The sequence below is a fragment of the Carettochelys insculpta genome, chromosome 18 (genome assembly GCF_033958435.1).
Source record: "Carettochelys insculpta isolate YL-2023 chromosome 18, ASM3395843v1, whole genome shotgun sequence".
In the NCBI taxonomy this organism is placed as follows: domain Eukaryota; kingdom Metazoa; phylum Chordata; order Testudines; family Carettochelyidae; genus Carettochelys; species Carettochelys insculpta.
The window spans coordinates 11,014,279-11,158,457 of NC_134154.1; the positions used below are offsets into that span (position 1 = coordinate 11,014,279).

Sequence of the window (144,179 nt, forward strand, 5' to 3'; positions counted from 1 at the left end):
AATTAGACACCTAAATAAAAATGGCCTGGTTTTCACAGACAGCCACAACTCCTATCCACTTCAGTGCGAGTTGTGAATGCTCTTATGTAAATCTCTGTCTTTGGTAGCTCAGTATTGATCACACTCATTGTTGCCTACAGCTGCAGGAGAAATTGGGTGGATGTAAGGTCTGGAAATGTTTCAGCCTGCTAAAGCGGGGCTCCTTCACAGTGTTAGGGTTTCAATGGGGTTTCAGGGCGTCACACTGCAGTAGAGTCAGAATGGCCTTAGGAAAGATAGTGGTAAATCTGTGAAGCAAAAGGAGAAACTGCTGGGGAATCCCCAATACAGTGTTTCAGGGTTCTCCTGCTCTGTTGCTGGCAATCCAGCCAGGGCTCCATTTCATAGGACTATCACAGAGTGGGGGGAAAGTCTTTTTATTTTCCTATCAAACACCCTCTCCAAAAAAACTTCCTGAATCTTTTCTAATCTTTTCATTGCAGTGAAATGGTCAGTTTAGGGATCTCCCTTCTGACACTGCTAGCTTCTTTCTTCACAGTTTTCTTAATCTCAGGGCTACATCTGAGACTCAATCTCCATGATTTCAAGTGCCCAACCTGGATTTCACCTTATGGTTGTGACTTTGCTCTTCTTTGGCCAATTATTCTTTAGTTATGTTGACTGAATTATTCTACCTTAATACACTATTCCACACCACTGTCCATGCTGTCACTGATCTTTGGTCCTTCCCCTCCCTTTCCTGTTCCGCTCCCTTTCTGCATGCCATATTCATTAACAATATATGAAATCCAAGTTTATATATATGCTTTGCTGCTTTGTTCTCCACACCCCAGCCACTTTCTGCTTCAGATCATCAACTTCCAGTTTGTCATAACTTCATTCAAATCAGCACCAGGGATTCTAGAGTGATATCTGAGTAGTATCTCATAAGATCCTATACTGCAACTCTGCTGTCATTACATTTTACCCACAGATGCAAAATCTGTTTGCATCAAGGGGCTCTTAAGAGGGCTTTAGTTATAATTCTAATGACCCCACCATTCTGTTATGATTGTAACTATCCAGAGCTAACAGAACTCCTTGATCCCTCTTAGGCATCTGTTGAAATGAAATCTGATATGAGGGCAGAACAACTTAGGCTCATTTAATCCTCCGCTTTACACCCTCTAGCAATATGTCCTATTAGAGTATCATACATCAAAAGTTCAATTTATTTTTATACAATGGAAATAATGTCAAAAGAACACTGTATTAAACCCTTGCAGAAGAAGTACTACAAATATACAAAAGGAAAAGCTTGAAGCTAATATTAAATATACCATAATACCATGAAAAGTAAGTTCTTGGCCAAGGAGTACAGCTCCAGAGACTACTGTGATGTATCTCAATAAAGAGGACCGTGGCAAGCAGACAATGCACTGAAATGCTCTGAATCTCCTACCAGCTAGTCTTTGGGCAGTTTCTGGACCACACCCCACTTCAGGAACACCCAGAGAACTTTGCACTATCAATTAGCCTCTGCTATTTATTGAGCCGCTTCAACAGAGTGTGGTTGAAGTTCACTGATCCAATCCAGTATAAGGCTCCTGCAAGAGCCTCTTACATTCTACGGTGCACCTCAGACTCCAGCCAGTAGATACAAATGACAAATGCATAAAGAATTAGCCGTTTCCAACCCACAAAGCCAAATGGGCACCTTGCTGCTCAGAATGTTTCAGGAAGTGAAGCATGAAACCAACTGTTCACTTTAGCTAAACTGTTCACTTAAGCTCGGATGATTAAACTTTCACCAGCAGCTGAAGCATCCTGCAGCCTTAACAGGGATATGAACACATTAGCGTTTCACTCTCTTCACCTTTAATGAGCAATTTGCCTTACAGTCTTAAACCATTGACATTCTTAGGAACCGAAAACGTTCCCGTCTCAGAGTGGCTGGCAAATTTCAAATGTTTGCCTGTCTCAAATAGCACCCCCATTGCTTGGCTCATGACAATAAACGAGATGGGAAGAATCAGGCCAGTGATGGGAGGGATGGAGGGGCAATTACTGTGGGGCCCACCATTTCAAAGGGGCCCAGAACTCCAGATGCCATCACTGCTACTTTGTCAGAGGCCATGGCAGGAGCTCTGGGTCCCTTTGAAATGCCAGGGCAGCGCTGCTCCATGCAGCAATGAGGGGGCAAGGGGACCTAGTCCTACACTCTGAGCAGTGTTAAGGGCTGACTGTTTTAGGACCCTCCCCTTCCACCTTGCCCCACACCTTCTGGGGGTGTGAAGCCGGCCCCCTTCCCACATTGCCCAAAGGCCTGTGGTGGCTGTCAGCCCCTCTGGGGAGAATAAAACTCTTCCAACTTTCGTAACATGACTGAACTTTCAATGTATGGCTCAGCTTTTGTGAATAGAGTCCTCTTTCAACTAGGAGAAAGATGGAGAGGGAGGTTGGTTGGGATGCGGGGGGGTTGGCTGTCAGCCAGGAAATCAGGAAAGCCAGGTTCAGCTCCCCCGGCACTGCAGTGGACTTCCTGTATGTGACTCCAGGTAAGACACTCAGTTTCTGTGGTCCAGATTGTCAAAGTTTTGTGATGTCTAACTTTGATTGACTTCAATACTTAAATAGCCTTGAACATCTGGCCCTTAGTCTCTCTGTGGCTCAGCTCCTTCTGTATAAAATGGAAATAAATGGACTTCCCTTCCTCACCATGAGGATGTTGTGAAGGTAAACACATAAGAGTTGTGAGGGGCTCAGCTACTATAATCAAGGGGGCCATGTATACCTACAGTACTTCATAGCCAGGGCACAGGTCTGGTCCTACCATGCTCCTCAGAGGAGCTAGCAAGTATTAGATGAAAAAGGACAGGAATGGGAACAATATCTCTCAGGTTGGCTATTACTTTTAAAAACTCTCAAGCGTGGCTTGTTAGGTCATTATTAGACCATGCTAATGTTTCCTACCACACTGCCTACTCTCAGCCATGCGGCTTATATGATTTAGGTGGTATTTCATTGGTAACGTTTTATTTTAACCAGCTGATTACATAAATGTATCCGCTGTTGTCAGGTTATGCCAACTAGTTGGTGGGCAGGACTAAGCTGGCATGGGTGGTTTTTATCGTTTAACAGACAGAGAGGGGGGGTTGAACAGAAGGGCGTAATGTTGACTCACTGCTGTGTATGAGACATGAGACAGTTGTAGCTTTCAGTGGTGTGTTCTCACCTGCAGTTTGTGGTTGCCATTTCTGTGCATTTCCTGTGGTGTGTGGTTTCTTCCTTTTTTGCTTTGATGCTAGTTATATCAGTGACTGTTGTTCGCACTCCAAAGCCTTGTGGAGTTTCGGGCCTGACATTTTTAGCAGCCACAGTCACAGTCCCAATTCTGCTGTCACTCACACAGCTGAGGAGTTCTTGCCTGGCTCCGTACACGCTGGATGTGGTCCAAACTATACAGAAGGCTTGCCTGTATGGTTAGCTCAAATGACAACCACAAAACACAAACCTCAGTCTGAGATGGCTCCAGTGACTCCTGATCTAAGAACAGAGTAACTAGGGATGTCTATCCTGTTATCAAGAGCCTGACAGAGTGGAAGAGACCTACGCTCTCATGCAAGCGCCTGTAATTTTTACAAGCAGTAACTTCACTGTAGTTGGAAGAGTTACATCAGTGTAAAACCAAGATGGGAGGTTGGTGCCTTAAAGAGGAAAGTTACTTGAGATGCACTTGCTAGCAGCTCTCAAATTTGAAAGGCTGGTGGGCTGCAGGAGGGCATTCTCTATAGGTGGCCCTCATCTCTGGAATTCGCTTCCCTGTTGGTCAAGATTGTGACCTTCAGGGTTCACTGCAGAGCCTGTCTGTTCTCTCAGGCCTTGTCCTAGGTCAGCGGAGTCCAATAGGAATTCAAAGATCACGACACTTGTGGTTGTTGTCTTTCCATCTTTGCCACGTTAGCCACACTCCCAGCCCTGCCTTTAAATAAATGTCCTCCCCCAGAGCCAGGCACCCCCAGCATGCACACAAACACACAGAGAGACACTCACATGCATTCTAATTCAATGTAGTGACTCACCAAAGCCACTGGGGCCACTGCTGCCATGGGGGCTGCCACCACACACTTCTCCCACCAAACACTGGGGCACATGCATGGAGCAGGCGGCTGGCACTCCCCATATGTGGCTCTTAGGAGGAGCCGCATTTAATGGCTCCAAGAGCCACATGCGGCTCAAGAGCCATGGGTTGACCACCCTCATATTCGCCACAACGCAGTGTCTTATTCCCCACATGTGGCGAGTGCCAAGCGTATTGGACACCGCAGTCCTAGATGGTATGTGAGCTTTTTCGGGGGGAGCCAAGGTGGATGGAGAGGAAGGGGTATATCCTGACGAATTTCTTTCAAGTGCTACATAGTCACTTCAGCTGCGCTTCAGTCGTAAACTGACCACCTTTCTTTCAAAGATTTAAAAGAATGGTATAATAAATTCAGGACACGGTTTATTTGTAAGGGAGCCTTAAACTATTTCATTTGTAGTCGTGAAATACAGGCAAAGCACATCCTCAAGGCAGGACATGGGATTAGGAACCGACATGTCTGGATATGAGGACTGGGTAGGAATGAAAGACATGGAAGTTTCCAAAATGCCTGACATGAGGTATGTGCACATTAGCCCCTTCCTTTCAGAAGCGGCATAGTAATGAGCCAGTTCAGAAGATGCTAATGAGGTGCTTCCATGAATATACAGTGCCTCATTAGCATAATGGTGGCAGCGCACAAATTGAAAGTGCCACTTTTAAAACACGCGCTGCCTGTGCAGACGGGGTGGGGGGCCTTTCGAAAGCCCCTTCTTGCTGTTTGGTTTTAGGAAGACAGGGCTTTCAAAGTCTGCAGGGGTCCTTTCGAAAGGCTCCCATCTACACGGGCCACATGCATTTCAAACACAGAACTTTTGATTCACGCACTGCTGCCATTATGCTCGTGAGGCACTGCATTTTCACGGCAGTGCCTCATTAGCATCTTCCAAACTCACTCATTACCATACCCCTTCTGAAAGGAAGGGGATAGTGTAGACGTAACTTATAGTGTTGTTCTGACCTGAGATTTGGCTTGCCTGAATTTTGGAGTGCTTGGGGGGGTCATGGATCTGTGGGGCAGAGGTAGCCTTACATTACAGAGCCGTTTACTGCTGCTGCCTGCTCAGAAATGGTTCATTTCAAAAAGTCCTTTTACTTTCCTTTCTCCTCTCCCCGCTTTCAAAAACAACATTTTACAGTGGTATATTCACACCTGCAGATGGTGGTTGACATTTCTCTGCATTTCCTATGGTGGGGTAGTTTCATCCTCTTTCCTTATATTTTGTTTCCCTTTATTTTTAGGGTTTTTCTGTTTGTTGTCAGTGTGAGGAGGAGGAAAATTTATTGAAGGAGGAAAGGGAGAGAGGCTGCTTCTCTGAAAGAGGTAAAAAACTCTGACACAGGATCAAGTTCTTTTTGTTGTCTGTTTTGATCTAAATATCTTACAGTGTAGCTAAGCGAAGGAATCTGGTAACTATCTCCTGGTATCTAAAGAATATACATTTCGAGGAGAAAGAGCAGTTCTGTAAAGTGGCCCAAAGGAATATAACTCTGAGGAATGAAATGGAATTTGGAAAAGGAAAATTAGGTTGGATGGGAAAATTAGGCTGGAGGGCTGTTCTTCAAAGTAACAGTCCTCACTATCGGAAGAGTGTGCCTACAAAAACACAGCGTAACAGTCCTCACTATTGGCACAGTGTACGTGTAAGCACACTCTTGTGATAGTGAGGACTGTGACTCTGAAGAACAGAGGAACAGAATGCTGTTACTCTGAAGAACACCCAGAGTACCCTGAGGAACAGCTCTTCCAGAAGATATAGTTGAATCCCACTGTGTGCATGTTGCAATTTACCCCTAACTGTCTTCTAAGAGCCCAGTAAGCAGTGGAAGTGTTGGTAATGCTGTTAGACAGTATTGACCTCCTGCAGTCCGGCAAATTCTCTAGTTTGGCAACAGTCAGGTCCCAAGGATACTGGACTAGAGAGGTTCAACCAATAGGATATAACTTAACCAGTCACAACATTCAGCAGGTGGAGCTGGCCGAGTCATTCATAACATGCAACTTATTAGGCTCTGTATTTGGCCTCTTTTTCTTGATATGTTATCTGCAAACTGGTCACATTTTTCTCACGTATATTCCTCAAATGTTCCCTGTTCATACAGCTTGGACCGGGGTTCTGACAAAATTTGTATTCAGTAACACGCCGATTTAGTGGACCTAGATTCAGGGGACTTCAGAAACAATGAACGTCGACCAGCTCCGCACCCCAGTTGTTCCCATACTCTCATGAAGCCACCATCCTGCCAAAGAACGTACCCACTGGAGCCATTGCCACGACAGCTGGGGCCTCCATCATCGCGGGAGCCACCAGAGTGGCAGCAGGAGCTGCCCCGCAGCGAGGTCCGCTGTGGCTGGAGAAGCCACCACATGCTTCTCCCACCAGGAGCGGGCTGCATACGTAAGTGCTATCTGCCTGGGTACCCGCCTCGCCCTGGTGGGAGGAGCGCGAAGCGGCTCCTCCGGCTGCGGCACTGGCTCCTGCGGCTGGGATGACAGTCCAGTCCACTGTGGCTACTCCTGCAGCTGTGACTCCTGCCGCCACGACAGCTGCGCCTGCCGTGTCAGCTCCTCCGGCTGCTGCGGAAGCTCCTGCTACAGTGGCTCCTGCAACCACAGCTCCTAAGGCCGCGGCAAGCCTCCTGCTGGTGGCAGAGGCTCAAACTGCAGTGGCTCCTCCGGTGGCGGTGGCTCTGGTGGCTCCAAGGGCTCTCGGGTGAGTTGCCAATTTACTTGGGGGATGGGGGCTGAGGAAGCCTGGCTGGGGAGGTGCACTAGGGTGAATGCAGTAAACCCTCACATTTCGCGGGCTTTCGGCATTAACAGACTCCCACCCCATGAGTCGGTTAAATAGAGGGTTTACTGTAATGCAGATGCAGAGAGCCCTTGAACCAAGCTGTATGCCCTGCGTACGACGGAAACCACTTCAAAGTCAGGAGACGCGGCTGCACCCTGAGCACCCTACTTCCAGTCAGTGGGGCCAACAGCTACCGTGGGCCCTGGGACAAGGTGCGAGGGGACCCAGCTCCGCACTCCTGGAGGGGTTAGGGCTGAGGGCAGAAGGGGCAAGGCCAAGGGCGGTCAGCTTTCCCTGCCCTTCCCACAGCCCTCAGAGCTGCGCAGAGCATCACTCCAGCAGTAATTCAAAGGGGCCCAGGGCTCTGCTATGGCTGCTGCTTCAGTAGTGGCGGCTGTGGACCCCTTTGACTCTTCAGGTCTTCAGAGGCAATTACCGTCTTCGCCCTCCCCCCGCTGCCCACCCCATCCCCCATTGGTGGGTTGGGTTCCAGCACCTCTGGCTTGTGCTGTAAGCTACAAAAACATTTTGTACTTAATTCAAAGGTTTTGAATTAAACAATTCAGTCACATGTGACGGTGCTGGCCCAGGAGTACACTTTTCCATTGTGACTGAGTGACTGAGGACCTTCTGTCCCATTAGGCTTCTGAGTGCTGAAGTTGCTTTGAGCGCTTTCAAAACATGTTCACAGGGTGAGTGACCTCTTGGGACCAGGGTGCTAGCGCAGAGACTCATGAATAAACTTGAAATTTTCATTCCTTGAATATTCGACCGTATCCCCATAAAATATTTTAGCACACTGTCACCACAAAAGGTGATGAACTTGGCTGTTGGAGTGAATGCTCTTGCTAGTGAATTCATTTTGTTTGGATTTTTGCAGGAGGCAAACACGAGGACAATGACCACAGGCTGACTTTCAGAATTCAAATGGGTAGTCAGTATTTTTACCCATTTCTGAGCATCAGGAGTAACACACAGCACCAGTGGTGAGCAACCTGCAGTCCGCAGCTGCACGTGTCCCCCGGGGATCCACTTGTGTCCTGTGAACCCCCTGGCTGTGCCTCTCCTTCATATGCCTCTCGCACATTGGAGCACTGGAGTCTCACACTTCCTACTCCTCCCTCACCCTCCCATCGCTTCCAGAGCTGTTCATGGCAGGTCTAGCTCTGGAAGGGAGGGAGAAGAGCAGGGGCAGAGTGCAAATCAGGCAAATTGTCCCTTCCAAAAGTGCTGTGAGGTGAAGGGGGGGGGTGCGTTTTCCGGTGCCCTGGTGCATGAGAGGCATATGGGGAAGGAGTGCTGCAGGGCTGCAGGTGAAACCGCAGTGGGCTGCAGGGTGCTGTGGCTCACTGAGGTGAAGAAGGGTCATTCATGTAGCCCACTCACAATTAGTGTTGCCCAGCACTGCACTGCATTGACTGACACTCCAAATTAGCAGTCCATCCCTATTCTGCAGAGCATATAGAGTCATAGAATCATAGAATCACAGAGCTGGAAGGGACCTCAAGAGGTCATCAAATCTAGCCCCCTGCCCCAAGCAGGATCAACCCCAACTAAGTTATCCCAGCCATGACTATGTCAAGTCAGGACTTAAAAACCTGTAGGGATGGAGATTCCACCACCTCTCTAGGCAACGCATTCCAGTGCTTCAACACCCTCCTGGTGAAGCAGTTTTTTCCTAATATACAACCTACTCCTCTCCTTCTGTAACTTCGGGCCATTGCTCCCTGTTCTGCTGTTTGTCACCACTGACAACAGTTTCTCTCCATCCTTTCTAGAGCACCCCTTCAGGAAGTTGAAGGCTGCTCTTAAATCACCCCTCAGTCTTCTGTACCGCAAACTAAATAAGCCCAAATCCCTCAGCCTCTCCTCTTAGGTCATGTGATCCAGCCCCTTCATCATCTTCGTTGCCCTCTGCTGAACCTGCTCCAGTACAGCCACATCTTTTCTATACTGGGGGGTCCAAAACTGGATGCAATACTCCAGGTGTGGCCTCACCAGTGCCAAATAGAGGGGAACAAAAACCTCTCTAGATCTACTCAAAATGCTCCTCCTAATGCACCCCAATATGCCATTGGTCTTGGCTACAAGGGCACACTGTTTACTCATATCCCTCCTTTCATCCACTGTAATCCCTAGGTCCCTTTCCGTTGTACTGCGGCTTAGTCAGTTGGTCCCCAGCCTATATCAATGCTTGGGATTCTTCCATTCCAAGTGCAGGACTCTATACACTTCTTGTTGAACTGCATCAGATTTCTTTTGGCCCAATCCTCCAATATATTCAGGTTTCTAGGGTCATTATCTCTACCTTCCAGTGAATCTACCTCTCCCGCTAGCTTGGTGTCATCCTCAGACTTGAGGAGGGTGCAATCCACTCCCTCATCCAGGTCACTAAAAAAGATGTTGAACAACACTGGCCCCAGAATCGAGCCTTGGGGCACTCCACTTGAAACCAACCGCCCTCCAGATATTGAGCCATTGACCACTACCCGTCGGACCCAACAGTGAAGCCAGCTTTCTATCCATCTTATAGTCCATGCATCCAATCCATACTTCTTTAATTTATGGGCAAGAATGATGTGAGAGGCTGTACATCGCTTAAGCACATGCTTAATTCCCACTGAGAGCAACAGGGCTTAAAAATGTATCCAAAATTCAGCATATTCTTTGTAGTGATGGGCAAGATGAGGCTCCCTCTCCACTTTCCATCTCTGTGATTTGGGGATTTATTTACCAATTTATTGATGTCATACATTTAAATCCAAGTTACACTTCTTCAAATGTCAGCATAAGAACATAAGAACATAAGAATGGCCATACTGGGTCAGACCAAAGGTCCATCCAGCCCAGCATCCCATCTGCTGACGGTGGCCAATGCCAGGTGCCCCAGAGAAGGAGAACAGAAGACAATGATCAAGTGATTTATCTCCTGCCATCCATCTCCTGCCCTTGTTATGAAGGCTAGGGCACCATACTTTATCCCTGGCTAATAGCCATTTATGGACCTAACCTGCAAAAATTTATCAAGCTCTTTTTTAAACCCTAATAGAGTCCTGGCCTTCACAGCCTCCTCGGGCAAGGAGTTCCACAGGTTGACTGTGTGCTGTGTGAAGAAAAATTTCCTTTTATTAGTTTTGAACCTACTACCCATCAATTTCATTTGGTGTCCCCTAGTTCTTGTATGATGGGAAAAGGTAAATAATTTTTCTATATTCACTTTCTCCACACCATTCATGATTTTATATACCTCTATCATATCGCCCCTCAATCGCCTCTTTTCCAAACTGAAAAGTCCCAGTCTCTCTAGCAAGTTTAGCTGAGGAGCCATTTGAGTTTGAGGAAAGTTCAGGTCGTTTGTTTCATCCAATCTAGTTTGCAGGTCTCCAGTTGTAACTGTACCCTCAATTTTGTGTTGGAAACTCTTCAGCACAAGTGAAGAGCATTCCCTGTGTTGTACACATCCAGTGTATATGTGTTCAAAGTTCTTAAGCAATGTTGGTTTCTGTGGGAAATGTATTTGGCATTTGTGTGTTTCGGGTCTTTAGAAATTGACAGTGAGCACAAAGGAGCCACATGTAACAGGCCAACAAATCTGGAATCTGCTAGATTTCATTAATGAGGCACACAATGTAGTTGAGAAAATATTGATTTTGTCCATGTTAGGTGATGAATGCCCACGAAGTAAAACCCTTTTGCTTGAATGAAGACTAGGGGCAGATTAGAGCAACTAGGTAAGAAACCAGCAAGTATTTATCAAAGGCCTCTAAGGCAGCACAAACTATAGTGAGTTCAAAAGCAAAAGACTTTTAGTCTTCATACAACTGACAGGGTCATAACGTTTCAAGAATTCCAAGAATCCATGTGGCTGTTCCATTAAACACCCCTGATTAGTGAATGTGCTGATAAACTTCAAGAGTCAGAGGTCAACATTGTGAAGCCGGAAGGTACCCCAGGTATTTGAAAGTGTCTTTAGAATTCGTACTTCTCTTGTTCAGTTAACCCTTCCTTCACTTTACAAACTGCTGCTGGAAATGCAAAAAGAGAGAGAAAAAAAACTTTCAAGTAATATTTTCATTCTGTGTAAGTAAAGAGGGCTATTTTGAAAGATATTCAAAAATGACCTATGATCAGTGATTCAGGTTGATAATTTATTTTCTTTGTTAAATTTAACATCCAGTTTCAAGAACTAATAAACAGGTTAAATATTGCATTTAATCTTCTTGCTCAAACAACCTCCTGACCCACCCTCTCCCTGTCCCTCCTCTCACATACCTGATCACATACCTCGGATGATAAAATTGTAGCAGCAGCTCATCCATTTAAATATGTTAACCTATCAAACTGCAAACTGACATGGAATTTCAAAATACCCGACCAGGAGCAGTCACACAGCTATGGCAACAAACAAATCTCTGCTTTGTTACTAATTTCACTGTAGTAGCTACTCTTGTTTAGCAGATCCTACGTCTTTCTTATTGCAAGTGTTAGATTTTAACTGTTCTCAGGCCAATATCCATAACAGAGAGTTTTATAAATAATAATTGTGCCAATATATAGCTACTGACACTGCAATTTCAGTGGCATTCATACATACTATAATAAACAACAACCCACAAATGAGTTTGAAAACATTGGTAAGACCAAAGAATCACAGCTGCATGTAAGTGATGTTTGTTCCTTTATAACATAGACATGCGGACCAAAGGCTAGCAGATCCCATGGCTTTCTTATTTCAAGTGTTAGATTTTAACTGTTCTCAGGCCAATATCCATAACAGAGAGTTTTACAGGTAATATTTGTGCCGATATATAGCTACTGACCTTGCAATTTCAGTGGCATTCAGGCATACTTGGCTGGTAGAGCATGTGCTCACAGCGAGTGGTTGTATGGACCAAAAACTCATTGCACTTGAGGTAGGCATTTCACTGTTTCCCGTGCCACCATCCAGGGCACTGCCCATAGAACTTTCTGCAATGCATTGTGGAATACTAGTGCTACTCTTGCAGGATTATGGGAGTGTGGAGTGGAGTTCTCACTATTCCCTCTGTTCCGAACCATAATCTTATCTTTCGTGCCCATTTTTTAGAAAACTCCTGCAGGTTCCTCTTGTCTTTCCCATAATTTACTATTTTTCACAATAAGTTCCAGACTCAGAACATGCAGTACTTCAGACTGCATTGTGTTTTTGGCTGTCTGAAAGGTAACAATGTTCATCTCTTGCTCAGTTTAGGGCCACAGCTTGGTTTACCAAGAACCTTCTGCCAAAAGAAATGTCAGAGAAGTTTTTTTCAAAAGAAACGTCAGAGAACACAAATGGAGCAGGGAAAAGCCATTTCAGAGACAAGCAATGTCCTGTAATGGCTGTAATCATTTTGAAAAACACAAGGTCGCAGATAATTAGGAACCTAATTCTCCTTTGAAAGAAGCTGTCAAGCTGCTTCCTTACTTCAAAATAATCGCTGATTGACATTATTGCTGAACTGACAAATTCATTGAAGATAATATCTGTGTAGGTTGTACTGCCCATGCTAACCAGATGAAGTTCAGTAATTATGGTCTTGCCATGAAGTAAGACCAGATGAAGATTTCCATTATTCTTCTAGTCAAATAGTTATGACAGGGCCTGGTTTTTGGAGGTGCTGAATGACTACAACTTCCAGGGAAGTCAAGTTGAAATGCAGGTGCTCAACAGTTCTTAAAATCAGGCCCATGGCTGTCTATATATCTACAAGGCCAGGTGCTTTGTACGGCTGTGTCAGAGAGACAGAATTATGTTCTGAGAAAGTGACAGAAATGACTGTCATGCAAATGTAAATTAAAAGAGGAGGAAAGAGGCTAAGAGTAAAATTAATTTGTTCCAGTGCTCTGGTCACGGTTGGTTACTATGACAGTATGTACTGTTTCTTTAAAATTCTGCCAAGAAACCAGGCAGGAGAGGGCTGTCGAAGGTTTTAGCACAAGATTTGCAATAAAAGAGAGAGTGAGAAAGATGGTGGATCCAATTTTTCATCCAGTGCCTGGCCACTTGGGTAGTCTTTTTACCCTATGCAACGAGGATGTGAAATACTGTCATTCTTATCTGGTAAGATTTTCTACCCAATTTGCGCTGGGGTCAATGGTTGCACATACACATTGGGGCCAGTGACTTTGAGGATAATATTTCTTTTCCTTATTCTATGTAAGTTTTTTCTTCAGTTTTGGAAGAAAGTGACCTTTTCTGTGATTCATCGCCATTGGCTCTTACGTAGTCCAATCTCCAACACCAGTTTGGTGTGGTTCACAAATGGGATCTCAAATCAGTTTACACCTTAAAAAGCATCTAAAAATGATATTTAAAGCATCTGTGTAGGAAACAGAGAGAGGGAGACAGAGAGAGGGAGCAAAAGTTGAGTTCAGATTTTTTTATTTGTCAGACAAAACCCTAGGACAAATCTATAGCTGGTGCATAAGCACGTAGCTCTGTTGAAATCACCAACTGACACCAGCTGAATATCTAGCCTACTGATTCAAAGCAGAAATTCTTCATACAATGGCTGTTCCAAAACAATTGAACAAGCAAAAAATTGTTTCCCAGACCAGCTAAGATTGTGAAGTGACAGGTCAAAGTTATGTGGCCCATCTTTTACAGAATCCAGGCACATAAAAGGAAGAAAATGTATCATTAGGACCATAATAAATCTTGCACTATCTACATAAGAAAACAAATACACCATACTGCAGCCTTAACTTTTGATGCATTGCAAATGAATTTTTTTATTTGGAATTCAATATTTTTTCTTTTAATGCATATTGTTAAAAGGACCCCTGTCTGGACGAGCTGTGCGGCAGCGAAACACAGCAATTTTGAAGAGCCGCGGCCGGCGGCATGCTAATGAGGTGCTGAAGATGCATTTCAGCGCCTCATTAGTAATCTTCAAAATGGCCATTTGCATGGCCATTTCAAAGATTTGGACTAGTGTAGACATAGCCTGAGACTAGAAATGTTTTCCTGATGTATTTGTATTGGCTACTTAATGTAAATGGGAGTTATTGAGTTATGATAAATAGGGTGACAATGTTTCTGCATGCTGAATTCGGGACACCTGGTAAAATTAGTTGTTTTCAAGCAAGTTCAGCAGCAATCCAGCAGAAATATGTAGAACAAACGTTCAAAATAATATGAAGTTGACTAAGCCCCTGTTAAAAAGAAATACTTTTAAGATACCATTTTATCTTGAAGACTTAAGAGTTCACACATAGAGATGTGACACACGCACTCCTGTGTGACACACACATTCTCTCACATGGGGGCATGACTCACTGACCCTCTCCTACATGCATTCTCTGCTCTCAGTGCCTGGCTGGACCTGCAGGATAGTCCCACTTCTCCCAATACCAGGTGTCACATCTTCTTGAGGCAACACATGGGGGGGAACATGACATGTCCCAGTTTCACACCAGATTCTGACCAGCAGCAGCCTTTCAGCATGTTGTTGGAGACAAGGGACAGGAGCCTTTTTTTAGCTATAGGGGAGGCAAAGGAAGGCAGGGGATGCTTTGCACAGCTCTTTCTGCCTCCACCTCCCCACTCCTGTGGCTGGAAGCAGCTTTTCTCTTCCTGCCGATACAGTGTTGAAAGGCAGCTAACACTTCCAGGATGGTGGTAGCCATTGACCTAATCCAACTCCCTCCTGTCCCTCACCTACAGTGTGGGCAGGAAGAGGTTAAGCTATAAGAATGCGTTATGCACCATCACCCACGTAACAGGGGCTTGACAACAGTGGCTTCAGTAACCTGAGCCAAAGAGGTAGATAGGCAAGGGAGGTTGCCTAGGGGACAGAGCAGCTTCATGTCCCTTGGGAGCAAGACCCAGGCTGGGAAGTGAAGGGTGGGTGGGTAAAGAGAGTCCTAAGACCTGCCCAGGGGAGCTGCTGTGGAGCTTCCAGGGTCAGGGTATGAACGGACTTGCAACTGCTTTCTTCTCCTCCCCCATGTCCCAGAGCAGAGCTGAGGGCAGAGAGGCTTCCCCAGCCAGTGCTGTGTAGGGCTTTGGCACATGTAGGTACCGTAAGCCAAAGGGTCCTTGGCTTTCCCAGGGCACTCTCCCAGCCAGAGCCAGTGGAGGAAGGAAGGAACCCGCCAGCCTGGCAGTTGCCCAGGGCCCCTCATTTCAAAGGGGCCTGTAGCTCCAGCTGCCACTACTGCTACATGTTACAGCATTACACTGACAACAGTCTTATACACCCACCCCAATCACTCACTACAGGACTCTCCCACTCAACACTGATGGGAGGGCAACGGGTGAGTAGGGCAGCCAGCAACAGGACCCACCAATGCTGATGGGAAGGGGACAGAAAATACAGAACAATTTGCCAATTTTGAAGAAAAAGTCAGGATGCTTTTCTTAAGTACAGGACTGTTCCTTTGAAAACGGGACATCTGGTCACCTGAAAGCTGTGTGTGAACTTGCTTTTGAGTCGTCTTACTATAAGATCACCATTCCTTATGCTTCTTGATTTCTCTTGCTACCTGCTGTTATTTACTCTGTAATTATATTAGTTACTGTAACTCCTTTGGAAATAGATTGTATGGAAGCCGCTAAACAAAATTAAGTTGCACTGTGTATTGTCCTGTGAATGTCCAAACAATCAAAATGGAGACAACACATTTTCTCAGTTTTTCTTCCTTTCTTGAGGGCCTATTTCTCCTTTGCACTGTGGCCAATTTACATTTCTCTGGCAGTGTAAAGGGAACTTGCAATGTATGTAAATGTAATTAATATAATGAGAATCAAGCCCTTATTTCTCCAAGTTCTTGTCTTCCTCATATTCTTTCCCATTTACTATGTTCTAGCATTTTTCTCTTCAAACAGTATTGCAGGCTAGCCCATGCGTGTAGAGGACTGGATGTACATAGAATTGCATCCTGGATGTCGTCTGGCACAGAAGCATGTTTACCTGTTACCTTTTTTCTCTTTCCCTGGATAAAGTGGTAAAAACTTGAGAGAAAAGTATAAGCAACATTTACTATCCTGTTTGGTTTGTTTGTTTGTTCGTTTTTTCACCTCTAGCAGCTAATAATACACTGTCCCTGTCTTTGTCTGAGTGACAATCATGATGCAAGGGTTTCTTTTTTTTAATTATCATGTAGAATGGAAGCTGACTATAATTTTTATCCTATCTGTGGCCCTCCAGCAAGATCTGTTTCAGTGGATGTTGTTTGTATCTATTGAATGGAATTCTGTCTGCTCACACTGACAGCACAAATACCACGCACACTGATTTCATGCACACAGTTCCAAACACCTTTTTGTGGCTGCACAGTTCTTACATAGTTTTATGAAGTTTTATGTTAACAATTTGACCCACCTTTTCCTCCTTGTAAATTTCAGAGGCTTCCTTCCAGATGTGTTTCTGCCTGCCTGACCCTGCTGTCAATATGTGTTAATTTCATGGCTATTTTTTCCTGTGGGTTTGGAAACAAAGAGGGAAAAGTAAATTTGAAATCAAAAATGAGTCTAGTGCTTCTGACAGAGGTAACAAAGAAAGTTATTAATCATCATCATTATCATTATGATCCTTCTGGATCTTCTCCCATGTGACAATAGCAATGGCTGCATCTACACTACAGCGATTCTTTGAAAGAAGTTCTTCTGGAAGAGATCTTCTGAAAAAAATTTCTTTTGAAAGATTGCGTCCACACACAATGAAGCAGATCAAAAGATTGATCTTTTTTGATAGTGAGGCAACGTCTACACTTATTAAAAACTTCCAGATGGTCATACTAATGGCCAAATCGAAGAATACTAATGAGGCACTGAAATGCATATTTAGTGCCTCATAAGCATGCCACCAGCCATGGCGCTTCAAAAGTGCCACGGTTTGCTTGCTCATGCCTCGTCTACACCAGGGTCCTTTTCTAAAGGATCACAGCGTAGACAACCTGCAGGCAAGCAAACCACAGCACTTTGTGCTCATGAGGTGCTGAATATGCATTTCAGCGCCTCATTAGTATTCTTTGATTTGGCCATTAGCATGGCCATTTTGAAGTTTTTCGTAAGTGTAGACATGGCCTGTGTCCCTACACAGACCCTGCTCTTTTGAAAACGGGCACACAGAGGCTACGTCTACACGTGCACCCAACTTCGAAATAGCTTATTTCGATGTTGCGACATCGAAATAGGCTATTTCGATGAATAACGTCTACACGTCCTCCAGGGCTGGCAACGTCGATGTTCAACTTCGACGTTGCTCAGCCCAACATCGAAATAGGCACAGCGAGGGAACGTCTACACGGCAAAGTAGCACACATCAAAATAAGGGAGCCAGGCACAGATGCAGACAGGGTCACGGGGCGGACTCAACAGCAAGTCGCTCCCTTAAAGGGCCCCTCCCAGACACACTTTCATTAAACAGTGCAAGATACACAGAGCCAACAACTAGTTGCAGACCCTGTATATGCAGCACGGACCCCCAGCTGCAGCAGCAGCAGCCAGAAGCCCTGGGCTAAGGGCTGCTGCCCACGGTGACCACAGAGCCCCGCAAGGGCTGGAGAGAGAGTATCTCTCAACCCCCCAGCTGATGGCCGCCATGGAGGACCCCGCTATTTCGATGTTGCGGGACGCGGATCGTCTACACGTCCCTACTTCGATGTTGAACGTCGAAGTAGGGCGCTATTCCCATCCCCTCATGGGGTTAGCGACTTCGACGTCTCGCCGCCTAACGTCGATTTCAACTTCGAAATAGCGCCCAACACGTGTAGACGTGACGGGCGCTATTTGGAAGTTACTGCCGCTACTTCGAAGTAGCGTGCACGTGTAGACGCAGCCAGAGAGTCTAAACACACTTTTATTTTTTGAAACAAAAAGCAGTCAAGTAGCACTTTAAAGACTAGCAAAATAGTTTATTAGGTGAGCTTTTGTGGGACAGACCCACTTCTTCAGACCATAGCCAGACCAGAACAGACTCAATATTTAAGGCACAGAGAACCAAAAACAGTAAGCAAGGAGGACAAATCAGAAAAAGATAATCAAGGTGAGCAAATCAGAGAGTGGAGGGGTCGGGGGGGAAGGTCAAGAATTAGGTTAAGCCAAGTATGCAGACGAGCCCCTATAGTGACTCAGAAAGTTCCCGTCCCAGTTTAAACCAGTGTTAATGTGCCAAATTTGAATATAAAAGCCAGCTCGGCTGCTTCCCTTTGAAGAACGGTGCAAAAGTTCTTTTTCAGTAACACAGGTACCTTTAGGTCATTAATAGAATGCCCCATTCCATTAAAATGTTGACTAACTGGTTTGTGGATCTGGAGTGTTTTGATGTCTGTTTTGTGCTCATTAACCCTTTGTCTAAGGGAGTTAGAAGTCTGTCCAATATACAAAGCATCTGGGCATTGTTGGCACATGATGGCATATATGATGTTAGTAGAGGAGCACGAGAAAGTGCCCGTGATTCTGTGAGTAACCTGGTTAGGTCCAGTGATGGTATTTCCAGAGAAGATATGTGGACAAAGCTGGCAGCGGGCTTTGTTGCAGGGAAAGGTTCCAGGACTGGTATTCCTGGGGTATAGACTCTGGCTGTTAGTGAGGATCCTCATAAGGTTGGGAGGTTGTCTATAGGAGAGAACAGGCATGTCACCCAGGGCCTTCTGGAGTGTGGCATCCTGATTAAGGATAGGTTGTAGGTCTTTAATAATTTGTTGCAGTGGTCTATTAGCCAGGATGGGTAGCAATGGTGCCCCTAGTCTTTGTTTGTCAGAGGCTGGAAATGGATGACAGGAGAGGGATCATTCAATGACTACCTGTTCTATTTGCTCGCTCTAGAGCATGTGGCACTGGCCACTGTCAGAAGACAGGATGCTGGGCTAGATGGACCTCTGGTCTGACTCAGTATGGCCATTCTTGTGTTCTTATTTTGTAAAGTTGAAGGTGTACTTCCCCACTGTGTGCACGAGTTCAACGGAGTGTGTCCCTGATGGGGTGGGTACCTTTGACAGTGATGCACTGTGGGTAGCTATGCCACTGTTCCTGCTGCCCCCTTGCTTTCTGGATTAGCCTCCCAATGTCTGACGGAACAAAACAGTGCAGGGAGTCTTCTGGGTACATGCCCTCAGCCCCCGAGAGTGCACTATTCGCTTCCTCCTCCTGCTTCAAAGCAATGGCAAACAATGTTTTTGTGCCCTTTTTTCACTGCTTATCTGTGCAGATGGCCTGGCAAGCCAAGCATGGACTCTCTTCAGCCTCACACTATTGTGGCAAGCATTGTGAACATCTCACACATTATGGTGCAGTATGTGCAGAGCCCAGCCAGAAGTTACCACAGTGAGGAAAAATGTGAGGGTGACACAGAGACAAGATGAGTATGAAACATTGGAGTGGAGCAGCCGGCACAGGTTGGCAGCAGTAGATCCTATTCACACAGTAGAACACCGGCTCTGGTCCTGTGGCATGAGCACAGACTAGTGGGACTGCATAGTTCTGGAGCTATGGAATGATAAGTAGTTTCTGCAAAACCTTCACACGTGTAAGGTGTGGAACTCTGCAAATTGCTTTCTTTTACCTCGAAGTGCAGCAATACCACAAGGAGGCCCACTCTGATAGCTCACAAGGGAGTAGCAATAGTTCTGTGGAAACTTGCAACACCAGACAGCTACTGGTCAGTTTGGAATCAATTCATAATTGGTAAATCTACAGTGGAGGCTTCTGTGATCCAAGCAGCCAAGAAAATGAATGCCCTTCTGCTACGAAGGACGGTGACTCTGGGACATAGTGGATGGTTTTGCTGCGATGGGGTCCCCTAAGTTTGGTGGGACAACAGATGGAACACACATTCCTGTCTTGCCACCTGACCAGCTTGCCACAGGGTACATAAACCACAAGGGATACGTCTCCATAGTGTTGCAGGTACTAGTGGGTTGTTTCACCAACATCAACATGAGATGGTCATGAAAGATGCATGATGCCTGAATCCTTAGGACCTCTGGTCTCTTCAGAAAGATTGTAGGATGGAACTTTGTTCCCAGACAAGAAAATTACCATTGGCGATACATTGTGAGCTTTATGGAAATGTGAAGGGAGGCACCTTAACAAACTGTTCCTGGGAGCCCCAATGTGTAGGAAGAGTGGCTGCCACAGATCACACCCACTTGCCTTAACCCACTTGTAGCATGATTAAAAGTAACAGCTCACCAGAAGTGCCCTCCCTACCATCAGGGTCTGGCAGCAATAAGTCCTGGGAGGAGGGGATTGGCTCCAACATTAAAAAAAAAGATCCTGGCTTTTGGTGAGATCAGCTGCTTTGCTTTGTTTGCCTGATGACCATTCTCCTCCTCCTTCTCTTCCTCATCAACCATGTCCTCCCTGCTGTTGTCCAAGGCTGCCTGAAGAGTCTCTTGGACAGCTTTGGGACAATGGTTGAGTCTCCCCCTAGAATGCCATGCAGCTGCTCATAAAAATGGCCTGTTTGCAGTGATCATCCAGACCATCCATTTGCCTCCTTTGTCTTCTGGTATGCGTACCTGAGCACCTTTATTTTCATGAGCGTCCTGGGCCTATCCTTTTTCTACCATCCCCATTGCAGTGAAGAATGTGAGAACAGTGCTGTAGAATATGCATCTCCATGTCTGTGCAGTATTATGCCCAGTTTGTTCACTTTGGCCATTAACCCACAGGAATTTTCAAGATCCCCAATCCAAGATGTAACCAACTATCCGCCTGTCCCCTGCTAGCAGACCCCAGAACTCAGACAACAAATATATTGCAGTGTTACTGCCCTCTAGTGGATGTTCTATGCTAGACATATGGCAGTACAGCAAAATAGCTGGAGCTGTTCATTTACTTCAGTCAGTAGTTTTGAACCTGTGGCTCCTGGGGGAGTCAGCAGACTGTGTCTAAATTTTCCAAAGGGAGCCATGCTTCCATTCAAATTTGGTTAGGGTTCCACAAATCAATAAAGTTTGAAAACCCCCTGGTTTTGTATATTGCGTAGATCAGAAGCTCTCAACCTTTCCAGATTACTGCATCCCTTTCAGGAATCTGATTTGTCTTGCATATCCCCCAGGTTTCATCTCACTTAAAAACTACTTACTTACAGAATCAGACACAATAATGAAAGAATGTCACCGTGTTCTATTACTGAAAAAGTGATGACTTTCTCAATTTTTCCATATGAAAATAAAACAAATAATTTGGAATAGAAATACAGGTTGGACCTCCCAGGTCCAGCACCTTCAGGACCTGACTGGTCCCAAAAGAGGGAGCAGGGAAGATCAGTTCTGTCTCCCCTATACAGCTCTGCACCCAACCCCAGCTGCCAGGTCCACAGACATCACTCCCTGCACTGGGTCCACTTCCAGCCCCAGATGGAGGGCTTGCTAGCCCGCTGCCACTAGCCCCTCTTGGGCTGCCCATGCTGGACAGGCTCCTGGTTTCCAGCCCTCCTCAGGCAGCTGTCTACATTGCAGTGGGCCCCAGCTAGGTTGCAAGCTGCTGGCCACATTCCCCATTCAGGCTGCCATAACCCTGTGTTGCAGGCCCTGGCCAGGCTCCTGGCTGCTGCCCAGCTGTATCGTACAGGCTGCGCACTCTAGCTGGGCTCCCATCTGCTGGGATAGAGCAGTAAAAAAAAATCATTGTCTATATGAAATTTGAAATTGTACTTACTTCACTAGTGCTTTTTAAGTAGCCTGTTGTAAAACTAGGCAACTACCGTATCTAGATAAGCTGATGTGCCCCCAGGAGACCTCTGCATATCCCCAGAGGAATGTGCACCCCTGGTTTGCAACCACTGGAACAGACCTGTGGCCAGTCCAAATTGCTATCTGGGTTCTGGAGCACAGCAAGGTCATTTGCACCCACGCCGTGCAAAGGCACTTTTGTACGAGTTGTTTGTCACTTGTGTTTATATTGCATCTGGTGCAATGATGCCCTGATCTTGGTTGGTGCCTCTAGGTGCTACCGTAATGCAAACTAAAATATAATAATTATACTTCCTTTTCCCTCTGCCTCCCAAGTGCAAAGTGCTGCCCGCTTTCCTGGAATGGGGCCTGAGTAAAAGCTCACCAGGCACAGCCAAGAGACAAATCTACTATTGTATTTGAAGTTGCTGGTGGTGCCACCTCTTCCATCACTCTTCATGATGTATCACAGCTTATTTATTTGTTGATTGATGTCTAAAGTGTTCCTCCCAAAACAGTGTTTCAAATAATATGTGCAAACCAGCAAAGGCAGTCAAACCAGGCCCAAATCCAGACGGATCTGCAGACAAAAAGACAAAGCTAAAAATTAAACATCCTTCAAGACAGGAAGATCAAGTGAACAAATCAAGGCTGAGATGATCAAAGGTGGGTTTTGAAAGTAGCCACTGATGGACTCCAGAAAGTATCCTTGGGGAGGGCATCCATAGATAAGGTCCCTGAACTGAGAAGCTGCTGCCCTTAGCCCCGTTTTGCTGGAAGTGGAGGACAGGGATCAAGGAATGCTCGTCAGCTCAAATTACTGGTTTCAAGGCAGCATTTCCTCTTGACACAAAAGCAACTACTGTGAATACAAGAAACTAAAAAGGATGGGGGTTTTGTTTAACTTGTCATCTGGGTCTGCTCAGTGTTGTCACAGGAGGGTTGTGACAGAGCGAGTAAGGAACTGAGGCCTTCATATCACAGTGACGAGAAGCTAGATAAGTACCTAGATAGACAGAGGAGGGACTTGCTGGAGGGCACTGTTGTTTATCACATTAGGACTGGCTGTAGAATCAAGAAACCTGTATTGTGATCTTGGGTCCAACAATTTACTATGATTTGTTAGAACATTTTACCACTATTTATCTTGCACTCATAGACTCACAGACTTCCAGGTCAGAAAGGACCATCATGATCATTTTGTAGTTTAACCTCCTGCACATGTATGCCTTAGATGCACAGTCAATGTGTGTGTCTTGTGAGCATGCTTGAAATAAGACAGAACTGTGCTTGGGCCATTACAAACTAACTTATCTGGTGCTACTCAGGACTTTAATTGACCAGTCAATGTTATTTATTTAAAATGTTGGACATTGTTCCCCACGCTCTAAGCTGCAGATGAAGAGCACTAAGCACAGTTCAGAGGGTGTATGCATGTGAGTTCTTGTAGTAAAAGTGCAACTTAGAGCAGCCCCAGGGCTGCCTAAGGATCCAACAGGGCATTCCAAAAACTAGGATAACAGGAAATAAGGATGTCCTGGCTTATCCCCTCTGCATTGCTATGGCATCTTGATATTTGTCAAGGATCCCCCTATACTGGGAGGAATTCTCTGTACACTGTGTAAGACAGTTTTAGCACACATTTGAGCTGGCAGAGAAAGAAATGCTATTCTTTAGTACAAAGAACATGTATTTATAGAGGGGCTGACCAAAGTGGGGTGTGGGCCCCAGCAGGAGGGAATGAAATTTTGTAAGGAGGCTGCAGCACAATCGGCTGCTGGGTCTTAGGCTCATTCATCTCATTTAAAATGTTGAAATATTTCACTGTTTTTCTGTATGTGTATCCACATTTGTACACCGATTAATAAGATTTTTATGTTACATACTTTTCACACAAAGCAAAAGGCTTTTTTTAATTTCATATGACCATAACTGAAATATCTGTCGGTTTAGATCACATTTGACCGATTTGGGAGCTCTGCTAAATGCAGGGATGAAAAGTGGAGCCTTACATAAAGTTTGTTCACCCCGATTTAAAGCACTACTAGGTGTTCTTTAAATCAAGGAGCCCAGTTCTCAGGTGTAGCAGAGCATAGGGCAGTATACTGCCTGAGGAAAGGGGAAAGACAGCAGCGTGCCATTTTCATGGCTTGCTGAATCTGGTATTTTGGCCCCCTCTGCAAAGTATAGCAAATTCAAAGCTAGTCTAACTTGCACCCAGTTGCCATCAATCCAAAGGGGATTGCCAGTATCCACCATACATGCTGGGGTGGAAAAGGCTGGCTTAAAGGTGTCAATGTCAGCTCTGTGATAAACTAGAATTCCTCCAGGGTTCCTGTGGCCAGATGAGCTTCTGTATAACTCCTTGCACCACCAGAGCTGCACACACAAAGGGCCGGGTGCAGGGCCAAAGACCAGGTCCAGGGGTTTTCAATCACAAATTAGAAAGATGCAACTGTACTTCCTCATCAGGATGTGTCACAATTTTTCTGTTAAATTGGTCATTAAAAGTGTTGGGGATTTTTACCACAGGAAATTGAAAATATATATTTGACATATCTGAAGACTGTTTTAACTTGCATCCTGATTATTCCAGATGTTCTCCAGATGTCTGAGGGCTACACAGTTTGAAACAGCAGAATGTGTTGACTTTAACAAGTCCCAACTTCAGAGCAGCCGAAGGACTAAGAACTTTTTGTTCACTTTGATTTTTCTTTTATAGGTAACTTCAGTGATCAGCCAACAAAACTTACTTCCACATTAGTTAAATAAAGAGATTTGTTCTTATTTATTCTATATCTAAAGAGAATATTCATGAAGAGGTAAATTCTGTCTCCACTACTTCCTATTCTGTTCCATTTAGGTTTGCTTGCTGTACTCACCACTACAGTATCTGAGCACTTCCTGGCACAGAGGACCCAATAAGCAGTGATAATTATGTGGTTCCATTGGGCAAGGGTTGGGGTTGGAGTCTACAGAGATACTAGAGAAGGGGTTTGCAAAATCTGCATATTTGGGGGCTATACTTTCCATGAGTTCCTTCCACTGCAGCATTGATTGGCACACTAGAGTGTGGAAATTGATATGCAAATACACTGATCCATTAACCAACACTCTGAAGCCCCTGATACCCTTGGGGGAGAATAAGCATCCTTCAAACTCAACAGCAGAGCTGGAATGATTCTACTGCCCCTCTGTGGTGTGGGGAAAGTATTCCATTCCTAGCTCCATCCCAGAAGAAATCTAACCAAACTAATTCTGGGATCTGGCTCAGAATTCGCACAAGGAATTCAGTTGGAAAGGCATATTTATAACTCTGTCCCCATTTGTAAATAAGCTGCAAGAGAGCAATCAAAATTGAATTAAGATATTTAAATATTTATTCAGTCCTTCGTGATCTTGCCAATAGCTCCACCTCCTGAGATAATAGCCATTTTAATCTAGTTCATTATATGAGAGGAAATAAAGTACTTCTTAACACTTCATCTTTTATTCCTTTGCATTTCACAAGTCAGAGACACTGAGGCTGTGCCTACAGTACAGCGATCTGTGGACAGAAGTTATGGTCAGATGAGATCTTCCAACAAAACATCTGTCAACAGAGTGCATGCACACACAAAAGCAGATTGGAAAAGCAATCCACTCTATCAACAGAGAGCAGCCACACAGCCCAGCTGCTCTTTCAACAGAATGGACCTCGGAACCTCATCACACAGGGTCACTTGGCTGGCAAGCCCTTCCAGGAGCCCTGGCCAGGCATGTCCTTAAAGGAAAGCCCCCCACCCATGTTCACTGCCCATGCTGCAGCTTGCCTGCCTCATTGAGGGACAGCATAGCTACTGCAGGGCTCCCAAGATTTCTGTGAGAGTTCAACCTTTCCAGATAGCCATGATGTGAGAGCAGCCCACTCCGAGTTGCTCAAGCTCCTGATCACAGCAGTCTTTCACCTCCTCTGGGTGGACACGCCTGCCACCGATATTGAGGAGTGATCAGGCGTGTCTGGAGGTACACCACCAATTCTGACTGGTGCGATTGGCTGGTCATGGGGCAGTGAGATGACCAGCAGTGGCTCCAGAACTTCTATGTGAGAAAGGACACCTTCCTGGAGCTCTTCATGTGGCTCAGCCCCACCCTCCGCAGACAGGACAATGGGATGTGGCCCATCAACCCCCTGGAGAAGTGGGTTGCCATTGCCCTATGGAAGCTCGCTGACCTGGACAGCTACTGCTCCATCAGGAACTAGGTCCATGTGGGGAAGTCCACCATTGGGGCTATCCTGATGTAGGTAAGTCAGTCTTGAGCTGCAGGGCCTGTACAGGGTGAGAAAAGGAGGGTGTGAGGGGACCCTTCACAAGCAGGGTCAGGAGTGCAAAGGTTGGGGTTGGGGAGGGGGACAGTCCCACCCTCACACAGACCTGATGCTGGAGGGGTGACTCCATGGGGGGTGCACCCAGAGAGCTTGGCAGGGAAGGGGGAATGAGAGGTTAGGTAGGAGAGCCCACCGGGGCCCACGGGTTCCCTCCCTTAATCCCTCATGTGTTTTTGGTCTCTTCCCTGTGCAGGTAGTGATGGCCAACAACACACTCCTGCTCCAGAGGGTCGTCTACCTAGCAGACCTGGATGCAGTCATGCCATCTTCATTGCCCTGGTGTTCCTCAACTGCTTCAGAGTGATCAACAGGATCCACATCCCCATCTGTGCCCCGGATCACAGTACAGCCCAGTACATCAAACACAAGGGTTACTACTCCATCATGTTGCAGGCCCTGGTCAACCACCAGGGATGGTTCCTTGATGTATACGTTGGGTGGTCAAGCTGGGCACACAACACTTTTGAGTTCTGCAACTCTAGCCTGTGCTGGAGGATGGAGGCGGGCACCTATGTCCCCTGCCATGACCTGCTGGGCAGGCTCATGGATGTGCCATTGTGCATGGTGGGGAATGCCACCTACCCTCTCATGCCCTGGATCATGAGGCCTTACACTGGGCCACCTGGACCCAAGCCAGGAACTCTTTAATGCCTGGCTCAGCCAGGCACAGAACCACGTGGAGTGTGCCTTCAGACATCTGAAGGCACGGTTTAGAAGCCTCCTCACCTGGCTGGATGTGGAAAAGCACGTCTGCCAAGTTGTGGCCATCTATTGTGCCCTCCACAACATTGTGGGGAGGAAGGCGGAGGCCTTCCTCCCAGGGTGGGTGGCAGATGGCAGCCATGCATACAAACAGCCAGGTGCAGGTCCCATCTGCCAAGCCCTCAGAGATGGCATGCAGATCTGGGAGGCCCTAAGAGACAGCTTCTCCTGTTGCCCCAAATGACCCTCCCCAGGGCAACCCCACAGCAGGGGCCTCAGGCTCATAGCTCTACCGCACCTTGACGATGAAACCTCCTTTCACCCACTCACCCCTCCGCGACCCCTTCCCAATAACAAGGGACACAGAGGATGCGAACAAATAAACCGTTAACTTTAAAACAGAGAAACCTGTACAAAATAAGATGTATACAAATAATTATTTACCGTGTGCAAGGACCGGGTGGGAGGCATCTGAACTTGGAGGGAAGCTTGGGATGGGGTGGGGGCTTTGGATGGGGGTGGGGAGACTCAGTCTAAGGAGGGGTGGGGGCTGCAACCCTGCAAGGGAGTGGGACCCTGAGTGGTGCTGGTCGCAGGAGTCTCTCCAGTCATGGGTTTGGTGTCCCCATCAGGGCTGGGATGGGGCCTGGAGCACAGGGAAGTATGGGGGTGGGGAGGTTCAGTGCGATCAGTCTCAGTGTGGGGGAGCAGGGGAGACCTAGGGGCACAGGGGGCTGGCATGGTGCGGGGAGCCAGGAGGGCAGCCCTGGCCATCAGCCACCGCACTAAGTCCAGGACAGCTGGCAGGATGCCTAGCAGGGGCAGGAATAGGGTGGGCAGAGTCAGAGGGAATGACAGCAGTGGGAGGAGTGCAGATGGTGAGGGAAGTGGGGATGGCAGGAGCAGGTGGCTGGGCCAACTGGTCCCGCTGGGTGTCGGTGACTGCCTGCAGGTGGGTCATCAGTTGGTCCCAGGCCCGCATCCGCCACTTCCGTGCCCATGCCTGTCACTCCTGGTCCTCCTGCAGCTGCCGCTCCAGGAGGTTGGTTCGCCTGAGGGCAGCTGTGTAGGCCCACAGGAGTCGTCATCTGCCCGGCAACAGCCCCTCGGGGTGCAGGCCCACCCTGGGCAGTGGAGAGGAAGGGACCATGGAGGTGCAATGTGGGACAGCATGAGAAGGAATAGGAGAGAAACCTCTTTAGACAGAGCCATTTGAGGGGGCCGACACAGAGCCTTGCACAGATACAAAACTGGTATCAGCAATTCCACATCCACGTCTGCAAAAATTATCCGCATCCATATCCACAGATGCAGATAGTCGCAGATGCAAAATGGTTACCTGCAGATCTGCAGGATTCCAGATACAAAATTTGTATCTGCAGTTGAATCCATAGGTCACAACCTTGAGCTGAGGATATCCGCACCCATGTCCTCAGGTGATACTCGTGGCAATGCTGGGCTCTTACCACCTCCCCACTAGAAGGGGCAGGACCAAGCGCGGAAGCACCTCTCTGGGGGTAAAGACCAGGACCTGGGGGGGGGGCAGGCTCTGTCTGATCACAAGGAGCAGGGCCAAAGGGTGGCAGTAACTCCCTCGGGCTGCGCGTGTGTGTGTAAGTAACCAAGGGTGGAACAATACCCCTGAGGGAAGAGGGCGGTGCCAATGGTCGGTCAGCATCTCCCGGGGGCAAGAGGTGGAGCCAATGAGAGGACAGCATGGTTGGGGCGGGGGGGGAAGAGGGCGGGACCAATGTGTGGCCAGCATCTCCTAGGAGAAGGGGGCGGGGCCAATCAGCGGACAGCACCTCCCTGGGGTGGCCAGGAGGCGAACAAGTGGGCGGGCCGTAGTTGTGTCGGAGCGCAAGGGCGGCGCGCGCTCTCTCTCCCCTGGAAGCGGGGTTGCCGGTCTCCCGCTGCAGGATGTGCGCGTCGCCGGCGGCTTCCGGCGCTGCGACCCGGCAGTGGACTTCGGGTCAATGGCGGCGCACGGAGGCTGTGGGGCTGGTGAGCGGGCCGTTACCGGGGGGAGGGGCTTTGGGCCCGGGGCCAGCGGGCCTCGGGCCTCGTTCCGGGACAAGGCCGGGCAGGGAGGGAGCGGGTCCGGTAGCCTGTGCCCCGCGTGGGGGCCCTGCCCCCAACGCAGGGAGTCCGCACCTGAGAGCGGGCAGCTGGGCCCTGACAGGGCCCGCTTCTGCGGTGAGATCGGGCACCCTGGGCGGCCTCCCGTGTGCGGGATCGGGCCCACAAGCCCCCGCGACAGCGGCTCTGAGAGTCGGTGTCACACAGGTGCGAAAGGCGCCTTCGGGGGCCGCGAGGGGCGCGCTCGGTGAACGAGTGTACACTTACGAACGGATGGGCCTTCAGGGGTTCAACTCAGCGGAGAGTTAGCCTGTAAAAAGAGGATACCCCGAGAAGGAGCGTATGGGTATCTACCCACTCACGTTGCATTAGTGTGTAACACTGTATGTAGCACGTGAACATGAGGGGAGTTGGTAGACACTGGTACAGATAAAACCCCTCTCAGGGTTGTCCTCTTGTTTGAAAGGTTCAATGTGGTAGCTCTAATTTAGCACACCTAGGCTACGTCTACACTAGCACACTACGTTGAAGTAGCCTATTTCGACGTAAGAACGTCGAATTAGGCTACTTCGACGCGTATCGTCTACACATCTTCCAGGGCTGGTGCCATCAACGTTCAACGTCAAAAGGAGCCGCCCTGGAAGGAAATGCGGAGCATCCACACATGCAGGCGCTCCCCATTGAAATAAGGGGCCAGCAAAGCCCCAAGCCACTCCCTTAAAGGGCCCCCCCCAGACACATTCGGCCTGCACAGCACGAGATCCACAGAGCTGACAACCAGTTGCAGACCCTGTGCTCACAGCGTGGACCCCCAGCTGCAGCAGCCAGAAGCCCTGGGCTAAGGGCTGCTGCACATGGCAACCATAGAGCCCCGCAGGGGCTGGACAGAGCGTCTCTCAATCCCTCAGCTGATGGCCACCATGGAGGACCCCGTTATTTCGACGTAGCGGGACGTGGATCATCTACACACACCCTACTTCGACGTTGAACATCGAAGTAGGGTGCTATTCCCATCTTCGGATAGGAATAGCGATTTTGATGTCTCGCCGCCTAGCGTCAATTTCAACATCGAAATAGCGCACGGTACATGTAGATGCGACGCGTACTATTTCGATGTCGTGCCAGCTACTTCGAAGTAGCCGGCTAGTGTAGATGCACCCCTAATGAGGATGCACTAATTTGAACTATCAGGGTGCCTCTTTCGAGTTTCTCCTATCGACCTCCTGCTATGTGGACAGTGGCAAAAATCGATTTTAGGTACATCTGCTCTAGCTGCTCAAGTCTCGCAGCTGGCTTGGCATATCTAAAATCAATTTTACCTCCTAATGCAGACCTGGCTAAGTGAATTGTTTCAGATAAGATGGAGCCAGGATGACTGGAATCGCGCTGTGGTATAGATAACATGGGTGAAGAGAATGGGGGCTGTGGATGGGAAAGCTACTTAGTTGGCTTTGGATTTGGAAAAACGGCAAGAACACTAGTTCCCATTATGGATCATCCACCCTGGAAAGTTGCGTTGGATGGGTGGGGAAAAAATAAATCACAGGATTTTAAACTAGGCTTCCAAAAGTGGAAATTTCAGTTTTTTCCATTCACTGGAAAAACTCCCCTCAGGAGTTCCTGGTTGGAAAACTGTGGCAGCTTTCATCCTAGAACAAATTTTTATAGCCAAGCTATAAACCTCTGCAGGTAATGGAAATGCTGACACCACTTGTATGCATAGGAGCACCTAAACAGGATGTCAAAGGAAAGGGATAGCTATTTGAAAGTGATTGAAAATGATTAGGGACAGGAAGACCTCTATTTTTGTCATACACATATACCATTTTGCATGCCATTTTTTCACCAATGCATTCATTTAATTTTGAGCTGTCTTCCCCCACCCCCTATTTTTAGGTGGAAAGATAACACAGTGAGAGCTAGGCTAAAATCCCACGATTAAGGCTTGAAGCCCTTCGAGTTCCTCAACTGAAAATGAAGACGGTGTTTATGGTTGCAGAGAAGCCTTCTCTGGCTCAATCCATAGCCAAGATACTCTCGAGAGGTAAGACGGAAAGATTACTAATCTATACAGTTTTTTGGGTTCATTTTCTGAGAAACAATGTGTTTGAACTATAGCGACTAAATTCATTAGAACACATAAGTGTATGCCTTGGCTTGGAAGTGAAGCAGTTTATTAATCGCTTCATGTTACAAAAGCTACTAGACTTCAAGGAGGGTGGGATCTAAAAAAATTCTGCCCAGCTAACTTGGATGCTTTGGACAGCTGTCATCTCCCAATGTTAATTTGAGCTGCAAATTGCAGACTGCTTATCATGAAGAAGCTGGATGACATTTAGCATTTAAAAGGTTGGTGTAGAGTTCTATCATTTTATTTATCCATACCCTCTGTCAACAATAAAATTAAAAAATAAAGGAGCAGCTTCTGTGACAGAAGGTGAGAGTGGATAAAAAGCAAGGAGATAAAAAGATGGGAATGTTTTATTAAAACTATTAATAAAATACTGAATTTCTCATTTAAAATAGATTACAGCTAAATCTTACCACAAACATGCTACACCTACACTTGCAGTCTCATAAAAATGAGTTTATGGCTCTAGTCTGCCCAGCCTAATAACCAGCTCTTGCTTCTTGTAAGTTCTGGGCTTTCAATTTCAATCTCTGCTGCATACGAATGTAAGCCCGACATGGGCTGGACAGGATGGGTTTTGTTCTGTGCTTAAGTGGTGATGATGGACCTGAGCTAACCACAGCAGAGTTAGTTAAGACATTGTCTTAAACATAGAGAAAGTATAGGAAAGGACAGAAGCATCATAGAAAGGAACAGTGGAGTGGACTGGAAAGAAAAAGGGAAGACATTAAGCGCACACAGCTTCCTATATTTCCCCACACTTTACCATAGAAAAACTGTCTTAGCTTCTGAGTGTAAAAAAGACCATATCTGGGACTATTTTGAATAAATTAATTACCTCAGTAAAAAAGGAAAATTTGTCAAGTGTAACCAGTACAAGGAGATGCAGGGCCTAGCTGCAAAATGAAGCATCATAAAGAAAACTGCTTATTTGGAGAAAATGGTGTGGAGGAAGATGTGGATATGTCTGAAGAACAATGTGGATCAACATTGCAATGCATCATTCTTCAAGATGCTCTCTATGCCTTTTAGTGTAAGTGTGATTTGACGAGTAAATTCCCAAGGGCTATGTCTACACTACAGCGGTCTGTCAGCACAAGTCACTGTCAGAAGAGATCTTCTGACAAAAAGTCTGTCGACAGAGTGCATCCACGCACAAAAGTTGATCGAAAAAGTGATGCACTCTGTTGACAGAGTGTGGCCGGACTGCCTGGCCCTCTCTTGACAGAATGGCCGACCGCAAGCACAGTAGACAGGGCTTCCTGGTGACCTGGAAGCTCTGTCTTTTTATGGAGGGCCCCCCGGAGTATCCACAGGGCTTTTTTTTTTTTTTGACAGATTCTGTCAAGAAGGGCATTCTGCCTCATGGGAAAGAGGCAGAAGGCTGTTGACAAAAGCACGATGTTCTGTCGATATACAGTATATCGACAGAACACATTTTTTGTGTGGATGCTCCGCGGGTTTTGTCAAGAAAACGCCTGCTTTGTTGAAAAAACCCTCTAGTGCAGACATAGCGAAGCTGTTTGCCATGTTGGATGTTGCTTTAAAAAAAATAAAAAGTTTAGCTTTGCTAATCTTTATGGCTTGTTTAACTAATTGACTAGGTTTAGTAGCTATCATCCAGTTAGATTTCTCTTACTGCAGCTTTTTGTACGGTCTAAAGTTGCCAGTTGCCACTGAGTATCATTTTCTTATTTTATATTACATAATAGATGCCTCTTGTTTTGGGACAATATGGTCACAGACCATAAGGGTAATGCCGTAAATCTAGTTTGTATTTTACATCAGTATAACTCAGCTTTCCCAAAGGAGCCCCATCCTATACCTATTTTCAGTTAGGTTTACTCCAAAATTAATTGCTGCTAAGCACTATCAGTCTTAACTTTTTGGTAACTTGGAATCAGATCTGCATCAAAATGGCAGTGGGAGTGGAGAAGAGGAGAGCTAGTTGTACAAGTTTTAAGGATGCTGTACATTTAGTGTTCTGTGGAGCTAGTAAAATTTGAATTTTTTTTAAGAAAGAGGTTCAGGACACCTGTCAGCTGGCAACTCAGGAGACTGCTGCAATTGCAAATGTGAAACATTTTAGTAATATTTAAGATTTAGCTTACTAAGATATAAGTAGTGTTGTGTTTGTGTGAATGATTTAGTTCTTACCATTCCTAATATACTGCTGCTGCATGTGCAACTTGACACAGGTAAGGAGAATTATATACTATTTCCTAAATTAGTAAAAATCAAATTATCTAAAAAATTACACAAAAAAATGTCTTAGATGTTGTAAAATGTACTGAACTGTAAGTTAGCATGTTATAGTAATCAGATTTTGCCATTATTTAAGAAAGATGTGAATAGTACCAGTGGGAAAGTTTAATTAAAAATCAATGATTTTTTTGGTGATTTAAATCACCTTGATTTAAAGCAATTCACAAAAGGAGACTGCTTTTGTTATTTAATATACATTATCTGGTATCTCTTATCATAGACATTATCTCTCATATCTGGCAGCCCTGGGACCCAATATCCAAATGTTGTGAATAATAGAGAGGTATACCTAGCAATGCATAATACCAACGAAAAACAAGATTAGATATTAAGGAACAGACAAAAATGTATGTAGAGTACTTTAGTTACCAGCAAGAGTAGTATTGTATGCTGTAAAGTTATACTGTATTTGCTGTATTTGTTTGTATTTATTTTCACTATACTGTACTTACGGAAATGTAACTAAAATTTGCTTGATCTTTAACTCAAGCAATGCTGTATACTGTGTTTATTTTAACTTTCGCTATACATGTATTGTGCTTATATGAAACATAACTAAAATTTACTTTAACTTAAACTTTATTTCACCATTTAATCCTTAATTTAAACTTAACTACAATGCCACTTATTTGAGATTTCTGGATAATAGAATGCTGGTTAAAACAGTTTACAGTAGTGTGTTTATTGTACACTGATGTAAACTGTTGTTGAGAGAGATGCTGAATAAATAATGGATTCCTATCTCTGAGGTTTTTCTGGCTTAAAGGCTTGAGCTGGCGTAGTATAGATCCTATATAGTGCAGAGAGTGTTCATTATATTTGTAGTGATCCACAGGACAAATTGAGCTTTCAGAAAGAATTTTTAAAAGATGAGAGGAGGAAAGTTTGGGCTATGTTAAATGGAAGGGTGTTCTAAATGTACAATAATAAGTTACTTTAAAAGCCCAGGCATGGGATATGGCAGGAGATTAACTTGTTGAGCGAGTGGGAAAGGGTTTCAGGGAAATCTGGAGAAACAGAGGAAAGACAATTTCATGATCCACAAAACAAGATTACTTGCAATATTTTAATGCCTGTTAATATTTATTATTTTTGTTGTAACAGGAAACATGTCCTCTCATAAAGGTCTGAATGGAGCATGCTCTGTGCATGAGTACACTGGATCTTTCGTAGGACAGAGTGCCCACTTCAAGATGACATCTGTGTGTGGTCATGTGATGACTCTGGATTTCATAGGTATTGTGTTATCTATGTGAATTTAAGCTGTTAGTGCAACTATTTTTAAAAAACAGCACTGGTGCAAAATTAACTGTGACGGTAAAATCAGAGTCAGTGCTCCAGTGAAAATTGGGTAAGAGAAAGGAGGGTCAAAGGATAGCCTTCAGGTTAAGACATGGGGCCAATGTTGAAAGCCCTAGGTTTCATTACTGTTGCTGCAACAGATTCTTAGATCTAGGGCGGTGGTTCTCAACCAGGAGTTTGTGTCCCTGAAGTTGCCCCAAGCAAGTTTCCAAGCTGAGCCAGCATTTGACTTTCTGGGGCTCAAGGCAGAAAGCCAAAGCCCCACCACATGGGGCTAAAGGCTAGGGCCTTGTATCATGCCACTCAGGGCTGAAGCCAAAGCCTAAGCAGCTTAGTTTCATGGAGCCCCAGGCAATTGCTGTGCTAGCTTAGTGCCAGCCCTGGCTTTTGTATGCAGAAAACCAGCTGTTGTGGCACAGGAGGGCTGTGGAGTTTTCATAGGACTGGGGGTGGGAGTGGCAGAACTGGCTCAGAAAGAAAAAGGTTTAGAACCCCTGATCTAAGGCAAGTCTCTTACCTTCTCTGTGCTTCCATTATTTTATCTGTAGATGGGAAATGAGAAACTAAATTTGCTAAAATACTGAGATTCTTGGAAGAGAGTCTTATACTTTATAAATGCAAAATATTATTAAATTGTATTGTCTAAAACATGAGGGAATAAGACAGTGTATGGTATACGTGATTCGAAACTAGGAACTTCTTAGATTCTAATGTTTCCTCTGTCACTGACTCTGTGACAATGAGATTGTCATTTGACAACTGTTTTTCCGTTTGTAAAATAAAGATAATACTTAACTACCTCGCAGGTGTTATGAGGATTAAATATTATGCACAGTGTTTTGAAGATGTATAGCACTACGTTAGTGCTAAAAATTACAATCAACAGTGACTTTGAAATATGGAAAACAAAAGAAACAATCTAATGGGACCCAACAGACTATAGAGGAGAAACAATGAAATTGACTATGCATAAAGGACTGTAAAATGTTCAAAGTGAGTAAATTGCGGAAACAGAGAAAAATAACTTTTTTCTCCTCCCTCTGATCTTTCAGTTATAGTAATTTGTCACAAAATATATTTCCTTTAAAAATGTGTTTTTTTTTGTTGATATCCTTTTAAAGTATGATTTGAGCTTGATATAAATCAGAGTTCGAGGCCAGTGTGGAAGAGTATGAAAACTGAACTTCCGCAGAGAATGCCATGCTATAGTCAGCATGCTATGATAAGCTTTGAAAGTCATGTTCTTGTACCGTAATTTTTTAAGGTTGTCATGTAATACTCTTTTTTTCCCTTTTCAGGAAAATATAACAACTGGGACAAAGTGGATCCAGCAGAACTTTTTAGCAAAGCCCCTACAGAAAAGAAAGAAGCTAACCCCAAATTGACTATGGTGAAATTTTTGCAGGTATTCTTTGAGAGACATTTTAAAGCTATTTTGGGATTTTTTTCATGGTGTTCTCTCGAACTGCAAGCCTGACTCAATGTAAATCTGTGCCTCTAGGAGCAAAGAACATAGGCCTTATATACACAGTGTGTGGGTTCCATCCTGGGGAACAGTGAATCTGAAAAAGATTTGTGGCTCACAGTGCATAATCAGCTCTGTGTGAGCTTCCATGTCATGCTATGGCTTCAAGGGCCAGTGCGGTCCTTGGATGCATAGCTTCTCTACTCCTGCTTGAGATTTCTTTATCATCTTACTACTTTATTTGGCACTAGTGCAGTTATTGCTGGACTATTGTAATCACTTATGGTGTCCACAGTTCAAGAAGAATGTTGATAAATGGGAGAGGGTTCAGAGGAGAGCCAGGAGCATGATTAAAGGATAAAAAACATGCCTTGTAATGGTAGATTCTGGGAGCTCAGTCTGTTTAGCTCACCAAGAGATGGCCAAGGCGTGACTTGGTTACAGTCTATAAGTACCCACATGGAGAAAAATCATTAATAATGGGCTCTCCAGTCTAGCAGATAATGGTATGGTATGATCCATTGGTTGGATGTTGAACCTAGGTAAGTTCAGACTGTAAATAAGGCGTACATTTTTTAAAAGTGAGGGTAATTAAAGAAGACTCTCTCATTACTCACCTTTTCCCACATGAAAAGAGAACCCCTCTACCAAACCTCCGCCCACCCCTCACTCACACCTAACTGGTCGCATGTGCCCTTGTCCCATGGCAGGGAGGTGCCAAGCCTCAGGGCTCTTCCCTGCAACTGAATGAGTCAGTCTTAGCACTCCAGCTTCAAGGCGAGGGTCCTAAATCTTTGGGCTTCCATCTTACTGTGTGGAGACTTGCCAAGGGCCAGATCAAATTCAGGCTGTAGGTTCCCCATTCGTGCTGAAAGAAATAGTTTTGAAATGTTGAAGTTTTGAAGTTGAAAGGTTTTATGGCTTGTGCTATACAGGGGGTCAGACTACATTATCACAGTGGTCCCTTCTTGCCCCATGAACTGTGAATCCAAGGCCACTGCTGCTAATTCCCTTACACTTTTATTTCAGAGACTATGGCCGTGTCTACACTACAAAAATAACTTACTTCAAAGTAACAGAATTCAAAGCTGAGCATCTACACACACCCTACTTTGAAGTAGGGTGCTACTCCATTCCTGGGAATGGAGTGAGGACTTTGAAGTTAACTTCAAAGTGAGGGGAAAATATGTGTAAACTCCCTGAAGGCTACTTCAAAGTAGCGCCTAACTTCAAAGTTAACTTTGTACTTAGTTCCTCGTGTAGATGCACCCTAACAGTCCCATCTTTCATGTTCTTCCTCATTCTCGTTTCTAGAAGACCATTTGCATGATCTTTGTCCTTTGGGAATGAAAAAAATGTTTTCCACACTACCTTTAAGATGCAGGGAAATTGAGGCTTGAACTATAAATGTTTTAGCTCAAGATGTGCTTTTTTTCTTTCATATTTCTGTTTTTTTTCCCCTTATTTATTAAACTGGTGGGAATGGGAACTTGCTAATCCTACACTATAGAGTTATCACTAAAGTCAGTTTGTCCTCAGTGTTAGCAAAAATTTGATAGCAGAGCACTGTGAAGGGTCTCATATAATAAATTTTTCCAAATCTTCTGCACAAGATTTACAATTGTGATGAATAAAAAAATTAAACAGCATTCTCTGATGCAGTACCCTTGTTTTTCAACTGTTCACTGCCAGTTAATTAACAAAAATTTCATCTCCTGGCTATTAGTGTAAACTGTCGAGGTTCTACAATGCTTCATTTTAATGGTAGGAACTGAAGCAGTCTATCCCCATCCATTTTCTTTCCCTTTTGGATAATTTTGGAAGGCTGTCATTCCTGTTACAACCCTGTACCATGTCCACCACCTCTGCCCCCAGAAAGGCAGTGGTTTCTCAGTCTGAAATATATGTTACTTCTTGAATTGTAGCCACCTGTAAATTTTAGGTGATCACACAGAACAATAATGGGCTCTTTCACCCCCACCAAGTTACATTTGGGTGTCTTAATGCAATACTGTTTTGTTGACACCAGTAGCCAACCTAAAAGAATAATCCTTCCCTGGCTTCCACCAGCCTAATTACTTTGTTCAGGGTGACTTCAACAATTCCTTCTGGTCCTGAGTCTCCAAAATCTGTCTTCCCTTGGGGGCAGGGAAGTGTCAGTGTCAGACTGGAACTGCTTCTCAGTTTCAAATTGTTTCAGGTTTTCCCATTAACTTTGTGTCCACTTGTTGTCTTTTCCTGACTGGACAATTCCAGGTCCTTGGCACCTGTCCTCCCTCTCTGATCTCCCAGCAGTATGGTGAGACAGAGCTATATAAAGTTATAATTACAACTTTCTCATCATGTGTATATGTAGATGTGTTGTAGTTATGAATGTACATCTATATCTCCTAGTGACCATCAAGTCTAGGATATTATAAGCTTTCATAAAAGATCTTACTTGACATAACTGTATGCACAGTAACATTGTATACTGTGTAGTAATACAGTAACAGTTGATTCAGTTGCTTATTCTTTGGGATTCAGACTTCCTGTCTTACCCTTGAGTTATTTGGATCCTGACTGTCACGCTATCTTCTCCATATGCTGTATCTGGGGAACTGGGCTTTTGGTGTGCCAGAATACCCTCTGGGAAGAGACAGTTGAGTGTGCCCCCCAAATGTGGGGCTGTGGCTACACCAGAGGGTTTGCTCCAACACTGCGGTAGCACTGGTAGTGCAGGTGTTCTAAACTGGTGAGCGAACACTCTTCTATTGATTTAATTACTCCAGCCTGTGCAAACAGTGGTAGCTTGTCAACAGGAGAAGCTCTCCCACTGACAGCACTTTCCATAGCAATGCTTATGTTGGTGTAACTTAAATTGCTAAGGGAGGTGGCTTATTCATACTCCTAAGCAACATAATTTATACAGACATACAATGTGATGTAGGCATAGCTTCAGTCTTCATTGCAGGAGGCAGCTCTTTGTCATCCTCCAGGCCCTCTCTCTTTTATTGTTTTAAACGGCTGCTTGGTTAGTATAAATCCTTATTCCATTGAATTCAATTTTGCCATTGCTTTCAGAATTTGACCCTTGATATGTCACTACTTACAACAGGAACAGCAGCACATAATTCACTTTATTTGTAGCACACACAAGCCCTGGAAAGTGAGCTGTTAAAATTAGTTATGCCCTTTCTTTCTTACTACCCACAAATGCAGTATCCAGAAAGCAGCTTTATTGCTGAGTGAGCAGCAGTTGCTCTTACAAAAAAATTCTTCTTGGAAATCATATAACAAAAGGTTTCACTTCTGTCCTTCTGAGGATAGAGTCCTTTTTTGGGTAATGAATTAAGGGTTATACATTCCATGTGAGATAAGGTAGTAGTAGCCCAGTTCTAAAGATGTGGACAATAAGCACAGGAAGATTAAAGGACTAGCCCAAGGTTATACACGCAGTCTGTGGCAGAGCCAGAAAGAGATTCCAGGTATGATAAAACTGTTGAGGTATATAGTCATTGACAGATGCCGGATAAATAGAACTTTGCTCTGAGATTCTTCTGGTTTGAACAGTAGTACAGTCATGTACTAATGTGTGCTCATTATAGTTGTATTAATTCACAGAATAAATTTGTTTTTTAAAATAGATTTTTTTATTTTTTTTATTTTTATTTTTCTTAAAAAGGAGAGGAGGGAAGGTGGAGAACATGGTTCCAGGTTTCCTGTCTCCTGTTCCTATAGCTTAGCCACTGTAGTCCTCTTTCCCTTTACTGCATCCCTTTCCCATCCTGGATAATGTCTCTTTCATCACCAGTTTGGATTTTGAGTTCATAAGTGTAGAAGATAATATACTAACATTGAAAGTGTTTGGAACAAAAGATAGTTGCTTATCAATTGTTGGAAAGCTTAAATTTCTTTTATAGGTAGAGGGAAGAGGCTGTGACTACATTGTTTTGTGGTTGGATTGTGATAAGGAGGGAGAAAACATCTGTTTTGAGGTAAGATTTCCATTGCTATTACTGTTTTATTATAAAACCATAACAAAGGTAGCTTTACTATACATTGTGTTACTGATACTTTACTAGTTTGAGAATATAGCTTAATGGCTACACAAATTAGACTACAAGTTAAACCTCCCAAAACTGGAATTCTCTCATCCAGCATCATCCAGCAGGGCCATGGATGTTAGTGGATCAGAGAGTCCGGGTTGGGAGGGAGTGAGGGGAGCCTGGTTGCCTTGGGCAGGGGAGCCCAGTGGTGCTTGCATCCCTGGCCAGAGGTGACAGCTGGAAGGAGCTGGCCTCCATGGAACCAGTGATGGACCCAGCACACATGGGGCTGGGACCATGCTGGCAGCCTGTTTGGGCTGCACCAAGCACCAGTGAGGTGGAGACTGTGCCAGCCACCTGGCCAGTCCAGAGCCAGCCTCTGGGCTGGGGCTGGGGCTGGTGCTTGCAGGGTGGGGCAGTGTCTGGCATCCTGGACTGGGCTGGAGCTGGCCTCTGTAGGGCCTGGGCTGCTCCTGTGGCTCTAGGGCCATGCTAGCAGCCCAGTCAGGACAGATCTGGGACCCACGTGGCCAGGGCTATGGCTGGGGCTATGTCCAGCATGGGCTGGAACCTACCTCCTCCGCTGGCAGCCGGAGGTGGCCGGGCTGCTGTCAGCTCAGCAGGGGCCAAGGTTCAGCAGGAGGTAAGGGGGCCCCAGGGCTGGGGCTGGTGGGGAGAAGGAAGAGGAGCGGACAGCAGACTGAGTGACTGGACCAAGGAATCACCCTTCATCTTGCAGATTCCCTTGTCTGGGAGCAGTCAGGTCCCGAGAGTGCTGGATGAGGGAAGTGTAACCTGTAGTAGATTTCTAAAGCATGGGATAATTTGTTAAATAACTGAGGGATTTTCATCCTTTAGCTGAAAATCTAGCACTAGCTAAAGATCATAAATCAGTCTCATAGCTTTTTTTAAATCTTTGGTGAAGGTCCTTGTACGTCTCACAGCAGGAATAGTTGTTTTATTGTCTTTGTAAAAACTTTCCCACCACAGCGTTCTGTTAATTGGAAAGGTAGAAATTTTAACTTGTAGGGGGCACAAGAGGACGTCACTTTATTCCAGCTTATTTCTGTACCTCTCCCACACTGGTGGACACATCAGTGGATTTTGCTGAATTCCATTTAGTGGTTTAAATAAAATAAAGTGTTGATCTGCAGCTTTATTTAGCACTGTCATAAAACTGAAGCATCTCTGAGGCCTTATGAGGTTAATTCAGACTGATAAACTATTGCAAGGTGATGGTGTGAACTCTGCAAAGCAAAATCCCATGGGTGGGTTTTTTTGGCACTCATCTAGAAATAGTGTTGTACTTTCACCAGCTGCCAGTGTCTCGTAAATAAGTGCTTATGATCTGCATATTCTTTAATATATTTCTAATATGTGTATGGGCAATGCTGCTTTTGTCAGCCTATTAATGGAAAAATATGAAATCTCGTTGGTAGGAAGAGAGTGGCAGTATATTTGCTATTATTCTGTGTAATCTTTGTTGTAGTGAGGCACATACTCTAAAACCCTTGCCCGCCTATGACAGTTAACACATGCTTCTGTTTCGCTTAGGTTCTTGATGCTGTTCTTCCTGTTATGACTAAACCTAGGGGCACTGAGAGGACAGTTTACAGAGCAAAGTTCAGTTCCATTACTGAGACAGACATCTGCAATGCCATGAACTCCTTGGGAGAGCCCAATCGCAATGAGGCTTTGTCAGTGGATGCCCGCCAGGAGTTGGATCTGAGAATTGGCTGTGCATTTACACGGTAACAGAGAAGATTGTTCTTGTGCTGGTAGCTGTTTACCTGCTTTATACATATAATAGTTTTTAATTAAAAAAAATTTAACCCAACTTTTTAAAAACTTTTTCTTTAAATTCATTAATTCTCTTTTTATGAAAGAGAGCCACTGATTGTCCATTAAGGAGTCTTCCTCAACCAGGTTCTAAAAATGTTGTCTACTGTGACTTTTATCTCAATCCCTCTTCCCAGTCTTTTGAAGAGGGAAGCAGGATCCTACGTGGAAGGATTATTATTAATTACATTGACTATTAAAAGTTTTGGTGACTCTTGGAAAATATTTTAAGTTCTGAGTGACTAATATGATCATTGATATGTATTCACGTAAGTTTAAGAAAATTTCCCTTTGAAGGGAATAAATAGTTTATTAATATGCCAACATTTTAAAACAAATTCTGTCAATATTTTCTCTTAGGTTTCAGACTAAATATTTTCAGGGGAAATATGGCAATTTGGACAGTTCACTCATCTCCTTTGGGCCATGTCAGACCCCGACACTTGGATTCTGTGTAGAAAGGCATGATAAAATCCAGTCTTTCAAACCTGAAACATATTGGGTGCTGCAAGCCAAGGTAGCTTTTTATGCCCTACATAGTTGTATGAATTGTTTGTATATGTGAAATGTAGTGCACATTTTATCAGTAAAATTAATTTTATTTTGTCTCTGTGTTTTAACTTATAAATTTGTAACAGCACTCTAGAATTCATATTGCCTATAATTTACACTTTAAAGAACTGATTGGATTTTTATTCATTTTATGTGGATGTGATCACTCTTCATGAAACAGTTTCAAAAATGCCAGCTTTGAGTGATTATATACACAATTTACCAGTCATCTTTAATCCTAGCAGTCTAAATTTAGATTCAGCCAGAATGATTACTCAGAAAGGATTGTTTAGAAAAGCAAGCCACTACACTCATTCTCTAGTAATAGTCAATCCGTGATTTAATTAGCCCACCAAACACACAGCTCTGAGCCTTATGTAACACTTAGGGTATGCGTTGACTATGTAGAAGATTAACCCAGTCAGGGTTGATCTTCCAGGGTTCAATTTCACATGACTATTAGGAACGCATGAAACTGAAGTATCTGGGGTCGGCAGTCGACTCCTGTACTCCTCACTATTGCGAGGAGTAAGGAAGGTCAATGGGAGAGTTTCTCCCATCGACTTCCCTCTGTCAGGATGGCCAAGTAAGTCAGTCATAGGTAAGTCGATTCTAGCTATGTAATTGCCATACGTGCAGTTGTGTATCTACAATCAACTCTAATGTCTAGTGTAGACCTGGCCTTAGTGTACTAATTTCCAGATGTATCCTCTGAATATGTTGGCAGCTAACACCAGTTTCACTATCCTTCCTGGTGTTGAAGCTCTGAGAACTAACCAAAGTGGCAGTTTGTGTGTACACGGGCTTCGTCGAACAAGCGGCAGGGTGATAAAAAGCTAATAGACTGATATATCTTCAATGAAAAGGTGAAAGCTAAAGGGGGTCAATTCGTGTTTCCTTTGCCAGCCCTATATGATATGATACCCCTCTCCTGAATGTCAATATTAAAAGTTGATTTCTGTTCTCCCAAAGCTTAAAGTTATTAGCATCTTTACCAGGAGGGTAGCTGTTGCTTATTCTCATGATCAGGATTTTAAACCTGAATTGTATTAGTCACCAGCGCCTGATACTTATAAATAGTCTAGTTATCTGTATTTACAAATTCTTTTGATTTATGTGCTGTCTATCCCATGTCATTTAAAACATCCACAATCAACAAGGAACTTTAAATCTATAGTTCAATATTTTCGTTATTTGACTATTCCACAAGAATAACTAATAAAACTAATAAAAGGAAATTTTTCTTCACACAGCGCACAGTCAACCTGTGGAACTCCTTGCCCGAGGAGGCTGTGAAGGCCAGGACTCTATTAGGGTTTAAAAAAGAGCTTGATAAATTTTTGCAGGTCAGGTCCATAAATGGCTATTAGCCAGGGATAAAGTATGGTGCCCTAGCCTTCATAACAAGGGCAGGAGATGGATGGCAGGAGATAAATCACTTGTCTTCTGTTCTCCTTCTCTGGGGCACCTGGCATTGGCCACCGTCGGCAGATGGGATGCTGGGCTTGATGGACCTTTGGTCTGACCCAGTATGGCCGTTCTTATGTTCTTAATAAGGAGTTTATCAACAAGACCCTGGAACTCTAGCTAGGCCATCTATGATTCTGTTCTTAAACCACATTTTTCTCGGCAGTTCACGTGACTGTGCCTGGAAGTTAATGATGCTGGAGTGTGTCAGGCTGGACTTAAATACGAGCAAACTAGGTTTTTATTATTTTTTCCCCCCTAGGTGATCAACGAAAAAGAAAGTTCTCTCACTTTGGATTGGGATAGAGTGAGGGTGTTTGATCGGGAGATTGCTCAAATGTTCCTAAACATAACACAGACGGAAAGAGAGTCAAAGGTAAGTACAAGTAAAGCCATATATCATGTGATTTAAGTACTAAGTAATATTTTTGTGCTATGTGGTACCTTTTTAAATTCTGAAATAGGGAAAAGTTAGTCAATAAAATGTCATTTTTAATAGTACCAGAGAGATATCCGTGTTAGTCTGTAATCTATTAAAACAAAAAAAGCGGTCATGTAGCACTTTAACGACTAACTAATAATTTATTAGGTGATTGAGTTTTCGTGGGACAGACCCACTTCTTCAGATCTACAGCCCTACCAGAACAGACTCAGTATATAAAGCACAGAGGTCCAAAAATTGTTGTTGAGGTTGACAAATCAGAAAAATTATCATTGTTGGTAAATCAGGTAGAAGAGCGGGGCGGGGGGGGGGAAGGGGCTGGGAAGTACATGTTATATCAAACATCAAAGTATGTAAAAGAGTCCTTGTAGTGGGTGAGGTAATTGCTGTCCCTGTTCAAACCACATCTTAACGTGTCAAATTTGAATATGAATATTAGTTCCGAACATTCCCTCTGGAGATTGTGGTTTAAGTTCCTTTTCAGTAGAACACAGACTCTCAGGTCTTTAACAGAATGGTTCACTCTGTTAAAGTGCTGGCTGACAGGGTTTTGTATTTGGACATTTTTGATGTCTGCTCTATGTCCATTCATTCTTTGGTGAAGTGTGTTTGCTGTCTGTCCTATATACAGAGTATGTGGACGTTGTTGGCACATGATACATTTCCTGGACACTATCTCTTGCATGGAGTGGTTTGAACAGGGACAGCGATTACCTGACCTATTACAAGGACTCTTTTACATGCTTTGATGTTTAAAGTGCTACATGACTGCTTTTTTGTTTTGATGTCATTTTTTAGATGGTTTTAGTTACATTTTAGTGTACATGCAGAATGAAAGGTCTGTGATTGTGGTTCACGTTACTTAGTGTTACTGGCTTGCAGTGCTCCCTTTAAGCTGAGCTCTTGTGAACACCCAGGAGAGGTTCAGGTGCTGCCCAGCTAGTGCACACCCCCCATATTTCTTGGTACACGTGACAAAATTTATTCTGCCCAGGGATATTAAAAAAATAAGAAGGAAATGGGCAGGCATGTAGTCTTCTAAGTGGAAGCCCCTTTCCAATGGTACCTAGCAGAGTGGAGTCCTTGCTCATAGGTGGGATTCCTAGGTGCTGTGATAATACAAATAATATTGACTTTGGCTGCTGATCTCACTCATGGTGCAAAACCATTTTCTTTAGATAAGACTATTACTAAACCAACAGCAAAATACTGTAGGTATTGTACTCTAAGCAGAATAGATTGCTGGATAGATTTCTTATTTCTCAGCAGACCTGTTCTAAATCAGAATTGAATTATATGGCAGCATTCCTGCAGTTAAATCCTGGGTCATGTGTACAGTTAAGGATTCTGGTTCCTGGTGGTTTTTTTTCTTTTTAAAGTAATTATTAAATTTTACATAGATGTCCAAAAATTAGGGATGGGAGGTTCAGTATAGTACTCTTTCAATGGCACCATATTAAAGTGCATGGAACCCTTTTGTGTGCACCAGCAGAGCATACACAGACCAACCAATGTGCAGCATGTTCATGCATTTAAGAAGTCACACCTAGCAGTCCTCATTACTGTGTAGACATACTCTTACATGCAAATAATAATTTATGGTGGTCTTTGCAGTGTTCACTGGATAAAGACCTGGGTTGGTTTTGTTTTGTACAGTGTGTGTTTCTGGTTAAAACCTCGAATCAGAAGCCTAGCATACATAGTATGGTATAGTTTGTATAGCCTTTTAACTGCCAGTTCCATTCTATACTGTTTGACCTTGTCCACACTAGTACAAATCTTCGAAATAGCCATGCTAATGGCCATTTCAAAGGTTACTAATGAGGCGCTGAATTGAATATTCAGCACCTCATTAGCATGCTCCCGGCCGCGATGCTTCAAAAGCGCTGCTTTTGAACACCCGCGGCGCAGCCACAGGAGAGTCCTTTTTGAAATGACCCTGCACATTTCGAAATCCCCAGCTGAAGGGAATAAGGGGCTTTTGAAATGTTCTGGGTCTTTTCGAAAAGGACCCACCCCATGTAGCTGCACTGCACCGTGGGCATTTGAAAGCGGTGCTTTTGAAGTGCTGCGTCTGGAAGCGTGCTAATACTAATGAGGCACTAGCCCACAGAATAAAACAAAATAGATAATACAAGTTTATGTACTGCAATTAGATGAATTAGGAAACTCATGCTAGTATCATGAATTTATACATAATCAGAACTTACTGGAGAAATGCTGTTCTGTTTTTGTTTTTTAAGGTAGAATCTGTGAGTAAGAAGGAGAAAGCAAAACAGAGACCACTGGCGCTGAACACAGTAGAAATGTTACGAGTTGCCAGCGCTGCATTGGGTAGGTAGATAACATGGAGATTTTAGTTTTCAAACAACTCTGAAGAGAGAATCTGTTTTGGGTTTTGACTCATCTCATGAAATAAATGAAGAACATCAGGAACACATGTTGTTAACATTGCAGCAAGTGATGACTAGGTATAATGTAATATAAAATCATAGTTTTAACAAAGCAAAAATGATACAATGTAGAGGATTTGTCAAGTGAAGCCTCTGGCAATGTAGCAGATTCTGATCATGAAACAGTTTTGTAGAAGATACACACACCTTGGGAGTGCATTTAAGACCTGCCAGTGAGAAATGTTTGCTGTGGCAGAGATTACATCTCTTTTTCTTTTCTAGGAATGGGTCCACAACATGCTATGCAAATAGCAGAGAGACTTTATACTCAAGGTTATATTAGCTACCCTCGAACAGAAACTACCCACTATCCAGAAAACTTTGATTTGAAAGCATCTTTGAGACAGCAGACTAATAACCCTTACTGGGCAGAAACAGTAAGTATATGAAGCAAAATTCTTAATGCTTCATAAGTTTTCTTTCTTGGCCAGTTTTCTAGGCAAAAGAGGATCAAGAAATGCATGCTTTCAAATAGCATGAGCTCAATGGTCTGTAGCAGTGTTTCTCAAACTGAACACCAAACAATAATATTTTTTTACCCAAAACACCTATGAAAATTTTCATCAAAAAAATCATTGTCAGACCAAAAAAAACCCAAAAAACCAAACAGCAACATATACAGCAAAACCAAAATGAAATAATTTAACCAGGTATTGTAGCAATGAAGAAGTAACCTTTGTATCTGGCTTTAATAACAGAAAATATAGACCATCAGTGTATGATATCAAAAAAGTGTCAGGCACTTGTTGCACATCTGCGAGGTGTTTGCATTACACCAGTGTTCCGCAGAACGCTGTTTAAGAAACACTGGTCTATAGATCCTTGTAGGCAATATGCAAACTTGGAACTGTACAGTAAACCTTCAGTTTAATGGACTAATGGGGGCGGGGCAGGGTTGTCCATTGTTCCCAAAGGTCCGTTAAGCGAGAGGGTTTACTGCCCCCCCAAGCCTCCCCCATCTCCAGTCCCCCCCCCCCCCCAAAAAAAAAACCAAACCAAAACAAAACAAACCAACCCTAACTTACCAGAGCTTACTGCTGGAGGAGCCACTGGATTTCTATGTGCCTGGCACCCCGCCACACGCAGCTGGAAGCTCCTCTGTGTTTGTGGCTAGAGGTGCCCTGCCAGAGCAGCTGAAAGTGCTTTGCAGCGTGTGGCTAGAGGCACACCCCCTCCCCCCCTGCATGTGGCTCAAGCATCCCTGCCCCATGCAGCTGGCAGAGCCACTGTGCAGCTTGGAGGAGCTGCTGCTGGAGCCACCACATGCTCCTCTCACCAGGGGTTGGACACAAGTGCCGTCTGCCCACATATGCCCCCCCACCTCGGTGTAAGGACTGCATGGTGGCTCCAGCAGAGGTGGCGTTAGTTCCTCCAGGCCACAGCAGAGGTAAGTCCTTTTACTTTTTCTTTGGAGGGGGCAGGGGAGGGATTTAGGATTTTACAGACTCCCAGCAGACTTCAGGGACGCTAGGAGGATGTCTCTTGTTCCTGAAGTCTGCTAAATCGGGGTCCATAAAATCAAGGGTTTACTGTGTTTATTTTCTGTGATTTGTGTTCTTATGAATTTGATCTGAAAAGCAGATGAGTCGTAGAGAGATTTGACGCACTACTAACTTGCTTCTGCTTTTTCTTTATTTTGTTTAGGTAAAGGCATTACTGTCAGAAGGAATTAATCGTCCAAGGAAAGGCCATGATGCAGGAGACCATCCTCCAATTACTCCAATGAGAGCTGCAACAGAAGCAGAGCTAGGTATGTACAACTCTTACCCAAAAAAGAGCAGTTTGCGAGAAGCTTGGGTAACTGAGGTGTGTTGGAACCAGTTTGGAAACTAAGTGGTATTTTCATGGAACCACGCACGCACGCTCTCTGTATGTGTGACCACACCAGAACCTTAGAAACGATAAAGTCAAAGTATGAGGAGCAATAGATTAATGTATGGAAAACTATATTACATTAATGTTGAAAATTGTGTTATGCTCAGAGGCTACATCTACACTTGGCGTTCTTCTTTCAAAAGAGGAATGCAAATGAGGGAAATTGAAAATTCAAATGAGGCACGCATTTACATATCTTGCGCTTCATCAGCCTCATCTCTTTTCGGAAGAGATTCTTTTGAAAGCAAGCAAGCAGTGTAGATGGGGCTATGTCGAAAATAAACCCCATCTTCAAAAGAACCCTTCTTCCTACTTTGTTTCAGGAAGAAGAGTTCTTCTGAAGATGGGGTTTATTTTTGAAGGGCCCCATTTACACTGGTTTTTTTTCTTTTAGAAGGATCTCTTCCAAAAAGAGATTATGCAAATGAAGCAAAAGATGTGTAAATCAGTGCCTCGTTTGTATTTTTGATTCCCTCATTTGCATTTCTCTTTCAAAAGAGGAATGCAAGTGTAGACATAGCCAGAATGGCAAGGAAATTCGGAGCTGAAGATGAAATACCATACTTGTTGTGTATGTTGATAGTATCTCGAGGGTCAGTAGGTGTTCAATATACTCTGTAATATCAAAGATCAATAGAGTAGAATTATAAGTGAATTATTTAGTAAAGTGACTGATTTTTTTTTACACATTTTCTGTAACTTTTTTTATTTAAATCAATTTTTGCCTTGTACTTTCTGATCTCTGAAAGGGTGTTTGTGCACTTTTTCAAAAAAGATCTATACACTGTACTGTATTGTTTAAGGACTGTAATTAAAATCTATATGGAAAACAGATGCTAGGATTAATCTGTAGTTTAAACTAATGCCTGCAATTTTTCATGAATAGATCAGTAAATATTCAGATCTTCAATCGAAAAAGTTAGTGTGTTGGAGTACTGAGTGATTCCATGACCTTTTAACTGATGCCTACAGCAAGGTGTAGAATGTATTGGGCATTGGAAAGGAAATCATGAGCTGTGGTTTCTGTTCCTGGCTGTGCTAGTGGCCTATTTTATGAGACTTGGGCAAGACTTTTCTGCAACTCAGCTGACCTTATGTTGAATTGGGGATAATGTTTACCCACCTTTGTAAAATGCTCTGAAATCCACAGATGAAACGATAAATGCTTTTACTAATAATAATTATTATTTATTACTCTTAATGAAGCATTGGAAACCCAGTGAAATGTAAGCAGTGACTTTGTACTAAATTAAAACCAGCAAGAGTTGATCTATTGCAACACTTTTGCAAGTGACCACTGGAATTTAATAATGGGACTAAATTTGGGGATAGGTTTTGCGGTCATTTACGGTAATAGCCTTCTAGCACTAGAGATGCAAGTTCAGGACCTGTTTTTAGTTCACAAATAAAAATAAATCTGAGAATCTTGGCCTATCACTCACAGTTGCATACCTAACAAAAACAACTCAAGAGAAAGCATAACTGGCATTCTTTGCTCCAGAGAGTTGTGGCAGCAGTTTTGCAGCAGAGCTGTATAAGGAAGCTTGTTGAGCACTTGCGTGACCATATGCCAACTTTATTCCAGTGCTGCCAATCCTCACTGTCATAAGAACTAAGATGATTTACATTTTAAATAAACAGAATGTGCTCTTGCACAAAATTCTAATGTGTTTAGAGGATTTAGGCAGTTCAAGAAAGAAATGTTAAAAACAGTTTTCTGTAAACCTTGCAGAAAAAATAGACATTGAAAGTAAAACCAATCTAAACACCTATTTTGTCTTTTAACAAGTATTATATCTAGCAACTTATGTTGATTTTTATGTGAGTAACAAGGTATTGTTTGTCTGCAGGTGGTGATGGATGGAGATTATATGAATATATCACTAGACATTTCATTGCCACTGTCTGTGCTGATTGCAAATACCTCCAAACAACCATTTCTTTTAGTATTGGTCCTGAACATTTTACCTGTATAGGGAAGATGGTTATTTCACCAGGTAAGGAAAACATATGAACAACTGTTTGGTTAATTCTAACCTGCTTTTCCCGTCACCTCCAAATAAAAGATTGAGGAATTGTGTTAAAAACTGGGATTTTGATTGAGAGAGGAATTTAAGGTTTATTTTTTGTTTTTGTTTTGTTTTCTTTTGTTTTAAATATTCTGGGAGAATTATGCAACTGTTGCATTTGGAGCCGTAGTAAAACTGCAGAATTACCCCAGGATGGATGATGATATATCTCAGCTGTTGCTTTCATCCTCACATTTGGATTTCTCAGTGTGACCCCTTTTAGAATTTTTGTTCCATTTGTGCCCACATTATACTCAGAAGCACTGCTTCTGCATGCTGGAAGAGATACAATCTGTTGTAGATTGTCTGTCTGCTCTTCAGTCTGTCATTTGTATTTGCTAAGCCAAACCCAGGGTTTGTACTAAAACAAAATAACTTAAGAATAAAGTTAAGGTTTTGTGCTAATCTTGCCTAATCATATGTGGTGTTTTTAAAATCTCCTCCTGCCCCTTTGAAGTTCCATCTCATGCCAGTCTGTTCCTGGCCAAGGAGGGCTGACTTTTGGGTCCTGCCAACAGCATTCCAGAATTAGCACAGAGGGATTGGTGTTGGGTTGTGGTAGGAACTGCTTCTAGAGGTTCAGTTTGTTATTGCTATAATGCTCCCAGCCTTGTCTTAAGAAGCAAGAGTCTGGCTTCCATGCCTTCTGTGTGGCAGTCTATACTGCCATTAAGGCTGGGTCTTCACTTACTGTGAATATCAATAGCTGATACACAATTTTAGGGCATTCCTCCCATTGGCATTCCTTAATCCTTATGGCTTGCATGGAGTTCTGGGGTCGTCATTGACCCCAGAGCATTCCGTTTCATGCATGCGCGAACAGCACCCCAGAAGATCAAACCTAAGCGTTCGATCTTCCACGGTGAGTGTAGACCCAGTCTAAGTCAGCCTCTCAGCCTACACTGGTGTAATACTGCCTCAGTTAGAATTCGGAAGTGCATTGCCTAATTAAAGTTGTGGAATGGTTCATTTTCTCTTTGTTTTTATTTACAGGGTTCACTGAGATTATGCCCTGGCAAAGTATCCCATTAGAGGAGAGCCTCCCCAGCTGTGAGAAGGGAGATGTTTTCCCAGTCAGTGAAGTAAAACTGCTGGAGAAACAAACCAATCCTCCTGATTACCTGACTGAAGCAGAACTCATCACTTTGATGGAAAAACATGGCATTGGTAGGAGCTTGTGTCCCTCACATGATGATGTGATACTCCTCCCAGAGGGCAAGGAATTGCTCTTTTGAAGATTCTTTGTCAGGAATGGCTTTTTAGTGTTCTTCTAAATATGTGTGGTGATGACTTATGGTTCCTGTCAAATCACACAGCCCTTGGCATCTTTTCGGTGACCTTCAAGAATCTGCCTGTACATTTCTCCCTGTTTTTTTCCTGTCCTCAGCCCATCTCATGTTCTCTGTTCTTATGGCCAGCCAGCACCAGACAGTATTCGTTGCATAACTCAGTAGTGTTACTTCTCAGCTAGAGATTATATGTGCTGCCTCCATCCAGAGACTGACTTCCTGCCTTTACAGCATGTTTTGTGCATATTGGCTCTGGTATCTTAATGTAGCCTATACATTTCAGCATTACAATATTTATTTATTTTACCCAGATTGCTTCCTAAGTATAGCAAACTGAATACCTCTGGTGCTTCTTAAGAAGCCTATTTATTCCCCTTAGTAGAGTTTCATTCTATATCTGCTGATAATATACAGTTTGTGGAATCTGCTGCCATAATAACAGTATCCCAGGAAGCAGCAAAATGATTACAATAGGTGTTATGGAGTTCTTGTAACTGAAAAGCCATTCCTGCAAGTTTGAAAAGAACATATGAGTTATTAAACAAAGAGGGAAGAAATAGCTGAAAAAGGGAGAATGATGTGGAAAAGTTGGGAGAAATGGATGTTAGCTTATGCCTGAACCATGAGGAAAGAGCTAATGCCTGACTTACAGACTAGGGAAGGGAAAGAAAGACTAGAATAATTGAATATAAAGTTGTAATTTGTGTTCAGGAAAAATGTTGTGTTTGTGGGTAACAGGAACTGATGCAAGTATCCCAGTTCACATTAACAACATCTGCCAGCGGAACTACGTCACAGTGGAGAGTGGTCGCAGACTAAAACCTACAAACCTTGGCATTGTTCTGGTTCATGGTTATTACAAAATAGGTAAGTTAATGATGTTTTATCTTCTGTCATCTTCTTTTCATTTAACTATGTTCCTCTCCAGCTCTGGACACCAAGAGATTTTAAGTATCATTCACTATCCCTGACTACAGAGCTCATTCTTGTTGTGGAAGTAGAGGATTTAGGCTGTACGCAGTGCCACCATGCCCCCCGCACCACACATTGAACTGCTGTGATATCTGGAGAAAGCTGCCACTTCTCCCTCTGGGAGAGAGGAAAAGCATGACTGCATCTCTAGGGACAAGATGTAGAGGTTTCTACCAATTTCAAATCACATTTGTCTGAAAATAATGTACTTATTATGTCTAACATTATTTATAACTGTGTTTTTTTTTCGGTTTGCTTTCTTTGTTCATTTACCAGCTTTTTGTGGATGGTCAGTTTCACTGTCCCCCTCCCCGCCTTCTCACTCATGTTGTTGTCCAATCTTTCTTGTTGCATTGCTGCTTCCCCGTTGTCTCTCTGATTTTCTGTTAGATGCAGAGCTGGTGCTTCCGACAATCCGCAGTGCAGTAGAGAAGCAACTCAACTTGATAGCTCAAGGCAAAGCCAACTATCACCAGGTTCTGGAGCACACCCTTGATATCTTCAAAAGAAAGTTTCACTACTTCGTTGATTCTATTGCAGGTAAGGCTTCTTCACTCCTGAAGTTCTCCAACTCTGGCTACTTGTTGATTAGGAGACCTCCTAGGTCTGCAACCTGCAGCTCTTTAAAACTTCTTTGTGGCTCCCTGCGCTACAATTGCAAAGTTTAAAACAAACAAACAAATAACCCTCTTGATTATTTTCAATAAATGGTGAACATCTAAAAGCTCAATAATGAACATTTCGTATCTAAATAGCAAACAATATATGATCTCAAAATGTTGGATAACTCCCCCTTTAATATGTGCAGTGCATTGAGGGAATATGATACTGCAGCTGTGTTTTGATAGTGTTGCTAATAGTCTTGATTTTGAAAAGGAAGGTTACAACATTCCTGCTACGAAGGGCAACATGCATTCTAAGAAAGAAAACTGAAATTAAACATGAAATGAAATTGGCATAATTAAAGTGGGTTTGGGAGTGAAAGTCAAGAAGATAGTAGTAAAAACACAACTCCTGTAAGATGGGAGGAAATAGAATATGCAAAAAGTTTGTGAACATCCGGCAGTAAACATGTATCACATTCCAAATCATTGTGTGTGCACTGTTTTTATATATCATAGAACTGGAAGGGACCTTGAAGGGTCATCATGTCCATTCTCCTGCACTCACAGCAGGAACTCCCACCATCTCTTGCAGATTTTTTTTTTTTTTTAATCTAATCTGTCCCAGACCCTTGAAAGGCCCCCTCAAGAACTGAGCTCACAACCCTGGGTTTATAAGGTCAGTGCTTTACCCATTGAGCTATCCCTCCCCCAAAATACGGGTTACAAAATGTATTGTTTGACATTATTTATTAAGGACCGTCTCATATTCACATGTATTTCAGCTCTTGAATTATTGAGTTTTTACCAAATTTGAAAAAAAAAAAAAAGCTCTTCTTGCTATTTTGGTTGCTGACCCTTGTTCTAGGGGTTAGGACTGTCTTTTAGGAAGACGCACAGAGCACTTGAATTAATAGCTGTAATAGGTACTCCCTAGGTGAGTGCCCTATGAGCATCAGGTGCAGTATCACTGTCCTTTTCCTGCCCCAGTGCCCCTGCAGGCCAACATGGCTCGGTCTTCTGTGGCTTGGCCTTTTGGCCAAATCACCAAGTCCAAATAACCCCTTTCCAGGGTATTAGAGTCCCATAAATAAACTGTCTGCCATCACCTAGGGTCTTCAGCCCCAGTTCTGGGCTCTTTGCACTCATCCCTTTATTCAGGCTCCCAAGTACACTCCATACCCTTGTTGGGGTTAAGGTCACATTACCTGCAGCCACTGGGGAACCCAGAGCCACCCACTGCTCTGGATTCCAGCCCAGGGACCCAATAATAGCAGCCACATACTTCACAATTCTATTTGTTGCTGCTTGTTTCCTGGGCCCTGTAGCTCCACCTTTCTCCCAGGGTTGATGTTCTTAGATCCTTTTTCTCCCTGCAAACCCAGCTAAGCAAAAGACAGCCAAAAAATGAATTGTGGCCATACCTCACATTCCTAATGCCAGGGAGCAGCAACTTGCTTTGCCCCTCTGGTCCTACTCCCAGCCAGGAACTGGACAGCTCCTTCTACTAGCCTTTCAATGCTCTTTTCCTCTCAGCACACTTCCTTCTTGGGGTGGGGTGTGCTAGGACTGTGGTACTCCAGCTGGAAGCTGGCTGACTACATTCCATCACAATAAGTGCGCACACAGTGTCACTTGCTGTCTATCATCTGGATACATGGTAGTAACTATTCAGAAGCAAACACTATAACTGGCTGAAGTATGCAGCTTTTGTGTCTTATGCATGCTCATGGCAGCTCTTGTTGAAGATATTTTAGGGCACACACTTATGAAAACAGAGTGTACAGATACATTTTTGTCACTGAACAAGTTGTCTGCTTCTGAGCCAACAGACTGCTTTCTCAGACTTTGTGCACAGAGATGAGCAACTTTCACACTGAAAAAAGTTGCAGTAGGGTTGCAACATCTGTGCAATTTGTTTTCCACAGGGATGGACGAATTGATGGAAGTGTCTTTTTCACCATTAGCTGCCACAGGCAAACCTCTTTCTCGCTGTGGCAAATGCCATCGTTTTATGAAGTACATCCAGGTAAGGTAATCTGGAGTCGGTGTGTGTACTTCATAAGTTACTTGCTGAAGATCAGTGGTTAAAACTATCTTTTGTCTTAATAATTTTTTAGTTCGTCTGTACATTGTCTCAAATGCATCTCCTCTGTAAAATAAAATTAAGCTTCTCAAAAAGCCCAAAGGGAATTCTCCCACAGAGCAGCCAAGATATCACTACTGGATTTGCTGGAGGTTTTGAACCTGATTCATTGTTTGTTTGGAAATTCTTATCCTGTTTCCAGGCTAAGCCAAGCCGTCTACACTGTTCTCACTGTGACGAAACGTACAGCCTTCCCCAGAATGGCACTATCAAACTTTATAAAGAGCTACGTTGCCCCCTGGATGACTTCGAATTGGTGCTGTGGTCTTCTGGGTCGAGAGGAAAGAGCTATCCTCTGTGTCCGTACTGTTACAACCATCCACCTTTCAGGGACATGAAAAAAGGTAGAACTTCCATTGAGAGCTAGACTGATAAATCATATTGCAACAATTTTAAAATCAATTATTCATTTGGTCTTTTGTGGTGCACTTTTAGAAGATTTCTAGTCAGTGGTGCAAGTTAAAGTGCTGCTCTATTCAGCAAAACAATTTCAGAACCAAATCTTAAGTGTCTATAACTGTTGCCTCCCAGAGGCTCCATATGAAATACAAAGAGTTCAGAACTGAAAAAGGGTTTTTTTCTAACCAAGTTTCTGAAAACAAGCTGTGGTTCTCTCTGCCCCTTCATCACTAACAAGTCTGGATTTGTCCATTTGGATCTTAGTTCAGTTACTGATTCAGGAGGAACAGTATAAACCAATTTGTTATTCAACAGCTTTATTGGCTCTCTGTATTAAAAGAATTCTTAATTGTTCATCAGTGAAATAATTGGCTATGACTTAAAGTTGCACAGAAATAGATCTGTTGTGTAGAAACATGCTATTTTTTTTTCATCACATGTCTGGCTTTTCCTATACTTAAGAAATTAACAGGGTTTACATGATTAAATCTTTGCCTTCAAGGGTTTAATTCAGATGTTAAAATTTTCTTGAAACTTGCTGTGAATTTCCTTCTCTGAGAGACGGTACTTGCTAGAGCTGGTGAAGCAGTATGCTATATTCAGGGGAAAATAGGCAATTAACTAATTTTAAAATTCCTTTTATTAATTAACGTTTAAATTTGGGTGATTATTAGCGTGCCTCTAATTTTTAAATTTTATTTTTTACCGTTTTTGAAAATTTTCATAAGCTCGTGTTTGGCAAAATATTTGCAGGAGCTCTCCAAAGTGAATAATTTATTTGAAAAATATTATATTTATCAGTCAAATATTTGACAAGTTATATTAAAAACAGAGCCTTTTTCTAAACACTCCTAATCTAGAGTGGGATGTCTACTAATATGAAAACTTCTGTAGTGTCATTTGCCGTATCGTATTACTTTTTCAGCTTATGAGGTGGATGCGCTGAGCATTGGATGGACAACTATATTGGCTTTTATAAATCAATTGTCTGCCTCTCTACACATCCAGGTTATCCATCTATACAATGCATCTTACTGAACATTTTGATGAGGATAGCTTTCAAACTGATGAAACTCAGCATATTAATCTGATTGTGGCAAAAGTGGAGCCTCTGTGTAATAATTTTATGGTTTTTTGTGTATGACTTGAACAGTGAGATAAATAATATAGTTACATAATGATTATCAGGCCATCCTATAGGAATGTATTAGCTTATTATGAGGTTATTGTGAAAGCAGGCAAAAAGGAAGCAAAATGGGTCTAGATGAAAAAGATCCTCTGGAGAGGGAGGGAAAAGCTGTTAATGAGCTGTCCCTGGAGAGCACAGGCTGATACAGGTAAATCTTGCTGGATTATTTGAAACAACTGGGGCCTTTTGTGGGCTTAGGTCCATGGTAAATTTAAGGGAAAGATAGGTACGTCTGTAGATTTGGCTGGTAGCCTAAGATCTTTTTCTCTGAAATATTTGGTTCTAAATAAACAATACTTTTTTTCTGCAAAGGCTCTCTGGTCCCTAGGCACAACTAGTTGTAGCTTCTGGAGGGAAGGGAAATGCAGGTATTGAACTTAGTCTTTCAGAGGTAATTGTGATTTTGGTACACAAGGGACTACAGCCCAGGGATCAGGTCTGAGAGGAGAGGAATCGTGTGATACATATATATATTTTTTTAAATGTAGGGAAAGCCTCATACCTGAAAGAGGAGTACATTCAGTGAGAAACAGGAAGGGTTCAGAGGTGCATTTAGTCTGGGAACTGAGAGAGAGACTTGTAACTAAAATACCATTTTATTATTATTATTACTATTATGTTTCTTGTTCATGATGATAAAAAGCCTTAGAGGCCTCAGCTGTGGAGCAGGGCTCCATCCTGCTATGATAATAGATACACACCCAAAAAAGGTGGTTCCCTGCTCCAAACAGCTTACAATCTCTGTATGAGGCAACAGGTGGACATTGTTAAATCTGTTTTCAGTGTGACATAGTGCATTTTCATTATAATTTTTTTTACATTACTCTTCATTATATGGTGGCAGTAAAAACTCTTCAGAGTGATCACAGTGCCATGTGAAGCAAGCATTTTTGCATGTCCCACTTCAGTTCTGCCTTAGCTATGATTCGCTGGCACTGTACACTCCACCGTTGACTTTCATGGAGCTGTTCTCCAGCAAACACTAGAATAGTAGTGGGTTGATTGGAAAAGGGTCTTACCTACATAAGTCTTGAACCCAATTTTATATCATTGGATGATTTTTTTTTGGTGAAGACGGTGGAGTGGTGCTGTTACTCCAAAACCACTGAATTTTCCTCATTTCCACTTACAGACTTCTGAGCTAAGAAGATTGAGTTCAGACTGACACTCAATCCTTAACCCACGGTATTGTGATTAGGTTTGTCAGAGTAAATAGAGTACATTTAGCTCTGTTTAAACCTCCACAGCATTTCCTGTAAAAACAGAATATGGGAAGTTTCTGTCAATGTGGTTTTCTTTCTTTCTGTAGGGATGGGCTGTAACGAATGCACTCACCCAACATGCCAGCACTCGCTTAGCATGCTTGGAATCGGGCAGTGTGTGGAATGTGAGAACGGAGTGCTGGTGCTAGACCCAACATCTGGTCCCAAGTGGAAGATGGCCTGCAACAAATGCAATGTGATTGTGCACTTCTTTGAGAATGCCCACAAAGTGCGAGTGTCGCCAGAGACCTGCGAGTCATGTGATGCGGCCCTCGTGGACGTGGATTTTAATAAAGCTAAGTCTCCCCTCCCTGGTGACGAGACACAGCACTCAGGCTGTGTGTTCTGTGACCCTGTGTTCCAGGACCTCGTGGAGCTTAAGCATGCAGCCATGAGGCACCCAATGCACCGTGGAGGACAAGGAAAAAGGCAGGGTCGAGGAAGAGGAAAAGGCAGGAGACCTGGAGGGAGACCCAACCCAAAAAAGCCTAAGGACAAAATGGCAGCTCTAGCTGCATACTTTGTATAATGTTCACATAACACCTATTAAAATTACACATTGTATAAAATTTTGTTTTCTTCTCAGTACATTTTAAAAATACCACTGATTATTCAAAGTTTGCCTTAGAAAAGTGAAACCTCTTGGATCTTTGTAGAAACTTAATTGTTAGTCACACAAATACGCATACTAAAAATATCCCCCTAGGAGACCAGTTCTGACAAACTGTATGCTTCTGACTCCTTTAATATTTTAACTGGAGTTCATTCATCCAGTACATGGAGGGGAAGAAGGATAAGTCAGGAAATGTACATACAAGAATTATCTTGATGTTGCAGAAACAGAGCCTTAACTCTCCCTTTGTATCATTCTCTAGTAGCTTTTGTTAGAGATACAAGAAACGATTAAGATAACAACAAGAAGTCTTGAGGCACCTTATAGACTAACGTGTTTTGGAGTATAAGCTTTTGTGGGCAAAGGCCTGCTTCATCAGATGCATGAGTGGGGGGGGGGCAGTTTCAGAGGGGTCTTTAAAGAGTGGGGTCCCAGTAAGAGGGGGGGCCAGAGCTGACAAAGTCTATTCAGCAAGGTGGAAATGGCCCAGTATCAATACTACTTATCAAAAGAGGAAAAAGCAAGTCAGATCAGACAGGGACGTGAGCCTTTGTCAGAGTCTAATGGGGAGATATTAACGCCCAGGGATGTGACAAAGGCTCACATGCCCCTGTCTGATCTAACTTGTTTTTTCCTCTTTTGATAAGTACTATTGATACTGGGCCATTTCCACCTTGCTGAATAGACCTTGTCAGCTCTGGCCCTCCCTTTTACTGGGACCCCACTCTTTAAAAACCCCTCTGAAACCACCCCCCCACTCATGCATCTGATGAAGCGGGTCTTTGCCCACGAAAGCTTATGCTCCAAAATATCTGTTAGTCTGTAAAGTGCCACAAGACTTCTTGTTGTTCTCAAAGCTACAGACTAACACGGCTCCCTCTCTGATACTTGTCACCGATTAAAATAAGTGTCCTATTGTAACCCTAAAGCAAGTCTTTGAGAGAGAGGTTTGTTTGCGTCTTTTAATAATGCACTGTCAAAAATGGGGAATAATATATCATAACCTGCCATAGGAATGGAGCAGCAGTGATCACTTCAAAGCTGTAATTTCATACTCTATGAGGAAAATGTTGTCCAGAGATTTGTATGAAAATGAGGGTATGGCAGTGAGCATCATAGAATGAGAGAAATACAGGCCTAGAAGGGAACTGGAGTTATGTCATCCAACTCTCCCATGCCGAGGCAGCTTTAAATATATCTAAACCATCCCTGAGAGGGGTCTGTCTTCTAATCTATTCATAAAAGCCCCTAAGGATGGGGATTCCACAACTTCCCTTGGTAACCTGTTTCACTGCTTAAAGTGTGATGCCCTGCACTAGACAAAATACTCCAGCTGAGGCCTCACCAGTGCTGAGTAAAGTGAACAGTTATGTCAGTGTCTTCATATGACACTCCTTTTAATACCCCTCTAGGGGCCAAATTCTTACCCCCTCTCCCCCCCCCCCCAGCCTTGCCTCTTTTGTGCTACTCTAGGAGCATAAAAGACAAGAGCAAGTCCCAAGGAGTATTCTCATTGGTAAAAAAGAATGTATTGTGGGCATGTGCAGTCTTGTGTTATCCTCTTAATGTCCCTGGTATAGGAATATGCTGGAAAAGTACAAGGTGCACATAAGGGAAGGAATTCTGAGCAGCTGGTATGCAGCCTGGAAAAGCTGCTATAAATTAGAAAAGTTCCTAGGAGTTGCATGCACCTCTGAGAAGTACAGTAGAGAACTTCAGCCTCATCATACATAAAGAACCATCATGGTTTCCTACATTTTTAACTGTTGATCTAATGAACCCCAAAGGCTTCTCTTATCACTAGTTAACTGAGTTCAAAAGCAGGAGGCCATCAACATTTTAAAATGTTCTGTGGAACAAAGATGCAAAAGTAGACAGGGTCAAATAAATCTTTGTGTGAATAAATGTTTATAAATACATTAGTGGGATTTATACCATAGCTTATAAAGAGGAGATGTTTGCACTTGTGTATTTTGGAACTGAGAACTACCTTGAAGCATGAAATAACCACACAGCAACTTGTTGCATGATTCACTGACAGTAGAAAAATGATAAGCTACTGCCAGTTCCACTAGAGCAGTGATTCCCAGCCTGGGGTCCACAAAGGTATTGCAGGGGGTCTGTGAAAAAAAATAAGAGAAATAAAAATGATAATAGAAAATAAATTTTAAATAAATTGCAAAGTTACAATCAATTATTTTAAAATTAAATATTTTCCAATAATGTTATTGATTGCTGTCCAAAAACCTACATTGTAGTTTCCTTTTGATTTTAATGAAGTGTACATAGCAACTAGAACTGACTTTGATGATGGTCCATGAATGGTCTGGGGAGGGTGATTGGGGGCCTGAATGTTGAAAAAGTTGGGAACAACCATGCTGGAGCATCCTGCTGTTCTCAACATCTGTTTTATGTGCATGTTCTAAACCACAGAACCCAAACAAGGCATAACATCGTGCTCTTAAAACCTGTCTCTTGCAAAAAGTGTTGTTTTTGTCTATAAACATTTAATCTTCATGAAATAAGAGGGCATTCACGTGGGATAGTTTCTTTTCAGGTCTTAAAATTAAGTTTTCAACTTTTTTTTTTCCCCAAGCCCATAAAAATTAAACCTTTGTTATGCTCCATGGAGGGAGAACTCATCAGGCGTGGCTATACTTATGGAAAGGTTGATGATCCAGAGGTCGATCTTCCGGGATTTGATTTAGTGTATCTTGTTGGAGTGTGCTAAATCTAACACTAGGTGCTCCCATTGATTCTGGTACTCTTCGCAGTTGCAAGGAGTAAAAGAAGTTGACAAGACAGTTTCTCCTGTCAATCTACCACAGTGGGGCCATGGCAGAAATTTCACTTAAGGCACATCGACTCCATCCACGCAATTCTGATAGCTGGAGTTACATGTCTTAAGTATATTTCTTGTTTAGTGTAGAACTGGCTATTGTAATCTTCTCTGCTCTTCTGAGCTTTCTCATTGAGCAGCATTCTAATTGAGCTAAAATGAAAATACACATTGGTTTTAAATGATCCGACTGTAATGTGCTAGTCTGGAACACAGCAGTCTGATGGTGTCTTTCCTGTGATATGTGTGAACTGTGGTGGCCCCAAAAATGTGGAATCATATCACCTTGGCAGCTAACCACTCCTCTTTGCTTTTGAACAATGCTTGAGAACATTTCCAAAATTACATTTTTTTTATAACCTCTGGCTAACTGTATACAGTCTTTCCCCCTCTCCCCCTTTTTCTTGGGGCCTGATTTTGCAAGGTGCTGTGCCCATTCAAACTGCAGAGTGCCACCACTCTCACTGGCCTCTCAGGATCAAGTTGCTCATTTGTAATTTGGCAGGTGGTTTTATTCAATTTTGCTTTTTAAAATGTATCAGTAATAGCTTGTTCAAACCCCAAGTGCCTGACTTTACAAAGGCAGGCATTAAATTAATGTTCCAGGTCTGTCTTTGGTCCTATGAGCATAATGGCAGGGCTTAGTCCTGGATTGCTGCCAAATGGAAATGGCCCTGCAGAGGGCAGCACACTAACTAAAATAGCATGTTTGCTGTCTTATGGCTGTTGTTTCCAGGGTATAAAAGACAGGCATAGGTGACAGAATTTGGGTTTTCTGGGGATATTACTGCATCCCATTGTATAAGGGGTTTATAGTTCAGTTCAATAACTCTCAGCACCCCCAACTATGAAAAATTTTTCCAGCACCCCTGGAGACAAGACAGGTGAAGTAATACCTTGCACTGAACCAACTTCTGCTAGTGAAAGGTAAAGGTTTCGAGAAACACAAAGCAGTTCTTCATGTCAGGGGAAGGAAACAAAGTGTTTGCTGACGTAGTTATCTTCGCTATCCTCTTGTGAATGCAGGGAGACTTGCATGTCAAGCTGTCCCTGGCAATTGCCTCCTAGAATGAGGTGTTGCGAACAATGAGGGAACTGGGGATTTTGAGTAGATATTTAAAACAGGATGAAGGGCATTCTGGCTTTTACTAAAAACATGAAATATGGGGAGAATTTTTGAATGGAGAGGTCCTTGGAGATCCATCGCTAACATTCAGGTAAGCTTTGTATAGCTCATGCCCGTGGATCTTATTATGAAAAAGTCAGATCTCTCAAGTTACGGAGGACCTATAGCTTCTAAAATGGATCTCTTCTACCTCTGCATTACTTTCCTTGGGTAGAACTCATAGGGAGGATTACTTGTATATATTGATTACACCTTTTTTTAAAAAGGTATTTTTGTGACATTTAAATCTATTTTGGAAAAGACGAGGATGGAGGGGGAGAAGAGCTGTGCTTAGACTTCGTTTGGCTCCTGTGTAAGACAGCAATAGTAAATGATGTAAGGCAGACAGGCAGAGAATGAAATGAACAGGCTTGGGAGCAGTCAGTGTATCAGAATCTGGACTTTGAGGAAACCAGGGATGGATGAATAGTAGCAGAGAGAGAGCCATGTTAGTCTTATCTTCACAAAAAAAAAAGGCAGTCATAGCACTTATTTAAAGACTAACAGAATTAATTAAGTGATGAGCTTCTGCAGGACAGACCCACTTCAGATTTGGAAATTCTGGTGAAAGTAAACTGGCAATAGAGGAATTTAACAGAAAGATAGATAGAAAAATTAAATGAAAACGGACAAATCAGCTACATAGGACAGAAAGGGGGAGGGCAAAGGGTGGGGAACAGAATTACTTTTTGCAGTGTCTATTAAGTGGTTTGTCTGAGATCACCACGACTATCAAAGATGTGGAAACTGTCCTTGTAATGCATAAGGTAATTGTTATCTCTATTGAAACCTAAGTGCAAAGTGTTGAACTTGAGAATAAACTCCAGTTCACATGTCTCCATTTGTAATCTTGTGTTAAAGTCTCTTTGTTTTAGGTTGCAGATTTTCAGGTCTTTTCAATGCTATGGTCTGCTCCATGGAAGTGCTCACTGGAAAGTTTGTGTATTCAGATTCCTAATGTCTGACTTGTGTCCATTCATTCTTTGCAAAGTGATTGTCCAGTCTGTCCAATATGCATAGCAGAAGAACATTGCTGGCACATGATGGTATATATTATATTAGTGGAGGTACAGGAATATGAGCTCCTGATTGGGTAACTGACGTGATTAGATTAGGGATGGGTGATCATTCTATCTGAAGGGTCTTGATCTCTGAATGGGAAGATAAATGTAATGCAGAAGACAAAGATGTAACTGAAATGGTTGTGAGCAGGTTAACGTGAAAGCTATTGTTTATATCTGAATAACCTTTGCTCTTAAAAGAATGTGTAAGGTTACTGCTGGAGGGCAGTTCTAGTGTGCCGAATTACCTGAAGTGTTTTAATTTAACCCACTTGATAACCTCTCAGGATTGAAATTTACTTCCTAGATCATTCTCTTCTGGGTTTCAGGATTCAGAAATGAAATAAAAAGCAAATAAACTCTCCTATGATTGCAACATGTTCACTATGTAGGACTAGAACTTGTTCTCTCAGCCAGAGTAACTAGAGATGGGGACAAATTAGAATCTCTAATCCAAAGAGGACTTTCCTCTGCATTTTGACAGAATTGACAAGGAAATCACCAGATTCAAACTGTAAAACTTTTTCCAAAGGTGGTTCATCTGGAGCTCAAGATGACAGAAAATTCCCAAGAACCCACTTTCATTTTCCTGGGCCCAGAGAGTAGGAAGAACGTGAGCTCTGTGGTGGTAGAAGGCTTTGCATATGTGGAACAGTTTGCAGAAATGGGATTTTAGTTGCTAATGGTCTTTTCTCAGCACTCTCTGGTCCAGTAATACCCATGGTCCGGCACAATTTTAGTTAGCTGGATGTCTACTTGTCATGGGTGTGGCCAAGTTTCTTGGGATCCCATAAAAATTGTTTACAGCCACCAGTTCTGAGCGTTCTGTGCTGTTATTTACCTGTAATTTAGCTCCAAAATGTCTTCTAAGAGCCCAGTAAGCTGTGGAAGTGTTGGTGATGCTGCTAGACAATATTGACCTATCGTTCCGCAAATTCTCGGTTTGGCATCAGTCAGGTGCTCAAAGGCTGGACTAGAGAAGTTCAGCCTGCCATTGTGTCAAGAATAGCCCTAAAGAAGTTCAGCCCGCATTGAGTCAAGGATAGCTCTAAACCCTCATTAGTAGGAGCTTGGAGAGCTTGAATCCTTGAAGAACTAAGCCCTGAACCATGTAATTTAAAGCCTGTGGTAAAGATTATAATGTTACCTGTCTCTTGCTTAGGAACCCTTTGTGTTTTCAAAGAAACTTGCAAACTCCCTTGTGAGTTACCCATGTTTAACAATGCACAAGGCTTTAACGTAAAGACCCTCTCCTTGTTATGTTTCCAAAGATACTTCTTGTCTTCAAAAATATGTTAATTTGTATTAACTTTTTTGATTGGATGGTGAAGAAACGGTGATTTGAACTGTGTTGAATAGAAATATCCAGGAAGACTGTTTTGGAGGAAGAAAAAGACTCATGGATTTAATACATGACAACTACATGCAGCAGTACTGAAATCACAGAGTTCTCATTACTGCTGAACAGACTTAATTTGTAGTCAGCCAGAAGTGCTACACCAGCAGAGTTCCATAATGGAGTCAACAACACCCAGCATAATCACAGAGAAACTGGTAACAATGGGATGTATTTCTAAAGCTGGTTTAATTGGACACAATCCTCAATTTTTATTTTACTCCCTCTGAGGATTTGGTCCAATATTCTTGTTCTAAATGATGTGGGGGTGCTATCTGCCTTTTAACAACTACCATGTTCCAACCCAGAGGTGGCTGCAATTTAATGGTGGATTAAGTGATTTCTATATATATACACTGGTAAAGCCGGTTAGGTTCCTATTGAATAAAGGTTGCTATATAAAAAAAACACTCAATTTGATGGTCACATTTAGTAGGGTTTCCTCAATCTCTTTTAACTGTCTTTGAAACGATTGTTATTAATGAGGCTGAAGGGAGACTTTCCGCATTGCAGAAAAATCAAAGTGGGGAAGGGTGGGCAAATTGTGAATTCTGACAGGTTAACATAGTCATGGGGAGCCAGTTTGTGGCCTTTAGTTAGCTGTTCTCTTACTTTTCCAGGTGGGATGTGGGAAAAGCCAATCAGTATAAGCCAACAGAGCACAAGTTGTGTTTGCTATAGGATAGCTTTTTCTTTGCTTTAGCTTCCTGTGGTTCTGATTTGGCTGAATTTTAAATGAAAATTGTGAAGACCATTTTTCCTGTTTTGTTGGAGACTCCTCAGGGTGGCTGACTTCACACTTTACAAATTGCTATGTAAAGAAACTCTCATGTTTCCATAGTTAGGAAATGGGGTGCTGCAGGGTACTGCACTCTCTCTACCCTGGCTTTCCAGCACTGGCTTCTTGTTCCTTCATCCTCCAAAATAGCAATTTGGTGTAACAATGGGTTAAGTCACTTAATTTTTTTTGGAATATGCCTTGAAGCTACCAAGTGTTTGAAATACATAGTGGATTAATTAGTTATTGTACAGTTAGACATTGATGAGCAGAGAATCTATTGAATATTTTTTAAAATCCCTCCAGGGCAGCATTTCCCAGTCTAATTTAGTCACACAATACTTTTGGGCTTGGAATATGTTGATGGAAGGTGTACATGCTGATAGGGAGAGGGGGAAGGATTTAATACTGAGAAATTGCTGCACACAATGCTCAGAAGTTGATTTAAAGGACTTGGGGTTTTTAAGATGTCTTTTATTTTACAAAGAACAAAAAGTAATAAGAGAAAATCATCTGAATGCACAACTAACATTCTTGTGACAGGAGGATGGTTAGCAACCCCATAATTAAGTATAAAAGTTAAAAATTTTGTACCAACCAAAAATAAAACAATGTAATAATCAAAAGAAGGGTAGGTAGTGTTGTTCTTTTGTACACAAATAGAAAGGACAGTATGATTCAGGGGCAAAAAAAACTGTCCTTCCTTAAAGCGTAAAATACATTTTTATGAAAAAGAAATGCAAAACAAAAAAAAGTATGGAAAAATATTTATAAATGTTAAAAACTACTGGAAAATAAAAATAAGTAACATTTTACAGTTTTGTTTTTTTTTAATGGAAGAATGTTTGTGGATCTTTTGATTGCAAGTCCACTTGACATTAGGAACAGTGCTGGAGAGTTGGTGCAGCATCACAAGATTTCTCTGAATGCGATTCATGCTGAAACAATTGAATTGACTCTGATTGTTTCAGTACAAGTTGCATAATGACTACTGTTATGAATGTTACAAATATTAATATACCTACAATCTAAATATTATTCAAAAACCTTAGTATTTTTGATAGACACCTTTAATATTTAATACTTTAGAAGAAAAAAAATCTCTATCATTAACATTTTTTCACGGAACACCTATTCACATTGTGCAACACACCAGTATTTTGCAGAACATAGTTTGGGAAATGTTGCTCTGGTGCAAAGTTAGTATTTCAACGGTTCTTGGACAGAAATAATTGTATGAATTTGTTCTTCATGTCTATCAGAGCAAAATACTGGCCCAGTTGGATTTTAATTATGCTTAGTCTGGCAGGAGAGGAGCTTGTGCTCTGGATACTTCACAACTTTCAAGGTGACTGTGGCTAAGTAGACAAATAGTGTTCGGATTTTTTAAAATAAAGCTGAAATATCCGTGCTTAACTCTCAGTTTTAAAAAATAGAGGCAAGGAGTCTGTAGGAAATATTGAACCCTCTGCTACATAGCACCCCAAACATAGTCAGTTGTATGAAAAGCTCTAAGCCATGGCAAGTGTCATCTAAAAGTGGAGTAGTTAAATTACAATCCAGGTTTCCCCTGCTGTAAATTAATAATTAGAAGTCTGTGGATGGTTGGAACATTGGCTTATGACAGCTTGTGATTCAGTGACCTCAATATTCCTGGCTCCTTGCTAGGTCAAACATAACACAGCACTGTTCAATACTTTGTTTTGCTGGCTACGTTCATCTTAGAGCTATCTGTTATGCTCTTTCTAAAGTTTTGCTTCTGCTTTTGTGAGTGTCTGTTGCTTGAAGTGGCTGGGGTTTTGGTTGTTTTGCTTTTAACTGTAGAGTTGCGCAAGGCAGTTTTGCAACCTGGTGCTTGGCCCAACAAGAAAGTAAAACTGTTACTAGCGTCAGCTCCAGCTATGAAGTATGAAGATGGCTATGATGGGCAGAGATGACATGTTGCCTTTTCTGGGGTCTGGAAGGAGAGGATATAATTAGGATTCAGGATTTTAAATTATAAAGAGAGAGATTTCAGCAACGAGGCTGCTGGTAGACTTTCTAACAGCTGTTAGATTGTGCAGGAGACTCCAAGAGAAGTGCTGAAAGGCCCATCTGCTGGGGCACTGAAAATTAGACTAGAGAGATAACTGGATAACTAAAGAAATAGATTGTCTGGCACTTTGTAAAATAATAGGTGTTTCCCATCTCTAGGCTATATAGGTCAACTAATTTATATAGTAAACAAATAGTTATCTTTCCTATCCAATAAATTAGGTCGTCCCCCCCAATCAAATATTTTTGCAAAAATACTTCCAAACTGGAAAAAAAAATTGAGCACTTCAGGAGCCGATTTAAAAAAAAAAAACATTCCTGAATGAGTAACACATTTTCCTCCTTTTTTGTTCAAATTCTGAATTTTTAAAAAATAAGTTTGAAATGATTGTTATAAAGCAGATCTGCTCCTGCCCCTTTTGTCAGATTACTTAATAGGATTTTGGAGTAGGTTTAAAGCGTTCTGCCTTTTCGTCACACTACCCTTATCGACGTAGCAGGGAAGAGGCAAAGCTGTCCTTCCATAGGATGAACTGAGGCAGCCGCACTGTGCTTTCGTGGCCTTGCAGCAGCAACCCCAGCTGTCCCGTGGATGGGAGGGGGAAGGATTACCTGGGGCAGGGCATGCTAGTGTGCAGTGGCTGCAGCAGGGTGATGTCCCCTCTCAGCCTGCCCTTCCCCTGCACTCACCATGCAGGCAGCAGGAGCGACAACATGCTCCCCTCTTCCACAACATGCCCTGCCAGCCCAATGAGCCCTACTTCTCTATGGCAGCAGGAAGAGGCCTCGGCTCGTTGCTTCCCATGCAGAAGCGGGGCTCAGTGAGCTGGGAGAGTGCAGTGGAGCACTGTTGCTCCCGCTGGCTGCAGTGAGGTAGACCCAAGATTAGTGAACCCTATTGCTGATGCCAGCACCTTACCCTGTCCCAGCTAATCCTCAGCCTGGTTATTCAGGGAGTGGGTAAGGAGGTATGGTAGGGGCTGAGCCTGCAGGCAGGGGAGTTGCCCCAGGCCTTGCCCACTCCTCTAGACAGCCTGGGGGAGAGGATACAATTAAACCTGAAGACAGATGGCAGAAGCATGGCAATATAGAGGATGAAAGGGATCATGAATGGAATATATAGGGCTGAGTTACTCAAGTCCCAGTCCTGTGAAGATTTATGCACATGCTTATGTTTATATGTTGACTAGCTCCATTAAATTTAATGGAACTTGTGCTTAAAGTTTAACGGACATGTAAGGCTGTGGAGCAGGGGTAAGGTACCTTATTTCCTTGAAGAGATGGCAGATATCCCTTGTGATAAGAATCACTTGGGGAAAGGAACCTGCTCTATCTTTGAACATAAGTGATGTTAAAGCCAATGTTTATCATCTCCATGGAAATGGAAGCCAAAGTTGGGATAGGAACATTAGGGCCTGAAATGTTCCTCTGATGCCTACTGTGCCAATGACTAAGCCTAGATTAAAAAATACCTGTGCTGCCTTTTACCCATAGGTGCTGGAACTAGGAGCGCTGCAGCACCTCATGGCTTGAATTGGTTTCCATTATAATACAGGGACTACAGTTTGGTTCAATGGCTCTCAGCATCCCCACTCCAAAAATTGTTCCAGCACCTCTGCTGTAAAGCACAAAACTATGTGCCCTCTGAGCCAATCCTATTTAGTTCACCCGGCCATGTCTTAACTTCCCTTCTTAACTATGAGTCAGTTCTGTGCCTGTGACCTGATGGATGTACTGTCCTTGTTGTAGTGTGTTACAGGGGAGGGTGAATGGTTCTCTGCATCCAGCCTTGCACTATAGTGGGGTAACATCTGCCTATCGGGGCAATGGCCACTCTTCCATGCTTCAGTATCCTCAGGGGCCAGGGGGAGAGTCTTATTTTAGAGTCAGGAGGTCATAAAGGAATCTTGTCCTGGATCCTGAGCTGAGAATGTTCACACGGTGTCTGACGCTGGCCTTCCACCCCTACTGTGCAGCAACAGATTGCTCAGGTAACAGGTCAGCACCAGAGCGCAGGCCCTAGAACTCGCAGCTTGTGGGCAATGGCCTAGGGGTGAAAGGAATGTCAAGGGAATACGGGAGCTGCTGGAGCATAACTCCGGCAGCTGTGGACAGGGCAGGGGTAGGCAGGAGCCCAAGTGGGCAGGTGGCCAGCCAGCTTTCCCATGAGCAGTTTGACCCACTCCTAGGGGCTGTGCTGGAGGACAGGAGTTGTCCAAGGGAAAAGCATCCGGCGGCTGAAGCTGGTAAGGAAATCGGTGAGGCGTTTACAAGAAATCCCTTTGTCCCCTGTAGTTTGTCTGAGGGAGAAACTGACCAGGGCCAAGCAGAGGAAAGATCCCTGGGGTGGGTCCGTCCCCGGGGCGCGCCTGGGCCACTGCTGTACTGGTAACGAAAGCGGTGCAGGGGTCAGCCTATGTGTTACGTTCCCAACTGAGGCACCCGGCGCAGGGGCTGGGAGCGGCCACGCCTCGGGGGTGCACGCCGGGCGGACAGCCATTGAGCGCCGGGCCGCCTCGTGCCAGCAGCTGCTGGGTGCGCGACCCGCCCCCTTCGCCTCCCTACCCCAGGCCCCAGTGGTACCGCCCCTCGGCAGACCTCGCCCTCTCCGGCGGTTGGCGCCTCGCTCCGCCCCCTCCCCCGCCGGCGCGTGGCGCGCCCCGCTCCAGGCCAGGCGGCTGACGCGCCCGTAGTGGCGTGCCGTACAGTTCCCAGCGCGGCCATGGCGTTGCCCTCAGAGGCGGCCCGGGGTGTCCTGGGCTCCCTCCTGCGGGACTACCCAGCCCTCCTGGGCCCGGAGGATCCTCTGCCCTGGAGCGCCCAGGGCAGCGCCACCCTTAGCCGGGCCGAGGCGCCGGGCGAGCTGGCAGAGCTGGGCAGGAGCTTCCTGGGTGGCAGGTGAGAGCGGGCGGGGGACTGGGGGGGGGTAGTGTCTGTCAGCTGGGGATGGGCGGAGGGGAGCTGAGGGGGGAGGTGTGTCTGTCAGTTGCAGCTGGGCGGAGGGGAGCTGAGGGGGGGCTGTGTCTGTCAGTTGCGCTGGGCGGAGGGGAGCTGAGGGGGGAGGTGTGTCTGTCAGTTGCAGCTGGGCGGAGGGGAGCTGAGGGGGGCTGTGTCTGTCAGTTGCAGCTCGGGAGGGGAGCTGTATCTGTCAGTTGGAGCTGAGGGGAGCTGTGTCTGTCAGTTGGAGCTGGGGGGAGGGGAGCTGAGGGGGGCTGTGTCTGTCAGTTGGAGCTGGGGGGGAGGGGAGCTGGAGGGGCTGTGTCTGTCAGCTGGGGCTGGGGGGAGAAGTAGAGCAGGAGAGGGATAACTAGGTTGTGCCAGGTTGTTAGGAGGGCATTGGGGGAACAATGGAGGACTGTGCCTGTTAACCAAGGCTGGGGGGGCACAGCTGAGTTGGAGGGTTGGAAAGGCTGTGCCTGCCAGCCGTGGAGGGGGTTGCAGGGACAAGAGGGCCTCAGATCATCAGCTGAGGCTGAGAGGACTGTGCCAAGTGGGAAGGGAATGCTGGGGTAGAGTGCTCGCTGCACTGGAGGGAGAAGAAAGGAGAGTGTTGTGCCCATTGGGGCTGTTAATGAGGTGTGGGTTTAAGCAATGTCAGTGTGTGGGTGATTTGGTGCAAGATAGTGAGGACTGTGCTATGTCATTTTTCTTATGACCATGGGCTGGGGCACGTGGTGCTTTCTGGAAGCACCTATTAACTGGCTCTCTGCCCTAGGCAGTGTTGAAAGCTGAACTATGTTTGTTATGCTGATACTTCCAACTTTATGTAATTGCGTGGGGACACCCTGTGTCCAGGTTGCTTATGCAGGCTTGACAATACTCCTTAAAGTGACTTGGGGCATGAACCAGAATGATAGCCACCCTGTCATAAGCAGTGAAACTGATTCAATGTGGCAAAGGTGTGCAGAAGGCCACTGGTGTAATTTCAGAGAGAAACTCCATGCATGCCAGCAGGAATAATGGCAAACTCAGTCTAGGATAGTCTCAGAGTTCTCTGTGTTAGTTTGTGTCTTCATGAAACAAAGAAGGCAGTCTTGCAGCACCTTAAGGACTAACAGTATTATTTATTAGGTGATGAGCTTTCGTGGGAAAATTCCAGTTCTTCAGATCTGGAGAATTAATGAGAGAAATTCAGCTCTGAAGAAGTGGGTCTTTTCTATGACAGCTCATCACCTAATAAATAGTATTGTTAGTCTTTAAGGTGCTGCAGGACTGCTTTCTTTGTTCAGTCTAGGATTGGAAAATATTACTAATGTATGTTGAGTTACACTGTTTTGTTCACCACCCTGGGAGCCTTAGGTGCACTGACATGTATGATTAGTCTTGCTCTGAGCTGGGTTACCTGACCTAATCAGATAGCGTCCTGTCTGTTCTGGGTCGCCTAGGTCTCTTCTACACGTGCACTGTGACACTTGATCTGGGGTTGATAGAGCAGGTTTAGTGAAGATCCACTAAATCGACCATCATTGACTCTCTTGTGGACTCTGGTACTCCAAGGGAATGAGATGGGTAAGGGACCTCAAGGTAACTCTACTCAAGGTAGGTTAATTCTACCTATGGTATTCATGTAGCTGAAGTTGCATGACTTAGGTCAATTTTGCCTCACAGTGCAGACTTGCCTCTAGTGTTGCTAATGTTTGTGGAACTTAAAGCTTTGTGGTAAGGTAGACAATCTTCAGGAAACATCACTAACCTTGACGGGCGCCTTGATATTGATATTGTGCTAGTTGTTGCTTGAATTAGACTAAGGGCAGGTCTGCTCTACGAGTACATGTTGATCTAAGCTAAGCAGTTTGAATTACATTTGTAGCATAACTCAAATCTACATAGCTTAGAACTACTTACTGCAGGGTCCACACTGGGGCTAGGGATTGTCAACAGAAAAACTCTCCTGTTGACTCCATTTCCCTCATCTCATTATGCTGAGCACCGGCATCAACATGAGACTGAACAGAGATGTATATAGTGGGTCTTTACTAGACTTGTTAAATCTATTGCCAGAGAACCATTTCAGCATGGATCTAACCTGTACTGGAAACTAGCCCTTAGTTCAGTAAAGGGCATTTCTGCGTATTCAAAAGCATCCAGGTCATTTAGAAATACTACGCTAGTGAGCGGGCTGCATGAGTGGCCTTCCTTTATCTCCGTGGGCTGCAAGATTGTTGTAACCAAGATGGTCTCCTTACTTATGCTAGGATTGCTAATTGCAGTTTCATACCTATATTTAGTAGGGTGTGCAAGTTGACCCATAGTTGCACTTTGATTGGATGCAGGGGGAGCACATGGCTCTGTGTTGTGTGCACCTCACTTCATGTGCCCTTGCTTTAAGCATGTCACTATTGTAATACAGGTTGAACCTCTCTAGTTCAACACGCTCTCACCTGGCAGCATATATAATCATGATTTTAGTTAGCTGGATGTTGGGTGTGGGTGTGGCTAAGTTTCCTGTTTGCTTACAGCCATGTGCCTTGGCTGTCAATGTTCTGTGATATTATTTAGCTGTAATTTACCCCTAAATGTCTTCTAAGAGGCCAGTAAGTAGTAGAAATGTTGGTCGTGGTGCTGGACAACATTGACCTCCTGTGGTCTGGCATATTCTCTTATTCAGCATCGGTCAGGTCCTGAGGATGCTGGACTAGAGAGGTTTAACCTATACCAGTAGGGGGGAAAAAACTATGTGGACAAAAACCAGCAAAATCTGGCAAGCCTGTGCATGGGCAACAGTAAACAAAATATCTCATGGGCCACATATAGAACCCCAGTGGGATTCAGGTTGCCCACTACTGCCTTAATTTAAGAAGATGTCTTGAAATCTAATCAGTATTAAAAAACCTCTCAAAAGAAACAAACACAGGGTTTTTACTACACATGCTCCATGCTTCTTCAATCCCTGTCAATTTTTGTGGTATTACAGTCTCATTTTCTTTTTAAAATATTTTTCTTTCCTTTTGCTTTATGACAGACACACATAAATGGGGGAAACTTTAGGTCCTATTCCTCCACCTGGATTTATGCAGGTGAACCTGTGATTTCAGAGTGGTTTTCAGTGGGTACTGTGTTCCGCTCATGCAGACTGAGTTTCAGGATCAAGGCCTAAATAATTGTCTCAGCATGGAACAGAGCCCACTATGTATAAAGGACAGCTGAATGAATGAAGTGAAGGGTGGGAGAAAGGAAGGTTGCTTCTATTTAGGTATACACGTCTTGCTAACATGTTGCATGCTGTTTATAGGAAAGTGTATTCATCTTTCTGGTATGTCGGTGGGTGATGGGACATTGGCAGGCCTGCTGACAGGAATCTCCTGTTCCCCTCCCTTGGACAGAATCACGAGCCCCCTTCTTGCCCCCCGCCCCAAGGAAGCCCTAAGCAGCACCCCTCAATCAGAGAACTTTTTGGTGGGTTGCAATTTAGAAATACCAGTCCCATTGACTTTCTTTGCAACTTGTGTTCCCAAATCAGCTAGGTGACTTTTATCAGAGGGGTAACTGAGTTAGTCTGTATCTTCAAAAAACACAAGAATTCCTGTGGTACCCTATGACTAACAGATATTGTGGAGCATAAGCTTTCATGGGCAAAGACTTGCTTTGTCAGATGCATGTTTGCCCACGAAAGCTTATGCTTCAAAATATCTGTTAGTCTATAGAGTGCCACAGGGTGTCTTGTTGTAGAAGACTTTGAAATTTATAAGATATTTGTTAAATGACATGCTCAAGGTCATTAAAGGAATCTGAGTTAGGATTAGAACTGAAGAGTTCCTGGACTCTGACCTCCAGACCCCATTTTCTTTTGACAAATGCAGTGATTTTAGTTTCAACATTTCAGTGCACAGAAAGTTTGAAGGGATGTTTTCTCGTCAGAATTCAAACATTTTAACAAAGTCCATTGTTAACTCTCTCTTAAAAAAAAAAAAAAAAAGGCAGCTTCAGCGTATTCCTCTAGTATCGGTGGCCTAAAACTGATTGTCAGTCTATTAGAGCTGGTGTATTAGAGTAATATGCTGAAACATTCCAACCCTAGAAATACAAGTTGAAGTCTATCATGAAAATCACAAATGACAAATACCAGTGATCTCAAGACAATCCTCATTTATGAACTTGTAACTTTGAGTTGTCTTTAATCAGAGCACTGCTTAATAAAAGAGTATTTTAAGTTAGGTCTGAAATAGATTGAATGCTGTCTGATTTCTAAACTGCTTCTGGATGTGCAGTTACTGGATCCTCCAATGCATGGTGGTACATGTCTTGAACAGACACACCAGCCATTTAATCACTCTGTGCGGGAAAGAGGATCTCCTTGTTTTTGGTCACCTGAAAAAGTACTAACTTTTAGGAAATTAAAGTTGGGGCTTCTGCTAATTACAGCTGTAAATTCAGTGCTTTTCTTGTGAGTATCAGTGAAAGTGGAGAGTCCATGGTGCTTTTGCAGTGCTTTCATCTTATCTATCAGTCATGCTGTTTACACAGAAGGAAGCTTGTTCTGAGAGTAGCAGCATTCTTCACATACCTGCCCTCCAGCCAGTTGTAGTTATGCAGTCTGCATCTGAGTTCCTTGAGTTTCAAGACTCATAGGCTGTGTCTACATTTGCCTGCAGCTTGGAAGGGGGCGTGGTAATCAGGGCCATGGAAGATTACTAATGAAGTGCTGCAGTGAATACACCGCACTTCATTAGGCTAATTTTCGCCCGCAGCAACTTCGAAGCTTCAAACTTTGAAGTGCTGGCATGCGCGTAGCTGCAGGCCCTTCGAAGTGCCCGTGCTACTTCGAAGTCCCTTCACGTCTCAAAATTTTAAGGAGTAAAGGGACTTCAAAGTGCCTGTGGCTACACGCATGCCAACGCTTCGAAGTTTAACTCTTCGAAGTTGCTGTGGGCGAAAATTAGCCTTATGAAGTGCTGCGTATTCATCTCAGCACTTCATTAGTAATCTCCCGTGGCCCTGATTACCATGCAAGTTGGGGGCAAATGTAGACAAGCTCATAGAGTCATAGAATCCCAGGTCTGGAAGGGACCTCAGGAGGTCATTGATTCCAGCCTCCTGCCCAAAGCAGGATCAACCCTAACTAAATCATCCCAGACAGAACTTCGTTAGGCTCCCCTTCAGGAAGTTGAAGGCTGCTATCAAATTGCTCCTCACTTTGCAAATTAAATAAGCCTAGATTCCTCATCTTCTTCTTGTAGGTCATGTGCTCCAGCGCCCTAATAATTTTGGTTGCTTTCCTCTGTACCCTCTCTAATTCATCCACATTATTGTTATACTGGGGGGCCCAGACCTGGACGCAGTACTCCAGGTGTTGGCCTCACCAGTGCTGAATAAAGAGGAATAATAGCTTCGCTAGATCTGCTGGAAATGCTCCTCCTAAAGCACCCCAATATGCTGTTAGCCTTCTAGGCTACAAAGACACACTGACTCATATCCACCTGTATTTACACAGTCATCTTATAGCAACATATCCACTGTAATCCCTAGGTCTTTTTCTGCTGCACTGCTACTTAGCCATTCGGTTCCCCAGCCTGTAACAATGCTTGGGATTCTTCCCTCCCAAGTGCAGGACTCCAATTTGTCAAGGTCATTCTGGACCTTATTCCTACCCTCCAGCGAATCTACCTGTCCCCCTACCTAGCTTAATGTCATCTGCAAATTTGTTGAGGGTGCAATCAATTCTCTCTTCAAGGTCATTAATAAAGATGTTGACTCCAAATCCTCACTCTAATATCTCCTTTCTCCCGTCCCCCAGGCTTTTTTATTTCTGGTTTAATTCTAGAAGAATTCAGAGGGAGGGACAAGGCTGCTGTGTAACAAAGCAAGGTAGATAAAAAGCCAATGGGAGCCATAACACACAGTCTTTTTTGTTTTGATAGCTGTGTTATTCCATACTCTATCTCTCTGTCACACTTCTTCCTTGTGGATCACTCTGAAAAATCAGAAATTAGTCTATTGAAAAAGGACACAGTCATTACCTATATTATCCTCTGCCTTTGTGTAAAAGGCAAAAAAGTGAAGCATGGTACAAATAAGTCTGAAATTCCAGACATTGGAGCTCCATTACAAAAAAAAAATTGCCATTCAGGCTATGCTTCTGGAGAGAACTCAGCTCTGATACCAAGGTGATAAACAACTCGTTCCCAGAAGGGCTACCATATGGTGGAGGAGGTAGTTCACTTATGTGTGCACAAGGGCAGAGAGGTGATTTCTGGGAAAACAGAAGCCTTTGGACAAAGGCCTTTACTAAAGGAAGACTCTCTGTTCTGGCAGCATGAAGCCTAATTTTTTTTCATAATCTAATCAAAGGCCATAACTAAACTCTAAGACAGATGGTTTCATACAATCTCTCGCTCCTTCCTACAAGGCTTTGAGCAATAAATCATAATAGTTTTAAAGGATCACAATATAATTTTCAAACCAAAAACCAGCAGAACAAATGGGGAAGATGAGGAAATTGCAAGGAAGTAGAAGAGAAGAAAGGGATCTAAAGGCCATAATTTAAAAGAGAGAAAAATCTGTTGAAGCATTAGTGTTTATGTTTAGAAGTGGTAAAGGTAGTCTGTAGTCAAAGATGGGAGCTAGTTCTAAAATCACTGCATAAATCCAGTGACCTGTTGCTGTAAGATGATTGTATCAGTACAGACAAATATCAGGAATAGGCTCTAGTATGGTCAGACCTATCACTGTTAGATTTTGAGAAAACAGCAGGGTCATTTTAATGCTTGGGAGCTGTCATTCTTTTCTTTCCTAATTTGAGGTAAACTGAATTGTATGAGAAGATTTCCACATAACCTGTGTGGTGAAGAGGGGTCTTTTAAATTATGACATGGCCTTTGGAATGAAGCTCTCCATAAAATTATCTTAATCTCCACTCTGACAAAATGCATCAGAAGAGTGTAATCTGTAAAGTGCTCTAGTGGTCTGCCATCTAACTGCCCTTTGTGTAGACTGCTAGTGCATTGTAAAATACTGTATCTAGGCTGCTTTAATATAGGAGTACATTAGCACGAACTAGGCACTTTTAGAGTGTACCAGCTGGGTCTGCATGGAGCAGTTAGAGTGTAGTATATTAAAGCAAGATTTCCCAAACTTTGTATAGTTGGGACCCAGTCTTTTTCAGTACTTCTTTTTGCGGCCCCAAAATATAAACACATATGAAAAATGAATACACTTTCACTATGTATTATTTATTCACAGTAATAATAATAGTACATATCAATAATTTGTATACAGTAAGCCCTCATTTTACAGGGCTTCACGTTGCACGAAACTCTCTCGCACAATGTGAAGCTGCTGGGCTGGTAACCTGCCTAGCTTCCCGTGGCTGCAGACAGCTAGGCAGGCTAAGATCCCCTTCCCCCTGCCTTCCCAGAGTGGCGCTAGGCATGACTCTGGGAAGGTAGAGGGAAGACTTTTAGCTTGCCTAGCTGCTTGGTGCTGCAGGCATCTAGAGCAGCGCAGCTCAAACCCCGCCCCAACTCCACTGTCCCTTGTAGCCTCAGCTCACTTCCCCAAGTGGGGGGCTCCAGCTGCATGACTGGGGCTCCCTTTCAACCCCCATGCGTCAACCCCTCCACTCAGCCCCAGCTCACCTCTCCCCCGCCCGGCTCAACCCTCTGCGGTCCCAGGTCCCCCACTGCGCATGGGGCTGCAGCTCCCTGCAGCGGGTGCTCCCAGGCCCGGAGCCTCAGCGAAGCTGCGGCCACGGGCGCCCCCGTCCCCTTCCCCGACTTATGCAAAATTCAAGGCATGTCAGGGTTGCGTGGAATGCAACCCTTGCATACCTTGAGGGAGTACTGTATTTTCTAAGGACCGGTATTTTTTTTTTCCAAGGACCAAGACTAGGCCATGGACCACACTTTGGGAAACATTATATTACAGCACACCCTTATTTGCTGTACCATATAGACAATCCCAGACTTAATGGACTGGCAGTAACCCTGTCTCATGAGATTGTGTCCAGTGTTGCTGGAAGCAGTCCACTGAAAGGAAAAACACTAGTCTTTGTCATCAACCAGTAAGAGAAGGGTTTCTTTGACATGGGTTTTGAGAGGAATGAGTGAAGAACTAAAATGAATTCTTGAGGTACTGCAAGGGACTCTGAGGACTGCCAGTTTTGCAATGTATGGTGAAGAAGCAACTAGCTAGCTGAAACCTAATCCAAGTTTTACAAGCAATAACCTCTTTGTTTACAGATGGTACTGTTAATTGTTCTATATAGCTCTATAATCATGCACAGCATTTTTCAGTTGCTGTCAAATACTTTCTTTGCCTGAGAGATTGTGCAGTCTGAGGCATTGATCCTGTAAAGACTTAATTCCCTGTGAGTAGTCCCATTTAAGTCAACAGGCTTGTTTGCATATTGGACAAACTGGAAAATCACTTTGCTAAAGAATAAATGGACACAAATCGGACATTAGGATTCTGAATACACATAAACCAGTAAGTAAGCATTTCAGTGTAGCAGGACACAGTATTCAACTTGGCGGTGTACATTTTAAAACAAAGAGATTTTAACACCAGATTACAAAGGGAGACACATGAATTGGAATTTATTTTCAAGTTTGATACCTATCACCTTGGACTCAAAAAAAGATATCAATTATCTTATGCATTACAAGGAGAATTTCCCCACCTTTAATTATTTGCAGTGACCACAGGCATCCAATTTAACATAACAGATGCTTGTCAAGGCTTTTTTCTCCCCCCACCCCTTTATACCCTTTCTTCTGTCCTATCTAGCTAATTCATCATTTTTTTCTTTCTTTTTTTTTTTTAAATTCTCTTTCTCTCAGTTATCAGTAATTGGTATTCTCCAGATCGGAAGAAGTGGATCTGTCCTACAAAAGCTCATCACACAATAAACAATATTAGTCTTTAAGTTGCTACAGGACTATTTCTTTTTTTTTTTTTCTTTTCACATTTGCGGAATGGTTGCTTATGGGAGCTTAAATAATACTCCTATATTTTTGTAAACTTTTATAACTTTTATTTGAAATATATTTCCAGGTAAATGCCAGTTGCCATGAAGATCCTTAAGAAAATAGTTCAATGCATAAGGATTCAGAAATAGCTTTAAAAGTTCTAATTAATCTCAAATTTTATTAATTTAGAAAGTAAAGTGAAATGTGTCCCTTCCTAAAGTAGAAATGTTCCATATGATTGTGTCTGAAGGCTCCAATTTCAGAGGAGTGGAAATTTCTTAGATGATAGTTCTTTGGTTATGGACAATATAAAACGGAAGCAGGCTTCCTGTTTGAAGAAATTCTACTACAGTAATTGTTGTGCATCTTCTCCTGACTTCCTGTTTTGTCTCTGCCCCCAACCACAAATGCCTTACACTGTTTTTTTGCTTTAGTCTTTTATTGGCCTATGCACATTAACTACCCTTTTGATGGTTTTCAGTAAATGACAGTGTTTGTCCTACTTTTTTGCCTCTTCAGTTAATGTTAAATTTCTTTTCTAGGCATTCTGATTTCAGAAGAACACTTTTTAAAAGGAAAATTAAATTATTTTAATTTTGCCTTCCTCTTTGAGATTAATAGTGAGACAAATTTCACTATATTGCAGTAACGCTTTGATCTACCGTTCCCATTTTTCAAATGGTATGTTATGTGCTTACCCGTTATTTCACCTTTTTTCTGTTGCATCCTGATATATTTTCCTTGACACAGATCCAAGTATTATTCAGAGATACGCAGATTGTGTCCTTTAGGAAGTATCTGAGAGGAAAGAGTGCAGTAGTGCTGCCATACATCTGGTACAGAAGACCATTACCATGGGAGAGACAATAACTGGAAGTGCCTAGAATTATTTTAGAACTGGAAATGATTCTCTCAGAGATGGAAAGGAAGAAAAACTGTGCTTCTGACAAGTGAAATCTTCAGTCATTGTGGAACGTGAACAAAATTTTCAAAAGCCTCTAATTTACACTTGGACTTAGTCTACAAAATCACTTTAGGTGCTTTGTATAAATTGAAAGTCAACAAATAGTCTACATAGTCTTTTAAATACATAATCAAGTCTAATCACTCTGTGGTTTATTCTTAATTAGTTTGTGATACCTACAGATTTCTGGAATGTATTACAATTATTTTATTTTTATACTTATATTTAACATCTATAATATCTGCATGCTTTCAGCTGGGCTGGTAGAGATGCTTATTAAAGTTGCCTGACACTTCTGTTATAAGACTCAGTTTGTTACTGTAATTTTGCCAGATCTTAACCTTTGGATCAAAATATTCTATGCTGGGTTTCCACTTCAGGATGGATGTTCTGGAAGACTTCAGCCAAATGGTTTAGCAGTTTCCAAGAACAAGGCTACATTAATTCCCATTACCTTTTCTTTCAAAAGCAGTAGGACCTCCATACTTGGTAGGTGGGACTTGAAATTTATAGGAGGGTGGTTTTTGTGTTTGGGCTTTTTGGTGTCTCCATGGAAATCTCCACATATTTGGCCAAGTTATAAGCCTTTGAAAAATTGTCCGTACTCTTTAGAGGTACCTTAGATATTAGCAGTTAATTTCCCCGAAAAGCCTTTGCCCAGCACAGGACCAGTCAGGACTTTTCCTTCTGTTGCAGCTCTGGGCTGCTGCAAGCCATGCTGTTCACCAGGAATGACTGCACTTGCATTGCTTTTCGAAAGAGGCATGCAAATGAGGGGAATTGAAAATGCAATTGAGGCACTGATTTACATATCTGGCACCTCATTTGCATATTGTTTAAAAAAAAAAGGAATGTAGACATGGCTGTTTCAAAAGTAAATCCCATTTTCGAAGGAACCCTTCTTCCTATTTTGTTTCAAGAAGAAGGGTTCTTTCCAAGATGGGGTTTACTTTCGAAAGAGCTGCGTCTACACTCCTTTTTTTCCCTTGTCAAAAGGACAATATGCGAATAAGGTGCCAGATATGTAAATAAATGCATTAGTTGAATTTTTGATTTTCCTCATTTTCATGCCTCTTTCAAAAGAGAAATGCAAGTGTAGATCCAGCTATTGTCTTTTTTGTGGGTTCCCAGGGCCAAACCTTGTTACCACCCTGTTCTGGGCCTGGCACTGTAGAAAAGGAAGCTGCCTCATCTGAAAGCAAAAGGACAGGAATAAGAGCTATAGAGGGGAATCAGGTCTGGACAAGGAACATGAAGAAGGGGCTCTGGGTGGGTGGAGACAGTAACTGCCTCCCTGGGAAAGGAAATGGACTTGAAACCGTGAAGAGATTTCGGATCACAATAATACTGGAAGCCAGTAGAAAAGGGAAGGCTGAAGTGCATTGAGTGGGCAAGGACACTAGAACTGAGAAGCATTTGGGCCAGGGGAGGGAACTGATACATCTGATGAGGAGTCCGGTGCAAAAAAGGAGGATTGTGATAAGGATCTGGAAGATTGAGGGTGGAGCTTGAGATGCCTGGGCAAGGAGAGTGGGACAGGAATTCTAGAAGAATGAGAAATAGGACTTGCTGTAGTAAAAATAGTATGTTAAAGAACATTATTTAGGTTGCAAGGCAAGCACTCAACAATTAGGAAATGTCTCAGTTAAGGTTGTCAGTGCATAGTTCTCTTTTGTGCAATTATACATCAAGAGAAAATTATCTGTTTTCCCTGCAGTGCTTCTTAACAGCTCCTTCTCATCTGCTTTCTTGGTGGGGGTGGAATTCTAGTAACTTTTTTTTTTTTTTTTTTTTTTTAAACAACCTCTGCTTTCAATCGCACTGTCGTCCAGTAATTTTAGTAGGGAATGGATTCACAGGATGTGGATTATATATATTGTATAGTAGTACAAAGTGTTATTTTAAGATGTTAAAATATCTTAATGCAATGTAGAATAGTAAGAGAGAGAGAGCCATGTTAGTTTGTCTTCTATCAAAACAAAAAAGCAGTCATGTAGCACTTTAAAGACTAAAAAATGATTTATTAGGTGACGAGCTTTCATGGGACAGATCCACTTCTTCAAATATATAGCGTTAACAGACTCAATATATAAAGCACAGCGGTCCAAAAATTATCGAGGTTGACAAGTTAGAAAAATCGTTATCAAGGTTGGCAGATCAAATAGAAGAGCAGAAACAGGTGGGTGTAGGGTGAAGAAGTCCAGTGTTAGGTCAAACATTGAAGTATGTGAAAGAGTCTTTATAATGGGTCAGGTAATTGCTGTCCCTGTTCAAATGTGTCAAATTTGAATATGAATGTTAGTTCCAAACATTCTCTCTCTGTACACAGTTGTTGAAGTCTCTTTTCTCCAGAAAACAGACTCTCAGGTCTTTAATAGAATGGCTCTCTCCGTTAAAATGCTGCCTGACAGATTTGTGTATTTGGAGATTTTTGATGTCTGCTCTCTGTCCATTCATTCTTTGGTGAAGAGTGTTTGCAGTTTGCCTAATGTAAATAGTGTATGGGCATTGTTGGCACATGATGATATATATGACGTTAGTTGAGGAACAGGAGAATGTGCTCCTGATTAATGCAATTAACGTGGTTCTGTAATTAACGTGGTTTGGTCCAGTGATGGTATTCCCAGAATAGATATGTGGACAAAGTTGGCAACGGGGTTTGTTGCAAGGAAAAATTCCAGGAATAGTATTATTGTGGTGTAGCCTGTCATTGCTGGTGAGGATCCTCATAAGATTAGGAGGTTGTGTATAGGCGAGAACAGGCCTGTCACCTAGGATCTTCTGGAGTATGGCATCATGATTTAGGATAGGCTGTAGGTCTTTAATGATGCATTGCAGTGGTTTGAGTTGGGGGCTGTAGGTAAGAACAAGTGGTGATCTGTTATTGGCTTTTTTGGGCCTATCTTGGAGTAGTTGTTTTGTGGGTATTCGTCTGGCCCTGTTGACTTTTTTTTTTTTACTTCTCGTGGTGGGTAATTAAGGTTTATGAATGTTTGGGAGAGATATTGTAGTCTTTGGTCTCTGTCAGTAGGATCAGAGCAGATGCAGTTATATCTCGGGGCTTGACTGTAAATGATGGATCGTGTTGTGTGTGCAGGATGGAAGCTAGGTGCATATAGGTAAGTGTAGTGGTCAGTGGATTTCTGGTAGAAGTGGTATTGATCTGGCCATCAGTGATTTGTGCTGTAGTGTCCAAGAAATGTATCTCTCATGTGGAGTGGTCAAGGCTGAAGTTGATGGTGGGGTGCGGATTATTAAAGTCTGTGGAATTCTTCTAGAGTCTCTTTACCATGGGTCCAAATGATAAAGATGTCATCGATGTGTTGTAAATAAAGGAGGGATGATAGGGGACGAGAGCAGAGGAATCGTTGTTCCAAGTCGGCCATAAATATATTAGCGTATTGTGGGGCCATGTGGGTGCCCATAACAGTGCCGCTAATCTGGAGGTATAAATTGTACCCAAAGCAGAAATAATTGTGGGTGAGAACAAAGTTACATAGGTCAGACATCAGATTAGCTGTGGTAATGTCAGGGATGGTATTCCTGATTGCTTGTAGTCCATCTTCATGTGGAATGTAGTGGGCCCAACAGCATTGTTTTTGCAACAGGACCTGTAGAAAAGCTGTAACTCATTCAGGTGGTTACAGACCATTCTTTCTGCATTTTGTGACAACAGTTGTACACTGTAATAGCATGACTGAAGGAAATCATGGGATTAACAAAAAATGCCTGCCTCTTTCAGAAACCCCATTGTTCACACTAATCCATGGTATTGTTGGAATCAGCAACATTTTTTTTCTTCTTTTTTTTTTTTTTTTTTTTTTTTGAGTCTTGCACACAAATGAAAATGATATAAATGTTAACATGCTGTGATTCATTAACACAGCTTACTAACCTAGTCAGTATGTTTTCTCTAATAATTGCTTTTGGACAGTGAAGCAGAATGTGCCTTGGCTGTTTCTACTTCAGACTGGGCAAAGTTAACTTTTTGTTGCTGATTGTTCATCCATAATTAACATGTACTGAAATTCCTTTACTACCGCAGCTAGATTGGGCTTAATATAATAATAGTGAGTATACTCATATGAACCATTATTATATTTTGTTGTCTTTCCAACCGGTGTCTTTTGTCATGGTGAGATGGAAAAGTTATACATCAGCACAGCTGGGAGGTTATCAGTAGTACTAGACCAAAAGTTCAAAAGTCGTTTTAAGAGTCACTTCCCCTCAGCAAATTATGATTGGTGATTTTACAATAATGAAATTATAAAACGCTTTAAGGATCTTTGTATTTACCTTCTGTATTTTGAGTTGTCAGGATATTCTGCTGTTATGTTTTCCAGCCTTTCTCTGCGAACAGGATGCCTAGAAACTTATTTCATTTTTTTTTAAATGGAAGTGGAAATCCCTCCTAATCGTATATCTTGAGCGGATTTAAGTATAACATCAACTATCATGAGACTCGCAATAAGATCAGGAAATTTGGCAATACTGGATAGTGCTGGGTTAGGAACTCGTGTTCAAACTAAAGCTGAGTGCATGTTTGTATGATATCAGGAGACCAGCATCTAAACTGGAGAAATCTGTGCTGTTTTCTTATCCTCTGGGGAGAGCCACGTAGAATCAGTGGCTTTATCATACTCCTAAGAAATGTGGGAAATCTGGACTAATATCTAATATCTGCTCCAGAGTTTTGTGTATATTTGATGGCTGGTAGCACATAGAGTGAGCTATGTAATACTTCCATTCTTGCCCTCATTCAACTTTGGCCTGTGGAAATTGAATATGAATTTTACCTCTGATAAAGTTGTACCTGTGTTCATGCTTTAAATAGAAATGCAAAATATATCATGATTTCTGTCCAGAGAAGAGCAGATTGCTAAAAAGTATCTCTGGTCTTAGCAGATACAATATAATACAAACGCTGGAGACATGGAGCCAAGTAAGTAGCTAAAGATAATCACATTTTCTATATTTTGATTTCCTTTCCATTTTAAACTGCAAATATAGACTTTGTCCACCTCTTTAAATTTGGCCTAGGTCCAGTGGTTGCTGTGCCTGACATACTGACCACTTCTTCCTTAACTAGGAACAGCTTTGCAAGCTTGCTGATACCATGCTCAACAGGCTGTGGTCATGAAATAGTCCTGAGTTCAGCTGGAACTGTATATTTTTGACCCCCCACTAGACCCAAACGTTTGCTTCTGCCATCTTCTGAAATATGCTTACTGCTAAAGGAGCTGATGGCAGGACCATGCTATACAACTTGATGCTGACAAAATAACACACAACTGAGCACTCTGTACAGGATAGAGCTCATCAGTACAGGTAACTGACTTCTGGCAAACTCAACCTCTGGTGAGTAGAAAACAGAAGATAGACTGGACAGCTAACTTAAGAAGTGACCAATGCTCTTTGACAGTCTGTGAACTGCCAGAAATTGTTTAAAATTGATTTATTATTTTGATCCTCAGGAAAACTAATTTTATTTTCCCCCTTGTACAATTTGCAAGCTCTAGTCCAATAGTTTGCATGAAATAAAGTTCTCTGCTTCAATTTAAATTGTTTTTATCTTGATGTTATAGTCTTCAAAGAAGGTGGGCCAGAGCTCCACAAACAGCTCCACCTCCTGATCCTCAAGATCTGGGATAGGGAGCAGATGCCACAAGATTTCAGAGACTCTTTGATATTCAGTCTTTTCACTAAGGGTGACAAGTCGGACTGTGAAAACTATCTTAGCATCTCCCTCCTAGCTACAGCAGGGAAGATCTTAGCTCAAATCCTTGCAAACTGACTCCTGCCACGCTCAGAAGAAATTCTTCCAGAATCCCAGCATAGCTTCCAACCATTCTGAAGAACAACGGACATGATCTTCGCTGCCCAGCAAGTGCAAGAAAAATGTTGTGAATGCAAACAGCCTTATATATGAGTTTCATTGACCTGATCAAAGCATTTAACTCAGTCAGTCGTAGCACCCTCTGGACCATCCTTTCAGAGATTGGCTGCCCAAAAATTACTGTCATTTAAGGCTGCTTCATGACAACATCACTGCCATATTATTGAGCTTCAACGAATCCCAAAGCAAGCCGTTTGAGGTCAAAATTGGAATCAAGCAAGGCTGCATCATTGCCCCATCACTGTTCTGCGTCTTCATCCCTATGACCCTTCACCTCATTGATGGCAAGCTTCCAGGTGGTGTGGAGGTTGTCTGTAAAATGAATGGAAAGCTTTTCAACCTCAGGAGACTGAAGGCTAAACGCGAGACCTCCACGACCTTGATCATGGAGCTCCAGTACGTGGGTGACGATATAGTTGTTGCTCTTTCTCTTACAGCCCTTCAGACCATCCTAAGTGCCTTGGCTGAAGCATACAAGAATCTCGGCTTCACACTGAACATTAGAAAGACCAAGGTGCTCCACCAACCTTCACCAGCAGGACAATCTCATGCACCTTCTATTGAAGTCAGTGGAGAACTGCTAGAAAATGTTGAGCACTTCCCATACTTTGGAAGTCATCTTTCTGCTAAAGTCAACGTTGATGTGGAAATCCAGCATAGCGTGAGCCATGCAAGCTCTCTGCTTTCGCCTGCCAGAGACAAAGGTTCTTCGAGAAATGGAACATATATCCCAAGACAAAGCTCCTTGTATACCATGCAGTCGTTGTTCCAGTGCTACTGTATACATGTGAAACCTGGATAACATACAAGCGTCATTTGAAGGCACTTGAACAATATCAACAACGCTACCTCAGAAGAATCCTAAATGCCTCTTGGGAGGATAGGTGTATGAACACTAGCGTCCTGGAAGAGTCGAACACGATCAGCATTGAAGCCATTGTCATTCATCAAAAACTTAGACTGATCATGTGGTTTGGATGTCTGATCAGCGCCCTCCAAAACAGATTCTGTTTTCTGAATTGGAGGTAGGACAGAGGACCATTGGGGGCCAGTGGAAGCAATATAAGGACATGTTGAAGGCACACATGAAAAGGTGCAGCATCGGTGTCAACACTTGGGAGAACCTTGCCCAAGACGGCTCCAGTGGAGAATGGTAATCCATGAGGTGGTGGCACAGTTTGAGAGGTCATGCCGCAGTGCAGACAAGGAGAGGTGGAGAAGAAGAAGAGTGTGAAAAACTGCCCTGCCACCACCTCCACCAGCTCTTAACACCTGCCTCTTCTGTGATAAGATCTGTGGCTCTAGAATTGGGCTGATCAGCCATCAACACACACACAAATAGGAGAGTGACATGAAGAGGTCCTACCCATTGAGTGACTGCCAAAAGAACAGCGATTCAATTTCTAAACCATACATTTAGTTGATAGCCATGGTGGTTGTCTTGGGGCAGGGATTCTGCTGCATAGAAGTCTCTGCATACATCTCTGAGTTACATCTCTGAGTTTGAAAGCTCCCAAAGGGGACTGGATGCTTCAGATGCACAACTCCCATGTGACTCTTCAAAATGTTAGTTCATGTACAGTCATACCCCAAGATAAGCCCATTTGAGTTATGAGAATTCGACTTTACAAGCAGTTTCATTTAATACTCCTACTTCAGCTTATGAGGCATTTCTTCGTATTTACGAGGACCTATTTGGAGGCTGGCAGCTCTGGTAGGCAAGCAGCGAGGGGATGGAGTCAGCCGCATTGGTCTTGACGAAGAGGCCGTTCAGGGGGGTGGCGGTGCCCTGCGAGAGGGCGGCAGTCCGGTGCAGGGAGGTAGACTCGTCCGAGTCCCAGCAGTAGATCACGCCACTCTGCGAGACATGGATGCTGTGCGTGCAGCTGATCCCGGCCTTGCTGCTGCAGCTCGCCCCCTGGGTGGCTAGGGGGCCACCACTGCCCACCCTGCGCAACTGTGCCTCTGGTGTCGCTCGCTGTCTGTGGCGCTCCCTCCCATTTAGTGCCTGGCTTGCCTGCCGCTGCCACCTCGGCTGCCACTGGCGAGGCCTCTCTGCCACGGAGCCCCACACGAGCGAGGCATTGCCCCTCGCCAGCTGCTGGCCCCCTGTGGCTGCCTAGCTCCTTGAGCAGCCAGCCCCAGCAGCACCCCCTCCGCGCTTAACCTAAGCTGCACTCAGGCCGGGCTGCTTCCACCTGCCCTGCTCTGCCCCCTTGCACCAGATTTAATGGGATTTAGTGGTGTTTTAGCATAAATGGGTGTACATTTTGGGGCTCAGGAAAGCATAACATTTTTTCCCATTGAAATTAATGGTAATTACATTTTTGACTTACGAGAATTCACCCTAAGAGGGGTTTTTCAGGAACGAATTACCCTCGTAAGGTGGGGGAAGACTGTATATCGATTTCTGTACACCACACCACCAGCCTCAAAGTAGTAAGAGATGTTGCTAGGTTGTTTTCAGGGCAGTTTTATAATCTGTCCTTCCCTTCCTGTAATCAATAAGCTGTCATGATCTAGTACCTGAACTGGATTTCTTTAGCAAGAGCTGTACTCAGATGCATTTGACTCAGGAGAGAATGGAGGTGGGGAGGGTGAGGATTGTTTGCTCTCGCCTTTGTCACATTTTGTGTGTTTAGATTTTGTTTTTACTCTTGAGAATGAATAGGGAGCGGTGGATGGTCCTTCAGTAAACAACTACTTTCTGTAAAGCTGTTATCAAAATATAGACATTTGGGCCCAGTAATTAGGGTATTTAGGTATCATGACAATATATGTAAGTTAATGACCATTACGTTCACTTGACTGAAAATATGCTGCAATTAATTTCAGTGTAGAAGGGGAGCAACTGTTTGATTAAAAGCAGCTTTTGTTTCCTGGAGGATTTACGATCTGGAAATGCTGTCACTTCCATTCCCAGCAGAGTATTCATCTATACTTTTTCCAACTGCCCAAGATACTCTTCTGTTTTCTTGACAAGACACAAGAAAACAGGCAGTCCCGTGGAACCTTAAAGACTAAAGATGTTATTAGGTAATGAGCTTTCATGAGTAAGACTGACTTGTTAGTATGTCTAGATTCTTACACCATGCTCATCACCTACACTTTTTCTGACTGCCCAAGCTATTCTTCTGGTTTCGTAATGGAAATTAATAGTATGTCTAGAGTCTTACACCACGCTCATCACAGCAATATCAGTGTGACTGCATGTACCTGAACATCTAGAATACCCTTAAAGGAGTTTTCTTGGAATATGGCAAGTGGTCAGCATACTCTGATACATGCACATTAAACTTTACAAGTACAGGCAGCAGCCTCTTATCTGGTTGTTTAACAGAAGTGATCTTCTGAAATTATAATGTAAGAGGAAGATTACAAACTAATAGGCTTTGTCTGCACTACCTAGTTTAAAGTGCTGCTCCACAAAGGCAGTAGCTAACAGTGCTGGGAGCCTGTTTACACTGCCACTTTATCGTGTAGTAACTTGCGGCGCTTGGAGTCTGTGTGTTTTCTAGACAAACCCTGGATTTTTAAAAGTGCCTGAAGGACTTGGATGGGGCTTTAGGTGTATTGGTCAGTCCTGGCAAGTTCTCATGCCATCATCTGTCAGGTTGTATAGAGCTTGTTTTAACTTGTATAGCACACCAGAGAACAGCTGTTCAGACTTTGCCATTTGTAGTAATTCTCACTGCTGGACCAGCTGTAATCTTTGGGCAAAGAGCACATCAGAAGGCCTATATCATATTTTTAGAACCTTTATGAAATTGGCATTATTGGGGTAGGGATATTGGAGAAGATAGCAGCCCTACACCTAATACTCCAGATTCTGTCAAGGGATTACCAGGATCTTCTGAATACAGGATTTGGAAAATGAATTTGAAATAAAACATTTTCAGATATTTGTTGGTCCTCTAGGATGTATGGTGTAACAAAAAAGTCTTTAGTGCAGAAATGCATGGAAACTCACTGGATTTGGACGTGAGCTGGTTTTATAATGAAGTATCCTATTTCCCCTAGAAACTAGTGAGGTATTGATGTGTGTTTTCTTTGTGGAGGAAGATATGTGTAGTGGAAATCTGAGTTTTATGATAGTTTCTGATATATGAACATAAACTTAAGACAGTGGATGTGACAGGGTGGTTGTTATCCTATTTGTAAATAGGGTGAAAGTAACCAAACCAAATAAAAATAACAATGTTAAATGCTGAAGAGAAACAAGCTGGACTGTTCTCTCAATCACACTTAAAGCTGGAGCTATGCTGTATTAAGTGTTGCACTTTGTGCGTTTTTATGGGATGACAATACATAAGGTTAGAAGACGACAAGATCTGATGACCTGAAATCCAGAGGTGGCTGCTTTTCACTGGTGCTGTCTCAGTACAGCTTTTAAAATGCTGTAGAATTTTCTAAGAAAGGGGAACATTCATATTGAATGTTGATATTGTCTTCTCTAACAAAGATGTCTTTTTTTTTTTTTACACTGAGATAACTAACATGTGAGAGTGTGAGTTTCTTGCTGTAAAATCCTATGTGGAGACAAGGCATTTGTGATTCTTCACTGTGAAATTAGGTAGGTGAAGTCAACATTGTACCCTTTGCCTGTGGTTGACCTCTTATTGTGGTAAGATTACCTTCACTCAGGGTTGTTAAATAGTAAGAGAGGTAGCTGTGTTAGTCTGTATTCTAACAGAACAAAAAAGCAGTCATGTAACACTTTAAAGACTAACAAAATAATTATAATTATTATGACATAATAATTTGTTATAATTATTTGTTAGTCTTTAAAGTGTTACATGACTGCTTTTTTGTTTTGTTAGAGGCGTTGGTTATCCCGTGATGAAAAGTACCTTTATTCTTAGTGAAGAGCTAGCTTATTGCAAACAAATTTCAGAACTGTTTACTATTAGTCTCTGGCTGAGGTTAGGCAATTGCAGTCTAGTGTATTTTCATGAAAATGGAGCTGACAAATGGTGTTTTCCAGACTTCTGTGAGAGGAGGCAGGCTCCCTTCCCCCATCATGGTTTTATCAGTTGGATAATATCTACATTGCATTAGCGCCACTCCAGGTAAGGCAAATTTACATTTCCTGTATGGTGCCAGCAGGGTGACCTTGATTAGCTTGAAAAGCAGAGATTTCATGCCCAATAACTGGTTGGATTTTATATTTATTTTGGTTTAAATTGGGTTAGATTTTCTCTGTTCAGTTAGCTCTAAAGAGAGACTTTATAATTAGCTGTAGTAAAGCTGTGATATGCCATGAGAACATAGTACTGATCCAATGAACTGGGAAGTATTTTTGTGACTTCTTTTCCATGTTTAATTATGCATTGCTTCCTGACTGGATACATAGAGTTAAAAATCAAAGGATGCTGTAAAGGGGGCCAAGCTGCATAGGTAAAATAAAGACAGATAAGACAGCCTCTCAGGTACTCTTATTGAAAGGATCTGTCATCAGATGGGAAAATGTATGGTAACTGGCTCTGTTCAAGTCAGGATGTTAGGAGACATAACCCCTCAAAAACATTAGAGAATAGGTTTTTAATTTGAAAGAGAGCATCTGACTGGGATGTCTCTAAAAAGAACAACAGCCCGTCTGACTGAGAGAAACAACATTTCTGGCTCCAGTGAACATATAGGCACTCCCTCTTAAGGAGCTAGCACATGTAAAATAGCAGTGTGGCTTGGCAGGCTAAGCTAGCCACCAAAGTACTACCTAGGGTTCTAGGCTGTACTTGATCATTATGCTGAGCTGCCATGGTGACTTAGCCATTTGCAATGTACTTAGCTTGACTAGAGTAGTGTGTGCATGTCTTTTTAAGCTGGGAATTACACCTCCCCTCTGCAGAGCAGGCATACCCTTTCAGACAGGGACCTGAGCTGTTGAATAGGAGTACAGTTCTTTCTTCCTATAGATGTAAATTTAAAATAATATACCTTGTGCGTAAAATAAATCATGCTTTGTTGGAGATGCTGTTCCTGTTTTGCTACAAACACACTGTCACAGACCCCCAAACAGGATCTTGGCAGGGTTCTGTTGTATGGATTGCAATGGAAGAAATAGGCCCATAGATTCAGCAACGTTAACAAGATTCTGAAACTGTCCAACATTAAATAGTTTAAAAGGTTTGTGGTTTGGTAGACAGGGACTTCAGCCTGTTGAGTACCATGGCAAACACACTTTTTAAACATACTTTAACCTCTTATTAATGATACAGAAAAGGAGAAGTAAACTACTTAAAATGTTGAGTATTAAATAAGGCTTTTATTTTAACATTCCTTGGTCTTGTTTCCTTTTTGTTGAGTCTTAAAGCTGGGGGGAACCCTTCTTTGACAGTCGTAGATGGCACCAATGGTTAGTTGAAAGGAGCTGGAGCTGTTGTGGTTGTCTTTAAACAACAATTTCCTGAAAGACAAAGCAAGACAGACACACAAGAGGGAAGAGAAGTACAGCAAAGATATAAAATACAGTCTCTGTCTGTGGTGTCGGGTCTTTCACCTTCACTTTTGGAAGAACACTGGTGCACACACAGTCTTATCAGAAATTTTAAGACTTGGTAAGCTTGTACTAGCATTGGGATGTTTGGGGCATTGCTTTTAGCTGTCTCTTTCTGGTCCCAGGCTTACAGCAGTATTGCAAAATATACAAGCTTGCTGGCTAAGCCAAACTCAACATCTGGGATGGGGAATCTGTGATCCACAAGCTGGATCTGGCCCCGGTTTGCCTTGATCAGGCCTGTGAGGGTGGCTGGCATGTGAGTGCCAGCTCCCCACTGCAGGGTGTAGCAGTGGGGAGTCCATGCCTGGTGAGTAGGGAGGGAAAGCAGTTGTATGGTGCCATTTCCCCACTTTTCCCCTAACTAGGGAAAGTCAGTGCAGGGAAGCTCTGTCCCTATGCTTGCCTGCAGGCATAACTCCATTGGCTAGGAACTTCTGCTAAGTGCCCCAACCCCTGCCTCCTCTTGCACCCTCCCTCCCAGACCATTCACCCTTAGCCAACTTGCACACCCTACCTCCCACCCAGAGCCCATATCCTCAGCACCCTCAGACCCCACATCTGTATTCCCAGCCTGCTCCCATACCCTACCTCCTGCCCAGACCCTGCACCACCACCTTCAGCTGGCTCTCTCACCCTATATGCTACCCAGACCCTGTACCCCCACCCAGCTCCCCAGCAGTCCCCTTCTGCACATTGAACCCCTCACTTTTGGCCCCATCCCAGAGCGTAGAAGGTTCCACAAAATCTGCTAGCCCTGGGGGAAGCCCTCAGCCTCAGTGCCCCCTGCCTAGTGGGAACCCTACTACCTGAGTGCAGTGAGCATCTCTCCTTTTTGTTTTTTCTTCCTTATCACTTAGGGACCACGTTGGTGAGGATTTAGGACTTTTGCATCTCACTTGTGTATGGCCACTACTGGTTCATCAGCCCCCGACTCTAAAAAGGTTCCCCATCCATGCTCTAACTAGACAGAAGAAGGAGACAGGGAAGAAAAGGACGCATTTGGGAGCAAAAGGAGGAGACAGTCTCACATCCCAGATTGTGGTCAGGATTTACCTGATGCATGAGGTTGTGTCATCTGGGTCCTTCTTTAGGACGTAGTCTGGTCAGGATAAATCTAATGATTAGGATGAAGAATGTCTGTGGTCCCAGGAGATGTTGGAGGGTGGCTGTCTTGATGGCGAAATGTGCTCCTTCTCCTTCTCTCATCTTTAAGTCTTCCATCATTGTGTTTTTTTCTCTCTAATTTCCACCCCCAAATGTATTTGCTTTATGATAGTTCCTGATATATGAACTGGGAGGGGTGGACTAGCCAATCCCTTCATTATTTTGTCCACAAATAGGTCTAATTTATGTGTACCACATAATTTAGACACACCAGTCATAAATAAATTATCATAAATTAGACACACCAGTTTTAGTTAATTGATTTCCAGTCCCCTTTTCCTCTTGTTTTCTAGTCATATTGCTCAAGAACAGAGTTAAGGTTATCAATAAAACCTTTCAGTTTAAATTAATTTAATTAAACAATTTTATGTTACAGGTCATTGTGACAAGTTATGAACTTTCATTCACATTTTATGGTTGAACTTACTATTAAGGCAAATTGTGGGCCCAGTTATCACAGTAGTCCACTCCCTGTTGGACCTGCTGAGTTAGTCGTGATTGATGCCCAATGCTCTGTACTTCAGGTCCTTCTGGTCTGAGTGTGGATACATTCCAAATTCACTTTTAGCGGTAAGGGATGGGGGGCTGTCACCGTGTGGTGTACCCCCAGAGAACATCCCAACGAAAAAGGACAGCAGTGCAGCCTGCCAGAGGATTATAAACAGAGGCACTATGTCCAATCCAAACTCCACGCCATCTAAATTAGCTCCTGTTCCTTCATGAAATCTCTCGCCTATGAGAACTGACAGATTGTATTTGTCTATTCCTTTCTTCCTCCGTTAATGAAAACAAAAACATTTTAAACTTTCTGCTTTGGACAGGCTAGGGCTGGAGCCTGTTAATATCTAATTTGAATCTCAAACACCATTGCTGTGGAGGCAACTTCATATGAGCTAGGCTAAAGTAAAGAGGAGTTAAATAGCGCTGCTAGTAAAACCTTATAAAATGTGGTTCAGAACATGTAGGTTCATTGCAGGTCTAAAAAGAATACTGCAAAACTCTTTCACATCTTACTTGGCAGTGTCCTTCTCTGCTTCCTGAAAATGCTAAGGAATCTTCAGCTAATTTCCTTTTGGCGGCTCAGTGATAATTGGCAAGAATGGAAGGATATGATATGCTATTTTGTAATTGTTTTCCTTCACTCAAAGGTTAAAATCTATCAGGAATGTTGCATGCTTCCTGTGATTAGAGGTCTTAGTTGGACTTGCGCATTACAGCATTTCCTGTGCTGTAAGGTTCTGTCCCAGACCAGACTGAGTCATGGCTTTTGAAGGCAGAATCCAAAGTATTGAAACCGAAGTGTGTTCTAAATCAACTGGAAACCTGGGTTATCTTTCAAATTCTGTTCACAAGGTACCATAATAAAGTCTGGAAAAGATGCTTAATGTCTGTTAAGAGCCCTAGTTTAAATATACTGTGATTTCTCTTCCTGTTCCACCATCTTCTTTTCTGCTGTTTTCCTCCTAATATTTTCTGTTTCCATCTCTGGAGATAGAATTTACATTCAACTTAATCATGGTACCAACACTAGCATCTTTTTTAGGCTAGGATAAAAGGTTTGGTGCTGGAATACCTCAGATAACAAACGAACATGTTTGAAACATCTAAAACCTATCTGGCTGAATTAAAGCAGAGCTGGAAGTATTGGCTTTAAAATGACCAACCTAGCACATGTGAATATATGTTATTTTGTCTACACTAGACTTTCCATAATATTAGTTAAAGCATGTTAACACCTTCACATCATAGACCTCATTTACACTACCACATAAGTTGATATAAATTGTGACACTCAGGGAACTGAAAGAAGCACACCTCCCACCCCCAATGTAACTAACATTCATTGATTTAGCATGCTGTAGACATAGCTTTGTCAGTGGGACTGACTCTCCTGTCTGCTGCACGGCTGCATCAATGCTGATTTAGTGCTGTAGTTTAGACATGGCCTTAACAAGGCAGAGATATGGGCTCGTCTCCCTTACAGCTGTGATTAATGCTGCAGCAGTCAATCCAGCAGGGGGGCAGTTTAGTGGATCTAGTGAAGACTTGCCAAATCAACCATCAATCCCTCTCCTATTGACTTTGGTACTCCACCAGACCAAGATGATCAAGGGGAAATTGACCCAGTGCAGTGTGGACTCCATGGTAAGTAGATCTAAATCAGGGGTGTTCACTCTTTTTCATCACAGGCCACATGGCAATTATGTACGTGTTCCAGGGGCCAAACACAAAATAGCCCCAAACCTCCCCCATTCCCAGGGTTAAACCTCTCACAGCTCCAAACTGCTCCCACCTGCCCCAGGTTTAACCCCCCTCGCAGCACCAAACCACCCCTCCAAACCCAGGATTAACTTACCCAGGAGCTCCACCTGTGGCTGTCCCCACTCTACTCCTTCATAGAGCCATCTCCTCTTCACCGCAGCTGTGCACACACCACCTCCAGGCCTCTGACTCTCCCCCACAAACATTGTGGCAGGGACAGCTCCTAGCAGCCTGCTGTGCTACGACTCAGTTTAATTGATTTAACAGCCAGATCCAGTGTTTCTCAACCTTTTTAATAAAGTACCTCTTTTCAAAATAAAATAAAACAATTTTTTAATTTTTTTATAAGTCCCCCCTCAGTTCCCACAATTTTCAGACACTCAAAATCTCCAGTTTCCCCTCCCTTTCCCTACAGAGCCAGGCAGCTCCAGCCCTCCACTTTAACCCAATTCTCCCCACCCAGAGCCAGGCAGCCCCAACCCTCTACTTTAACCCAATCCCTGCCACCTCTTCTCCAGAGCCAGGCACCTGCTCCCCACTATAACCCAATCCTCCCTCTCCCAGAGCCAGGCACCCCCCACCCTCTAGAGCCAGGCCCCCCGCTATAATCCAACATCACTTTTCAGAACGTTGCATAAAGCAAGCTTCTGTGTTCACAGCTGGCTTACGAGCATGAAGATTTCTGTTGCTATACCAGGAGGCACACGTGGGCCTGCAGACTTGAAAGTCTCTTTCAGCAAGGATGTTTGAAATACCTTTGAGCTCTTACAACTGCTAGGAGCTGTAAATATTCTTTTAAGATTGGAAAACTGGAGGCAGGGCAGGGAAGGGTGTTGAATCTTTACAGAGATAGACATCTTCCTCATTCATTACATTAAAGCCAGCCAATTTATGCAGGTCTTCCCAATGTTTTAGGAAAACCAACTCCTGCCCCAAACCTGTCCCTGACTTGATCCATATGTAGGCTGACCATAGCTCCCCTGGCCAAATATGGGACAAGGGGGGGCTATCCTGGCCAAAAATGGTACAGATGGTCACCTTACCTGGGAGTCAGGCAGTAGCTGCCCTGTGGGGGCTGCCACCCTGCTGGGGGTGTTGCTGGGGGGGCGCCAGTTGTGGTTCTTGGCTGCCCCATGACTTGGGGCACCAGAAATGGGGCTGCCACACCCCCAGCAAAACTCCCAGCTTCCACCAGCTGTGGGAAGCTGGGTGGGAGCAGCACTGATCCAGCTCCTGCCAGCTGGGGAAGCCGGGCAGTAGCCATGAAAGTCCAGCTCCTGGCTTCCCCAGTCAGGGGGAGCCAGGCAGCAGCCCCACTCGTCTGGTTCCCCTAGATGGGGGGAGGTGGGTGGCAGCTGTGCCATCAGTCGGGACTGGCTCCCAGCTCCCCTAGCTAAAAAGTGAAATACAGGGCAATTAGCCCCTTTTGCAGAATAAATGAGCTGTACTGCCTAAAACAGGACAGATTGCTACCCTATCCATGTGGCTTACTGTTCTATTACTTTAGATTCAGAACTATTATCCTGTAGATATCTCGACTCTCAGAGCCATGTGTTAGTGAATGTCCTCTTTCCAGTATTTTTCTTTCATTGCCTTTTCTTTCAGAGGTCCTCAGCAGTCAATTCTTGATGCCAGGCACACAGACATTACATGTGCAAGGACTATTTTGCAGTCACACAACTTTAAAGTTTAAACAGGGTTGTCTGAATCTGCAAATTCGTTATTTGAATTATTTGAGTCTTGTGTATGTGTTGATCTCACACTGCACATGTGAAGAAGTACCAGTTACTGTTATCTGTTCTGAGCCTAGTCCACAGGGGATACTCTCTTCACTTCCATTGTGTACAGGTTTTGTGGCGTCTTGGCTTAGGAGAAACTAGGGACTGGAAAGCTAGAGGCAAAACATTCTAACCTCTTTGGCCCATGCTATGTTAAGATGTTACTTTCCTCTTTGCACTGAAGTTCAGTCACTTTTCCTCCACCCCTCCAAAGTCTGTTGGAGCTCTGGATGTTGTATGGTTAGTATGTGCACGCACGATACAATGGGATTCTAATATGCTTTGTAATAACATAATGCATAATTATCCACATTTCAAGCAAGAAATCAACAGAAACCCACCAAAAGAAATGAGTATGTGACGGGGAAGTTGAGTAATTCCTATCGTATATATTTAAAAATAAATGAAAACTTGGCATACAGTGAGAGAAGTTAAGTGCCTGAGTTTAAAGCCTTGTTTGGATTGTAGATAACAGTTCCCCTGGCAGAATATCAGAGCACAAAATGAAGCTTTTGACTGAAGCTACATGTACACTACGAGAGAAACTCAAATTCAAGGCAGTTAGTTCGATATTACCACATGACTGTCTTCACTCTAAATACCATTAGCTCAATTTAGGGAGCACTGATATTGATATTACAATATTATCAGTACCTGATGGGTATAGCATCAAGCTCGAAATCAGAAGTTCAATTAAATGCCAGCATGGAAGCACCATGCCATAAAATTGAGTTCATTAGCCTCCAGAGGTGCCCCAGATGTAATCCCCAATGCCTCTCAGTGCTCCACTCTGGCCGCCGCTTTCAGGTGTGCAGGAATTAAGTAACAGGAAGGCCATGAATTTCACATTGGGCCCAGGAAGCCTTTGGATGTGGAGTCATGTTTGTATGAGAGCCTCAGAAATGTCCGTCTTTCTTTGCTATTAGCGCTCTGAGCGCATTTACCCATTACGAATAGCCCCAGCACGGAGTTTGTGGTTCTGTCTCTTACTTGGTATTTTTTTCTGCGCTGCCCAGCACCAGCTGCTGCCCTGCCGCACCACAAAGCAGCAAGACTATTGTTGGGGTCGTGCTTGCATAAGAGACTGAGAAACTTCTTCTTGGTTGTTTACATTTGTGCATGAATTCCCCTCCCTCCTTCACAGGTGCCATGCAGTTGGGGTCTTTCCCGCACTCAGCCCCATTACATGGGTAGCCCACAACCCAATAAAAGGACATGCCTGCCGTTTGGTGCTGACCATGCTACCAGGCAGCACCATGTCGTGGATTGCATACAGTTAGGTCTCCAAGGGTGGGAAAGATATTTGTGGGTTTGCTGCTCCTGGTGGGGGTGGGGGGGAGTCTTCCCCAGTGGCAAAGATGTTCCGGAGCTTGCACCATGGTAGGCACAGGAAGTGCCGTCAAAAGTTGAGAGGGCAGACATTCAGTGTAATACATTTCTTAATTATGGAGCATCAAGAAATAAACATGACAGAGCAATACTTCAGTATGGGCTTGATCCAGAGGTCACTGAAGTCAATATATTAGCTCTAGAATTGCCTCAGTATGGGCTTGACCAAATGCCATTGAAGTCAATGAAAAGAATCCCATTGATTTCAACAGGCTTTGGCTCAGGCCTTAAGTGACGCAGAAGTTATTCTCAGAGTTATGGGCAAATCCGTTCCAGATCACTGATCTGGAGTGGGAAGACTTTATGAAAAACAGAGCCCTGGGTCCAGCAGTTGAATGTTCTAACTGCTTTGCTATCCCTCCCCTCCCCTCCCCTCCCCTCCCCCACTTATAAAAAGCAAATCACTTACACGAGCAAGATTCTGCCTGGAAAAAGGGACATTTGCTTAACACAGCAGGGGAATGAGGGAAATGAAATGTAAGAACTCATTGTCTGATACCCACAGCCACTAGCGGGTCATTTTTTTACCCCTACTGCACCAGTGAAAGTACCCAGACTGCTACAGGAGTCAGGGAACTGTGGAAGAGGTTCCCACAATACACTGCTGCAACAGTCAATGTTTGATGACTTCTGTGTGGCAGCAATAAATCAAATTTGTGGGGAGCTTGTGGGAAGTGAGGGTGCTCAAATTCAAGTTTATAAAACCCAGCATTAAAAAAAGACTTAAAGTCTAATTTATCTCGTAGTATAGACAGCCTGAAAGATTAAAAATTGGGCAGTAGTTTGAAGACACAGTTCATGTACCTCTTGCCTTATGTTCTCAAGGGAACTGCTATCTCTGAGTCTAAAGTGAGTTTAGAGATGTGTAAAGGTCCTTGAACACTAGAAATACTGGTAATACACTTGTTTTCAGTCATCTCTGGTGACTTATTAAAGTTACATCCCTGACCAGGAGTCACAATTATTGGTAGCTGCTGGAACTGTCCAAATTTTTGAGACGAGGTTCCTAATTTCAGGAAGGCCACAGTTCAGTTTAAATGATATATTTGATTCTCTTTTTCCTTTGCATTAGGGATGTACCACCACTTCTTGCAGCATCTTTGGTCCATGCAGCAATTGATGAAGTGCTACAGACTGATCTTGCTGCTTTTAAGAAGCAGAGTGTGGAAGAGGAGGAGGAGGGACACCAAGGAAAGTTCACCTGTAAGTATAATATACATCTGGATTTCTCAGGTTGTCTGCTGGAACACTGGTATTTATATATACTTCCAGGAATACCAGGCGGGCTATTTTGGCAAACAGGGAGAAGAGCTTTCATCACTCTTATGGTATGTGGGATGGCAGATGGCTTTGTAGTCTAGGTGCAAACAAGGCTGAAAACTTTTTCAGAACTGATTAGAGATTTGGGGTGCCCAATAAAGGGACATGATTTTCAGAAAATGTTAAGCTGTTTATTCCTGATGATCAGATTTGAGCCACATTAGAAGGAGTAACTGTGTTCCAGCTCTTTTATTGCTAAATTGAGAGACTTCTATGAAGAGTTAGTTTAGTCAGTCTTGAGATGTTGCACTTAGAATTACCAAAGGTTATCTTTATTGGATATGAGTAATTTTTAAAATGATTAGCTAATGGTAGTCTCTTTGTGTGCATTTTCAATCCACGTTGGAATCATTGGGGTCTCTACTATCCAGCTGCATTAAACATCACAAGTGCAACCCATTTAAGTTTTTGAGCATCTCTGCCCACACTCATGGTCAAGATGCCAGCACCTATTGTGACATTCGAACCTGCAAGTGTCAAAACTCCAGGTCCTTTGGTTTGGTGAAACAAAATCATCAGTACTGTAAGGACCACATGATAATGGGTCTGCTTTTGGTGCCTTCACTCCCTCACAATCAGCTGATGTTGGGACAAGAACCAGACAGTTTCACACTGGTGGAATACTATGAACAGCCAGCTCCATTGCATTTATTCTCTAGAATGTTTAACTTTAAGCCTTACCAAACCTTTTGCCATTTGATCTGGAGTTGGAGTGTGGGGATAGGATGCTTAAGGAATAAAAATTTACAAGTAGAAATAATCTCTTGGGTAATCTAATCCATCTCAGACAATGAAATGTTGTTTCCTGTTACACACTTTCTTCAGTATGGTTTTAAAACCCCTACGGGATGGGGCTTCCACTTCTTACCTTGAAAGACTAATCCACTGGCCACTAGGTTTCATTGCCCAGAAAACTTCCAGTATTCACTTTAAATTTTCTCTCCTAATTTCATCCCATAATTCTTGGCTGTGTCCTTTTAAAGCACCCTAAATATTTTCTGTTCCTCATTGATGTTTACGGTCTTCATATGTCTGTAGACTGTTATCACGCCCCCTCTTTATATGCAAATATCTGGTTTCAATCAAATTGGCCAACGCCTAAATAGTGAGTGCTAGCTCTCCTCCTCCAGAACACAGTTTTTCTACGTGGTGGTAGACTTTAATAGAGAACGTGGGAAGGGAAGTGCAGGAAATATAAGCAAATTTGTTTTTAAGCAGTCTTTTCAAGACACTGGCAGCTCTGTAGTCCCACAGATTCAGGAGATAGTTTTTTATTCATACATCAACCCAGTTTACTTTCTCAGAATTGAGCTGATAATAAATTGGCTCCACCTGCTGGGATACTTGAAAAATATAGGCCCTGATAGAAAGCTGAGCATTGTGCTTTGAGGCAGGAAATTGAGGTGCTTGTCCATTCAGTTTAGACAATCAATTTTTGCCTTTATCTGAAAATGTGTAAGTCATTTACTTATATTTTTGGTCATATATTTATGAGAGTTGAAAAATAAGGTGAAAGAGTTTGGGGGCCAAGTTACTGAGTTCTAAGGTTCTGGCACTGCACTTAGCCACTTCATGATGGTCCTCTGTGTCTGGTCCAGCGTTCTTCTACATAGACCCTTGTTTGCTTTTTTGGGGTGTGTTGTTTTGTTTTTTAATACCTTTCCACATGATATATTCATTATCTTTCTTCTAGTCAACATTTGATCCCTGTGTCTTGTGTAGCCTGTGTAATATGCATGCACAAGCTTCAATTAACATAGACTCAAAGGGCTGGAAGGAGTCTCCAGAGATCATCAACTCCAGTCACCTGCTCTCATGACAGGCCCAAGCACCATTTAAACCATCCCTGACAAGGGTTAATCTAACCTGTTCTTAAAAATTTACAATGATGGAGATTTTTCAGTCTCCTTAAGCCAGTGGTTCCCAAACTGGGGTTCAGCAATTCTACTGATATGCAGCTATTTTTAAGTTGAGGCTATGTGATGAATCCACTTCTCAGAACTAGATATCTTGCCTGTTCAAAAATTTCTAAAAATAATAAGTAAATAAAGAATTATTAGATTGAATCACAGACAGACTCGCCAAAATCTGGTATATTTAATCAAAGCTCTTTTAATTCTCAGGGTGCAAGAAAATATCTGAAACTGGACATGCAGTATGGTGGAAGAGAGAACATGCTTCATGCCGAGACAGTCTTAGTGCTAGCAGAAGTTGCTATAGTATAGAAACTAAGAAGGTAGTTGACTCAGTAAATAATTTCAGTGCTGTAAAGTAGAAAATACTTCAATAGTTAATTGCTTTAGGCATAGAGATTCTCCACTTACCCTTGAAGCAACTTGCTTAAGCTTTGGGTCACAGTTTTCACTTGGACAGGAAACTTAAAGTTGGAAACTTAAACTTAATACTTGAGATATGTATTGTTAAACTAAAAATATAATTCAACTGCACATAACCCACGTCTAATCCAGACTGATATTTGTGACCTATGTGTCAAGACAACAGCAGCCCTGTGCACAGTCTTAGAGTTTTGATTGGCTTCTAATTTTCTTTACAAATGGCTACATTTCCACCAGTATGCACAGTACATTGTATTTGCAGTACTGGATGATTTATGTCTAGTCTGCAAAACTGACTTTGGATAATCATTGTGACCTTAAGTAGTTTAATGTCTTGGAGAAATGTAAGACATCTGACAACATAATGAACTTCAGAAGTAGTAACTGTTAAACTGATGACTGAAAGATCCTCTTGTACAGAATACAGTACTGCTGGGTCAGAACTTTTTGTTTGATTCTCAAGAGGGATTTGACTTAGAAGTCTATGGGTCAAGCATCAAAATATTTACCTGTTGCTCCTTTTTCCCTAGTGTCCCAATGGAGTGACCTTTGGAGGGAATGTACTATGCACGCATAGGCACTCATATGTCAAAAACCGGAATTAAAGGGAGGAGCAGAACTCTGGCTCTAGGCCAGAGGCTAATAGATGCAGAATATGTAGAGCAAGCATGTAGTCCTAGGGAAAAGCAACTTGTAGGAAAAGACAAAAGGCAAGTGAAGGGTTAAGTAAGAGAGAAGAGAGGTGGTCTGAATATCATCATTTGTTTTCCTTCTTTTCCCTAACACACAACTAAGTCATCTTCTGTCCTTCTGCCATTAGTGCTGGATGGAGGATCTTTACAGCGTTGTTTCTTTAACAAGCTCCAAGATATCTGCTGTGAATGGCAGAAGCAATTGCCATCGCTGAAGTCACTAAAGCGTTTCCTGCTTATTTCGAGCCATGCCATTCGCAACGTCCGCCGGAAAATGGAGGACAGACATGTTTCTCTCCCAGAATTCAATCAGCTGTTTGGCTTTTTGGTAAGTTTCCTCCTGAGGTCAGGAGAGCTCAGTTCTAGCATTCAAACACGCTTTGAAACACACTCATATCATAGTATCGCAAACTGAGCACTCTTTGGAGGTGCTACTGAGAATTTGTTGTCTTTTATCAGGTATGGATGGGAACAGAAACTTGCTGGATGTCTGTATATCACCGTTTTTTATGACATTGATAGGTTCCCACTAAAAGGGGAAGAGAGGGAAAATCATTCACTTTGGGTGGTTTTGCTGTATTTTGAGAGAACTGATGATGGAAAAAGTGAAAAACAGCAATTTTTGTTGAGGATCCATGGGTGCTTGCTAAAGATACAGTGAAATCACACCACCTTCAATCTGCACTTTTAGTTCACATTCCTTTTCAAGAATCAGGTCAGTGATCCTCTAGGACAAAGGAAAATAACATATACTCCTGTGAGATACACATTCTATCTATTTTGACAAAGTGGTAAACTGATATAAATTAACTGAGGTCTCACATAATTAGTGAGAAAGCTCAGATTAAAATAAAGTGTCTTAATTCCTACTCTCCCATTCAGCTTGCCATCTTGTGCCACTTTCCTTTCCCAGGGAAGACAATGTTTGTAGCTCTTCATGCATTTGTATCGATGCACACTTTTGTGCTCTCATATACATATGTGCACGCATTTTCATTGAATTGCTTGCATAAAATCTGGGAATTGACTCTTATTTCTGAACTCTTTGTTCGTCTCCTGCTGAAAGGATGACGTTGATCGAGCGTACTTTGCTGTGTTTGATGGCCATGGTGGAGTGGATGCTGCCAATTATGCAGCAACTCATTTGCATGTAAATGTTGCACTGCACAAGGAGTTTCTTGAGAACCCAGCTGAGGCTTTGAAAGGCTCTTTCCAGCAAACTGATGAAATGTTCCTTTTGAAAGCTCAAAGAGAGGTGAGTGTGTAGAACCAGATTCCATTGTAGTTGTGGAATTGTTTGGGAGACAGAAAAGAGGAAAGGTGCTGGCTATGCAGAGAATTTTGATTTTGTACAGTTAGACTTTGATTTGTTCTGATTTGTTTGCTAAGTATGCTAAATGGAAAATATTTCGCAGGTCAAATTAGTTTTTCCCTTCATATAAGAACCACTGCCTGCAAGTTCAGGAGGATGGAAACTTTAAAGTGAACAGTTAGTTTTATTTCAGGGTCCTCAATCTCAGAGGAGTATACAGGCAACAAAGGGGTTTTTTTGGCAGGTAGTAGGGAGGAGAGAGACTGGCCACAATAATATCTACGTAATTTATTATAGGGCAAGCAAATAAAATATTTTTTTAAGGTTGATTCCTGTAGTACCATCATCAACCTTTCTCTTATTCCTTTCCCCTATGATGTAGCGAGAAGTAGTGCATGGAAAGAACTTGAGGATGAAAAAATTTTAAAAAGCATTTAAACTAGGTTTTTGAGTTTGAAGTATTGTAAGAGAACTGAAAGTGGTAAAGGTCAAATGAAGAACACTCATCTTCATAGCAGCAGCCGTGAAATATAAACGTTCTAAGTGGTGCAACAAGAATGGCTTTTTATAATGACCTAATAAGCCAGTAGAGAAGTGCTCACCCTGAGTATGTTTACACTGCCACTAGCAGGGCAGAGACAGGGTGATAACATCAGTTTGTATGGGAAAGAAAAATAATGTTCAGTGTAGAAAAAGGTTCTTGCTGCTGAAGCTCAAAGCAAATTACTTCCTCTGCTTTTCAGAAAACCAAAGTAAACAAATGGCTCATGGTCATTTTGAAGTTAATGTTGACGTTAATGAAGACATGGGAAAGAGAATAACTATAAGCAGGCACTTGAAAGCTAGAATACATTTTTTTCTAACCATGTGTTTTCTTATTTGTATATTTTTATTGAGTGAATAGCCATTCACAAAAGTCTAAATTGCTACATAAACAAGCTTTAATCAACTCTAATTTACAATAGTTGCAGAGATGTTGCTGTGTTAGTCTGTGTCTTCACAAAAACAAAAAAGCAACAAAATAATGTATTAGGTGATGAGCTTTCGTGGGACAGACCCACTTCAACAGATTTGGAAATTCTGGTCTGTCCCATGAAAGCTCATCATCTAATGAATCATTTTGTTAGTCTTTAAAGTGCTACATGACTGTTGTTTGTTGGTTTTGTTTTGGGGTTTTTGTTTTGTTTTGTTTTGTTTTCTAATTTACAATGTTATGATGTTTAAACTATAGTTTAACTTGTACTGCTCTCTTCCTTTGTAGAAGCTGCGGAGTGGTACAACAGGTGTATCTGCCTTAATTGTAGGGAACAGGTTACACATAGCCTGGGTTGGAGACTCTCAGGTAATGTTGGTGCAGCACGGAAAAGCTGTGACCCTGATGGAACCCCACAAACCTGAAAGAGAAGTAAGCCTGTTTTCTTTGGCTCTCTCTTCTGAGTTCTTGTAATTAATTTACTTTTTGCCCACTGAATCTCTTTAAATCAAGATCTGGCCAACTACTAGCTTCTCTTTGTAATGAGGTTATAGAAAAGGTCTCTGCTAAGTAGCTTTGGAATCTCTAGATTTCTTGGACTCTGGCAAATGCGCAAGTCTATGAGTTCATCTACACTAGGAACTAACTTTGAAGAAGCTAGGCACTACTTCAAAGTAGCCAACAGAGTCTACATGCATTTTCCCTTACTTCAAAGTTAACCCAACTTCAAAGTCCTTACTCCATTCCCAGGAATGGAGTAGTGCCCTACTTCAAAGTTTAGCTTTGAAGGAGAGAGAGAGAGAGTGTGTGTGTGTGTGTAGATGCTCAACTTCGAAGTTACTTTTGTAGTGTAGACACAGCCTATAATTAGAATGACAACGTGAGCTGATGGTATTGATGGCTAATTTCATTGCAATGGATGAAGATACAGTCTATTAGCAGTTGTTGTTAAGTCAACAGGAGCTGCAATTATAAAATCTAAAGTTGTGATGCTTTGGGACCATCTGAGGTGTTGAAGATATCACTGAGCCCACCTTTTCTGTCAATTTGGGCCCCCCACAGTCCTCTCTTGCTGAGCTGGATTCCTAAGCCTCCCCTAGCAAAGTGCGTAGGCAGGGCCATACCCTACTGCAGGCACAGACACATCAATTCTGGGAATACTCAGTTGCTTCAGCATCCAGATGTCTACCTCCCACCACCCTTTGAGTACAAACCCAGAAGGATATGAAGTTTGCCTCCCTGCTCAATGTGGAGGAAGATATGCACAGCTTCCTCTCTCCCATCCCCTGTCTGTTAGAAATTACATGAACTGGGAAATGTTATGAACAAATAATAAATATATTAACTATTAAAAGATGTATTTTAAGTGTTCAAAGCGGTAGCAAACAGAACAAAGCAGGTTACTAAAAAATAATACAAATCACACAAATTAAGCTAGATTCACTGAAAACCTGGTTACAAATTATCATTCCTCATCCTAGATACTGTTTCAGGTAATGTCCTTCACAGGCCAGGTATTGCATTAGTCTAGGTCCAGCAGTTCTTGTCTCCCAACCCTTATTCCCAGGTCAAGTTTTTTGTTGCCACATTTTTTCAAGCCTCTCCAAGTGGAGAGCCTGAGGAGAAACAAAATGAAGGCCATGATTATTTCCTCCCCTGTCTTCTGTAGAATTTCCGTAAAGTGGACTCTTTTTTTTTTATGCCCCCACCACCCTGTGGAACTGTTCAGCAGTCCAAGGTACAGGTTAGTACCAGGTCACCTGACTCTGTAGCATCCCAGTGTCAATCCGTAGCAGTATATAAGTCCGCAGGAAGGTCAAGCGTTTTCCCAGTCCATTGTCCTTACTAATGTGCCATCAGCCCTGTGTCATCAGTAGGAATCACCTAAAGTATTGTAGTTAAAATGCAGATATATTAGTTACTAGTCCTAACTTCAAATGCAAAAATGATACATGCAAAGAAGTAGGATAATCATAGTCAATAAATCATAATCTTTCCAATAACTTACCTTGCATAAAGCATATCTCACTTATGACATATTCATATCACAAGCATCTTTTCGTGAAGAATACAGTAGAGTCTCAACATTCGCAAGGGCTCCATGTTGAGAAGCCTCACAAATGTTGAATTTCTCAAATATGGCAACCGCTCCCTCCTGGAGCCCCACGGAGGCGGCGGCTGCCAGTGCTCCTGCCCAGGGCCCCGGGGAAGTGGCAACTGCCAGGGCTCCTGTCCGGGGCCCCAGGGGAAGTAGCAGCTTCTGGTGCTCCTGCTTGGAGCCCCAGGGAAGCGGCCATTCGCAAATAATTGAATTCGCAAACTGTAAGTTTGTGAATGTTGAGACCTACTGTATGAAATATCATGTCAAAAAAGTCTCTAGCAGGAGCAGATGGAACCAGTTTTCAGTGATTTCATTCCTTTTAAGGTGGAAGGTGTTATGGAGCATAGAAAGGCAGGATCAACATGTCATTTCTCCCATCTAGTTGTATGTTCTGAATGCGTGCTTTTCCAAGGAAGAAAAAGACCAGACCTCATCTGTACAGAACTGTGAATGGTCCTTGGGGATAGGAAGGGGAAGAGCCATGTGAAAACTGTAGTATTATGGAATTTTGCATACATAGCAACCATAAAAAATCTACAAGTCTTTTATTAACCAAATTAACTGATGTTTAAGTTACCATTGCGTTAGAAAATAAATGTTATCTGAATTGAAAGTTGAAGGGGAGGAACATTTTTCTCGGCAACACTAGCTACCAGTGAATTTAGTAAGGTACAGGATATGTTTTCACTCTAAATAGTTGACGTGCTTCTTTATTTTAGGATGAGAGAGAACGTATAGAAGCCCTAGGTGGCTGTGTAACCTACATGGACTGCTGGCGGGTCAACGGGACCCTTGCAGTTTCCAGGGCTATTGGTAAGTAAGGTCATTTTAAGTTAGTCAAAATCGAATGATCCTTGAATTTGTAAGCTAAAAAATTCTGGGGCTCAATAAATAGACAACCATTTTTAATAAAGAGGTTAAAGTGTTTGTCTAGCTTGGGCTGAAAAGTAAATTGCTTCCTTTATTGTCATTGTTACAATCAGGAAGTATTAAATTACTTGGTCCTCACAACCTTATCAGTTTTTGAAAGGAAAAAAAAATTCAGTTCTTTCTTTGCAACATATGTTGGAGATGTTTCAACTAAAAGCCTAGTGAGGTTGCCAAGTATATTGTACATGACACTAGAGCAAATATTGGCTTCTGATTTGATAAATGTCTGGATATATATAGCCCATAGAAGGTGGGTGAGTTAATGTCAGATGAACTTCTGTTAATGAAAGAGAGAAGCTTTTTTCCTCTTTTATTTATCCATTTTAGTATCTGCAAGTTATTCTCCTCTCTGTGTTTCAAAAGTCAAATTGTGGTATCATTCAGACTGCAAATATCTAACGAAAACTTTGGAAGTGAACCATTTGTATTTAAAAGCTATTATTTCCAACTCTGTGTGAAAGAACTTCCTTGGATATTTGCCACATAAAGTAAAATGAGAAAACACCCTAGGTAACAGCAGAGAACAAAGAATTGTAATGGCTGGACTGAAGCAAGTTATCATAAATTTATGTAATACTTTAAAAAGGTAGTGATAAGCCTGTTTCACTTGTGTTGAAACCAATTTGTACAGGTAGAACTGTTAAACTGAGTATTTGGACACTACAGTATGCAAGGGGATGCTTTCCTGTCATGTCATTGTTGCTAATGAACATAAAGTTCCTCCCTAGTGTTCCAAAGTTTCCACAAGATGCACACTTAATGGTGGGGGATGGAAAGGGAAGGTCCAACGTATCCCCTTGCACAAGTATACCTGAGTGAAGAAAATGTGAGGATTTCCTCATGGAGCTCTTCATATATTATTTTTAAAGAAGGGGTAAAATGAGCCTTGGTACCATCCCCAAAACATAGTAGATCCCTTTAGAGGTCTTTCTCTGTTGTCTGTGAAGCCCTCATCCATCTCTTTCCTGCATGGGATGTTGAGAGAACTGTGCATGGCTGGATCTCAGGGATATGATCTGACCCTTAAAGAAAGCATTGCAACTCTGAGGAATGAGAGAAACAGCTGGGAAGAAGGCAAGGGTTCATATTAAAGCAATCAGATTTATATCTTTTCTTGTTTAGGTGATGTATATCAGAAACCGTATATTTCTGGAAATCCAGATGGCAATTCATTTGAGCTGACGGGTTCTGAAGATTATTTGCTCCTGGCCTGTGATGGATTCTTTGATGCCATCAGACGAGATGATGTCATGAACCTTGTTCTAGATCACTTAATGCAAAACAAAGGAGATGGTGTCAAGGCAGCAGAGAGACTGGTGGCTGCTGCAAAGGAAAATGGATCCAGTGACAACATCACTGTATTGGTGGTATTTTTAAGGGACCCCAAAGACATCTTGGCTGACTGCTTGGGAGACCCTAAAAGCCTCAGTGCTGATGAGGGTGCAGCAGAGTCACCCTCTAACTTTTTCAGTTCTGCGATGAACAGTCAGAGTGACAGCCGCACAACCACAAAATCATAACTGGGATATGTTCCACTAAAGAGAGTTTCTTTCCCTTGAAGAAGCCCCTAGTAGGGTGGGTAAAATGTCAGGAATGAGGTGACCATAATTCCACAAAGAAAAATGCCAGTGCTTATCTTACTGTATCCATTCCTCCCTCTTCCCTCAGGTTGGAAGACTTGTGCAGCTACTTCTTCCCTGGAAATCGATTTAAAGCATTTGCCAGGTTGCCAGTTCATGGTGTTCTGTCTTGGAGGTGACAAAGAATGTATAAGCTACTTGAGGAGAATATTTGTTTGTGACCTTTGGGTTATGCTTGAATTTAAAATAGTGCTTTTTAAAAAAAAAAGAAAAAAAGAAAGAGAGCTAATTTGCAGATATTTATAATGTTACCTGCTTAGGGTGGAGGGGAGAGAAGCCATCATGAAAGAGAAGCATGTTACTGCACACTGTATCTATGAAAGGTTCAGTATTCTAGAGGGTCAGGTGCCCAGAAGTGGGATCCTGTGCTCTTCGTTATATACCATTACAGACCTCACATCTTCATCATTTCATACCAAAGACAACATTGTGAAAGAGGATGATGTAATATAAACCTTAGCCTTTTAAAGAGCTATTTGATTTTTCTTATTTATGGAGAAAATAAAACTGAATATTTAAGAAAAGAGGATGGGAACTAAGACTGTTCCAAACAGAAGAACCAGTCTGTAGTTATTTTCTGCTGTGGTGTGGAAAGAATAGCGTAGTTCAGAGTAAGGATGGATTATTTCTGACACACACACATACTTTATTCGCTACTTGGTAACCTGAAAACGGAAGATATTTGATGACTGCTTAAAAGGAGTTCCTAGTTACTGTGTACGTGTGCGGCCTGTTTAATAGGCTTTGTACTTGCCACATTATTTATAGCAAACTGTAAGAAACTAAGTATTTTATTTTATTCTCAGCATAAAGTTTTTGAATACTTACTGAATGTTATGTTTGTGGGAACTTTTTTTGCAGTGTTACTGTATTTTTTAAAGTTTTTTTAATTTAAATATGATTTTTAAAATGTAGTTTTTTGTTGTCTGACTTTGAAATCTGACCACCTTCAAGTGCCTTAATTGTTTCAGAAGAGGGTGGGAAAGGTTAATTTGCTATCAAATTCTGGTGACCATGTTCTAGTTACATTTTTAAAATTTGATTTATTTAATTAATATAAATATTGTAAAGCACTTGCAGGTCTCTCATTTTTTTGTGCATGACTGAGCAGGAACTGTGTTCCAAGAACATTTTTTCTTCTTAGTGTTGCTAAACTTTGTGTTGATCATGAGACTTGTGATACTTTGATATTTCCGTAAAGGCTGTAGCTACCTGGCCTCATGTTTTTACCTGAGAATCTTCCCTTTCATTAAAAAAAAATCTAAGCCTCAGTGCTGTGGTGGGTAACAAACCCTATGTGCTACAATACCAGCTGGCAGAGGCTAACTAAAAAGAACCCCACGTGCACAATTAAAAAAAAGATTAGGCCTGACTCATGATTTAATGCTGCATATTGGCAATACTGTATTTGAGGATTTTTTTGATACTGTAACTTTCTGAGGAGATGAGAAGTTAAGGTTTTACAAGAGAGCCATGTGACAGGTAGACAACATGCAGAGACACAAGCATGCAGAATGGGTGCATATGTAATTGCATTGCTTAAGTGGTGGTAGACTCACAACAGTCACAATCTGTGCTACTGAAATCTCTAGTTTGATTTTGTCACAGTTCCCATCACTGGAACGCTCTGCATGAGCATGATCCGAAAGCTGTATTGCAAATTTATTATATAACTTTTGTATCTGAACGGGAAAAGCAGCTCATCACGTGTTAGGATTGTAACATCGCTTTTGATTTTGGCACAGACATACAGCAGTCCTGTTGGTTAAAATACCCTGAATATTTTAAATCAGAAGTGTTTTAAAAGGAGGAATATCTGTGGGAAATTGAGATTTGTTTCCACTTGATGAGGTAACAGCCTTAAAATGATGAGGTGGGGCAAGAAGGCAGAGCAGCATTGATTGAACTCATGCTATGAGGTTGTCAAATAACATAGGATAATTGTTATCCAACTGATTTATTTGTAAGTCACCTCCGGCAGATAATACAATTCAACATGCTAACTCCATGATGTGTGGAGAAATATTCCTCCACTTAGTAACTCTGACCGTGGCTCTCACTGTATTATGGGAAGACAGTACCCCCTTCATAGTTAAAGCTGTAAGTATTTTTCTGTTCAGAGAAACTTTGCCACCTTTCCAAATGTTTGGGAAAAGCATTCTCTGACTACAAGTGAAGTGGGTAAGGTCAGAAGCAATTATTTTGTGCCAGAGGTGCCTGTTCACATGTGGAGACTTTCCTCAGTATAAGATTAATACAGTGAATCTTTGTCATATACCGCCGCTAAAATGATGCAACCTAGAAACTTCAGATTAGGCTTGTTTGCTGGCTTTTCGTGACCACTAGTGTATTTTGGCATCTTGAAGAGAAGTTCCCATATTCAGAACCAGGACAGTCTGTCTGTCTGTCTTACCGACCTGTCAGGTTAACTGTTGTTACTTTTGTCAAAACAAGGGTAACTTGTACAGGTGGTATAAAATTTGGAAGATTCATAAAGCTGCTGTGTTGTTTCAGAACTCTGCCAGAATTTTAAGGATATGGAACGAAACAGGCATACTTCAAAAGCCAAACAGTTTGTACCTACCTTTCTGTTATAGTATTTTTTCCTGAAACTGCCAAAGTGAAACAGATCCACCTAAAGCTTCTGACCAGGGCCAGAGGTGAGAATATCTTAGCCAGCTATCAAGTGGCTAAAACGTGGTATTTTTCAGATGTGGAAGCTAAAATGAGACTTTATCAGAAAGCAGAAACCAACAAATGGCTTAGAGTAGAAGAATCTATAGTTAATTGGCTGTTTCGATATATGGATGCTTTGATTTGGAGTTATTTGCTTGGATCTTCTTGAATCTTCATTGACTAATGGAGAGCTTCTAGATGAAATCCTGAGCCTGCTAAAGCCAATGACAAAACTCTGATTGACTTCATTAGGGACAGAATGTCATCCTTTAAGCTTCACAAAGGTTTCTATAGGCTTTCAAAGGTTGGTGACTCCTACAAATCTCTGCAGAACCAACCAGGATAAAACCTCAGCAGTTGTTACATATATGTAGACAGTAGTGTTATGACTATGATATTGTCATCAAAGCTGCTACCCAATGAACATGGTACTTAGAAAAGTAGTTTCAGGGGTATCAGTAGTTTTCCTTGATCAAAATTTGATAAACCTAAGGAATTTTTATTAACAAAAAAAAACAAAAACCAACCATCAACCTGTAGCATTTAACACATATCAGGAATTTTAAAAAGGGGAGCGTCACTTAGAATGACATATAGTAACAGAGAGAAAGCCATGCTAGTCTATATACTATCAAAACAAAAAAGCAGTCAAGTAGCACTTTATAGTGCTACTTGACTGCTTTTTCATTTTGTTAGAATCACATGTATAAAACACATTGGAAATCCAAGTAACTTTCAACCTCTTCTTTACTGCCCCTGTGTAAGTGGCAAATTTTATCTCAATGTAGGAGGCTTTACATATGTGAGTATCACAGTGCTTTATATGACACTTTTTACATGAAGAGTGGAATATGTACTCCATATGGATGGTAAGGAGTAAGTTAATTTATTTATCTTTTTTTAAGCTCCACTTTTCTTGAGTCCTGTCTATGGCCATCAAGAAGACAAACCACTTCATTCACTGAACAACAAGAAATCCTGTGGCACCTTATAGACTAACAGATATTTTGGAGCATAAGCTTTTGTGGGCAAAGACCCGATTCATCAGATGCATGAATGGGAGGGTGGTTTCAGAGGGGTATTTAAAGAGTGGGGTCCCAGTAAAAGGGAGGGCCAGAGCTGACAAGGTCTATTCAGTCAGGGTGAAAAAGGCCCATTATCAGTACTGTGTAATGAAGAGAGGAAAAAACAGGTCAGATAAGACAGGGGGATATGGCCCATTGTCAGTCTAATGTGGAGATGTTAACACCTAGGGCAGAGAAGCTTCTTTTGTAAGGTGCGAGGCACTCCCAGTTTCTGTTTAATCCTTGGTTAACGGAGTCAAATTTTCAAATAAATTGCAGCTCAGAGATTTCTCTCTCCATTTGATTTTACAAAAGAAGCTTCTCTGCGTTAGGTGTTAACATCTCCACATTAGACTGACAATGGGCCATATCCCCCCTGTCTTATCTGATCTGTTTTTTCCTCTCTTCATATAGACTACTGATAATGGGCCTTTGCCACCCTGACTGAATAGACCTTGTCAGCTCTGGCCCTCCCTTTTACTGGGACCCCACTCTTTAAATACCCCTTTAACAATCTGCACCCCACCATCAACTTATGCCTTGATTACTCCACACGAGAGGTACTTTTCCTGGACACTACAGTACAAATCAAGGATGGCCTGATCGGTACCACACTGTACTGAGAACCCACTGATCACTATACTTACCTACACCCTTCTAGCTTCCATCTTGCTCACATAACGAGATCCATTGTTTACAGTCAAGCCCTTAGGTACAATCGTATTTGCTCTGATCCTACTGACAGAGACCAAAAACTACAAGATCTTTACCAATATTCATAAACCTGAACTAACGACCAGGAGAAATAAAAAAACAAATCAACAGGGCCAGACGAATACCCAGAGACCAGCTACTCCAAGATAGGCCCAAAAAAGCCAAGAACAGAACACCACTGGTCATCACCTACAGCCCTCAACTCAAACCACTGCAACAAATTATTAAAGACCTGCAACCTATCCTTAATCAGGATGCCACACTCCAGAAGGCCCTAGGTGATAGGACTGTTCTCTCCTACAGACAACCTCCCAACCTTATGAGGATTCTCACCACAGCCACAGTCTATACCGCAGGAACTCCAGTGCTGAGACTTTTCCTTGCAACAAAGCCCACTGCCAGCTTTGTTCACATGTCTTTTCTAGAGACACCATTACTGGACCTAACTAGGTTATTCACAGAATCACGGGCACATTTTTCTGTTCCTCAACTAACATCATATATGCCATCGTGTGCCAACAATGCCCAGATGTTTTGTATATTGGACAGACTTCAAACTCTCTTAGACAAAGAGTTAATGGGCACGAAACAGACAAAAAAACCACTCCTGATCCTCAAACCTGTTAGGCGGCATTTTAATGGAGTGGGCCATTCTGTTAAGGACTTAAGAGGTTGTGTGTTACTGAAGAGGAATTTTCACAAAACTCTTCAAAGAGAGGCTGCTGAACTCTCTCTTATATTCAAATTCGACACATTAACACATGGTTTGAACCGAGATTGGAATTTTCTGGGTCACTATAGGGGCTCGTTTGCATACTTGGCTTAATCTAATTCTTGACTCCCCCCAATCTTCTGCCCCTCTACTCTCTGATTTGCTCACCTCGATAATTTTTTTTTCTGATTTGTCCATCTTGATTACTGTTTGTGGTTCTCTGTGCCTTAAATATTGAGTCTGTTCCGGTATGGCTATGGTCTGAAGAAGTGGGTCTGTCCCACGAAAGCTCACCTAATAAATTATTTTGTTAGTCTTTAAAGTGCTACTTGACTGCTTTTTTTTGTTTAAATACCCCTCTGAAACCATCCCTTCCCCCATGCATCTGATGAAGTGGGTCTTTGCCCACAAAAGCTTATGCTCCAAAATATCTGTTAGTCTATAAGGTGCCACAGGACTTCTTGTTGTTCTCGAAGATACAGACCAACATGGCTACCTCTCTGATACACTTCATTCACTGTATAAATAGTCATCTTCTTGCTTTTGTGTGTATCACCTGATTACAGTTATCATATCGTTCTGATTGTTCTGTAGGCAGTGGGATGGGGAGTTGAGGTCATTTGATCTTAACTTTTAGTTCCATGTATTCCAATGCTTGGTCTTTTTACAAGTTTTCTCTTCAAAATTTCCTGGGTTTTTAATGTTTAGTTGTCTTGGCATTTTGCATTCTCTTAATATTTGTTTCCTACCTCCCTTAAATTGATATAGTGGAACTTAACAAAGGTTTGTTGTAATGTGGGGAATAGTCTAGAGTGTGTGAACACATTTAAAAATGCATTTTGGCAGGCTGAGTCACTTCTTTCTTAATTGTTGCTAACAACAAGGACATGTCCTAGGTTCTCTTACTGAATTTAGCACATCACACTGTTCATAAGTCCAGCCAGTTTCTCAGTTTTAGACCCATAGATCTCAGTTAGACAGGTAGGACCCTCTGAATTCCTCAGATGTAAATTGTGCTTAAGAAAGTAACCTTCTAGATAAAACAAAATCAAAATCTAGCCCATAGAGTTTCAAAGGAAAATCATTAGCTTGAATCCAATCCTTGATACTGACTTCTTCCAGAGACAGTAGCAAGTCTGAAATTATCTGAAAAGCGTGACACTCTTTGTTCATCTAACTGGGTTGGTAATACTGAAACCTAGTATTAAGCATTTAAATGTCAACGTAAAATGATCATTTGCAAAATAGGTAATCAGAATTTCTAGCTAAATTATTTATCCCACAACTCCTAACTACCCAGCTGCCAGAACCTGCAGCTTCATCCTTGACAATGTCCAAGGTGCAGTTATGCATCATCGATGTAAAAGCAATTGCCATTTTAATTTAAACCTGGGAAATTACTATTCCTTTGGTGCTATTAATTTTCATATTTAAACTCATTTAAATAAAACTATTGCAGAATTTCTAGTCTGCCTCTACAAATGGCTGCAGAATCCTGGAATCTTTCTGTAGAACTTGAGTTCAGCTTGCTTAGGGACTAAAAGGCTCTTGAAATACAAATGTCTCTATCATCCATTGGTGCATTAGAAAACTGGTATAACTGTCTGTTCAAGAGATGTACTGGACATGACGCACTTTAGATACTAGTAGCAGAATTCAAAGGAGCACCATCAACTTAAAAATGACCCTTCTGTCTGAAATGTATTCTTTTATCTTGTGTTAAAGTTACCATAACCTGAGCAGACTGCGGTCAGGTGAAACCACAAAAATTGGCTGAGAGATTCATGGTAGCTGTAAAATCTGAGATGGCTTTTTAGCTGACTAGATTCCAAGTTGGATGGTGTCCCTTTTAAAAAGTAGCTTAGGGTAATCAAGTACTAAAATGTTGAAGTCTTACCAATAATGCTATACCCACTTAAAAGCCTCATTTTCTGTTTTTTCATGCTGCTTAGATACGGTGTAAATTTCCATTGTGCTTGAACAGCTCGGTTCTAATCCTTTTACTTTTATTCTTTAGTTCTTGAAAGAAATGTAAAATTAATAAATCAAATGTTCTGGGTCTAACCTAAAAAAGGACCAGAAATCATAACTTGTGGTCGTAAACAAGGAGAGTTGTTCAAGGGAAAAGAACTTCTGTCATAGCCTGTTAATGTCTATTTGACATGTAGTTTTGTAGAATCTTTTGTGTGTGTGTGAGAGAGAGAGAACAATTTTTAGAATAGTGGGGGAGGGGGAATTAAGTAAAATCCACCCTCTAACAGTGACAGAGGAATGAACGAGCGTATGCAAGACAGGGACACGTTTAAGTGTTATTAGTGCCTATTTTAAAAAGGAAGTGGGCTGGAAAATAGAGCTACAAATGTCGTCTTTTTTTCCTGGAGAAATAGCAAGTGCTGGAAGAAATTTAAAATGTTTTAAAGTGGCAAAACTGGAGTGGGACCTTTGTCTTGTAATTGTGAAGTGTGGGATTGGGAATGAGGTCAGAGTAAAAGTATCCCAGGTGATTTCTGTAAACTCGTTTGGTATTGTTGGGTCCTTGGAGGTTTATGTGGAAACAATGGAATTCTTCTAAACGCTGGATGCCAGGCAACTAGGCTCAAATATGCAGTTCTGTGTACGTAGGTTATTGGCTACTACACAGTTGCTGGCGTAAGTAAACACCATGAACTGTGTTAATGAATTGATACTGCTGGTTGGATCTGATAGGATGAGTAATTGGCATGGAGTTGTTTCAGCAGTTGGCAGTTGAATAGTGTTAATCACAATGATGACTTTAATAGCATTTAATAGACACTCACTTGAATTCAGATGAGATGATATATTGCTTTTTTTAAAAAGTCATTCACAGTGCTATTAGCATTTTATGATAAAGAGCCACTAAAATTTCCTGAAGAAAGTTGTGGGGGGTTTTTTTTCCCCCTTCTTCCCCTGTTTTGAGATGTGCTTGCGTTCTGGGTTCTGAATATAGTTCTGCTGTGCTTTCCATTACAAACCTTCTCTCTCTCATTTGATATTTTAGTAAAAGAATAGTTCTCAGCTGAAACTTGGCAGCCATCTCCTACAAATCCTAAAAGAACTTTTCCAAAACAGATGTTAGTAAGTACTACCAAGGAAAAACACATGGGGTGTGTCTACAGTAGGAACTAACTTCGAAGTTAACTTTGAAGTAGCCAACAGAGAGTGTAAACACGTTTTCCCCTTAATTTTGAAGTAGAGAGCCCAATTTCTAAGTGCTTACTCCATTCGTGAGAATGGAGTAGTGCTCTGCTTCAAAGTTGAACTTTGAAGTATGGTGTGTGTAGACACTCAACTTCAAAGTTGTTTTTGTAGTGTAGACACAACCATGGTGTTAAAATATGTATTGGACAATAGGTCTTGGCTCTCAAGGTGTCATTAGAGAATCGTTTAAATCACACACAAGTCTATGAAGGGTATATATAGAAGGATTGTTTCTGTTGATGCTTCCGAAGAATAAAAAAAATCCATACCTGTTAGTCCTTGAATGTGTTCCTTTAACTTGACAGACAGTAGCTAGGACAATTGGAGTCAAGCTTGCTACTCCATTTTTAGCACTTCGATGCCACAAGGATGGGTGTTCTGCAAATGCTGTAAGATTATTGGGTCACTGTGCACACAGCCTGAGGTTCTGTTACCACGTTTGTATTTGAATATAATCAAATGCTTTTGGGGATGTGTATGGGTGAAAGGTCAGCCATAACTGTATTTGATTGCTGTTAGTCTAATGCTTGAAGACTGTAGATGGTTTATAGATATAGGCACCTATTGGTTAAATTTGGATTAAAATATCTGTTCTTTCTTATAGATGCCTCTGGGCACTAACACAGAATAACAGCCCCCTTGCTGTCTTCAGCTGTTCGTAACTTTGGACCAATCTCTTTTGAGTTAAAATTTCTCCTGCATCATCTTTGCTGAAAATTCAGTGATTAGAAAACAAATGCAGAATCATTTAAACTGTATTGACTGTGTGATGGTTTCCCTGTGCATTCTGTATATATCTTTTCATGTTTGGGTTGTGAACAGAGTGGAAGGTCACAACCATCAGTTCTTTCTTTCTGGTTAAGTGGAGGTGGCAGTCCCAAAAGTTTCTGTTGTAATAGTGCGCTGGTCTGGCAAAAGGTGAAAACTACGTCTCTGAAGTAACCATTTGGTTGGCAGAATGCTACCATTGAAAGGTCTATGGTACAACAGAGTCCCATTTCTACCAAAAGTGCCATAACTTGTAGCATGGACAAGACTAGGTTAGTCCCATGCACACTATAACCTTGAATTCTGGTTCAGTACATCATTTTAAAGTCATTATTTTCAAGAGGCCCTATAAAAAGAAGAACTGCATGTGAGCACAAAGTTGCTCTGCAATTCTAGTTTTGTGTGTGTTTTCTGAGCTGTGCACATTCCTGCTGAGAGCTGTGCACATTCCTGCTGAGATTGTTTACTTTCCTGTGCACCAGCAACAAAAGACAGCTGTGTTGGCAGCATAGGAAGTTTAGTAAAATGCAACTTTTGTCAAACAAAGGACAAAATCAATAGAGGGGAAAAAATGTTTTCAAGCTTCTTGGAACGCAAACAATGGGATACAAAAAATCCAGGCTAGAAAAAAGTTGGCAGTGCACTCTCTAAACATATCTTAATGTTTTTAAGCTAATGCGTTTTGTCTGCTTTATTTTATTAACAAACTTCATATTCCCAGGGGTTCATCTCTTGTTGCTGATATGTGCTTTTTAGCATGCCGACCTGAGACAAATATTTAACTTGCCGAGAATCGGGGATCTGTCTCTGCATTTGTCCTAGTTAAAGCATGATATACCAGAGCTTTCTGCTTTCACAAATAGTGAGCTGTATTGCACCATATCTCAACAACTTTAGTATGACCAGTAGCAGCTTTTTTGTGATAACTCATGCATTTGCCAGACTGGCGACACTGATCTGCTTATGCTGAAGAGCCTAGATTTATCTCCTCCCCTGGTGAATTACTCTCCAAAGCCTAGCAAGATATCGAAGGTAATGCACTCATCAACAAGAGTTTGTGTCATTCAGCAGCCACCTAGTGAAGGTGTGACTTCTGTCAGCTGTGAAGCAAGTGTTAGCCATTTCTTGGTCAAAAGGATGGAGTCCTTTAGGACTTCAATAATCAGAGAAACCTAGCTAGAAAACCAGAAGGATCTTACCACCTGTGAAGTCACATCCCCCATGCTTTATTGTAATCCAGGCAGTTAGAGCTGCTTGTGCCTTGTAGTATGTGGGTTTACATTACTTAACTTCTGTCCTTGTCAAGGATACACCTTGCTGCTATCAGCGAGACTGCAAAGGAATCATACTTGTTTCCAACCATTTTATGCTGGTTTGAAAAGAGAATTGTTTGCTTCCTCTTCATTTCTCCTTTGGCTGCTCATAGCAAGTGAACAAAAAAGAAAGACAATCTAATACAGGTTGAATCTTTCTCACCTGGCACCATCAGGAATTGATCAGTGCTGGATGAGAGAATATGCCAGACCACAGGAGGTCAGTATTTTCTAGCACATTACCAACACTTCCACTGCTTGCTGTGCTCTCAGAAGACATTTATGGGTAAATTACAGAACAGCAGAGAACACTGAGAGCCAGGACTGGTGGCTGGAAACAAACTTTATGGAACCACAGGAAACGTGGCTACACTCATGATAAGCGGTTGTCCGGCTAACTAAAATCATGCTGGATTATGGAGTTTGCCAGACGAGAGTTCCGGATTAGAGAGGTTCAAGCCATACCTATGCTTTTTACCTTGTCACCAATCAAGCTTGTCATCCAACATATTTCTCCAGTGTTAGGTATACAATATAATGTAAGCACAGTATCAGACATCTAGCAGTGATGTTAGATTTTTATAACTACTTGTATTGATTAAAAACACACAACTGTAAACAGTATTAAAATTATTTGCGTATACAACTACTGCTTTATTCTGGCAACCTCCTCTCAGCATGTTGATTAATGAACCTTGGATGAAAACAAGAAGGGCCATTTATTAGAAATACGGGATCTGTTAATTATGTCTTTTAAACGTAGTCCTCACCTATTTGACTGTTACTCTGCAGTTGCAATCCTGAGCAGAGAGGCTGCAGTACAGCTGGCTTTGTAAGCTGTGGCTTAAGTGGTTACCCAGTATTTTAAGACTTATTCTTTCCTATTTAGGCTGACTGGTTACTTGTGCATGAGCTGTAAACCTATTAAAGATTCAGTGCATATTGTAGGTTCACTTACATGAATGTTCAGAATGCTTGTGTGTTTTATGATGCTATATTTACTTACATATTTAAGTGTATTGCATGAAGTTTGTTTTTATATTGTCACTTTTGTATTCACATAGTGCCTCAAGTATCTGTTTGAATATCGCGACAAATTTAATTTGTTTTGAAATAGTGACCAAGTGGAAAAGGGAGTGAGGGGCAAGAGATCCCCTTATTGTAGGACATCTTTTGGAGTGTTAATAAATCCAAGGATCCAAAGACTTGTGTAATTCTGGTCTTGATTTTAATCACATAAGTGGCTTAACAACATGTGGGCCTTATGACTAATGTCCAAGGATCATGTTTTTCCATTTCAGGCTGGCAAACACGGCTAAGTCTTGTCAGAATTTTTCAGTAGGCCCTCTAGTGGAACACACTGCTAGAGCTCTAGATGGAAAGAACCATTTCAGCACTGAACATCAGGTTTGAAGGTGAAAGTGGGAGGGGATGGAAACTCCATTTTGATGGTTGAGTCTAGGATAGGAAAGAGTGTAAGGGGGAAATACTGAGCTGAGGTGGAAGGGTACACAGCTGGTTCCAGACTGGGAAGACTCATCTCAATAATTGCTGTGGCTGCTGTTCTTATGGCAGTAGCATCTGGTGTCCGGTGCCCTGTGGGCCTCAACCATACCTCAGCTACTTGTGACTGCATGGATGCACCCACAACCAGGTGCCAGCCCCTGTCCTGTCCTTCCATGTGCTCCTGCCTCTCTACAGTCTTTGCTGGGAGTCATGGTGGCTGAAAGTCTGGACTGGGCCAGGAGATCCTATCTGTTCTCTGACAGCCAGCCTGGTCTTGTGTCCGTGAATCCTTCTCTCATTTCCCCAACCTCCATCCCACATCTCTGGCACATGCATACAGGTATGAAAACATAGCCAGGTCCTACTCTTTTGCCCCTAAAATATTTTGCAGAGATGAAACATGCATCTGCCCCCAGTATTTCCACTGCAGAGGTGCTAACACTGGCTACATCTACACTACAGAGAACTTTCAGAAGAAGCTCTTTCGGAAGAGTGTGTCCACACAGCCCTCCCCCTTTCGAAAGAAAAGGCCAGAGATGGAGAATGAAGACTGTTCTTTTGAAAGACAGGCCCTGCGGAGAGTCTACGCACATTTTCATTCAAAAAAAGCTTTTGAAAGGGGGTGCTCTTCCTGAAACAGGAAAGGAATAGTGATTTCAAATGGAGCACCACATTCTTTTGAATTACTTTTTAAAGAACGCTTTTTGTGTGTAGATGCTCCAGGGGCTGTTTCAAAAGAGCCCCCGTCTTTCAAAAAAATCTTTTGGAAGAACTTGCTAGTGTAGATGCAGCCACTGTGTTCCATTCCCTGTGAATGAAAGGGCACTGACCATCATAGAAAATGCTTTCAAAAATATAAACAGTCATTTTGTCTTGAGAGAAAAATTGCTTTGAAAAATCTCTTACAATGAACATGACTAAAATATTCACCAATTTAACACCGTGGGTTTTGGAAAATGTTTCATCTCTGGTGTGGGGGACCCTTAAACCCAAGAGTTAAACTTCATCCTCAGATACGTACTCTTCTTCTAATTCACTGGTTCATTGTTTCACTTACTTCCCCATAACCTGGAGTCAGCAAAACATACTAATCCCAGGATTGAATTTGGCCCAATGGTTTGTCATGTAGTGCCTGGGTAAAGACTGACTATTTGAAAATGCCTGCCACTTTGTACAGGTTGGCATATTCTAAAAGCAAAGTAATTGCTCTTCAGAAGTAAATAACCCAGGCAGGGGGTGATTTGGCAGTATCTAGGGGGAGGATACCCTTACTTTTGCATGAGCCCTTAGGAAACTGGTGAATTCCTCAGACAAATTGCTTGGAGATTGGCTAATTTTCCAAAGTAGAGATTATTCAGTTTATACACCAAAACTTTGCTGGTGGTCCTATGGAACTGACTGTTTCTGCTTTTACAAGATCCGAGTAAATCTAAAGCAGTGCAGTTCATTGCCAGCTGTAGAAGAGGTTGCTATTAATTAAGAATCCATACACAACTTGCATTCATTTTATATGTTCTGTAACCCTCTTTTTCCTTGACAATGAGTGTCCAAAATGCTTATCTCCTTCCTAAGGATCTGAGCCCATGCCACTGCAATCAGACACTGACTTAAAGGAGAGCGTGACTGCATCTTGTACTGAAGTTCCATACAGCCATTGCACTTGTAATTGTACCTGGTTTCAGCTGTCCCAGAGTTTCTTGCTTTGCAGCTGTGTAGAGTGAATTAGTAGCCACCATGCCAGGTCCAGGACTGATAGTGGGATATCTGGTGGGGATGGGGCAGCGGGAGCTGGTGGCTGGGCTTACTGGTCCTGCCAGATGCCAGTGATAGCGTCTAGGTGGGACATCAATTGGTCCCATGCCTGTGTCTGCCATGCCGAATCCTCCTGCAACCACTGCTCCAGGAGGTCCATCTGCTGGCGAAGCATGCCCATTTATGCCCAGAGGGCATTGTCCTCAGCATGGCAACGGCCACAGGCCTGCCTGGTGGTGGTGGGATGCTGTGCCCCTGGGCTGCCTGATACATCTGGGTGGGATGCATTGCTGTGCACATGTTGGGCCCACGGTGTAGGGTCCTGCCCAAGCTGGCCTGGCAAGGCTAATGGCATGCCCTGTCTGCATAACCCCTCTCCCCCCACACACCTCAGGGTATCTGAGCTGTGGGGTACTCAGCAGATGGCTCCCCCAGAGAGGTCCAGAGACACCCTAGATGTCACCTCGCTTGAGGGGCCCTACTCTAGGGCAATGATGAGGATCTCCTGGCTTGACTCGGGATCCGACACTGGCTCTAACTGGGGCTCATGTGGGCTTCCTGGATGCTCCAGCTTCATGGCGGGGGGGTGCTTCTCAGCCATGTCACTGGGGGCATTGTCCTCGACCCCCAGGAGCTAACAGAGCTTGTTCTAGAATGGGCAGGTGGCCATCTCTGCCCATGACCTGTGCCATGTGACCTGCGCCATACATCCCAGGCCTGCATGTAGCCCTGGTGGAACTCGTTCACTGTGGCCCACACCTGCTCCTGAGAGCATAGATCTGTGATTGCTATGGACATGGTATACCCCCCCCGGCCAGCTGCCCCGTTCCATGGAGGACTGTTCTGTCAACAAAAGTCCCTCTGGAGCATCCATGCTTGTTTTTGGGTCGACAAAAGCATTTTGCCTTGTGGCAGAGATGCAGAACAGTGTCACTGAAAATGCCATGGTTTGTCTACATACCGTCAATAAATGCATTTTGTACGTGGATGTGCCATGGGTTTTTGTCAACATAATTATTTAGTGTAGACGTAGTCAAAGAGAAGTCTTTCTATGCTGCAAGGCGCTCTCCCAGCTACAGTGTAGACATTCCCTAAAAGCCATGGTTTTCAACCATTTTTCATTAAACACTCATAAAATTTCAAATGGAGGCGTGGCTCTCTGGGTGGCTGCAGACCAAAGGTTGAAAACTACTGTTCTAGTAGAAGTCAGCGAAAGTTTAAATGTGTCAGCAGTTATATAAATATCCAATGAGAGAGCTCATATAAATGTTCTGAACGTGTCAGGGAACACACAAGCTTGGTCACTTTCTAAAAGCATTTATGTACATTTTTCCACATAAGGAGAGTCCTTCATTCTGAATAAGCAAGAAAAAAAATTTAATTCCACTGTTTGTAGTGAAGCAGTTCACTATAATATTTGGGTATGAAATCTGAGATTCTATTTTCTTGATCCTGAAATAGATTCTACTGTCATGTAAAGGGATGTACTTTCCAAATCACTCTGGGCTGCATAGCAAATACCTCTAGGAAACTGTTACATAAGGTAACCTACACTCCCTGTCACTTTCTGTATTCGGTCTGATTTCTCTCTTGCTTTACTCCAAACATTTCTAACTACTTCACGGAGTCAGATTTTAATCTATGCTGTCTTGTTCTCTAGCAGTTGTTTAGCGCAGTAACTAATGCTGGCTCGTAGTAAAATGAACTTTTTTTCCCCAAGGATTTCAAAACACATTATGAGCATCAATGATTTCAGCTCCTGAATCCTAGCTATGAACAGCAAAGTTCTCTTTTGACTTCAGCAGGGCCCAGATTTTACCTGGGGAGGAGTGGGATAAAGAAAAATACCAAAAGAAATAATTATTTAGCAACACTGGGCAATTTTAGATGAAGTTTATCCTTAATGCCTTTCTTGACTTAATCACTTCTATATTCTAGCTACAGATGAAGAAAAATCTTTAAAATCAAAAGTCTAATGGCAATGAAATAAATCAGTGGCTTCCAGGGGGCCCTACAGAAGTCAATCGCAGCCATTGGTATCTATCTAGAGGCAAAGGAACAAACAAGACTCCTGATACGCAAGAGGCAGACGCTGCAGACATCTGTGCGTTGCTTGAGGTTTGGGACAAGTCTGTTTCCTGTCTCTAGAGGGCTCTCGGTTACCTTTTGGCAAAAGAGTTCTGAAAAAGATTTTTGGCAATGCCCACTGGTACTGTTGAAAAAGAAACAGCCAATGTTACATTCATATTTTTCTGCCTTATAATAAGTCTCTGGAAGCGTGATTGTGAAATGTTTTCCTAGGACATTTAATACCTTCCTGCTTGCATGGCATATTGTGCCAGCGATACTTGTTAGTGCAGGGAGCCTGGCACTGACCTGATTGAAAAATAAAAAGCATAGAAAGGCGTGATCTACTAGTGTGGACCCTACCTTCAGATTACATTCTGTAGTGCCTTAAACCCCAAGGGCCAGCCAGTCCAGTGGCTAGTTGCCAAGAGTGGCCGTAACAAGTTGCTTTGAAGAAGCATGTAAGAAACCCTGAATTTGGAAGGGAAGAGGTAACTTGCTCAGAGAAAGGTTTCCTCTTCATTCCCATTCATTAAAGGTTGGTTTAAGTCCTGTAGCACAAGGCTTATATCTCTGAATATTTTACTGGTGTTTTGCAAACATGCGTGTCCCACATTAATAAGAATCTGTCCTCTATTTTTGAGTCCTTCGGAGACTCTTGTGTGAGCCAAGTGTTATAGACACTATGGAAATGCTGGTAGCAGTTAAGACTGAGCATCCCTTTGCAGTTAAAGGGATTTGGGTCTTTGTTTTGTAGCCTCCCCCAGCTTGCCACACTTACTCGTGGAGTACAGAATATATTTTCAGCGCATTCATCATTATTTACTTTATGGATTGAAAAATGGAACTTTGCATCCTGTGTCATTTTTTTTTTCTTTTCCCCAAATATCTCACCAATGGAATAACTGGCCCTTCAATATAATTAAAATGAGTGAAATCTTGTGCAGTGCCTTCAATTGAAGCAATTAGGTTGTAATTAAGCCAGATTAATGCTTGTATCTTGCTGTTTTGACTGAACAGAGTACAGCCAGGCTCAGGGAATTTATGTGAGGCCATTGTGACAGCAGAAGTTTAATCAATCCCCACCCTTTTGCTACAGATATTTTGCACGCAATTCTGCTCGTTGTGACGACTCAGTGGTCTAAAGGAGACTGGATGCCTGTCAAAAGTTTTCATAAACAGGTCCAACTGTCTTGGCTCTTTAAAGGTTCACTGGCTGGACACTAGCTCTGTCATCACAGTGTTTGGAAAGATTCCCACAGCGCTGCAGCTTCAGCTCTGCTGCCCCCTAGAACAACACTACTGGCAGAGCTGAGCAAACAGTGCTGGGAAAGCCTGTGAAGTGCAGACACCAGCATCTGGCTCTCACTGCCTTCCTGAATAGGGTGCCAGTCTTACTAACACAGCCTTCTAAACCAGTAAGTCTGCAATGTTTAAGGGCCAAGTTCACCCTTAAAAGCAGCAGTGTAGGGTAGCTTTCTCTTCATGCTTCTTGTTCAGTGTTCAGGTATGGTCTTTTTACAAACTATGGAAATCCCAAGACAGCAAACTGTTAAAATGGAACTAAGGCTGAGGCATTGTGGTCCTCAGACTCTTACAACTGCTTTTTTTACAAGCATGTGGTGGCTATCACAGGGCACAGTTAAGGTTTTGGGGGTGCCTACATTCCATATCAGTTAATGTTTTTGATTTCTTGTAATACCAGCTTTTGGGACAGTTACAACATTCTTGTAATTTGTTTTTACTGAAAATACTGGCAAACATTCCCAGCCTTAAAGCCACCTTAATATAGATTTTACTGTTATTGTTCCCCATTATTTCCAAATAAAAGTGGCTATTAAATCAGAGGGTGCTTCTGAGAAAACAGCTGGCTGCTGAGGAGAAGGCAGCAAGGGGAGAGAGGCGTTCAAGCAATGTTGGAGTCTTTTATTTAAGTAGCCTAAGGAAAGGCTTAAAAAGAAATATTCAATATCTTAGTGAAAAGTTGTTCGTAAGTTCCCCTTGCTATTGTCTCCCATGCTCCCAAAAGCGACCTCTTTCTAGTGGATAGTACAGTATGTTCTTTATACTGCACTTGCACTGCAGAAAATTGTTGTCTAACGTCTTGGTTTTAGAGAAATTTAAAATCAATGGGCTTTTCTCAGATAGCAGCAATAAGCCAAGCCAGGAGGCTCATTAGTAGGCTAGGCATGAGTGCCCTGCATGGCTGAAGGCACCGTTTGTCTCAGCAACTTGCTGTGAGCACTCAGGCTGTATCAGCCAACGTACTCTAGTTCTCCCACTGGGAGACGACTCCACTGGCTAAAAGGTTTCCTGACTGAGACCTTTCTTGTTATGCCCCCTTAATTTTGCCATTCTCCATTTCATCCCACTACAAATAGCCAGAACCCTGGGATCGCTCGAAACATGTATGCTTCATATTAGGGAGGAGATCGAACTGCTTTTTTACTCTCTCAAATACCTCATAATTACTCAATTTTCAGTGAATATTGAACAAGATTTGATGTCCTCTAGAGCTCCCAGAGCTGCTCTAGGGCAGTGAAGTCTGGCGGGGGCTTGTTTGTGTCTGTCCACCAATAAGTAAGAGGGCTTGGAGCTTGGAATCCCTCAACGCTCCGTGCATGCATCTGTGATGTGCACAAAAGCTGGCAGCTAATGCAATGAAGCTCACAGGGACTGTGCAGATACACAAAGCCTGAACTGTCGTGGGGAGGTGGAGGGTTGAGCGGGAGGGCTGACGTGAGGAAGAGAGACCATCGGCGATGTTTCTTGCACTGAAATGACTCTAGAACAGGGCAGCATAAAAACAGCTGGTGACGGTAATGGCTGGTATGAAGTGTTAAACTCCCTGAAGCTAGGGCTGCCAGTTCAGATTTTGGTGGAGTGGGGAACTGACCTGTGCATGCCAAATGCCTGGGGGTAAAGAGAGCGAGCGCATGGGGGGAGGGCAAACTGAGGACAGTGGCTTTAGCAGTGCGACTGAGCATGCTCAGGACTAGCTAAGCAACAAACTGTGGGGGACAGATGCCATCTTCCCTCCCCTTCCACATATACATGACCTCTTTCCAGGAGCTCCTCAGGTACTGGAGAACTCTAGGGCTTTTTTTTTGGCAGACAACTTAACACTTAGCTGACGGGAGCACCGTATCTAATCCCTACATAAGAGAGAAAATTAAACAAATATTAAACCCATTCAGTTCCAATACTAACATTCTGATGCCTTGTGACAAGACACTTCAGGGACACGAGCTAGCCTTAAATTTTTAAAATATATTCTCACTTTGTTACTAAGCCTGCAGGGGGGCAGAGACTGTCAGGGCTCCTGGGCTCTATCTCAGCTTTGTAAGGGGAGTGGGAACTAGTAGGTTACAGCAGGGGGGAGACACAATTGGGCTTTAGATAAGAACATCAGAATGGCCACACTGGGTCAGACCAATGGTCCATTTGGCCCAGTGTTTTGTCTTCCAACAGCAGCCAATTCCAGGTGCTTCAGAAGAACTGAGTGGAAGGGGCAATCATCATGACCTTTCCCCATCACCCATTCCCAGCTTCTAGCAAACACAGGCTAGAGACACTATCTATGCCCCTGGTGGCTAGTAGCCACTGATGGACCTACCCTCCTTGAATTTCTTTTGTCATTATTGGACCCATTATAGTTTGAGACTTTATACCACCAGGCAAGGTGTGTTCCACAGGTTGACTGTGAAGAAATAATTTTTGTTTTAAATCTGCTGCCTATGAATTTAATTGGGTGAGCTTTTTGTGTTATGTTAGTGAGGGAATAAATAACACTTCCTCGTTCTGTTTTTCTACCATTCATGATTTTCTAGACCTCTCACATAGCTCACCTGCCTTTAGTCATTTCTTTTCCAAGATGAACGGTCCTAGTCTTGTTAATCTCTCCTTTCAATACCTTTTCCAAAACCAACATTTTTAGACAGGGTGACCAAATCTGCACGCAGTGTTCGAGAGGTGGGCATATGTTACTTTACATAGCAGCAATATGATATTTTCTGTCTTCTTATCTATTCATTTCCTAGTGATTCCCAAAAGCCTGTTGAACAGCAGTGGCCCAAATGTACATCCAAGCAGCAAGAGACTCATTCCTACTCTTTTTTCCCCTGTCTTTTAAGTGGACTACCCGGCAATGTTTTCATGATGATCTAAGGAGCCTTCAATTACTTGCATGACAAATCTTTTAATCATCCTCCCTCCCTCCCTCCCTCTGTTTATAATACCCTCCCTACGCCAAATGCAAAGCTGCACGCAGCTTAAATTCTGCTGCTGCTTAGAACTGCCTCTGGAGCTAGGGCATGTGCTTTAAACAGACCTCAAGGATGTAATCCAGGGGTTCAAAGTTTAGGGAGAGAGCTACTGCTGCCCCTAGCCACCTAATAAATGGGACCCTTCCCAGCAGCAGCAGAGAAGGGGGTGCATGAGAAGAAGCCATCGTGTGTGTTTCACAAGGATCCAGCTGTCTGATCTCATCTATGTTCCTGGCTGCAGAATACTGAAGGGGGGCAGATGGCCTTTTGAGTTTGTTTTTAGATATTTTGCCTGATCTAGTCTCACTCTTCAGTGGGTACAAATACTTGAAAAAAGGCAGAAGTTTGGGACAACTCAAAGATTCCTCTTAGCTTTACTCCAGTTTGTAGGTTGTTACAATCTCCTGACCCTCTCATTGCTCTGCTCTCCTCATTCCTAGGACCCTCTACCCTACTCCTTGCTTTGCTATGTTTGCCGTACATATTGAGCCAATATCTTCATTTTGCTCATATTCGTAAGTACACTCAACCCATTTAAATTGCCCTGAAGCTTCAACGGGCTGCATATTTCATTTACTGCCTCTGACCTGCTGTGTAGGTCTGGGCTTCTAAAGCCACGGTGATGTTTTATCCAAGATACTCAATGGCAGTAGTTAGAGAGGTTGTGTTGTCTAGTGGGTAAACCAGGGAACTGAGCACCAGGAGTCTTGATTTTACCTTGCTGTGTGATCCTGGCCAAAGCCCTTTGCCTTTCTGTGCCTTTATTTGCCTGTCTATGTTTTGAATGCACTAAACCCTGAGGTATCCTAGATCCAATCAGAAGAACCATATTCTTCTTTGAGTGCTTGCTCTTGTCCATTACACATTAGCTGTGTGCGCTTGCCACATGCATTGGTACTGGAAAATTTTCCCTTCCCAGTATCCATAGAGCAATGGCTCTCGCAACCCCTGGAGTGGGGCCTCCATGGCACAGCATAATGGGTGCTGTGCGCCCCGCCACCCTGCCTCTCAGTTCCTTCTTGCTGCCAGTGATGGTGCTGAAACATTCCACTGCCTGGTGCTGCGTCTTAAGAGTCATTCTGCCTAGCAGCCTTTTCTCACATTAAAAAAGTTCCAGTGCTTAATTCTTAGTTATCCCTTGGTAGTTCAGGGTTGGGCCTTAACATGACTTTGCCTCAGGACAGGGCATGCCCCATGCCCATCAGCCCTCCTCATACCAGCTGCCTGCATTGTCCAGGAAAAGGACACCTTAGTGACAGGTATCTTATTTGTAAATCATTTGAACCCAGGATGAAAAGGGAGAGGAATAGTAGTCTCCACGCTCTCCTGATGGAATTGGCATTAATTCTGGCACCAGTGCAAAGCTCTGACTGAGCCCCCAAGTACCATGGCATCAGTTCAGAGTGCCTGACTGTGCCTGTCTTCCAACCAACACCAGTCCCTCTACACAGCTCCCTCCAAGAAAGCGAAGAAACTTGTGAGGGAAAAGCTCCTACCTCTTATAAGAGAAAGAGAAGGCTGGAGAACTATGACCTGTGTAGGCTGACTCAATTCACCCATTGGGAAGCAGGGCACCAGTTCAAATAGAGCTATCTAGCCTGCTCCTAGCCAAGTCTGCTAAACCAGACACCAAGACCCTTCACCAGAGAAATCCCTTTCATGCACAATGCCCTGCAAGTAGCCCAGGGTAACTTGGAATTATGGGCGCTGCCTATATCAGCTTTAGCAGTTCCCCACTGTAAGGGAAAACACACTTTAGGATCGTTGCAAAATCCCCAATTATCTGGCACCATTCTCCGTCCTGGGAAATGTCCCACCAGTTTTTGCCCATGCAGCGCTGACATGTCTCAGAGGTGGGAGGGTAGGCCAGCAGGAGCCCTTTGTGGTCCCTGGGCTCGGGGGTCCATCAAAGCAAATTGGAGTGCAGTTCACCAATGTTGCAGCAAGGACCTGTGGAGGCACCCATCCACCATCAGGAGGAGCATCACCGATCCTTCATCTCACCTAGTCGCAGAGAGGTCACAGATCACCCCCCACCTGCTTCGTGGCAGGGGCCTCAGAAAGACCATCATCTGCAGCGTCACATCCCCTTCTCAAGGTGGATGTTCCTCCCCACATCTGGTCCCATAGGACAATGCCAAAGCTCATCAGAAGCTGCTAAAGGGAGAGGTATCCAACCTTGGGTTCCATACAGAGGAACAGGAAGAGCCTGCAAACTGTCTTTTTGAATATCTGTGTTTCTCTGCTCTGGCAAGGGTGGCATTGCCCCTGCATGAGAGGGCTTCAAAGATTGTAACTGCCTTGTGTCTGACCCTCACTGGCCCCTACCTTTAAGAGTGTCCAACAATAGTATTTAGTTCCCACCAGCGATCACTCATACCCTGTGATAGGTCAGAACAGAACCCAAAAGGGCCTACTGAGATTTGTGACCTTGCCCCATCCTAAAAAACCACAGAAGAGTCCTCCAAAGAGGCTAGAGCGGTGGCCAGAAGCAGCAGCCAATCAGGAGCCAGGAAGGCCTGTAAACAGGAGCTGCAGCACCAGCTGCAGCTCAGTGTGGCTGGAGACTTCACAGAGAGAAGGCTTATCTCGGACAGCTTGCTAGCACTGCAGATTGCAAGATGTGCTGATGGACTGCAGGTAGAGCCCTGAGAAGGGCAAGAACTCTACTGAGAGCCATTACAGGAAGGCCACCGAGATAGGTCCTGTTAGCAGTATATCCCAGAAAGGGTTTGTATCTCCATAGAGTGTGGCTTGCCTGGAGGGCTGAGGCCAGAACAACTACCCTGATTGATGTGGACTATGGCTCCACTGTGGTGGCTAATAAAGACTTGTTGTTTTACAAAGACTGTGATGCAGCTGAAGGCTAAGTAGCCAAAAAGACTTTATCGAACTTGGAGGTAATGCAGGCACCTGCATCCACCCGGATGGGGTGCCTGAGAGAGATGAAGCAAAACCCATTATGTACTTCTACACCCAGTCAATTCCAAATTCCCTCACTGTAGAATCAGTTAATCACAAAGAGAGACAGGAGCAACCAGGGGCCACCTCCAAAATTAGCCTCAAAGAGACTGGAAGAACAGAAGTTATGGAACAGGTAACTGTCTTTTTTTCTGTTTTCTGAAAGTGTCAAATGAGAGTCCAAATAAATGCCAAGTATTACTTATTTCAGTTATAAGGCTTATCAGTTTGTAACAAGTCCAAGGCATGTATGTAATCTATTATGGGTTACATAAATCAATAAGGCTGTGTCTACACTAGCTCCCTACTTCGAAGGCAACATGGTAAGTAGGGTGTCGGGAGATTATTAATGAAATGCTTTGGTGCATCTGCAGCACTTCATTAAGCTAATTCTCCCCGCCCCCGCAGCAATCTCAAAGTGCTGGCTTGTGTGTAGCAACTGGGCAACTTCAAAGTCCCTTTCCTCTCCTGTCAACTCCAGTATTCCACCAAAACAACGAGAGCAAGGGGCATCAATGGGAAAGTGTCAGTTGTCAACTTACTGTTGGGAACTTTTCTCAGGTGTAGGATAGACTTTCTAGTCAAAATGAGAAAGAGAGACAGAAACACATGCACACCTCAGAGAAGCCTAGTAGGCAGAGAAAGTTCCGAGTCCCTACTTTGCTTGAATCAGGTAAGTGTCCTAAACACCAAGCTATTGGTTAATTTGGGGGTGGGTTGGTGAGGCCTTGTCTCTTCCTCTGTTCTTTCATGACCATCTCTGAAGCCTCAGCTGATATCCCACTCTGTATCAGGACAAATTTTTTAATTCATGAGCCGTTCCACAAGATGGCAAAACTTTTTTTTCCATTCAGGTGTAACGAGGTTAGAACAGTTGAGTAAGGATTCTGGCTAGCATGTTGATAGGGCAGAAAGGTTTCTCTTAGGGTAGGTATTAAAATAGAGTGGGGGTTAGAAAGCTGGAGGAGTTCTACTTGGAAGTGTAGAAGGTTGTTTCATAAGTTTGGTCATATGGTTGTTTCAGCTCCAATTCATACTCCTCTCCGCCCCCCAGGCTTCATGTTCACAATTCTTCTGAGCCGGGAAGCTGTAGCACCTGAACCTTCTCTCATCTCCTCCTGTCCCACCGCATTCCAAGGAGTCTCCCTTGGGCCTGGGACACATCTGCAATCTGGATTCTAGAGCCACTTACTCTGCTCCTCAGTGCTTGGCCATGATTCAGGCAGGCTTCTCCAGCCCACCATTCACACTGGTTCTGGTTCCCTCTCTCCCCCTTCTGGTTCTGCTGCTCCCTTGAATACCTTTTTCCTCAAGAAACCTTGCCATGGAATGGGATTGGTTAGCCACAGGCTCCACAACCCATTAAATGGGACAGAGAACCCCACTTCAGTGTACTGCTTCCAACAAGCTCTCATACCACTGCCTGGCAACCTTTGCTCGAGTGTTATAAACCTTTTTTTCACCTATTCGTCCAGATCCTGTTCATCTCTACCTTCCCTGACTCCTGTCTGTGTCTCTTCCACTGTAAACATCCTGTCCTTGTCTCACCCCTCCCCCAGCGCCTCATAGCTTTCACCCTCTCACACTAGGAAAAACTATCCATGGATGAATGTGACAAACTCTCACAGAAGAGTTCTGTGTCCTGAACCAAACTTTGTATTTCTATAGAATCCCTCCAAAGATGGAGCTTTATTTAGCTTGTTTCATTTTGCTCAGTACTGGAGTGGGAGCAGCAGCAGTGGCAAATCAACAAACAGGGCCCACCCAGCACCTTGAATGTGACCACCTGTCTAATCACTCTTGTTTATATTTCAATATAAAAGCAGGTGTTGGACTTTCCTGGTATAAATGTTATCCAGTGCATTCTATGTCTATTTAGGTGGTACATGTGGTCTCTGAGAAATGTCTTTCCAAGTAGCTCTCTGTTTCAGACATTCTTGGGATGACTTAGTAAGGCCTGGTCTACACCTAAAACTTGGGTCAACCTGCATGATGTAGCTGGGGCTTTCGAAAAAAATTTACACCCTAAGCACCATAGTTAGGTGGTCAAACCATCTCCCAGTGTAGAAATGTGTAAGTCAAAGGATGCATTCATTTAGCTTCTCCCTCTCAGAGCTGGGTACGTTGACAGAAGGAGTTTTCCCCTTAGCGTGAAAGTATCTGCTCTATGGCACTAGAGCACCACAGCTGAAGCATCATAGCTGTGTTGCTGTAGCATAGCTTTAGCCTACCTAACTGTGTGTGGCCTACCTAGGAATTTAAGTCAGAATGAGTGGAGCATAGGAAATAGTAAGATAAAATCACACCCACAACATTGGGGAAAGCTTCATTTTAATTGTAATATACTGAGACGTGCTCAGATAACTTATACAGACGTTGTATGTATTTTTATGTAAGATGGTATTGCATCCTATGATGCAGAAAGTCATATGCTGTGTTGCACAAAAAATTATGGTGACGGGCACCAGTGTAAGAATGTAAACATATAGAGCAGATAAATATATACACGCTGCGCAAGTACATACACGCAAACATATGCATGTAGACTGAGCCATCAATAGACAGTTCTCATCTTCTACAATGCCATTAGTGAGCAACTAAACCAATTCTCGATTGGCAGCGCCACTTACAGGTATCGCATAAAAATGGGATAGCTGCGGGTGTTGTACATTCTTTTTGGATCCTATATTTTCCTGCAATGCCTGAATACGTTGATTCTCGAAGCATTTGAGAGGCTGTACAATGGTTTGCTGCCAAGACAATCTGCCCCGAGCTAGAATTTCCAGATCAGCGGGAGATAAGCCGCATGACTTCACATTGGCCTTTAAGATGTCTTTATAGCACTTATACTGACCACTAATTGGGCATTTTCTGAGACAGCTGGCCACAGCAGACCATCTTTGATATCTGTATCATCCATCCAGTGAAACTGTTTGTTCATACGCATTGCTTCCATGCCTATGACACCACACAGCTTAAGAATCTCCGTGTTAGGAATTTTGTCCCACCAATTTATGTGGTTCCTGCTTCCTTTACTCTTTGTGTGTTAAAAAAAAAAAAAGTCATGACTTTCAAATCGTGTCCTCGGGTTAGAAGAAGGAGTTCTATCCCATTTGAAAGGAGGATTTCTAGTTTCCTAGGGGGAACCCAGCACCTGCTTCTAGCACTGCAAGGATTTTGGGATCTTTGATGTTCTGACATGGACATGGAGCAGCCTTGGAGCAGGTGGAGAAGAGATCACAGTAGGTTGGGGCGCTCTGGTTTGTTCCTTTTACAAATGCTCACGCTAACCACACTGAAACTGAACAAAATCCCTGTTACAGCAGAAACCAAAGTTGTTTTAATTAACATCGTACTTACAGTAAGCCTTTGCCATCTGGTCCACCCCCTCAATGCGAATGCTACTCATTATGTTGATTACATAATTGAAAACGAAAATATATTTTGGTAGAATGTAGGTAGGTGATTTTTTTCTCATATTTCTGACCCATTCCTCCCCCTGTGGGGCCCCCCCCCAAAAAAAAAGTCATAGAAACTACTTCAGGTTGGCTAGAACTCTGTACTGAAGGGCTGTGTCTACACCACCCCTCCCTTTCGGTAGTAGATCAAAAATGCTAAGGAGGCACTGGTGAATATTCAGTGCTTTATTTGCATAATGGCAGCCACTCACCGTGTCAAAAGTGCTGCTTTCAAAATGCAAAAGGACCGTGTAGACAGGGTTCCTTTGAAAGGAAGCCCCACTTTCTAAAGTATCCTCCTTTCTGATTTATTTGAGAAATCCTCTTTTCAAATGGGATAAAGCTCCTTCCTAATTTATTTTAGAAAGAAGGGCACTTTTGAAAGCAGGGCTTCCTTTCAAAGGAACCCCATCTACATAGCTATTTTGCATTTCAAAAACAGCACTTTCGATGAGGCAAGTGGCTGCCATTATGCAAATGAGGTGCTGAATATTCATACCAGTGCCTCATGAGCATTTTTGGTCTGCTGCATTTACATGCCCCTTCTGAAAGGGAACAGTACTGTAGACGCAGCCAAGATGTTTATCGCAGTCTCTCTCACTATGCTTTCTAGGGATGTAGTTTTCGATGTTTTAAACCACCACGCTACAAGTTTTTACCCTCCTCCAATTGCTGCCAGATTAGGTAATGCATGTAACAAAGGGAAAGGGAGGGAGAGAGGCAAGTAGTTGAATCCTGCTTTGTTAGACCTATAGCTCCATGTAAGAGCACTTGAAATCTTTCCGCTCCTAGCTAATAAGGATGTTGTCCCCTAAAATCAAGCTTCTTTAAAGTTCCAAGGAAGGGTTAACTTGGATACAAAACAAGAAGGCTTAGTGAACAGAAGAGGAATGATACAATGACAACTGCGATCAGATGGGGTACTCATGTTACACACATGGTCTCAAGTCTTTTTGAAGAGGGAGGCCAAGGGGGTGCAACTTTCCTGTAACTGGGCTAGAGCAGTTACTTGGGTCTTTTACAGCAAATGAAGTCACCAGCGTGAGTCATGTTCCCTTTTGCTCCTCTCTGCCAAGTTCTAGGCAGGGGACAGGCGAAGCAACACCAGCAAACAGCTATAGAGCAGGAAAGTTGAACTGAGACAACCAACCCTCCATTCTAGGTATTCTTTGACATTTGAGGACTGATGGTGGGCAGAGATAAAAGGTTTATAAATATCCTGTCTGTAAATTTCACAATATCACCTGTCAACCCTTCAGCTGAACAAACATGGTCAATTTGTCAAATACACCTCATAATTACAGATTACATTCCTGTGCCATATGGAATGAAGGACTGATCACTGCAAAAAGCATTAACCTTTTCTGTTTAATTGAAAGATGCGCTAGCCTTGGGAAGGTAGATGGCACTTACGGTTGCTGCTGTATCATTCTTGTTCCAAGAGAGGACTTAGCAAAATACCAAGATAGGTGATGCCAACCCAACCAGACAAGGGTGTCTTTCATCACTTTTTGAAGCTTTGTGTTCAGCTCTATTTAATAAATGACCAAGGAGGTTTTTCTCCTTTGCTCCAGGGTTCATAATGAAGCCCTAAGTTTCTCATTATTGTCAGTTATCTGGAATCCTTATTTATTTATTTATTACAAACAGGAGTATCAGTTTACTAAGTATTTTTCAAATGTCTGGAGGCAAATGTGACTCAGGAATGATTCTGTTTTGCATCAGACTTTTTAGCACGTCCTACCTGCTCTCCTGGCTCTCTAATTCTTTACGTAGTGTTGGACTGATTTGCAGAGTGACAAATTACTTTGTTTTTCTTATTTGTTTTAATTCAGATAAATAGGACATAATGTGATTGGTATTTTTTCCACACATCTCAAACATGAGCATTTCTGCAATTACTATATAAAGGATTGGTATGGTTGTGGGGTTTTGATTTTGATGGTGTGGTGTGTGGTTTTTTTTGTTTGTTTTTGGTGGTGGTAGTAGTTTGTGGAGTTTTTTGTCTTAATGGTAGAATAAATTCAACAGATTTGCTAGAATAAGGCCATTGATAGGGTTAAATATGATGATGAATACAGGTTTCACTTCCCTGGTGCAGTAGCAGAGACCATAGATGCAACCATCAGTCAGAGCAGAGATGTCCTCCCCCCAACATTTTATTATTTGAGAAGAACAGATTTGACATTGATTACATTCTAACTTGTAGCTCTCAGCATTGTAGGTTGATGCAGCTGTTGATAGCAGAACCAGATAATCGGTGCCTGGACAGGGGACCCGGCAGTAGGAATGGAGTAGCACAGTGTCTCCCAAACTTTCTGTGCAATGGTGTTCCATGAAAAAATGTTGATGCTAGTGATATTTTTCCTTCTAAAATGTTAAATGTGAAACGTATATCAAAAATACTAAAGTATTTGAATGGTATTTAGATGGTAAGTATATTAATATTTATAACACATTCATCATAGTACAGTTATGTGACTCGTGCCGAAACAGTCAATTCAGATTGTTTCAGCAAGAGTCGTGTCCAGAGAAATCACCTGATAGGAGGATGCCACTCACCAGCATTGTTCCTAATATTAAGCAGATCTGTGATCAAACGAAGCAAAAATACTCTTCCCACTTAAAAAAAACAAACTGTCAAATGCTACTTATTTTTTTACAGTAGTCTTCAGTAAAAACAATCACAATGTAACATTTAAAAATATTTTTCCATACTTTTTTGAATTTCTTTTTCATAAAAACGTTTTTAAGCTTTAAGGAAGGACTATCCTTTTATCAACATGGTCCTTTCTATTTTTGTACAAAAGAATGATGCTAACCATCCTTCTTGCAGCTATTATATTGATGATTTGCACATAATTTTTAATTTTTATACTTAATTACAGCGTTGCCAAATGTCATCCTATCAGCAGGACATTAGTTATTCATTCAGATGATTTTTTTTTCTTGTTTTTTGTTCTTTGTAAAATAAGACATCTAAAAATTCTTTTTTAAATCAAATTTTGAGCATTACATGGGGCAATTTTTTGGTATGAAACCCTACCACTCCCAACCCAACCAGCATGTGTGTTCTGTGAATATACTGCAAGCCTAAAAGTGTTCCCATGGCCAAATTAGTTTAGGAAATGCTGGAGTGGCAGTTGGAGTTTTGGAGACATAGCAGAGGAAACCCAGAAAGATTTAGTATCAGATCTTGGAGTGAAGAAAGAGATATATATTTAAAAAAAAAATACCCTGGGATTGTGGTCCAGGAAGGATGGTGGAATTGGCAACAAAAGAGGATGAGAAGAAAGATGACATCCAATGAACAGGCTGCTGTTACATCCAATTAAGTAGAATGGAAAAGCACTCTGTATGCAGGGATAATAGCCCTATCTAGCTAATAAAAATAAAAAGCCTCAGATAATCTATTATTGATTTTCATAAAGAAACCATGAAGAGTACAAAAAGAGAAATGACTTAGAGCTGGTATATATTTCTAAATACTGCCTGCTTCATCAGCTCTCCAAGGCTGCGTGTACACTAGTAAGTCCTTTCGGAAAATCAGGCCCTCTTCTGAAACAAGTGGAGCATCCACACACACAATGCTCACTTTTTGAATTCCTTTTGAAAGAACATGGCACTTGTTCCGGAGGCCCTCTTCTTGTTCCAAAGGAGCAAGAGCGCCTTTTCCTAAAGATTCTGAGATGAGAACTTCCACCTCCTGACTCATTATTCTAACTGCTAGACTATGATCTGATCCAACTCACGGGAGGAAGATGTGGCGTACATGAATATATCTATGAATTATAGTGCACTTGTATTTCCATTTATCACATGCACCTATCCTTTTCTGTGTACATCTGAAATAGAAACAATACTCATACAACCAGAGTAGCCCTCCCACTACGTCTTCAAAATCCAACAAGGCGTATGTAGTTTTTAAATTAGCTGCAATGATGTTAACTAGAACAGAAGAACAAGAAAAATAAAGTACTAACAAAACTGAATGGAGATGGCAGAATGGGAGGATCTTTCTTGAGGAGATACAGCCACTCACTCCATTCTGGAGCTCAGGTTCTAAACCATTCCAGCTGGCATGATTTTTATTTCTAGTACACAGAATGTTAGTCTTTAATGGAACAGTAATTATACAGGGTCAATCTCAGGTCTTAAAGTTCCATCCACCACAAAAGTCCCTCAACCCAGTTCAAATACTTGAATAAATAAAACCTGGGGATAATTAAGTCTTGTAGTCTGCACTGAGATCAACAAACCTACTTAGACAGGAAGTTCTTTGTGGCAGGGAACATCTTTTTTCATTGTATTTTACAGTACCTAGCCCAATGCTAATTCCTTAACTTCCTCTGTAATAATTATGACTTGACCACAAGCACAGAAACCATCCTGGACCAGTTTCAAGATTTCAGCCTTGCTTGTTTCCCTGCCAAATATTTACTTGTCAGACACCCACCACATCTGCAAGAGATGCAGCAAGGACTGTCACTCTCGTGTGGGTCTTCATAGTCACAGTAGATGCTGTAAATGAAGTCCTCAATTGAAACTATAAAGGGCGCGATCCATAGTCTATCCAGACTGAAGGATGCCTACTACTACTATTTTTATCTGCCAGCATAGCAAGGTGCACTGTAGATTTAGTCTGTACAGCTGTAGAATTTGCACCCTCTCTTTCCTACAAATCTAGTGCTCTGGGCTAGTGTTAATTTAGCAAGAATAATTAACTGAGAAAACAAAGCTGTTGCATGAGAGATGCCACATAGCAAGTATACAAAATTCTGTATGTCTTTACATACTGTGCGTTTAATTAGCTATTTTGACTGTTATGGATTGTTGTTGGAAACAAATCTTAATTAAATCTAAATGTTACTTGTGTCCTAGCTAAACACTTTATCCTGTAATATTGCTGATTTTCATTCTATACATACATACTGTCTAAACATTAATGAACATTAATTTAAAAAAAAATCACTCGTGTTTTACTACTCACATAAGAATGGCCATACTGCATCAGCCCAAAGGTCCATCCAGCCCAGTATCCTGTCTGCCGACAGCGACCAATACTGTGTGACCCAGAAGAAGTGGACCAAACAGATAGCGATCAAGCGATCTCTCTCCTGCCATTCACTTCCAGTTTTTGACCAAACAGAGGTCAGGGACACCATTCCTTCCCCATCCTGGGTAACAGCCATTAATGGACCCAACCTCCATGAATTTATCTAGCTCTTTTTAAAACCTTGTTACAGTTCTAGCCTTCACAGCCTCCTCTGGTAAGGAGTTCCACAGATTGACTGTGAACTTCCTTTTATTTGTTTTAAACCTGCTGCTCATAAATTTTATTTTGTGTCCTCTAGTTCTGATATTATGTGAACAAGTAAACTTTTACTTGTTCACCTTCTCCACACCACTCATGATTGTATATACCTCTATCATATGCCCTCTTGGTCTCCTCTCTTCTAAGATGAAAAGTCCTACTCTCTTTAATTTCTCTTCATAGAGGACTCGTTCCAAACCCCTAATCATTTTAGTTGCCCATTTCTGAACCTTTTCTAATGCCAGTATATCTTTTTTGAGATGAGACCACATCTGTACACAGTATTCAAGATGTGGGCGTACCATCATTTTATATAAGGGCAATAAGATATTCTCCATCTTATTCTCTCTCCCTTTTTTAAACACTCCATTTGCTTTTTTGACTGCCACTGCACACTGCGTGGTGGATTTTTTCAGAGAACTATCCGTGATGACTCCAAGATTTTTCCTGATTAGCTGTAGCTAAATTAGCCCCCCATCATCCTGTATGTTTAGTTGGGGTTATTTTTTCCAGTGTGTGTTACTTTATGTTTATCCACATTAAAGTTCATTGGCCATTTTTTTTGCCCAGTTACTCAGTTTTGTGAGATCTTTCTGAAGTTCTTCACAGTCTGCGTTGGTCTTCGCTATCTTGATCAGTTTAGTATCATCTGCAAACTTTGCCACCTCACAATCACATATAGAAACAAAGGCCTGGGCCAGAGGTTCAGGTCTACTCCCATGCAAATCAATGGGAGAGTTGACACTGATTTCAGTATGGCTCCCATTCAGTGCTTAATTTGTGTAGGGCTTGCCAGGGCTGAGCCCCAGCACCATTAGGCTTGGCAGTTCATAGTTCTGGTACGTGTGAGTTTCTGGCCTTTGAAGGCAGCACCAGCAGCACAG

The 144,179-nt window shown here is 42.7% G+C and overlaps 2 protein-coding genes across 7 annotated transcripts; both read left to right on the forward strand.

The window, feature by feature from the left end:
• The first annotated feature begins 28,434 nt into the window (after positions 1-28,434).
• TOP3B (DNA topoisomerase III beta) lies at positions 28,435-59,028 on the forward strand. Of its 3 annotated transcripts, XM_075012748.1 has the most exons (18): positions 28,453-28,636; positions 30,608-30,755; positions 34,212-34,343; positions 35,708-35,814; positions 39,777-39,851; positions 41,457-41,653; positions 42,102-42,258; positions 44,023-44,136; positions 46,446-46,536; positions 46,878-47,032; positions 48,300-48,405; positions 50,381-50,527; positions 51,593-51,766; positions 52,627-52,755; positions 53,251-53,400; positions 55,391-55,491; positions 55,751-55,952; positions 58,506-59,028. In XM_075012748.1, exons 2-18 carry the CDS (start codon positions 30,686-30,688, stop codon positions 58,985-58,987), a joined length of 2,589 nt encoding a protein of 862 aa, XP_074868849.1. In that variant the 5' UTR covers positions 28,453-28,636; positions 30,608-30,685; the 3' UTR covers positions 58,988-59,028. The 3 variants fall into 3 exon arrangements, with proteins under 3 accessions (XP_074868851.1, XP_074868849.1, XP_074868850.1); XM_075012749.1 differs by lacking the exons at positions 28,453-28,636; positions 30,608-30,755 and adding an exon at positions 35,216-35,402 and having other exon boundaries at positions 34,210-34,343; XM_075012750.1 differs by lacking the exons at positions 55,391-55,491; positions 58,506-59,028 and having other exon boundaries at positions 28,435-28,636; positions 55,751-55,880.
• Positions 59,029-60,667: 1,639 nt separating this feature from the next.
• On the forward strand, positions 60,668-115,185 carry PPM1F (protein phosphatase, Mg2+/Mn2+ dependent 1F). Of its 4 annotated transcripts, XR_012648017.1 has the most exons (8): positions 71,033-71,242; positions 101,275-101,405; positions 104,679-104,878; positions 105,617-105,805; positions 107,124-107,267; positions 109,656-109,749; positions 110,989-111,441; positions 111,535-115,185. XR_012648017.1 is itself a non-coding variant. In XM_075012763.1 (7 exons), the coding sequence occupies exons 1-7, from the start codon at positions 62,758-62,760 to the stop codon at positions 111,384-111,386; spliced, it is 1,236 nt and encodes a 411-aa protein (XP_074868864.1). In that variant the 5' UTR covers positions 60,668-62,757; the 3' UTR covers positions 111,387-115,185. The 4 variants fall into 4 exon arrangements, 3 of the variants coding, with proteins under 3 accessions (XP_074868864.1, XP_074868863.1, XP_074868865.1); XM_075012763.1 differs by lacking the exon at positions 71,033-71,242 and adding an exon at positions 60,668-62,837 and having other exon boundaries at positions 110,989-115,185; XM_075012762.1 differs by having other exon boundaries at positions 110,989-115,185.
• Positions 115,186-144,179: the final 28,994 nt, after the last annotated feature.

What these genes read in the sequence shown, in the direction of transcription:
- PPM1F (XM_075012762.1), top strand. Translation starts at nt 71,067, where the DNA reads ATGGCGTTGCCCTCAGAGGCGGCCCGGGGTGTCCTGGGCTCCCTCCTG. An exon ending in ACACCAAGGAAAGTTCACCT is followed by an intron (nt 101,406 to 104,678) that starts GTAAGTATAATA and finishes TTCTGCCATTAG; the next exon opens with TGCTGGATGGAGGATCTTTA. An exon ending in TTTTGAAAGCTCAAAGAGAG is followed by an intron (nt 105,806 to 107,123) that starts GTGAGTGTGTAG and finishes CTTCCTTTGTAG; the next exon opens with AAGCTGCGGAGTGGTACAAC.
- TOP3B (XM_075012748.1), top strand. Translation starts at nt 30,686, where the DNA reads ATGAAGACGGTGTTTATGGTTGCAGAGAAGCCTTCTCTGGCTCAATCC. An exon ending in TGCAACAGAAGCAGAGCTAG is followed by an intron (nt 48,406 to 50,380) that starts GTATGTACAACT and finishes GTTTGTCTGCAG; the next exon opens with GTGGTGATGGATGGAGATTA. An exon ending in GATGGAAAAACATGGCATTG is followed by an intron (nt 51,767 to 52,626) that starts GTAGGAGCTTGT and finishes TGTGGGTAACAG; the next exon opens with GAACTGATGCAAGTATCCCA.